The sequence below is a fragment of the Thunnus maccoyii genome, chromosome 2 (genome assembly GCF_910596095.1).
Source record: "Thunnus maccoyii chromosome 2, fThuMac1.1, whole genome shotgun sequence".
NCBI lineage: Eukaryota > Metazoa > Chordata > Actinopteri > Scombriformes > Scombridae > Thunnus > Thunnus maccoyii.
This window is the reverse complement of record NC_056534.1, coordinates 30,394,334-30,495,313: the sequence shown is the minus strand read 5'-3', so window position 1 is coordinate 30,495,313 and position 100,980 is coordinate 30,394,334. Positions and strand designations below refer to the sequence as shown.

The window sequence follows — 100,980 nt, the reverse complement described above, 5'->3', positions numbered from 1 at the left end:
TGGAAAGGAGAGAGGCCGGTGGCAGAGCAGATGAGGGAGTTGTGGGCATATAGATGGCGGTGACACCCAGGAGACTGCAGAACTCTCTCCAAAAAACGGAGGCAAATTGAGGCCCACGGTCCGACACCACATCGACAGGGAGGCCATGAAGATGGAATATGTGGAGCAGGACCAACTGAGCAGTTCTCTTGGCTGAAGGGAGCTTGGGCAGAGGCATGAAGTGGGCCATTTTACTGAAGCGGTCCACAATGGTCAGGATGACAGTATAGCCTTCAGAAGAGGGAAGGCCTGTCACAAAGTCCATGGACTTTGATATTTGATTGGTCTTTCAGTTACCATAAGACCTGGAGGAGAAACAGCTGGTTGGGCTCTGTCCAAAGTTAAAAAAAATGTGTCTATGAATCTGAATAATTAATATGTCATATTGTTTAAATTGGACATAAACATAAATATAAAAGAGACAGTTTGCGCGAAGAACTTTGTGCTACATCCCAAGCTCCAGTGTTATAGCCAGAGAGGCTGCACATCCACTCACTGTTCAAAAAATAACCCCAAAACCTAACTCTGTACATTTGCTCAGATTAAAAAAAAACAATGAGATATATTGTGTTAATTACTGAGCTTTAGAGGTGCTGGCAGGCACATTTTTGAATGAGAGCCAGGATAGAGACAATTCTCTGCTCTGCTGAACGATATTTGAATAATATAACAATGATATATTTTTCATTTTTTTCTTCTCATTCATTTTATTATTCAATTCACATGAATAATTATGTGCAACTGTGAAGCATCTCAAGATCTCAAATATGCCCTAACAATATCTAGTTACCTACAGTAGGGGGAAACGTGGGACTGTTCATTGTTTCACTGTGGGACTCTCTGAATGCGTGTAAGTCCCTCGTTCTGGCATGAACCAGGAGGACTTTGTGAACAGCAGTCACTTTTCCCTGCCTCATCATTTTTGTCCTCTTTTCAGGAAAAAATATTATCTGTTGCCTCAGTACCAACCCTGGTACCTTTAACATGAACATAATTAGTGTCTGGTGCAGACTTGATGATACTTATTTTTTGTTGAATTTATCAGTTTATGATAATATCAGTGATAAGCAGCAACTGTTAACATATCCATGACAATATTTGGGATTGGAGAGACGTTGTGAGAAACATATGAGATGTTTTAGTGCTGGCTTCTCCACCCATCTCTCTATTGCTGTATATTACAGTGAGGTTCCCATTGATTTCATGTGTTGTCAGAAAATCAAACACAGAAGACAAATGTGTCTTACACACAGATAGATGTGTTATATTTTACAGGTTGTCTCTGTAGGTGTCAGTGGGAGAGGAGGAGGTGTGTCATTGATTTTGCTTTAAAAACATCCAACAGGTTTCTCCACCTGTCTGCAGTGATGCTCATTGTCTTTTCTCTGAGTTGGAGGCCTTTTACAGTTGAGTTTAATCTAGTTCAACACTGGCCTCTGCTGGCAGGAAGGGCACACGACTGTCTGCATGTTGGACAAAATATTACACTTTTTGAGCTAATGTTCCTTTTTCACAGTGCACATTGTGACTCATTATAGTAGGAAAAACACAGATGTTATTAATAACATTAACGATGGCTCTGTTCTATCAATTAAGTCATGACAGTGTGACAGTGAACCAACATGCACAAAACCAGGACCCTGAAACTGAGCCAGCTAAATGGAATTCAGCCATCATTAATTGTATTATTTACACCACATCATTTTACTTTTACTGTTATTGTGTTTGCTCTGTGGTTGGTTGTGTGAGTTTATTGTCAGTGTAGGTGCTGTTGTCCAGCACCTCACATCTATCTCTTTGTTCTTTGCTTGTTGTGTGTCTGGCTTTGGATAAGAGAGACTACAAAACAAGATGTCTTCAGTAATTGAAAGCAAGAGAGACCCTTAAACAGAACACAAAGAGAACTGAGGAGCAGGCGAAGCTGCAGAATAGATGAGGAGGTTTTTCTGTAGCAGCTGTTTCAACCCCCTGATGCTCCTGCTGGAGGAGGAGGGGCAGCTGAGCTGTGATGGGAAAGAGGAGAGGTCAACGTCAAGCTCATGTAGACGGTGAGGTCCATCAGATCAGGAACAGCTGTAATGTAGTTTCAAGGAGTGAAAAAGGCAGTGAAGGAGTATTGGAGCCCAGCATCAGAAAATAAAATGAGTGGAAATCCTCTTTGAACGAAAACATTTGATTGCTACAGATGCACCATCAAGATGAAAAAAAACTCATCTTAGAGCTCTACAGAAGAACCAGAGATAATCCTCAGTCACGTTCAGCATGGACCAGAGAAAAAAGAGATATCAGAGACTGTTGAAGATGGACAGACACATCTGCTGCTGGCTGACTGGCGACCTGTCAACAGGTACTGACAAGTTAGAGAGAAGAGTTTACAGGGAAGGAGCAGAGTGTGATGCTTAGATGTTTAAGATAGTTTCTTTGTGGTTCATTTCAATGAATACAAGAAAGTTATCAACCAAATCTGCGCAGTGTAGCATGATAAGATATTGTTTATTTGACCAATACGATGCCAGTATGATAAAAGAGTGAAAACTTTGTGTGTCTGAGTATGTATGAGTGTCTATGATGAAATCTAATGTATAACGTGTGATATTTAGTGGTTGAAGGTTACAGGTTTAAATAATCTCTTAGATGAATACTTTAGTGTGAAAGTGTTTGAGACTCCTCATGTGTTGCTGTGGAATATTATTGTTTATTTAGGTATCACCTACATGCAGGTGTATGTTTGCTGAATTGACTGAGTGATGTGTTGTTTGTTGCTGGTTGTGTTTTGGACGTGCAGACAAAGAAAGGCGGCTGGTTGTAGCAGAGAATCCTGAATGTTTCTCTAAAAGGTCAAGTGACAAAGTTGTGTTGTGGTTTCTGTAAAGGCCAGCCGACCGTGATGGTGGGTGTCTGTTCTCTTTATTGTTACACAAAGAGTCGACTACTGTGTGTGTGTGTGAATCTTTCTCAACTCTGCTGTCGTTGTCACTATCAGCCTAAATTCACATCTTAAAGGAATAGTTTGTTATTTTGTGGAGTGCTTATTTGCTTTCTTGCCAAGAGTTAGATAAGGTCAATGTCACTCTCATGTCTGTATGGTATATATGTGGCAACAGCCAGGAGACAGTTAGCTTAGCTTAGCATTGCATAAAGACTGGGAACAGGTAGCCTGACTCTGTCCAAAGGTAACAAATTCTGCCTCCCAGCACCTCTGAAGCTCACTTATTAACACCTGTTCAATCCATACGCAACCTGAAGTGTAAAAACAACAAATTGAGCTTTTACAGGAATTTATGTGCTGGACTAGTCTGGCAAACACATGATATTGTATATATATGATTTTTACACCATAAAGTTACCTGTTAACTGTGTTAACTCATTCAAAGAAAAACAAATATAATGTTTTAAGACTTTTTATAATGTTATATATAAAATTAATCACATAAAAGTCCTATGTTGCAGAAATTTAATTCATAATCATATTTTTAAAATGCTGATTTTCAAAAAATCATCTCTTTTTAAATGAAGTCTAACTGATATGGTTAATAGAAAATCACTCAGCATTTTCACCTCATTTAGATTAGAGGAGGTCGTTCAAAAAGAATCCAGTATTTTGAGGAGGAAGCACTCATGTTGATGAGTTTAAATAATTAAATTTACCATCAATCAAAGCTAAATTTATTTATCAGTAGCCAAGTCTGTCCTGTTAAAGACATCTTATGGGACCTATTGGTTAAACATTATCCTTTTCATATATATCTGAAACCAAAAATCTTGAAACTTGAATAATTTTGGACATTTAAGTCACACTCTCTGATCTCTGCATCTCTGAGCTTCAGTCATGTGTGATTTCACTCAGACCTCACATGCTGTATGTTCTCCAAACAGCTCTGATCTGATGGTTCACTGGTTCAAAACCAGGTCAGCAAACTCATTTTCTCGCACTAAGTTACACGGACAAGTGATTCAAAGTATTTGAGTGTAGTTTGGCTCTAGTTTTTACATGGTGTCCACTATGTAGGCCACTCTATCTGCGTCTAATCTGTGCTGTGATTGGTTGTTTCCAGGTAATCCACCATCCAAACCCAATAAAAAGACCATTAAGCAGTGGTTCCTCAAACTGCTGCCCTGCTGTTGCTCTGGCTCCAACCCTTTAATTAATCAAAGCAAGTGTCATGATGCACTCTCCTCCATCACTCAGATTTCACTTAATATGAATTTATAATAACTGCATGATAATAAAACACAGATCCTGTTAAACTCCACTTTATTTACTCCACTTTCTGCTTTTCCTCTCAGCACAGTGTTTCATGTACACTGTCGTATCTCAAGTAGTCACTATTTGGTTTCTCTCCCCACATGCAGCAAGTGAGGTTGATGAGGGTGAACACTCAACAGTGCGTTACAGACCGGAGGGGCTCGACCGTCTCGTGGAACAAACCAACTTCAGCAAGAAAGAGCTGCAGATCCTCTACCGGGGATTCAAAAATGTCAGTGAATGTTTGATTCTTGTACTCTTGAATAACCGTGAACAGTATAATTGTACAGAGTTTGACCACCATAGATCTGTGTGTATGGATTTATTTTATCATATGAGAATGCATGTGTGTGTGAGCATATGTGTGTATGTTTGTGTGATTTTTGACATGATAATCTTTGATTTCCACAGGAGTGCCCCACTGGTGGTGTGAATTAGGAGACTTTTAAAGGCATCTACTCCCAGTTCTTCCCTCAGGGAGGTCAGTCAGACTCTTTCTTTTCATCCTGTGTTTTCATGTCTTTTCTTATCAGTAGTTATACACAAATGAGTTAACTGGATCGTTAGTGTGGTGATCACACATTTACATTGAGATATTTGCATGATCCCTTTATTTTCTTTTTATTCCAGATTCAAATATGTACGCACATTTCCTGTTTGAAGCCTTAGACAGGTACAACAATGGAGTGGTCAGCTTTGAGGTAAGACACACATCCTTTCACTCTCCTCTGACCCCATGGTCATGGTTTTCCATAATTAGGTGACTAGATGATACTAATGAGAAGAGCAGGCTTCAATCAGCCTAAAACATATCAGATTCTAGTATATTGGGCTGGTTTGGTACAGTGAATCAAAAAGAAGATCTACAAATTTAGAGAATGAATATGGAAACGTCAACAACCCAAAATGAGAGAAACATAAGGTCTTTAATTTCAATTCATTTGAATACCAAAGAAAAATCCAGCAGAACCAGAGTGAAGGTGCAGTAAAAAAAAGAAGAGCTTAAGAAAATGATGAAGATGCTGTGAACAGAGTTTAAGCTATTAGAGAATAAAAATGTTGATGGTGCAAAGAAAGAGCTGCAGGAAAAACTATTTGATGAAGGAAAACGAGGAGCTGGAAAGAGATTTCTGCAGGGCAGAGAAAAACACAAGAGCTAAAGTCAGTGAGAAAAATATCTGAGCAGCTTGAAATACAAGACTTTGGCAAGAACATCAATGACACAAAGACATCATCTTTAAGTACGACACAAACACTGAACTAATGAAAAGACAGAAAGGAGAGACTGACTCCAAAGAGATAAAAGAAACAACAACGCAAGTCAGTAGTTGGCTCCTTCCCTCACAGCATAGCTGCATATTTTAGCAGAGTAAACACTCACCTCCAAAAACGTAATAAGGAACAGAGCAGAATGAGGAGAGTTATAGGTTTATCTAGCATGAAATGAGGTGTAATATATAATAAAAACTAAAAATGCCACAGGCTTTTGTTTTCTGTGGTTTAGTGTGAACATCTTCCAGCTGCTTCACAGACAGACTAAATTAAAATGTGAACTTGACTGCATCACATCTATGGGATGTACAGTATGAGCCAGTAATATTCTCTCAGAAATACAATTTTCATGAAAGTTAAATGACCTGTTCCGCCTAACACTGGCATGAAGCCTTTGGTCTGTGTATAGAGGCTGTCAAACCACAAACCACTCGAAACCCCAAACTACTGCTTGGAGAAGAATTTGAACAGATAAAATGCAGATTTTTTTCTAAAGGTAAATCTAAGGAAAAATATTGCATAGATACTATCACACATCATTAAGACTTTACAAAATGAAACTGATGAATGATAAATTATGCTGGATGGTAACAGATGAACATGATGAACAGTATGTCCTCATTAAGGGAAACATCTCAAACACCAAACATATCAAAATGCAGTTTTGATTTTTAACTCAATAAACACAGACAACATAATACGTTTAATATATCCTTTATTTTTATTAAAACAAAATTTCAGTAAAAACTCTTATTAAGTAGAAAGACAAATTTCCCTGTCAGTAGTTTGCTCCAGCTGTAAGGCTGCCCCCTAATATATGACCTCAACAAGTATTAGATGCTGAACTGAACTGTAAATCTGCTTTTTACCCACATTATTGTAAATGATTACAGACACATACAAGCTCTTCTTTCAGTTTATAATCCAAAATCTTTGTTAATATTCTGTTAATGCCAAATATGTGAGCAGTTCCCATTAAATAACTTATAAAAGATGAGAAACAATTGAAAACAAAAGAAAAACAAACGACGATCTTGATCACGTACACTCCAAATGATCCACAAGTCAGCTGATTAATTAAGAAGGGGGGGCAGCCCTACACCGCTCTCTCACAAGTCTGTCAAAGACCTCCTCGTTTGTTCGCTCCAAATGAATTAGTCACAAGAAAAGCGGGCCTGTGTTAACTAACTCTTGACTGACTCTCGGGTCACAGCGGGAGAAAGTTGACGGTATATATAGTGTCAAAACTACAGCAAAGACAGCAGTGTCTGTTACAAAGGCGTTAAGAAAGAAACAGCGGTGAGCAGTGCACCGTGCACGTTGAGCCACCTCTGGCAGTGTTTTCAACTATTACTCTCCTTTTTTTTCTTTTTTTTTTTAAAAAACAAAAAGGAAGCTACATGATCATCATCACAAAATAAAATCTCTTTGGCATAGATTACCCACCCAAAAGCATAAACACACACACACACACACACACACACACACATACATACTCACATGCGCACACACACTCTTAGAAGATTCTTCAACGAGAACCTACGAGCATCGTCACTGTCAAACTTATAATCAGCAAATTTATGCTATAGAACAAAGATGAGCCCTGTTAAGATTATGAGTCCTGTACTCGGTGATAATTGCATATATTACAACAGGCTGAGAGCAGATGGAATAATCTCTACTGACGACTATATTCTCTTCTTCTTTGTCCCATTACATCCCATTCCAGCTCCCCTGCCTCCTTTTTCCACTACTCTCTCTCTCCTGGGTCTGTAAGAAGAGGAAAAAAAGACATGATGAGGAAAAAAAAAAATCCACAGAACCTTCACAAAAATTTCACAACATTTCTGCAGCATTGCCAACTTTCAATCTGCCTCTCAAGCACAGGTTTTTCTCACACTGGTTATTTAAAAGTTATTATCTTGTAGAAAAGAATCAACAAACTTTAAAGGCCCTGAAAAACAATTTTCTCAACCAGCTTCTTGCTGTGAGCTATGGCTTCCAACATTTTCTGCTAATTTCTTATTTATCTCACTGTTAAAAATAACAAGAAAGACAATAGGTACTTATAATATTATAGAAACATATTTGCTTTTCATTTTTATCTGTAAGTTTAAAAAAAAAAATCTATATTATATTGTTTAATATATTATCGGTATTGTGTACTTCTGTAACTGACCTGCTATGTACACTTACTTTTTGAATAAAGTTTTGTGTTAAAAAAAAAAAAATCAACATTTGGATCAAAATGTGATGACAGTTATGTGGTTATGTAGTTTCTTATTTAGTCATGAATAGTTAGCGTTACAATTAGCAGAAGACTGAAAAAACAAGTTTTCAGGAGCTTTAAAGGATAACCAACATATCCTTATCAGTTGAGGTAACCTTTGCATGTACTGACCTTTAATAATGCTCGGTGTACGGTGCTCTGTCATAGGCCATGCTGGCTGCGTATTCATCATGCATAATATTTCCTTCCATGCCGTCTATATCAGCTGGATATCCTCCGTAGCCTTGGAAACCAGCATCCAGCTCTGCAAGACAACATTTGTTTTTTTCCAATTAGAAGGAATCATTCAACATTTTCCACATTTTCTGAACAGTTAAGTAACTCTGTGATTATAGAGAAAGGAGAAGCTGATCCTTTTCTCCTTAAGCCTGTTTCACAGTAAATTACTGGGATGACCTTTCAGGCACTGCTAATGATTTTCACTATTCACACAAGCAGCTACATTCAGGAACATTTCTGTCTTGCACCTTTTCACACATGCCATGGCAACGCCGGAATAGATAGGGCAAGGGACAGTCCAGCAGTTGGTGGCATGCAACACTTGTATGTATGCCAATCGCCATAAAACTCAACAGAAGAAGAAGATGGGGCAAGGCCGGATGTACGTGTACGTGGCGGAAGATGTCCAAGTATATCAAGCCGCAGCTGCAGCACGAACACAGTATCTTCACGACAGCTGGATATACTTGAAGGCAACCGTAAACAAGTCACAGAATCAAATACATTCATCAAAGGGGTCTTGTGATTGGTTTGCCTGTTCCACTTGAAAATGTCTCTTGTCAGATGGACGTACCCCTTTACGTGCTTGTCCCTGCAACGTTATTGCTTTCATTCACAAAACAGTTGTACCGGCATTTTCCCTGAAATGTTACGAGGTCTTGAGGTGGGAAATGGGCAGTACAAATCTCCCTGAATATCAGTCCCTGCTCCTATTGACACATGACCCCATGCAGAAAATGTTCCTGAACATTTCGGGGATAGACTGCATGTGTGAAAGGGGCTTTAGAGTCTCTCTACTCTGAGTAGAAGACAAATACCAAGGCCATAAAAGGAGAAAAGTCAAAAGAAGGAAAAGATTAAGAGAAAGATGCACACAGGAAACTCCAGGAAAGAAAATTATGAAGAGAGAACCTGAACTCTTATTAGGCATAGTGAAAGAGTGATGCACAAAGAAAAATTAAAGCATAAAACATCAAGAAAAGGCAAAGACTGAAGTGAATGAGACAAGAGTCATGCTCTGAATTTAAGTATTCCATTATATCCATTTGGATCATACTGGTACAAGAGGACAGATATGATGCAGAACAGAAGACATGCAACTGAAAATAACTAGGTTGCAGGAAAAACCAACAACAACCAAAAAAACAGAAGTTTGTGACTGATTTGAAGGAGACATGAGATACAAAAAAATCAAGGTAGGAAGACCTGAGCCACTTGATAAGTCAGCTGGTTAGTAAGTACCCATGTAGTCTTTTTACTAGAAAAGCTAATTCTTTTTGCTACCAAATGGGGAGACAACCTGCTAGCAGATTACAGCACATTAATGCTGTGGTTTGCTCCCTGTGGTGGCCCAGTGCTGAGGAATGTGCTGCATGTGCACATTTCAGCCACAGTTACTCACCATCTGGATAGGGTCCATCCATGGGGACACTGTTGTGGGCCTGCAAAGAGGTCACAAGAGGCCAAAGGTCAAAATAAAGTCAGTACTTTAATATAGAAAGCTTGCTGATTTTCATTTAAGTTTCATGAATGATTTTATAATTAAAAAAAACTATTACTTAGAAACAAATTGCTTCACAGAATGTACTTTATCACTGCTATCAGCATGATCTAAGAATGCTGAGATGAGTTTGATGTAAACCCGGAGAGTTGAAGGTAATACAGAAATGTTTAAAAATCTACTTTAAATGTTCAGTTGTCTTGTCCTGGCAGCGGAGGGCGCCAGACACTCACCATCTCCCAGGCAGCGGGGTCGTGTTTGAACAGAGAGTGTGTGAGCTCCACAGAAACTCGCTTCTTGTAGTCTGAGTTCTTATCCTCCGAGATGCGGAAGAGCACAGCTGCGGCGTAAGTAGCTGAGAAAGAAATAAAGGACACATTCAGCGATGTACAGAAATCTCCACACCCTTTATTAACAATGTGTTATAGTGTAGGTGTACTGACAGAGGGACAGATCAAATCCTGCAGGAACAGTTTTGTGTTTTAAAGATAACAAAATGAGGAAAAAAATAATGATAGTACTACATGCAACATATAAATGTAATATACTTTCACATAGGTAAGCCTTATGATTTAAGCAGGGACTAGTAAAATTAGGTAAAAACTACTCTTAAAATAATGCGGTGAGGAAAAATAACCACCATCTTTCAATTCTTATACAAACATATTGGCTGTAGTTAAGTAATATGTAGAATGATTGTATTATATTCTTCAAATGTGGGCTGCAATGTCATCGTGAAATGTAGTGCCGTGAAAGTACACAGTCTTAGAAAATGGACGTACTCGTGTACCTGGAAGCAACATTCACAGTAAGTACATGACTTGAGTAAATTGACTTTAATGCTTTCCACCTATGACTAAATGCTACATTAAGGTAATTGCAGTGCATTATCTCAGTGTCATACCTATGCCCTCGTTGTTGGAGTGCAGCAGCTCCATCAGTGGAGCCGACGCTCCCTCGCTGTCAATCATCTCAGCTGACGGTTTGTCCAGAGCCAGCTCACATAGCACACCCGCCGCCACACGCTTCACGTTGTCCACTGGTGAGTAGAGAAGCTGGGGAAGGAAAGGAGGTAAAATAAGTAAAAAACAAAGAAACAAACAAAAGAAAGTTAATAATTCAGACAAGTGACTGTGAGAGCTTCGGTCTGCTACCTGAACAAATAGAGGAATAGTCTGCAGGTTGGCGATCTCTGCTCTGTTGACGGGATCTCTGGCCAGGATGTGCAGAGCTCCTGTGCAGCCCTCCACAATCTCCTCCATCCTCACTCCATCCTGAGAACAAAGATCAAATAAATAAATGTGAATCAAGGATACAGAAAAAACTCACGACCACTAATTTCCAAACCCCCTTTAAAACAGACACACACAGTTAATCTGTCAACATCAAGAACCGTGAAACAAGTCTGTCATGTACCTGGTATGTCTGCTGGGCGGATGAGCCATGTTTCTGGGCGTCCTGGTGGGCTTTGAGCAGCAGGTTGACCAGGCGGGGGATCGCTCCTGCATCCCTCAGAGGGGCCTGGTTCTCGGGGCACAGGGCCAGGTTACGGATCAGGCCAACCACAGCCTTCAGAAGGGAAAAAATGGCAAAGACACAGTCATGATACTGTTCACAGTTATTGTTCAGCAAGTAACACAAGACGGTAAAACAACTTCAAGCTTCTGTCTCCATTACACTTTGTTGTGTCTTAAAATATGGATCTGTTATTTTTTTGCCTCTTTAAAAAGGAAGCTCTTGTGAAACATAATGTTCATGCTGTCATGTGCATTTCATGCTCTTTCGGGCTGAATGAGATACTGGCCTTCTGCCGGATCTGCCATCCCCTCTGTCCATCTGTCCAGTCCTCCCTATCCCCCCCCCCATATTTCTCTTTGGATCAACCTTTTACTTCTGTTTCCCAACCGCACCTGCTCTCAGTCACATTTAGCTTTCTGCCTTGAGTCCTTTCCACCACCACCACTCTTAAACAATCATCTCAGCAAGAGCACACTTATTTCCCCCAACCTAGACAATGCTTTTATCTTTCCCTGCCCTCCCTCTCTCTACCTTAATGACGGGCCAGTAGTAGGGCTGGTTGAGCAGCTTGACGATGGCGGGGATGCCGTAGTGCCTCCTCACAGCATTCTGTGCCAACTCAGCCTGCTGGTGGCGAGAAGTCAGGTGGCGCAGAGCGCAAACGGCTGGCTCGGTCACATCCTCTTTCTCACCGGCACGCAATATGGCGTGGATCAGTGCCTCAACGCCGTTGCTCTGGGTGACCAGAGTTTTATTGTGGGCATTGTTGCATGTGAGGTTAGACAGGATCCCAGTGGCGCAGGTGAGCATGTTAAGGTCATCTGAACTAAGCAGGCCCACCAACACCTGCAGCAGGCTGTCCATGCCCTCCTGGAAACAGAAGAGAGATTTCAGAGAGTTTTTTTATGTGTTGAATTATAGGAAATAAAAAAATTTTCAACAAAGGGTAGAGGGAAAAAACATGAAGTGAATATAAATGTGCAAACAGACCTGCTTAGTGGCAGCATCAGACAGGTTCCTGAGTGTCCACAGACAGTTCTGCATCAGACGTTGACTGGAGCCTGTGAGGTGTTTACCCAGAGCCTGCATCCCACCTGAAGAGAACAGAGAAGTTAAATCACTCAGCTCTAAGCAACATCTCATAAAATGTGCTGTCATGTAGCACTGCGGTTGACGAGATGCCATTAGCCTTGGCTCAGGTAACAAATAGCTGGCACACCTGTATGACTAGGTTGTACACACAGGTGTGTGCTCACACAAAAAAAAGACATCTATTACATACCAGCCTCTACAATGGCGGGTTTGTTGCTGGGGCATACAGAGAGGACTTTGAGCACACGGCTTGTGGTCCACAGCAGTTTCTCATAGCTGTAGTTTCTCATGATGTGAACGAGACCCTCAGGACCCCCGTTGGCAAGAATGATGAGCTGTAAAATAGAGGAACAGTGTGAGTATGTGTCTATGTGTCGGTACAAGAAGTGAAAACACAACTTTGATTTTTTAAACAATCAGGATCTTTTTGTGAAGAAGCCCTTAGTGAAACAAAGCCATGACATGAGTAACACCACTTAATCCTCACTTATTTTACTACTCAACAAAAAACCGCACCCAAACCTTCACTATGACAGCACCTGAGTAACTCTGTTCACATGCCACACCCAAAACAACACATGCACATACAAGCACGACAACGTGAATAGTCTCAAGTTACAATACTTGGCTGCAATGAAGTGTATCAGCCATTGTATGACTGTGCACTGGCACAAAACCTTCAGTAACTGACAATTAAACACACACACACACCTTGCTCTCCTGATTGCCATAGGACAGAAGCTGCAGACAGTCTGTGGTGATGGCCAGGAACTTGGGGTTGCTCTTCTTCAGCAGGGGGACCATCCTCTGCAGGCCGTCAGCGAGACGAACAGCCATCTTAGCTCCCTCCTGGTGCAGCAGCAGGTTGTGGAGCGTGGTGATGGCGTAGAAGAGCACAGACTCCATAGGAGAGCTGAGGGAGATAAACAGGAGGGTTAAGTGTTTATCAAAAAATAATGGCATGTCCAGTTGTCGTAAGTTTCTATCTTGGGATATGCTCATTGAGTATATTTTGAATGATATTAGATGAATAAACCATGAAACAGCAAAATGTGGTTGGAAGTTTCCTTTCATAACTATACTGTAACCCAGAGTGAAGGTTTCAAGTTTGCACCGGTAGTTGTGCACATTTCTCCAACATATATCAACAACTAGGATGAAACTGTGACAAGTGAAAGAAGTTGGACAAGCTTCATCACTCAATGATTTCTCTTTCTCTTTGTCCAGCAGTACCTGAGCATGCGGACCAGAGCGGGAATGCCTCCAGACTTGAAGATGGAGAGCAAGCCCTCTCTCTGGTGGGACAGGTTGTGGAGGATGCTGGCTGTGGCTCTTGCTGTCTCCATGTCGCTTGTGTTCTGCATGGCTCGCACCACCGCGGCCACCATCTGAGGGGACTGCATCAGTGCATGGCGAGATGCCTCCTTACGTGTAAGCTGGTTGACAATCTGCGCTGCCTTGCTGACCACCACCTGATGAGAGATGAAGATGGAAAAGAACTGTTAATTTTTACTGGCAGATATGAATTAAATTGACTCCGTAACGTTGGTACTTTTATTATAAAAGGGTGAAATACGTGTACTGTAGGGCTTTTTAATTTTAAAATAATGTCTTGATTATCACTTTTTTCCATTTCAAGGTGACAGCTTCAAATGACCTTCAAATTTATGTGACCAACCATTAAAAACCCAAAATACTGAAGTTGGAATGATGTAAAACTGTTAAAAGTAGAAAATTTGAGAAGCTGGATCCAGACAGCTTGATGAAAGACATCTGGATCCAGCTGGATAAAAATTGTTGTTGATTAAAGAAATAGCTTGACGTTTTTGGAAATCCGCTTATTCGCTTCCTTGCCAACATTTAGATGAGAAGATTGATACCACCCTTGAGTCTCGTTGTCACTGTGAAGTTCCTGGCCAAGAAACAGTCCGGCACATCACAGTAGCAAACGAGATAAAGTGTGTTAATTTGTCAGTTTTAAAGGAGCTAGTAGGAGGATTTTGTTACTTTTGGACAGAGACAGGCTAGCTAGGCTAGGTGAGTCGTTTACCCCTGTTTCTTGTATTTATGCTAAGCTAAGCTAAGCTAAGCTAAGCAGCTGCTGGCTGCCTTCATATTTATCCTACAGACATGAGAATGGATTTGATCTTCTCATCTAACTCTTATAAGAAGGTGAATAAGTGTAGCTGTTTCAGTACAATACTCATGTATACAAACTGTACAGGACTTCATGAATAGAGGACACTGTGAGTTAATCTATTTTTATGATGATATCAAGTTTGCTGTTCATTATAAAGTGCAACAGAACTAAATTTACTTCAACAGAATTATCTCTTAAAACCCTTATTGGTGCATCCAGCTGAGGCAAATTTTACAAAAATACTGTGCTAATTTCAGATTCTGTATACGGGCATGACTCTGCATTCATCACCTGATCTTCATCGTTGAGCAGTTTGGTGAGCTCGGGCACGGCACGTGCGGCCAGCTCAGCGTCGTCTTGGTAGTTGATCAGATGGATGATGGCTGTCTTGAGCATCTGGGAGGGCTCAGCCAGCCGCTGGACGTTGGTCATCTGGGACGGGTCTGTCTGAGTAGACAAGATGGTCGTGCCTTCCTCCAGCGTCTCTGGGAACATCGCAGCCCGCACCCGCTGGGCTCTGGTCATGGTGTACTGAGAATCCAAGTCTATCGAGAAGTGAGATGATGATGATGTTAAGACAGGCCACGTGCCATTAAAGCAAAGACTATGATATGCATATTGACTGCTTTGACCCTAGCTTGTCGTCTTACCAGGCTCTTCACTTGTGACAGTGGTGGTCATGGTGTACTGCTTGGAGGTGGTGTACTCGCCGTCGTCATCTCTGACTGTGGTGGCTCCAGACTGGATGCCTGAGTCTACACTATACATCGTCTGCTGCCACTCTGCCACCTTCACCATGCCACTGTCAAGCTCACCCACTGCCGAGCACAAAGAGAGGAAGAGTGGGATGTCAGAAGTGTTGGACACAAGTCTTTTATTAACAGGTTTAATAGGCAAGGAGTGAGGGTTTTGAGTATAATTATACCTTATTATTTTTCATTCAAATACCCCTTTTTTCTCCCCAGTGGATGCATCTTTTACTGCTAAGTTTCATAAAGGAACTCTTTCACAGGAGTAACCTTTAGTTATCAGCTGTATAAAGGAAGTGACCTCAACATAAATACATGAGAACAATAGTTGGAAGTAGGAAAGGTCATGATCAAAATGTTCAACAGTCACCATTAAAGTAGTGTAGGATGAGAAGATTTACAAAAGTCAACATGAAAATGCACAAGCTATATCAAAAATGAACATAAATTCACATTACTCTGTTTTTTGTGATATAATGAATCTATGTGGATTAAGTCTGCAGAAACGAAAGAAGGGGAAAAAAATGAAAGTAAAATACATAAAAAGAGCTGAATTGTGTATCACTTACTTTGCATTGCCATCCTTGCCTCCCGTTATCAAAACAACGATGGAGCAGACCTTAAAACACAAGCAAAAAAGTCCAAGTCAGAATTTTCATTTCTTTTTGCTACAAATGATGATAATGCACTTCACCACACAGCTGCATCTTTTCATGAATTAGTAAAGATTCCAGCAAGATCTCCGCTCTCTTACACAAGATTGTCATTCAGTTTTTATGTGACAGCTCACAAGATGACACCCCGCCCCTCCCTTTCCCACCCGGCTGTTCACCCTGACCTGAAAATGACAACACAGAGCAGCAGCAGCAGCTCATGGGGGAGCAGGGCGAAGTGGGCGGAGAGACAGCTGTAAGTGAGGAATGCTAGCTAGCCTGAGTGACCTTTCACCCCAGGCCTCCACCCATATAGCCGTGTGAGCAACCTACTGCTGACGCATGGCGATCAGGAACCTGCTCGTCAGGTTTTGAGTCCAGTGTGCTCCAAGTGAGTGAGTGTGTGTGTGTGTGTGTACAGACGGTGAGCAAACTCCTTGTCACAGACAAGCCTCCACCTCTAAATTCCTGCAACTTTACTTTAGTTATTGTTTGTCTTATTTAAAATACTACGACATACTGTTTTTAACATTTACTTGCTTTCAGGGCCTCATTCATACACTTTTCCAGTAATCCAACATCCCAAGCCATCTTTTTACAATGTGTAGTTCTTTTTTTTTTTTTTTTTTTTTTTTTTAAACACGATCCAGGTTGCATAACTGACAAGCAACTTGTTGGTGCAAGTTTTCTCCAGATTTCCTTTCTTTATGAATCATCTTGTTTTCCTAATGAAATCATTCTTGCTGCATTTACTCAGGTATTCAGTCCTCACAAAGACATCTTACTGCATCTGTTACTTCACCATTAAATGTTTATACTTCTGTGTGAAAAAAAAAACAGTTGGAAATGTGAATCCCAGACTTTACATTAAGCAGAAGCATAGTTACTTCACTATAGGCCAAATATTAAATCTAATTTGTACAAAATGTTTCTGTCTGTAACAAAATTTGATGTTGCAATCTCTCTCAGGTTCACTTACTTACACAAGATCCCTCTTTTATTGAAATTGAATCCTTTAAATAAAGACCAAACATAAAAAAAATTGATTATCCTTAGATAACCTCTCGCTGTTTGAACTTGAATGTTTTCTGTCTCCACATATTTGCAGCCTGAATACCATCCACCACAGAAATCCTCTTCATCACAGAAAAATCTGCATTTATAATAGCTGTCTGTAACTGCATGTGACATATAACCGATAGTACAATGCATCCACTGTGCTGGTTAGTGTTTTCAGATGTTTGACTGTTACTGACAGGATTCTTTGCTGAGCACATTGCTGCAGTACATTGTGCTTTTTGTGTGTGTGTGCGTGTGTGTATGTGTAAATGTAAGTGTGCGTGTGCTGATTTCTGCAGGCACTGCAGATGTACTGGAGGTACCAGGGGGGGCTCTACACATGGCAAGGTCAACAAACAAAGGCTTCAACAGACAGAAAAAAAGATACATATTTCCCTCCTTGAAACCTCTCTCCTTTTTTGTAACAGCTAGCTTACAATGTGATTCCACGTAATAAGCAACTATGCTTATCTCCATCTTTACTACTAATAAAATAATTCAGGGTATCACACTGCTGTCTTAGCACAAAATGGGCTATAAAACACTTAAATTACCACCTTCACCTCTGCTTGTATTAAACTTCTTGAAACGTCAGTAATCAAAATCGATCAATGGGTTTGGAGGAAAGGACTTTGTACAAAGATGAGCTGCTTGGTCTCTCTGCCTGGCACTGTGGATGTTCATGATGTATTAATTAAAGCACCACTCCATCTCTTTGCCCCGTGGCTTTGCATACGGATGTTTCAGTCCCCTTAACTGGCCAAGGCCATTTTTCTCCCCCAGGCATCATACCGAAACTGACAATAGTGTGCACATACCAGAATACTGCATGTTCCTCATTAGTCTCTCCTCAGTTTTCTCTCACTTTGACGGACAAAGCGACTCCCCACATAGGTTTTTTCTGGGCCTGCATGCGTTATTTACTGTTGATATGCGTGCATTCAAAATAGGTTCACCTGAACCTAATGTTCTTGAAAGGTCCCAACATGTCCGTGTATCTCACTCTCACCTTCACAGGGAGTAGTGAGTTTCAAGCTGTTGTCAGTCTGGCATGGGATCCTGCAGGGCCAGGCCCCAGAGGACTGTTTGTACTTGCAGCTACATGCTACTTTACTGATAATGCCCTGACTCATCAGGGCATGGACAGAAACTATGCTTACAATCACTGTGTATTCCTACCTTTCTTACTTACAAAGGCGTGGCCGCTGTTTAATGCAAGTATGAATGCTTGTCCATCATGATGGTAAGCAACTACCGCTATCTATCCATTGATCAGTTTGGAAAGCGGAATAAACTGACAGAAATCAGACTGTCAGCTTTAAGTTTTTTGTCCACAAAAACATTTTTTTCTGAAGGCAAACATATAATTGATATAAAATAGAAACCCATATGACTTTTTTTGGGGCAGATCTACATCATGTACTGCATGTCCACAGTGACAGAACTTTCCTGTTCTCTGTAAATCAGGGACAGTGTTTGTGTAGTCTTTGTTTTCCTGGGCGAGGCAGCGGGTTCAGCCAACTGTTGCAATGCTGCGACACGCCCTGCATATCACCTAGGTAACCGAAACTCCACTCAGGCACTGTACTGTGGGGGTTTTATCTGCTGACCCATCTGATGTCTGAAGCAAGGCTTGCTTGTTTACTGATAAGTTTTGTTCTCTCTTGGGTTTCCTCATAATTTCTTCTTTTTTTTCCCTCTACCATGATTCTCATGACTAGTTCAAGCAAAGAAAAGCTAAGAAAATCATTATGTAGCAAAAGTAAAAGCTAAATCCGAGCGAAAATGTTTGTTTAGCTTATCATACCAATAGTAAAATGTGGATATTTACTCATATAATGTGTCATAACTGAATAGCTAGACTTATCAGTTGTTCCCTCCCCCATTCAGCGATGACGAAAAGCCATTGGTTGTGTTCTGTACTTCTAACTGGACTTTGCTCCCTTCCAGTTAATGAGTGATGCATCCTTTCACTCTCACTGTACCTTGCTCCTTACTCATTCTCATCACCACCATCCAGTCACACAAACACGCAGTAACATGGAAGCCACACTTTTTACTCAGGAAAACACGCAGCTCACACCTATCCCTTCCCACTATCTTGTTAGGCAACAGCTGTAAAAGATGGCTTAAGGGGCTTCTTCTTCTGTCTTTAAAAAAAAAAAAAAAACACCCCTGCACAGTAAAACCAGGAATGCGTATAAGTGAAAGCTGCCAGTGAACGAGTTGCAGCAGAAAAGCACAGATGATACTGTTCAGCATCCATGCTGAAGCGCTGGTGTGACATTCCACACTCACATAGTATATTCAATCTGTCCTGTGTCTAAGCATAAATCTTGTTCACAACGGTGCACATTTTTTTTTCACACTTCTAAAAAACTCAACTCTTCTCGACTTATCTCACTGATTCACTCAGAGGATATGGCTACTGTAACAATGGATGAGTAACTCTCTTCTCGATCATGAGATCAGATTCACCATTAACCCCCCCTACAGGCATGTCGGACAGGGAGTGTCTCCCCAGCAGTGACAGGCTCTCAACAAGGGTGTGGCTGCAGTGTGGGTGTATAAGTTAAACGGGTGAGGCTGATTACACCTAATGGCTAGAGGGGATAAACTGTAGACCCAACATTTTAATTCTTCACAGGAAATCCTCCTAATAATCAGGGGTTTTCCTGGCCCTAAATTAGGTGGAAGTGGTACCTCATAGTTTTAAAAACCGTTTGTGTGTGTGTGCATGTCTTCTTCTGGCCCAGTTGTTGTAGTCCTAAACCAATTGTTTAGGCTGTGTACACAGTATAAATGTCTGTATGTATGTATGTGTGTGTATATAAGAAAAATATCTTCGAACACTGATAGTTGGTCATTGATACCTATGTTTGTCAATTTCTCTCTGCCTAAACATTTCAAGGAGCACAATTTCAATTAGGCTACATAACCTCCAAGTGATGTAGCTACCACTACTGCTGCATTTAGGCTTAATGAACTCCACAATCAAACTTTTGAATGAAACAGCAAATAGGGGTGATGGTGAATTTGAAACTATCACCAAAAGATGTTCAGCTAATTTGAAAAGATAATGCCAATGTAGGCCTTGCCCTTGAAAGTATAAAAGCCTAACCATAGCCAAAACAACATCTGTTGGGTCTGGGGGTAATACAGCTGTTGTTCTCACTATGACATTACATTAAATGGTATGATGAATAACATAAGACAGATGTGGCTGAATATGAACATGGCTGCTGGAACAGTGAAAGGGTGAACCAGTTACAACCCTCTTTACACAGGCCTACTTCTGTTTTTCCCCCTTAAAATCTACATAGAATAACTTATAGACTACACGGTGAAAGGATAATTCCAAGAGCATTTCTAAACAGTTCAATGTGATTTTCCCTTGTGTAGCGCCATGGAATCATAATCATTTATGATTAGAACATCTGTTTAGTCAATCACATTTCTATAAAACCATGGAGTGCTATAACTCGTTTTATTCAGAAGAAGGAGGACTTTCCAGTCAATTTAATCTTACGAGTAAGCAGAAATATCTGAAAGCATGACAGCTGAAACTTAAAAAAAAATACCTGCATTTTGCTGAATAGGGAAGCTTCACAAAGTTCACGTCGTGCTTCTATGAATGTGCATGTATGTGTTAATGTAAGCTGTTGGACTTTGTTGTTTTTATTTTTTGTGGTCTTGTCCCGTTATTAGAAACCTTACAATATTTATCCTCATTGTCTTTGTACATAACAAAATTCAGTGCCTCCCCTCTTAAAAATGAAGACATTTTAAGACATCTTTGTACACTGAATTACAAAAAGTTATATTTTAAGACCTTAAGGATCCGTGGGGACCCTGATTTTTGACGGAGGCAGCTGAGAGTTGGCCACCTTGAAATTCTCTATGCAGGAAAAACCCTGACAATGATTAATAAGTTGTACAGCTACAAACTGAGTATAGTTATGAACAAACAATCCAGCAGGACTGATTTTGACTTTGCTGGCCTAAGCTCTGCTTTCTGTCACAGCAGGAATGAATCAGGTCAGGGAAGAGGCCCAGGGGGTTGGAAATGAACTCTGGTCATATTCCAGAGTGGCTCCTAACATGTTTGCAGTGATTTGTTATTTACTCTCATGCCTGTTTGGCAGGCACGGGTGTAAATAACATGTCACCAGGCCTTTGCTGTCTGCTCTGCTAGGCTTTTACAGGCCTGCTTGAGAAGATTAGGCTTTTCAAGTTTAAAGGAATAGTTTACCTTGTACTGTAAATATGTAGCTGGAGCCAGCAGTTAGCTAGCCTAGCTTAGCACAAAGACTGGAAACAAGAGGAAACAGCTAGCCTGCTGTGTGTTTGAAGACAAAATCTGCCTACCAGCACCTCTAAAGCCCACTAATTAACACATATCTCGTTTGTTTAATCCATTCAAATAACGTTAGTGTTAAGATGACATACTCCCCCCTAAAACTACAACCAGTTATTTTCACACAAAGCAAAGCTAAGCTAACATCTCCTGGCTGTACCTTTATATTCATCCTATAGACATGAAAATTGTATTAATCTTCTTATCTAACTCTTGGCAAGAGAGAAAGTAATTACTCCACACAATGTCATGCTATTCCTTTAACTGACTTAAACACACACACATACACACACATAGCAAGAATTTATCATTTGTTTATAATAAACTGCACATTCCCATGATCATGGGAACATTACAGCTTTATAGAAACTTGACCTCATCTGGCGGTCTGTGATTTCTAACAGGCTTGCTAATGTCGTGTTTAGGCTGACATGCAAATAAAGCAGATTATGTTACCACACATCTGTAAAGCTTCCTGCACCATCTGCACCGAAACAGATCAACTATTTGACATATAGGCCGGCTTCACACACACACAAACACACAAACACACACACGTTTGCACAGCTATCCTTGTTAGGATAATTTTGTACAGCCTAACCCTAACCATAACCAATTCATACATTACCCCTAACCTTAAATAGGACCTCAGAAATGACGTTTTGCCGCATTAGGACCAGGCTTTGGTCCCCATGAGAACTACTGATCCCAATAAGGTCAGTGTTTATATCAGCAACAGTCCCAATGAGGATTAAAAAAACGAGCACACACACAGACACAAGTCACATACATGCAGCAGACACTCCTCTTACTATAAACTGCTTCCCAGATGACTTTAACACAACACCCTGCTCTCATACAGTCCAATCCTCCTGACACAGTAAATGGCCAGTGCAGCCAGCTGAGCCCCCAGAGCAAACAGGCTGCACTTAACATTGTCCTCCCTGCATCCTTTCTCCACAGAGTCAGGGTTCATCTGTCCCAATGGGATACAGCTTAACACCCTTCCCACCCCCTAACCTTTCAGGTCCCAAAACCACATGTCCCTTATTCCCTGCTCATCCAACAACGGCTGTTATGGCACTGTAATGGAGGCAGCGGGGGCTAACTGTTCTTATAAATCAATATGGCAGGATGTGAAGTGGTGCACAGCTAATGGATTTATTGTGGTGGGTGACAGGAAGTGGTGGTCAACATTATCTGATTCACCAACACTGCTGGGCCGTCTGGTCAGAGAGGGGAAGTTTATAAGAAGAAGCTGTACTTTCACAACTCTTCCTACACACAGTACTGTAGACGCAAAAAACTATGGTGACAAACTACTCTAGCATCAATCATGTCATGGCCTGACTTCAAGAAGAGCACAGCTTGTCGTCCACATTTTGTAAAAGCGCTCACTCTTTGAGAGAGAGCATTTATCAATTGACTGTAACAAGCAGTTGATAAAATCCAGACCATAGCAACGTCGCCATGCCAAGAGCCAACAGAAGAACAAACAATGAGATACTGCTGGTGTGCACTTGTGCAACACACAAACTGAATTTGTTTAAATGTGGCAGATACAGCACAGCATGCTCCCCTTCCTTGACTCATCTGGAAACATGCCCGACAACACAGTCAACCACAGTCAGCATGGCAATGAATAAAATAAGCAGCAGAATGGATAATGGCCCTAGATCTGTCAGTTAATTCACTGCTGCTCCTTTAATGAGTTGAATTAGGCCAATGGATGCAGTGTGGTGGCTGTAAACTGGTATGTAGTTGTTTACTCCCTGTGGGATCTCACTGTGAATCAAAGGAAATGTGAGCTGTCTCGGAGGAGGTGCCTGAGCGCGGAGCAGGATCAGATTACATGAAGCTGATAAAGAAGGAGGGAATGAGTAAAAAAGGGATAAAGCCTGTGTGGCAATAAACCCTCATTTGTGAGGCCCGTACAGCAACAAAGTTCACAAGACGGTCCATCACATATCAGACATTGTGGGAGGGAACATGTATGTCCAAAGATTAACTTTCATATCAGGAAACAATGAATCACAAAGATGTGGAAATCAAATTACCACATTTTACAGTATTTTTCAAAATTAAGTCATTATTTGAACTTGTGATGCTCACTTTTGAGGTGAAGAAGGTGTTTTCGAAGCAATGATTTTGTGTTTAGACCTCCCTTCATGTTGTTTGGTTGATAGAAGGAAGGAAGAGGATGAACTAAGTCTCTGATACAGCACAGAGAGCTTCTGTGTTACTTTGTTTGGGGCAGAGAGGAAAAGAGTAGCAGCATTGTCCCATTGACTGCTGTCACAGTGAAAAGGAAACCGGGTCTCAAGTGTCCCCACTGGATGCAACCAAAAAGGCTCAAGCACATCAAGATGGCTCTGTGTGTTCATGGGCCAAGTTTGGTGGCCAGCACTGCATTCAAAGCCCTGTTTAAGGCCTGACAAGTAGTTTTAGCTTGAACTGCCGCTGCTACGCATCGGTGTGCGGCTGAGCGCTGAAGCAGTGTGACAGATGATTAATTTTTCAGGGAGATTAGAGGCACACAGGAGTGGGAGGAGGGTGCTTGGGAGAGCAGGGCAAAAGTCCTGAAGAATACAACGTTCCTCTGGAACAAGCTCAAGTTTGTTCTTCTCTATGCAAACCAAAACCAAAATAAAAGAAACAAGTGGCAGAAAAGTCAAATATTTGAAGATTGAAAGCTCACATTATTAAAAAAAAAATCAGCCTCTTATACTGACAAATGAACAGTCAGGTCATTTGCGTCATACACTGGTATTGTCAGACAAAAACCTGAGAACCAAAGAAGAATTGAAAAAGGAAGTGTGACTTTCAGCTTTAGTTGTTCAAAATACCCATGCATTTATCTACTGTTCTGTAAAGTATTCACAGAACCAATGGTTGCATAACTTTCTCAACCCATAAGAGAATTAAATCCTTCATAAGCAGTGAAACAACAAAAAAACTGACTTATCAGATTTTCACTCAACGGTGACGATATGCAAAATTAACTTCCATTTGAGATGTTGGTGCTCTTTATGTTGCATATCTAACAAGTCAAGTTTCCCTGGTGATTTTCTTTCCGTTTCAACCACACCCTTACTGTCCTCACTTTCCTCAATCTCTCATAGAAGTGTAATTAAGGGACGGGGGGGAGGAGGAGGAGGAGGAGGAGGAGGAAGAGAAAAAACAGACACCACAGGACTCATCAGAGTCACTATGCTGAGAAGCCAAATCATCCAACTGTGAAAACTTTGTCTTTTGAGTCAGTGCAGGAATCTAGTTCACTCCCTCCCTGCTTGGATTCACAGTCCGTAATGAAAAAATCATCAATGGTAATGTATTCATGATGAAAACAGTAGGATTCTGCTATTTCCAGCATGCTGTTAGACTGATGCGTGGGTGTTTTTGGACAGAGCTTTGATAGGAGTTGACTTGAAATGACCATCCTGGCAGACGTTAACAACAGCTTTAAAGTGTGAGTGGTGGGGAGAAAAACAGCCATTAGGCCTTTGACATTTTAAGTAAGGGACATTTTCTTGCCCCTGTTTGATCCAAGCAGGAGAACCGTTGAAAGTAAATAATTCATGTCAGCGACTGTCATGGGTAGGGTTCAGCTGGGCAATGCCAGCTTTACTTGCTCAGCATTATACCACTGTGAGCTCTGCTGGAAGCTTCTGATTTTTTTTTTTTTTTTTTTTTAGAGACAGCAGACATTTTTTGCGTGAATAAATGTTTTTAGACAATGCTGCCAATTATTTTATTACCCCAAATAAAGAGGCACTAAATTCTTTGGCTGGATTGAATTAACCTCTTCACTGGAAATCTGGTGTTTAGTTGCACCTGTCTGGTTTACTTTTATAGTTTAAAGCTGAAGTCATCCATTCTAAGTCACATGCGGATAACGACTTATTTCTGTGGTATTCTCTGGTTGTAAATAATTATGACGAATGGAGCACTTGGTGTCTGAGAAGCTGCAGGGTTGAATATCTCGAATCTGCTTTGGATCCACACAGGGTCTGAAATTTACACCCACCACGCGCCAAATGCGGGTAGATTTTCAGTTAACAAGTAAATCTCAGAAGGCTATCTGCCACACTGGCGGGTAAATGTTTGTACCAAAATAGTCATGTAATAAAATATCTGGCATGATGGCTCAGAGGAATTTACTCGTTTGTTCCCTATACAGTGTAGACATATGCACCAAACAGTGCCGTGAAACTGTAGGAATGCTCCTGGTTTTGCGGCACTGTTTACCGTATGAGACATCAGCTACTCAGCATCGCAGCTCTCCGCTAAACTGTCACTTTGCTAGCTACCGCTGATTAAATAGCTATTATGTGGCAACATTTACAAGAAGTAAGTATATGTGACACAAAGAGGCATTTTATTATTTTGGCCAGTAAAAAATATGCTTGGCCAGTGCATTTTTTCATCTACCAGTCCCCTTGGCAGGTGAGTCAAAAAGTTAATTTCAGACACCGGATCCACGACAATATTGTCTGATGAAGATTTTGATGCTGTCACACCACCTACTCTTTGACTTCAACCACAAAGACCCCTGTCGAGCCTGACCAGAAACTTTATCTCTCTGCGTTCCTTCTCCATGGGAACAGTAAAACACATAGACAGGGTGATATGCAAACACAGCGCAGGTCACACGACGTGTGCGCTGAGTGGCTGTAACTGAACCCCTGGAAAGTACTCAGTCAGGCACCACTGGACAGGGACAGAGGTGAAGCAAGACAGTGAATCCACAGAAAAAGAAATCCTTCCAAACGAAACAAAGAGGTTCGGATATATGCCATACAGTAATCCCCTTTGCAAAGTGTAGACCTATTTATAAACTGAAGGATCTCCTGGCCTCTTGCTCTGCTAATGTAGGACAGTATCAGGGAATTAAGCAGGAGGGGGGAGATTATCACCGTGCCACCACAGCTGTAGCTGCAAAATCTACAGTAAGTCACCTCCCCCCCCCCCCCCCCCCAACCGCCAACCCCCCCCCCCCCCCCCCCCCCCCCCCTGCTCCCGCCGTCCACCACCCTCTTCCCCGAGGGCAGACAGGAACAGCTTTCCAACCAGGGTGCTGTCTGTTGCTGCACTACTTGATGACACAGGCCTACGGCAAGCTCGGTGGAGGCCAAACTGGCAGAGAGTATTGGCACCCTGTCCTATTCAACCAGACACAAATTCAACAACCTCAGCTGGACGCATTGGTCTCGAAACCAGTTGGATGCCACAAACTTGTTTTGTGAAGGTTTAACTTGCAAATAATTCAGACAAGAGGACAATAGTGAATGCGATTCAGTGCTTAATGATCCAGGTAACGCACCACAAAAGAGGCTCAGTTTAGAAGAATGTCTGTTTAGCCTCTAATTCCAAGGCGACCCATGTCAAATTTGACTTTGACAGATATTAAAGTTGGCTGCGGAGGACACTGCAAATGACTTAATCGCATAAGATAAAGCGGATAAGATAAAAGTCATTTCAACTAGATGCTGATTTCAGTGGATTTACTCATGAAATCAAATGAAAGAAAATGTGTGCTCCTGCAGTCAGTCACTAAGCAGGATTGGAAAACTGCTGTCCTGTCAAGTCAGGAGCATCTGCAAACGTAATGACATCATGGAAGATTTGGCAACACCTGGAGACATGGGGAGTGGATGTGAGCTCTAACAACACCAACACATTTTAGGCATATGATTCATGACTTACGCTCATATATTACAGATGTGTGTGAACAAGACCTAACTCCTCCATGTGTATTAGCTCATTCTGTTATTTACTGTTGGTGTTGTTGCTGCTGTTGCTATTTAAATTTAGGCATGCCACTTTTAATTATTGGTCAATTGGTCAGAAAACTGTGAAAAATTCAGTTTCCTAGAGGCTGAGGTAACGTTTAAAAATTGTTTGTTTTGTTCAACCAACAGTCAAAAACCTAAGTATGGCATAGCGTTACAGAAAAAAAAACAGCAAATATTTACATTTCAAAAGGTCTGAACCACTTTTAATTAAAAAATGACGATTAATCAATCATCAAAATAGCGGAAGATTCATGTTTGTTTACTGAATAATCGATTAATTGATTCAGTTTATATTTATAAGTTAGCTGTAGCAATAAATGCTTTGTTATTGTCTTGTCAGCATCTTATGTGTCCATAAAATTACCTCATACTCTCACTTTATGACTGTAAACTCTTTTCTTTCTTTTTTAAAATAAAAATATTCCTTACATTCGTACATTTTTGTCAATAATCCATTTCTCTTCACCTGCCCCTCTCGCACGCGGACACACACCGTATGTGCACGCGCGCGCACACACACACTCGGGACACCACTAATGACATTGTGGGACACTATTGACAAGTGACGTCAAGTTGAATGATCGATACTTGGGCCAAACATCGTTATGATTCAGCAGAAAACAGCCAAAATATGAGTTTCATGTACGACAGCAAACTTTTGGTGGCTGGAGAGCTCGCGCTGCTTTAAACAGCAGGCAGCGGTGGCCAGTTTGTGGCATGCGGAAATGAATTCCCAATACGAGGCTGAATTTGAAACCAGGTAGAGCAAAAGATGAAAAATGTAACACAACATTACCCCACACAAACATACACGTTTATATAGAAAGAAGGATATAAACTACTGTGCGCGAGAAGAATGAAAAACAACACGTCACAGACAAAAGACGCAGCAGTTTGAAAACTGTCGGGGGAAAGTAAATGTGCCCTCAGTGAATCTTACCTGTCGAAACACACGGAAAAGCGTTTTAAGATTATTCCAGGACAATGTTGTTTTCTTCGGACGGGACACTTGTCTGTATTTCTCTCCTACTTCAATCCACTTTCTCTCTCTCCACCGCCGCCGCTGCTGCTGCTGCTGCTGGCCGACAGTCCTCTGAACAAAAATGAGTAAAAGAAGCGTCACCTCAGCCCAGACCCCGCCTGCTCACCCCGACCCCACCCTGCCACAGCTCCGCACACTCTCTGTTCACACTGGGAGAGGCGCTGGAGCGAACCAAACCGTAATCATTAAAAAATAAACAGCAAAATCCAAGTTTGATTCGTTAAATTCCCTTCAGCAAACATCGCTTGATTTAATGTTATAGCCTGTATTTTAAAGGGGTTATAACAGAAGTGTGAAGGACAATGCTAAACTAGGTTTATCTTGTGATATTGGGTGTGGAAATATATTTGTTCATTTAATAGCAGTCGTCACAAACATATCAAATTGTTTTATGCACCATGCAACAATTCATCTAGCTGCCACATTACAGTAAACTAGGCTACATAAATAAAAGAGATGCCCATAATATCAAGCTTGAACTACTTATGTATGTTAACATACAGCTATATTGTTTATACTTTTTAATTGTCATATCAGAATCATTTACACTGATTATTATACTGATAGATACCACTGCACATATATCAGACATATTTATTAGTATTTTTTATGTTTATTTATTGTATTCCTTATTTATTATTCCCATTTCTATTCCTTGACAAGCCTCTGCTGCCGTGAAACTGGAATTTCCCCACGAAGATAAATAAAGTATCTATCTATCTATCTATCTATCTATCTATCTATCTATCTATCTATCTATCTATCTATCTATCTATCTATCTATCTATCTAACTAACTATCTATGTCACTCTGTTACCACAATCTAGTTCAACAACATGAGAGCAAAGTACAGCTCACTACGGACATTTGACAAACACTGACAACAAAATGTAGACCTTTAGGAACATTACAGTATATTAAAGTGTAGTGTGTTATAATAACTTTTGAGTACTTTAACTATAGCTATGGATATTACGTTAACGCTCGTGTTTTCATTCGTTTTGTTTCTCGTTTTCAAAAAGACTGCAGTGACGCTGACAACCATTTCATGCACCTGTAGGTATGACGAGCGACCACACCTTGATCACAGCACGAAACCAGACGAACAGAGTGAGTCACTGCAGACGGGAACTGATAGAGTGTCAGAGGGACTAATCACTCAGCGATACAGATATAATGTATCGTTTTGTCTGTTTGTGTCACGAGTTTATCATGTTTATTTTTTATGACGACTGATTTCTATGGAGCATTAAGTCGGTGTCGGTGGGAAGGAAGGGAGGAAGTGAGGAGAGAGAGAGCAAGAGGGAGACATTTTTAGAGATATAGATCTGTGTTGCATGTTTCTACCTAGTTATTATGAGGCATGATTCACAGCTTCTTCTGTGGAACTTGATTGTGAAAGCAGAAAAACCACAGATACATAAGTGAGATTGTTAAAGTGAAATTTAAAATGCTGTTTTTGTTACACAACAGTCCAAAACCGGTTTACAAATACAGAAGACGTATAAAAAATATTAGCATTTGAGATGCTGGAATCCAATAAATTGATTATCAGAATTGTTGCTAATTCATTTTCTGTTAAACAATTTATGGATTAATCAACAAATGGTTTCAGCTCTATAACTTCATTGCAACTGCCTTTGTTAGAGTTATAAAGCATTTTGTGAAAACACACCACTGGTCACTTCCTCTACCATCTGGGCAGGTATTTACAATCAACAACACTGTGATAAAATCGGTGCTCCTCCCTGCACAGAAAAGGGAAAAACAAAAATTTCATAACATCAGAGTCATTAAAAAATATTACTCATTTTAGACATGTCAAAAGAAAAAAAGAAATGAATAAATCTATCCCCTCTTTAGAGACTACCAGTGATGTCTGAAGCGGCAACAATGTGTGCATGGAAACTGGTCTGGCTGCTTGTGTGAAACACTCAGGCTGGATGACAGCCTCAGATAGGTCAAGCTATATACTATGTCCTGCCTCGGGGTAAATTGTCATGGCTCTCTCCTTTGTGGCCATTGTGACAGTCATCATCTGTGCCTCCTAGACTAAAAGAGACAGGGACGGAGGGGGACAAGGCATGCTGGTTATATAGGCCATTATATTTGTCAGAGTGAGTGTCCGGACTGACAACCCTCTTTTTAAAAATAGCTTCGGGCCCGATTGACACTCTTGGGTTTTCATGTGTTGCTTGAGGGGCTTGGTGTTCATGAGACTATTCATTGAAAGGGACAGTGCCATCATATCCTGGATATGCTTGTGTACATGGTCAACTTTTTACTGTCAAAACTGCTATTTCGTCTTGTATTTTTCCCACGTCTTTGACTTGTTTGGGCTTTCTCAGATATCCCTGGATAGTGGACACAGGGGCTGTAGTGACATGAATGGTGCCATTGTTTTGAACACACAGCAGCCTCTTTATTTTGATTATTAGCCAGGAATTAAAAGAGTGGGATTCATGTGGGGCCACGGTTCATGCTGTCAAAGCCACCTGTCTTTTGGGTTTCAGTGCTGATACTCACCTTGTGCTGGTGTGGACTTGTTAATGTCCATGTAACAGTCTCCTTTTTTTTTTTTTTTAAAAAAAGGAAGATGTAAGTTACACACTGCCTGTGATACAAAGTTATTTTTATGCTTTCTCACTCTTTATCTGTCTGCAACATATCACTTCAAGATACAGTCACAAAAGACAGACACATTTCCAAAGATGCTTTCTGGATATCCTGTAGGCAGGGGTCAAAAAGATGGTGTCTGGCTGACTTGGCTCCAGTCTTGCCCTGCAACCTCCCAACAAACAGACCATGAATCTCACAGCCGAACCTGTCTTTCATTTCAAGGGCAGGACACGCCGATATGATGTCCCTGCTTTACAATACTGGCCTGTTTTGCTCTCTCTCTCTCTCTCTCTCTCTCCAGCCCTCTGCCTTCGCAACCCGCAGGAAATGGCCCCATTGTCCTTGGGAGAGGAAGTGGCCTGCAGCAGACCACTAGCTCACTGGATCTATGGAGACTGTGGTAAATTATTAATCATCACTTACACATGGAAGACACGTGAGTGCTGCAGTGCTGGCTGACCACTGTGGAGTATTTTGGAACAATGGACAGTAGGCCCGCAGCTGACCAGGAGATAATTTGAATGCAAAAACAGTGGCTGTGGTGTTTACTGGAGGTGTGGAAAAAATCATAAAGCAAGAACAAAAAGCCTTGTTTTTAATGATTCAGTTTGAGAGTCTCTGGATTTTCCAAATCTACAGAGCTCAAGAGTTCACTTTGGAAACAACAGCTAACAAAACAGTCTCTAGTCAAGGTTCACTTACTGGCTTTGTCTGGAGCTTTTGACCATATCTCACAAGTGTAGATGTTCAAACATTACATTATTTTGAGCACTGTTAGGTTGAGCTTGACACAGTTCATTCTTGACTTTGGAAACCGCAGACAAAACTCACTCTCGACTCAAGGTCCACTTATTATCACTTGTTCTGGAGCTTTCAACCAGAGCAAGCAACATTGTTTAGTTAACAATCAAAAAACATTTAATCCAGTCGTATATACTCATCACTTATCACTCCATAAAATAAATCTGACACCTTGATTGTAAATGATTAAATTAGTTTTATTTCACATTAAGAAAAGTTAAAACATAATAAAGCAGGGAACCTTTGGACCAAATGATCATGATGAGTGGAATCTTTCCGTTCTTTCAGACTTTTGCCACTAGAGGTAGACAGAGACTTAGTCAGTTTACACTCAGCAAGACCTGAGGCATCTGTTATGGTCAGATCAGATGTGTGTGTGTGTGTAAGTTTGAGGGTGCACAGTATGTCTGTGAACATTCTCAGGCGGGTTTGGTGGTTGGCTCTTGAAGTTAAAATAGCTCAGCATTTGCTCCACTCACATGTGGGCGTCCTTACCAGTTTGAGAAGATCCAGATAAAGTAAAGGAGAGGCAGCTGAAAATAACATCTACTACAAATGTCAATGGCACACATAACAATCAGACAGATGTACAGCTCGTAAAGGTCACTGTTGCTAATGGAAAGGGATCTGATTGAGATATGTGTGTAAATCATTTAAACTTTTAAGGTATATGACATGTATTGTACAGGATAGCTAATATTTGCTCATTTATTTGCAATGCAGCCCTCCTACATTTTCTCATAGTCTTTTATATTTCTCCAGCATTTTGCGCTGTGGGTTTGTCATCTGTCACTCACTCAAATTGATTATGTCAGACAGGGGAACCAAAAATATCCACAGAGTATGATTTCTCTGGCTTAAAATACTTTTCATGTGATCAGTTGCTACTACTACGCCTGGCTCAGTTTGCACATACGTCTCATATATGCGTATTTCTTACAGTAGAATGACATGTAGGACGAAGTACAGAGTTGGGGTACCCCTGCAGGTGTGACTGGAAACTTGACTACTACAGCCAATATGTTCATGTGGATTTCTAAGTCAATTTTCCATTAATAACAACAAAAAATCATCCTAAATAATAATAATAATAATAATAATAATAATAATAATAATAAAGATGAATCATAATCAGAAATGGTTTGCTTTTTACAAACTCTACAGGTTTGTGATGGGGGGGGAAAAAAAGCACTTCCTTAACAAACTACATGTCCCATGATGCCTCTCTCTCTCAAGATGACCAAATGGAACACGGAGCGGACCAGCCGTTGTGACAGCTGAGCTACAAACTTACTGTGGGAAACTTCAGCGCCGACCACGACCTTGAACAGACTCAAATGACATAAACATGTAAGTGTAATCTCTTCACCTTTTCTTTACTTCTTACTGACATTTCACAGACTGTTCTACTAACTCTACACTTGGCGCATCACCGTTTGTTTCCCAAACTATCTAAACTAATAGTGAGGGGAAATTTCCGTAACGCTGCAGGGTGGGATCCCTCCGTGGGTGGAAGTGTTGTTGATAACACGGTTCATATTGTCTTGTTTTTTGTCAACATCCTCTGAACTCTGTTGAGTAACATTTGATTAAAGTTAATATGCTCTTCACTGACATTTAGGTCAGACTTAATAAAGCTGTTTAAAAATGAGCTGTTGATATGTGGAGCTAGCTAAGTTAACGTTAACCTAACGTTATATCTATTGGCTTGACATAGCTAATCTTGTTTTGCTAATCATGTCATGAATCATAATGATAGCTAATCTCTTACAGTCAAGGTGAAGATCAATATTCCACTATCAAGCCTTGGCAATATAAGTTTTAATAATAGTGTGTGTTACTTTACAGCAGGTACCTGAAACACAGTCCTTTGGAACCATTAGTTTATAAATATATCGCCTTTCTTCTTTAACCACTTCTCTGTTAAAACACTTGTGACTCTTGTACTGCAGGTTAGAAAAAGTCATCCCCTTCTTGTTAATCCCACAGGTGACGACCTTGAAGTAACAATAGCTTCTGTATGCTGTAGTTTTGCAGAGGAATCAGACAGCAGAGACTTACAGGAGGTGCACCCTCTGTGCACACAGACAGTGGTGGGGAATGAATGCCACCTTTGTGTGTAAACCACATTATTCACCGTGTGTGCAACACAGTGATTGAGATTTAAAGTAGGGAAATGACTTCACAGAGGCAGAGTGGAAAACACTGCAAACTAAAATTAAGTCCAGGTATGGTATTATAAGAAGTAAGGAGCACATGATCACCTTTAAAAACTTTTTTGAAACGCACTAAAATATATGTATTTGTTATTAATAGAACTAGGTATTGAACAGTGTACTGTGTCTGTAGCGCAGTTTTGAATACCGTCCTGTAATGTAAGCTGGCATCAGATGTTTGCTCAGATCCACTGTTTTTTAAATTTTTTTTACTTATTCTGATTAAACAGTTGCTGATTTGAAATGTTCGTTTTGCCATTTGTAGACTATATTTTGTTTAAGGAAACTTACTATTTGTCTGCTTGTGCTTAGCCTGCATTTATTATTTGAGAAGTTTGGCAAGTATCATTTTGGTACTGCCACAGAAATGCAGATGTCAAAATCAACACCACTGACACCCAGCTCTAGTTATTAACGAATAACACTGACATTTCATCGACACCGTAAGTTATTAGAGGACGCAGAGAGTGTCTTCAGTTGGGAAAAAAGTTGAAAACACAATTTCTCTCCCACTCTTCCTCTCCCTCCCTGTGATTTCCTTTTTTAAAGGTTTTTTTCCCCCTCTTGATCGCCAAAAAACAAGAAAAGGATGGTATGATCTTTATTAGATACAAAGAGTTTAAGACCCTGTAATACTGCTTGAACACAAACAATTCAGTGCAGAGTTGAAATTTCATTTTAGTTTTTTAGTCCACATTTACTGTTCAGGATTGTAATCTGCCTGTGAGTCCTTGCAGCCATTGGAGCAAAGCCCAGAGTCTTCTGGTCATATAACTGGGTTTATTAGATCTTTTATTATTTTGAGAAATATTGTTCCGATTAGCAGTAGCCTCTGGCAGCAATGCCTTTTTACCCGCATATTATTCTTCAGTTTGTATTTGTTCATAATTTTAACTATTTGCTCTCGTTGCCGCTCATGTGGATGTTAGAGTTCAACCACAGTCAACTGCTGGTTTTTACAGACTTGATAGCTGAGTCCTTCGAAGGCTGCCAGATTTTACACTATGAAACGGTTTTGTGTTATTTCCAATCAGCAAAGTGTTTGTAGAGTGTAGAAGTGGCTCCGTAAAGAAGTGATTCAGCTCAGAGAGTTGGAGAATTTATGCCTCTTGCTTTTTGGACAACATCTTGTGTGATGTAATTGAGTGTTTTAAGTATTTCCTATGATATCATGGCTATATCAGGTTACATGTTAGATAATAAGAGGAGGTGGCTGCTATTTTAGAACATGGGGAAATTCTTAAGAAACTACAATTACCTTTTTTGGTAAACATAGAATACCAATATCACACTAGACCTTTAAATAAGAAATTCACATAGTATAAATAGTATTGATCTTTGTTTCGTGATGGTATGTTGTCAGTATTCTTTTTCTTGTTTTGTCTGAACTAGTAAACTTTGTCCCCAGTATTAAGTTAAGCCAGATTTAACAAACAGTGGTGGCCTCTGTGGGCTGCGTGTTCAACTGTACACACCACTGATGTTGTCTGTAAGTAAACGTCTGTGTTGTGATCACTCCCCCGGGATACGGTCCAAACTGGCCATCTAGACGGATACTGTAAATCCCTTCCAAGTGTAAACATGCATGATACATTCAGGTCTGAATGACGTCAAGGGAGACACAACACTATAAGTCATTTTAATGTTACAGTGGAACAAAAGAAACATTCATAAATACATGAAGAGAATGAGACATTAAAAGAATGATTTGTCAAATGTGGAAAGGCCTTTGTAACAAAACAGTGTAAGTTCGCACAGCTTGAGACAGTGTGTAATTAATAACTGATTGCTGTCTGTAAATCAGTGACCAGTGTTGCTGAGAAACAGACTTGGTATTGTTGCTGTGATAAAGTCAGTCTGATCTATGGACATAAATCTAATTTGACTAATACAGTAGAGACCAAAGCCTGGAGCTTTGCATCTTGTGACTGATGCAAATGACTGTGTTCATAAGGAAGAGGAAAATCCTGACCTGCCACTGTTTTTTTACAATATTCTGGACAAGTGCTGACTCACAGACTTGTTCTTTTATGTTCTGTCTGCCTGTCCATTAAGTCTCTATGATAAACCAGCACGCCTTTGCTCTGTATGTCCCTCCTCCTCTCTCTCATTCCCCCCCCCTTTCAGCCCCACCTCCACCCCTCCTCACTGTTGCTTTCTTTCTCCTCTGACAGGACACACTCTGTACAGGACAGAAGCCGGCCGGTAAAGCAGCACTAGCAGCTAGAGAGCATTTAATTCGATGGACACACATTAAAGAAGAGAGAAAGAGTGCCCTACCTGCACAGGACATCCTATGCTAAGCTAACTGCTGCAGCAGCAGAGTAAGTCCATTTCACACAGTGTGTGTGTTTTTTTTTTTAAATACTATAGCTGGTGGGTTTGATCAGTGTTATTAGCATTTTAGCATGCTGTTTCTCTCCTGTGCTGCTGTACTCAGTCTGTGTTGATTAAAACAGGAGCTTTTACCTGTTTGTCTTCCTCCTCACCTCTTATTTGTCAGGTCAACATGATAAAAACAAATAAAAGGATGTTTTGTTTCCTAACTGTTCCGCTGTTTGTTTTATGAGCAACTATTTAAATCTGCTTATCATTTTATTTAAATTGAGTTAATGTGATTGTTAAAATTGACTCAAGGCTTGTTTCTATGTACTGTTGAACAAACCCTGCTGATTGAATCCCAAAGGCAATTTCATTTTGTGTTTCGATGAAGTGTTATATTTATCTCTGAACTGTCAGATGTCACAATTCAAGGAACACTTCCCTTTTTATTTTCTGTGTGTTGCTGTTGTGGGTTCAGTCGTTTCTGAACAAAACAAATTGCCTTGAAAGCAATTTAAGTGATAAAGTGATCATCTGGCGTTCATGCTAGAACATGCTGACCTCATGTTGTAAATATTAACAGAGTGAGTTTATACCTTTTTTAAAATAGTGTTTTACCTCTTCTGCTTGTTTCATTTGATCATTTATCAGAGACACACTGTTGACAGAAACATATGTGGTATGAAATGCTTTTTTCCCCCCAATATTTAATAACAAAGCATCCCATGTCTCCTCAGAAATGATTTGTCAGGTTGAGAGTGGCAAAAATTCAAATCTCAAAGACACTTGGCGTTGTACAGTAACCTGTAATACAGCTTAGCAACAGTTTAACTTTAGACATCGTAGTTAATGTTATGTGCGGTTTGGCATCCATAATTTTTTCCAGATGTCAGTTACACATTCAGAGGTCGGTCAGAAACTATTGGTTTTTAGCTTCGGTAATGCAGGTGTTCAAGCTGAGGGAACTTTTTAGGGAAGGATAGATAAAAGGTTTTGTTAAACATACCTGATTTTTCTAAGTTTGCTAACTTAGTGTCTGCTAAATGAAAATGTAAAATGTAAGTTTAAAACAACAGTTAGTATTTTAAGATATAAAAAAATGACTGAGCTAGATTCAAAAAGTGCTGTGACCCCCTCTTACATAATCAGTTCTGCTGTTTTAGCAACATAATGGCACTCTTTAAAGTCTGCTTGACGTCTGATCTTTTGATAGTACCGCTGGAAGTTTGCATCCTGTGTTAATTATTTCAATCTTACCTCTTGGTCTGTCAGTAGCTTTTCTGTTTTAAAGTTTGTAGCAGTCAGTAACTCAGCAGGCTTACTCTCTGTTGTACACCAGCCTAATCTTCAACTCTGAGTCACACAAGTTGTTATTTCTGCCCAAATCTCAAAGACCTACAAGCTGATTAAGTTGGAATATGGGTCAGATGTTTTAAACCAAAGTTTTGCGTGTCCCTTACAGCTCCTGGAGCAGATTCAAGGCATCGCTTATTGAGTGAACAGAGCAGGTTGGCCTTTAGAGAATGAGAGATTTCTATTTGGGTTTTTTGTGACCACTTTCTTTTCACGTGGAGCTGCTGTCCGGATATAGCTCTCCCAGTTGTCAGGGTTGCATTCTTGCTCACGTTGCCTGTTGTTTCCCAGCCTCTTCCCTTCCTATGTCTTCTGTTTTATCTCTGTGAGAAATAAATGAGCTTTCTAGCTGTCTCTCTCCTTTGCTTTTCTCATCTGAACACTGCACTCTTTCCTAGTGATGAAACAATTACAGTTTTGATAATTGATTGACTGTCAACTATCAAACAAAAATACCAAATGTTGCTGCTACCAGCTTCTCAAATGTAAAGCTTTGCTGATTTTCTTACAAATTCTTTCAATATAAATGGAATAATTTGAATCGATGAACCTAAAAAAGATGATGGACAGATTAACCAATGAGAATAATCGTTGGTTAACTTACAGTCATACTCTATTGCCTCTTGTTTTTCCATATCTTCATCTAAGCCACCACATCTTTATCAATCCTTTTCTCCAGCCTTCCCGGCTCTCTTCAATGTATCAAACCTCAATATTTGTTCTGTTATCTGGCATTATATCCTGCTTTTTTGTTATGATGCAGGCTTTGTGTTTGCACTGTGCTGACCTGTGCCTGATATATCAAAATGAGATGTTATCAGTAGTATAACAGATATCAGTAAAGATGTCATTTTAAAGCTTATCTGTGTTGTATTAAAGCAACCATGGCAATGTGGAGACGACACAAAGCTGTACTGACGTCTCTGAGTTCCTTGTTTATGTTTGAAACCGCCAGTTCTTTGCTGTTAATTCAGTCTCCTTTTTATGATGTCACGACACCACTAATGCACTTGTCCTTTTATGGAAACTTGGCAAAGTATAAGTATAGGTAGCAAATGGTTAACCAAACAGTTCACATAATTGAACTCTATGAGGGAGTCTTGTGCTTCAGAACAACTGGCATTCGCAGTAACGAGTATGTGATGTCATTTAGTATATTTAGGATTACAGCTGTTCATCTGACACCACTGGGATGTTTTTCGTGGCTTTGTGGAGCAGGGTATGATAACATGGAAAATGAATTTGTGGTTTTAGCTAAATCTGTCTAGACTAAATGATAGAAAGCTGTATTGATTCAGAGTTGTCTCTTGGTGGTTATGGGATCATATCCTCACTTCAGTTCGCTGCTTTGATACTCTAATGTGTGTGTGTGTGTGTAATGATGAGTGCTGTGTTTCACTTCTAACATTTGCTGCCAAGTATATTGTCAGTTTAATAAAACAGTGTGTCACCATGAATTCAGTATTTTTAGCCTTTTAACCCCACTAATAATCTGTTCTTACATTTCTCCTGCCTTGTGTGGATTAAAATCAGTGTGGTTGTTACAGGAATTGTTACATGAGCTGCAGAATATTGCATTGGTTAGCAGCATGGATATATATATACATTACTTGTTAAACATCCAATTGCAGTTTTATTGATCTATTTGTCCTCTGATTCAAAGGGTGTGCATGTGGTTGTGTTAGCTCTGAGGTGCAGAGGCTGTCACAGGTTATTGTGGATTTAATGGTATTCTCAAATGATGAACTGATGCAGCTCATCTCTGGACATACTGTAGACTCACTGTTGGCTCATCTCATCCTTTTAGCTGATTAGGTTCAAATATTTAGTCCACCCTGATGATTGGATCTTGGCATTTTCCACTAATAAGGCAGATGATGTTGATCAATTTAAAGGAAGAGTTTGAGCTTTTAGAGAACTTTGTAATATTGCTTTACATTATCGTGTTGTTAGGCGGTTACCAACATTATCATGACATGAGATATTTCTCAAAAGTAGTTTATGCTGAACAGTACAACAGACTATTTTAAAGCTTTTCTGTAATGCAGAGCCTCTTAGCCCAGCCTGGAAAACTCTTTAATGACATTTAATCATTAAAAAGCTGCTATCATCCAGACCCTGCATGCATTATTCTCTAGTGTCCTGAAGGCCAATGTGTAGCACATGACAGAGTTAAGTTAATTTGTTTGAGCTCCAAGGAACTTAAAGCAAAACCCTCGTTACAGGTATTGTACATCCATTTGATATTCTTGAAGAAATAAACAGAGTTCACCCCATTTTCTGTTCAGTATTGTTGACTTTCCTGTTGTATTTACGACCCTGGAGAACGGATGCACACCTCCCTGTAAGCTTTGAAAGAAGCTTTTACTGCCTGCTCTTGTACTTTGAGTTGAAACCAAAACAAGCGTGTTTTTACTCTACTTCCCTGTAACCTACATACATTACTTGTATTTGCAACTTAATAATAATAATGTATGGACACTGCCCAGTCTACCTTGATGGTGCAGTCTTGAAGAGGATACACATGATGTTGAATGGAGTTTAAAAATGAAATGTGAGTCAAAACATTAGGAAAAAGAGAAACAGTAAAAAGACTAACAGTAACTTTAATATTTTCTCATTAGACATAAATTTGGTTACGTGATCTAAGAAATTATTTTGCTTTGTATGTTTGAAACTGCTGAGTTTTCTTGTAGGGGCACATTTTCAAGGTTGAATAAATAGTTAACATGTTTGTACAGGAAACATTAAACAGTGTGACGCATTATGTCAGTAATGTATTGGCTTATTGTGATTCCCAGGTCATCATTGAAAATACTTGGGGAGGGAATGGTTGATTTTCATTAGAATTGGTTTCAGCTTTTTGGATCAAAGCGAAGTACTTCTGGGAAAAAAAGTACTTCACCTTGTCACCTTTCAATTTCATACCAAGTTATAAAGAGTGCCAAATCACATGGTTGTCTGTTCCGGCACATTTCATTTTAATCCTCAAGATACACTGCTGTTGTAGTTCATAGTTTTCTGATTTCTATATATTTAAATTGACAAACACTGCTACAGTGTCTCTGTTACACTGGATTATTTGGGCTTTGCTGCATGAACAAGCTACTGACAGTTTTTTTTATTGTTTACTGGGAAGTTCAGAGTTGTAGTTTTGTAACTTGACCAGTCACAAAAGAGATCAACAAACCCTCCCCTGCATTTTTGGCTTGTTTTCAGAATGTGAATTATTCAATCTCCTGCTGACAGGGCAAATAGAAAGTGTTAACAATTAGTCTTTTTCTTCCCTTCTCTCCTAAGCACCCGTGTCTCTCTAATGCACCCTCTAGTGCAGGCGTCCCCTCTCTCCCTCCCCCTCCTTCCTTCATCTCTCTTTCACTCCTGTGTGCCTCTACTCACGTACTCACCCTCTTGGAAGAGCTTTGTTTGCACAGAGTACCAACGTAGAGCTTTTCAAATACCCTTTACCTCTTCTGAGTTCAGCTCAGGTCCGGTCCAAGCTCCAAGGTTAAAAGCAGGACGTTCTGCTTGTGTTACACAGTTTCAGCACAGACATGACTTTAAGCCAGTCGTATGAGGCACAAGCATTTTTTAGTTCATGTGATTCATTTTATCAGATTAACGTCTAATTGATTCTAGTTATCCCTGATAGCATTTTAAGTCTGTGTTGGCCAGTTTTTCTATTAGCGGTTCTGAGCACAGAAGTTGGTGCGTTAATCTTCTCTGCAGCTCCATTATGTTCAGTCCGAATGATGGCCCAGCTGATTTCTCTGGCACCCTGTCTAGCACAGTAAAAAGACTCAAACACAAAGGAGGGGGGAGATGGCTAATAACCATGTCCTTAGTGTCACCCCTAAGTGGCTGACAGGGTCTCGCTTGGCTGCACGGTTAACAAACCAACAGTGTGCCTCACTAGCTGCTAAATTGAAACTGACAGACTGTTAACGTGAAAAGCCTGGACATGCCTCTTATTTATTTTCTCTCTCAATGAGTGCGTTGCTTTTGTTTTGTGTGTATGCAATATCAAAATATTTTTATATCCACAGCGTCTATGTTTAATTAGTATTATTGAGTTGCGGGTACGTGTGAGTGGGAACGTCTCCTCGCACCACACATAGATTTAGAAAAAGGACGGTATAATGGGGTGACTATAAAAGCTCAAGTGTATGCATGTGCTGACATCTCTTAGAGAGAGAGAGGATTGATGGGAGAGGGTTGGCCACAAACTAGCACACTCAGCTGATTGGATGGTCTGTGCAAAGGAGACCAACAAGGATAAAGGGGAATAAAGGGCTTCTGGTTGTGCTGGTGATAGTGATACTGGTGCTTGGGGGGCGGGCGGGGTTATTTCATGTATAAGGTGGGTGTGTTATGATGTGTACACAGCTGTGTGTGTCATGTCCGTCCGTGCCCGTGCCTGTGCTGTCGTTACACCACCAGTCTAGTAGCTATTGCTTTAATTGAACCTAAACCTTTGCCCTCTGGCCTGCATGTTTTATTGACTGCAATAACTGGTCGGAGGTATCAAGTGTCCTTTTTGTTAACAGCCTGAGTGAAGCGTCTTCAGTCTGTGAGAAAAACATTATTCTAACAATAACACACAACTGTTTGCACTGTATGAGAATATTTTATTATCAGCACGTTCTAAAACGTGATTTGAAATCTTTGTTATGAAGATAGCTTTGTGTATTTTCTCACCCATATACAACATTATATGTATTTGGATGCTTGTAGTGTATGGTTATATTTTGCTAAATTGCCTTTATAGTATAAAATAAGTTTCTAAACCAGCAGATGGTACATAAACTTGAATGAAATCTCTATGAAATAGCCCATCATTATCTTTTTAAGACAAACCACACACATACTGTTTGTTCAACCGCAAATAATTGAATATCTTACAACATATGATTCTCTTTTGTCCATTTGTGTAAATTCGTATCGGGCAGTATATAAAATAAATGGCATCAATAACACAGTTTGGGATAAGACACACTGTTGTTGGCTGAAGCTATTGGCGTTAATGGTTCTGCATGTAATTCATATAGCATGTAGCACCTCTTACGGCAGGGTGTTTATAGTAGTGTTAGAGTCACGCTGAGGAACCTGATCCGTGTGTAGCTTCAGGCTGTGGTAACTTCATCTTTGTGACCCCAAAACACAGACAAGAGGCCGGGCTCTGCTTTGTTTATAGTGAAAGGCTCTTTGATCAAACAAAAGATTTGATGTCGGGAGAGCTCACCTCTGTTGAAAAATTAATGAATCTCAACCTGTTGAGTGAACTGTTGCCTAGGTAACAAGTTCAGTGCTGTTCAGTACCTTTTAATTATACTATATTGTTTTTTAAGTGTACCTCAGCTTGTTAATTGTGAGATACTGTAGTTTTTTGCAAAATATATAAACTGTATGCAATGTATGATACAGAATGTGATTAGGTTATTGTGTTGCGTAATAATTATATGACAGAGATACATTATTTTGGAACAGGACTGCACAAATAATTAACCCATTAATTCCCAAATCAGATGCAGTTACTAGTACGAGAGTTGTGATATTCTTTGTTTCTCATTGTGTCTATTAAAATGCCCATGGTAAAACAAAAATTCATTATATTTCTAAAGCTGAGAAAATCTGAGAGATTGAAAACAAAGTCTAGTCTAAGCATACAGTACTGTATCTGACAAAATTGCAACATTCAGAAACTAATAACTCATCTAATGTCTCTTCTCTCTTTCCTTTCCTTTCTTCCTTTGTTCTTTTCTCTTTATAGTCTCTACCTTCTCAGCCAATCACAGCCTGATGCCCTAGGAGCCTCTGTTCTCTCCCTGAGCCACCAGGGGGCCTCAGTCCCACATCGGGACACCCAACACCGAGTTTGTCTTCATCCTGAACCCTCCGGCCCCAGTCAAGCTGTCCCACCCTGCTTCCCCTCCTTCCTCTTCTTCTCCTCCTGCTCCTCTTTCTCCTCCCTCCTGGCCCACACAGGCCCACCTGGACTCCCAGTCAGCCTTCTCCCTCCATGAGGGGCGGGGGGAGGCGCCGGGGGCCCTGGATGTGGACCCCCAGCCTCTTCAGCTTGCTTCAGCTGGGAACCTCAGGGACCCTGTACAACCACCCTGCCACGATGTGTCTACTCTAACAGGTACATCACAAATGATACACGGAATCATCTTTTTTATGACGATATGGTATATTAGGTTTATTTAAAAACTTCACTTACTCATCAATCTACAAATTACTTATATGTTGACAGGTCTAAGCACCAAAGCTTAATTCAGTTATATTTTGGATAGAGGTGCAGGTTTGTAAATTTGTCAGCAGAGGGCAATGTGTTATTAAAGTGCTTCCTGTTTTCTCTTGCTTTGTTTTTCTTCACTCATACATAAACTCATACACATATATATCTTAATACACACACACACACACATACACATAAACATTGCCCTTTCTCAGACCTCTGTTCAGATCTGCCAGAGTTGGAGATAGTGAGCCTCCTGTCAGAGGGTCAGCCCAACTACACTCTTCGAGCAGACTCTGTGTTTGGGTACGACAATGACGACTGGCTGCACACCCCTCTGCTGCCACCGGAAGTCGTTCTGGGACTCACACACGAGCAGATTGAGGAGACGTTCAAGTACTTCTGTGAGTTGTGTTATTTTCAACGTACAGCATAGTGTGTACTGATGAATTAGCCAATATCAAGGCATTTTTGGTTTTAGTAGAAGAAACCCTCACTCTGTTTTCTTTTCGACCTTTAACATGAAATGTTTATGGAATGGCTGACTACTCGGCTTTCCTGGGAGGACCAATAAGAGGTTAGACCTCATGTTAGAGCAAGTATACAGACATTTGCTCGCAGCCCTTTTTTATGCCTCTGTGTCGGCGACAGGGGGGTGGATCCATCCGACCATCTTTCCATCCCATTCTTGTGAACATGATATCTAAGGAATCCCTAGAGGGAATTTCTTGATATCTAGCACAAACATCCACTCGGAGTCAAAGATGAACTGATTAGATTAGAGTTCAAGCTCACTGTGACCTCACGTCCATCTCATTCTTGTGAACGCAATATCTCAGGAACACCTGGAGGGAATTTCATTACATCTGGCACAAACGTCCACTTGGACTCAAGGATGAACTGATCAGAATTTGGTAGTCAAAGGTCAATGGTCTCTGTGACCTCTGTGGTGATTGTAAAGATCTTCTGTGCTTCAATCTTGGGTTGAAGATGTGTGAAGCATCCACCTTTTGGCTGCAACTTTGACTTCTATCAGAATCAGTTTTATTGGCCAAACATGTGAACACATACAAGGAAAATACACTTAATACCTTTTATTAAATTTCCTCAAAGTCTTCACTACAAATATTATATGAGTCTGGACAGACATGGATGTAAACTGCAACTTGACTGGTTGGAGGAGGTATACAAACATGAGGCGGTATTTCTAGTTTGATACCTGCATAGATACATTGATTTAATTTTGCTGTATTGCTGCTTTCTTATTGGGCTCCGTGTTCCAAGATGTTTCGCTGCTAAGCAGAGCAAAATCATACTTTGTGTGACAATGTAACAACAACAGTGGGACAGGAAAGTAAAAATGAGAATGTCAGGGCTATCTCAGCTGTTCTTTGTTGTCTTTATTTGTTTTGTAAGGTTTGTTGAAAGCTAATAAAGTCTCCTTTGATGGTTGAGCAAGAAATTGGCCACAGCAGCTTTGTAATGAAATCCTTGAACAAACAAACTAAAAGATTAATATAAATGAGATGAATGAGAGGGCGTGCCTATTGTGACAGAGCATCAAAACAGTGTAAAGCAACGAACCCTGAATTTATCATCACAGAACTATGTGAAGCTTAGAACAAACTACCATGTTGTTTTTTTTCCCAGTTTCACCAGAGGCCTCACTGAGATGTTTTTCCCCTCTGGAGAGTGAATTATGACACAACCTTATTAAACTTACCAACCCTCTAAAGCTGAGTTGATAGTTCTAGCTGTAATTTCCCAAAATGTTGAACCACCATGGTTGCATCTGAAAGTGCAGGTTGAGTCAGTAGAAAAAAAAGGTTTGAAATGTTTTTTAGGGTTTGCCACATTACATCAAATAAGTGTTTTAGGACTCTTGTGGGAGGGCATTTGAGCATACTGACCTTGAGAGGCCGTTACTGCATTTTTTTTATTTTGCAAGATACATGATGAACAACAAAAACAAAAAAAAACCCCACATGACTTGGGACAGTGCAAACAGGAGAAGCAACAGAACTAGAGCCGTCACTGCATTTTTTAAAAAGGCTTCATCAGAACTGCTCATTTGGAGCTTCAGAAACCACCTCCCCTCACACCTTTCCAATGTCCGAGTTGTGGGGGAGGGGGAAGCTGCATCCAGCAACTTCTGTAACTTTCCCAAACTGACAATCCGACATTCTCACCCACTTCACTGACTTGATCGTCCAGGTGTGCGAATGTGAGAAAGTAAGCAGGGTTTGAGCTTCAAGCTCACTTTTTCATCTGTTATTAAGAATATACCCTTTTTTTTGTGTGTGTGTGTGTGTGGAATAACTTTGTTTCTTGTGTGTTTGTAATGACCCAAATGTGTGGAGACTAATCTCTCCTCTCCTTTCTTCCACACTCTCTGCCACATTTGTGAGTCACAGATGTCAAATGTCACCAAGCCGATTAACCTGCCGTCACTTGGCTTCCTAAGCAGTTTCCGCTGGAGCTCTGCAGACGATATATCCCAGCAGCCGCTCTGACATCACTATGACATTGTTAGCATGTCAGTTGCCGCAGCAACCCACAGAGGGCTTATAGTTAGATGCATACGTACGTCTAGACTTGTGAGGTGACGGGAGGCTGTGTGCATTCACACCTTAGATGGCCCTTGTACTGTATCAGCATGCATGAGTGATACTTTCTCCCCTACTACCCTAAAACGCTGTTGTCTGCTCTGAGATTTAAAATGGAGGGTTGATCAGTGAGTCTTAAGGGAGCAGTTTGACATCCATGATGCAAAGACAGAAAATCAGTGCATCAATCAGTAACATTATGCCATGTGTATCTGCCATATTTACTTTGCAGTGATCTGAAAAGGTAAGGGACACTTTAAAACAGGTAGTATAGTGTAATAGTGGTATAGTGTTCAACACTGAGACAGAAGTCAATAATAAGGGCCACTGTTCGAATGCATCATATATCAAATGAACCTTCTTCTAACAGTTTCTCAGGAAAGATCTGCCAATCCGAATTTTATTCCAAGATATCCTTTACTCCTTATGACCTTGCTTTATAGGATTTGATTTCATGAGATCGTTTGGCTGTGTCCTTATAATGCTAGATAGGCTGTACTCAGCTGATGCCAAGCCGCATGTTCCTATCAGGAGCAGGACAGACTAACCTGGTCTGTGCAGATTGTGCCAGGCTGTGTCTGGCTGCAGTGTTTGACTCTTTGGCAGGTGACATACAGTATGGTGTTGTTTGCTTTTAGAGTTCTTTACTCAGGCTCACTGCTTCCTTCTCTTTTCCATCTGTTAGTGTTTCCATTTAAGTCTTGAGATGTATAGAGTGTAGAGTTTTTCCCTGAGTCCTTTGTCTTCCAGGGTGTGATTGAGGTTTCTGCTGGTCCTACATATTCAAAAGTATTTTATTACTATCTCTAAATATATCAGTATCAAGCAAAATTGTGAAGTGGCACACCAAACAATTGACTGTTAAAGCTGCCATATTCAATGTTTTTTATATTAACAGTAGATCATATGACTATGTAATGTGAACAGTGGTGCTCATAGTGACAAACCCAGCCGACTCTGCATTCCCTCTCAGTTCTACGGAGTGTTTTAATGTGTTTCAGCTTATTGTTAGAGTTTGCAGCCTGTACCTTTTTAAAGTGACAGTATACTCCATCAGAAGTGCTTATTTGATAGTTGAACAGCTTTCACCTCGCCTTTGAGTTTGGCTGTTTGAAACAGCAATAGCACGTCATAGGAACCAGTTCTCTTCTAGCATAACCTGACCCTTACTTGCTGTTTTAAGCTCTAATAAAATTGAGTCTACCTGTCGGCAGACACACAACGTCAGTGACTCACTGGTGAACATAGTGGAGCATTTAGAGAGATTTTTCTCAATAGTGGATGGAGACCAAAAGCAGCAGAAAGGACACACACACAAAACTCTAAATGAATACTGATGTTGCTTTGTGTAAATAGGCAACACTTTCCTAAAATTATGTTGTTGTTTTTTTTTATAAATAATTGATAAAAAGCAGAAAGATATAGTCTCAGCATGTGAAACATAGTTTAAAAACCTAATATGATTGGGGTTATGAAGCGAAGAAGCCACATATCTCATTTCACTGACTAGTACAACCAGTATTTCTAGGACGCTTTTGAGCAAAATTTTAAGTCACACGTAACATAACATTGATGACATGCATAACCACTGATCCACAACTCATTGTACACACCTACAATATCACCTACAATACGAAACAGCTCAGACACGCAGTGCAGGGAGGGATCTTGCTTCTCTCGTTAAATTATAAACATGTCAAATCTTTAATAAATAAAAATTGTTTATATATATATGAGATCATGAACACGAGCAGTACGTGATATCTCTGACATTGTGGGTCAAAACAAGGTGGCAAATGACCTTTATAGGTTTTCCCTCTGTAAACTGATAGCTGGCATCACTGGTCAATGTTTGACAGAGACATGTGACACGTGATATGGTGCTTAGTAACTTAGTGAGTTAATTTTATCATGCCTTTACTCAAACGGTACTTAACTGCTTGTGTTTTTGTAACAAACTGCCCTTACTGAATATATATGACATGTTGATGAAGAAAACTCTTTGTTTGTTGTCTTTGTTTGTTATTGTGGACACAGTACTTGAAACATTACTTCCTTATAACCTCTTTCCCTTGCTGCATTTTTAGTCACGCTGTTGTACTACTGACCTTTTAACTTCTAGTGGTTGAACATTTCTCTAGAGGGTGATGTAGTTTCCTCTTAATCCATAAAAGTTTTAATTGCTACTTTAAAACAATTTATTCTGTAAGGACCAACTAATGTTTTCAGAGACGAAGGGCAGGAGGAAATGGGATAGCACGGATGGTGAAAGTTGTGTCTACACCGTCTCTTGCGTGCAGCATTTGACCTGGAACAGTTCGTTTGTGGGTGAAAAATTCATGAGTAGTTTTAATATTTCATTTTAAGAAACTGCTGCGTCTGCGTAGCATCTGCAAGAGCATGGGACGGCCAGAGACAAGACAGTGAGTGTGATTACAGGCGTAGAATGACTTAAGATATGACAGCACGATAGAGTTGGCTGGAAAATTCATTGGACACTTTTATCTTGATTCAACCTTGATTGAAATGAAAACAAACACTAATAAAAATCTCAGTGTTTTCCCTCATAATGTAGCAAAAAAGAATATTCTCCTAGTGTCTGTTGAAAAAGCTGTTTTTTGCAGCAATTTCTTTGATTTTGAAGAATTTTGATTACTTATTCATATAAATATCTTGCGTATTACATAAAAGGAATTGTTGTTTATATGTAGGGAGAAATATGTTTGAATGGAAGGGGAAATGGGGAAACCCTCTCAAGGCAAATAAACAAAAGATAAGTATTTTTTTCTGGTGGTTTCCTCCAAACAACCCAGACTGTGTTCACTCTGTTTCTTCCATCAGACCCCTGTGAAGTAGGAGTGGCTCTTTCTGCACCAGTATTACGCAGAGCCCTCTCTCCATCACTCTGGTATTACGTATGTGTGGAGAATAAAAGCAGCCCTTGGCATGGGCGGACCCTACCATCTCCCTCATTTCACAGGGGTGAATAGGCTTAATTCAGCATCACTTTAAACTGCATCAGCTTCCGATCCTTAATAGTTTTTCAATTAAAGCCATATAATACTTATGTTTTTATGCTTGGACAAGGTCAATGCGATTATTATCAGCTTTTATGGTTAATAATTTAGCATTTGCTTCCTCCTTCACCCCTCCTCCTCTTTCCCCCCTCTTCTCTTACCCGGTAGTCCAACGTGGCCAGGTGAACGGAGGCAGGCATGACGACAGATGGCCCTTACAGCCTGAGGGATTATATATTAACACCAAGCAGCTCAGATTCTCTTGAACACACAAACACAGGTGTATACGCCCACTCACGTAGGATAGTGGACACTGTTTTTCCTCTACACACAAGCCAGCAGGATGATGCTAGAGGCACTACTGGTGTGTCACAGCAAAACGAACAAGCAGTAGAATCAGAAGAAGAAGGGATTTAACCGATGGACAGAGACACGGAGGGTAGTTTTTCACCGGTCACCATGGAGGTGTGGAGCTCCTCTGCATCTGAGGAGGAGGAAGAAGAGAGGAGCACTTCCAGTCTTGTGGATGAAGTAGTGGAGGAGGAGAAGAAATGCCTCAACAGCAATAACAATAATAATAATAACAACAGTGATGGCATTTGCAGGGAGGTGACACAAGGTGAGATAAGTGTACGTGATGAAGTAGAGGATAAGAAAAGGAAGGTGACATGCACAAGGGAATGATCAGCGATCTGCAGAGTGCGTGCTTAGAGGAGAGAGTAAGAAGACGTGTAGAGAAAAATTAAATATAATGGAAGGAGTTCAAAGTGTCATTTAATTTTGCTGGCTGGTCTACTTGGTTGTACATTGGATTGTCAAAGTCTCTGTTATCTAAGTGCTTTAATACTTAATAGTGCACAGCGTGTACCGCAGAGCGCAGGGTGCAGTGATGTCATAGGTACATCACGCAGATAACAATTCAGGCCATTCAGAAAAATGCTTGTTTTTGTGGTTGTCGTTATAAGACTGCTGGAGTTCATCATGAAGGTGCCTGAAGACTTGTGCAGTTTTGTAAATATATATTCAGCTTGAATGTTTCCACTTAGTGCGGTGAAGGTCACTGAGCCTGTGTGTGTGTATGTGTGTATATGTGTGTGTGTGTGTTTGTATGTCCGTCTACACACGCTGCAGGAGCACAATCAAGCGGTGTGTTTATATAAGCAGTTGTCATTGGCAGCATTGTGATCATAGGTTTTCTTTTGTATCGCTTTTTCATGACTGTTTTCATATGGAGATCAATGCAATAGAATTTCTGAATAGTATCTTAATGCAAGCTTTAGTCATAAGTGAAAAGCTCTTTGTTAATAGTATTTAACAGAATTAAAATGTTCAAATAAGAATGAAGGACTTAACTAAATGCTTTTCTAAAAATGACTGGTTGAATGTTCTCAAACATTTGGAGGTTTGTGGTTCAGTGGAACAAAACCTGCAGGTACATTAACTGTACTCTAGTTTCTACTGCTACTCTAGTTTCTGTCCAGTATTGTTAGTTGTTTTTGATTGTACTGTAATGTTTTGCAGTGACAGTATTGGTACATTTCAATGAATACTTGACAATCTAATCTAGTTACAGTGCTCTAACTGATCAGTGTGATTATAATGAAGGACATGATTGCACATCTAAGATTATAAAGGTCCTTGCACTGATCTCCTGATTTAACAGAGCAGGTAATATGAGCGAGGAGTCTCCTGTATTCCTCCTCTGTGTGGGTCATTCGTTGTCTAAATGGGTATGTGGCTGGTACTTGCACCAAAACTGCGACATGGGCGCCCCTCCAGAAAGACGGGACGTTCTGAACAAATTTCTGGTCTTTCTGTTACACAAGAGGATAAATACACCGGATAAAATTTTCAGCGCACATGTACTTAAGCTGTTTCTGTTGGATTCATTGTCGCTCTGTATTGTGTATAATATGTTAACCTATTAGTGATGGATCTGGTACTGATATTGTTATTAAAATTAATGTTATTAAAATTCCTTTCTAATTCTTTAGAGTGGAATTAATGTTACTTTAATGTTAACCGCTCTAAGAATATCCCAGCAGATTTAAAAAGCTTTATGAGACAATTCAATTCAAACTTTATTTCGGACTCACAAGAGGGTCCATAGAGACAATTTTAGCTTGAGTCAATCTTGTGAAGTCTGCACCTTTACAACAACAGAGATAAACAGGGGATCAAAGTGAATCTTGTTCTCGGAGCTCATCCATGCCTGTCTGACCCCCCCCCCCCCCCCACACACACACACACACACACACCGTGACAGACGTCATAAGCATACCTATGTCTGCAAGGTAAATCCATAGGCTAGTATTAGGCTAACAGTTTATGGTAGCTGCCTGGATTTAGCTCTAACCAAACCCTAACACCTCTAGCTGGCATAGCCGCATCTCTTACCTTGATCTGTGGCAGTCAGGTCAAGAGGAAATAGATCAGGTATTTTGGCAGATGTACAGTTTAGATGCATGCTGAAAGAAGCATTCATTGAGCAACAATCAAAAATACTTGAGGAACTGAACATGATGCCTTATTCACTAAGAGTTACAAGAGCTTGCTTGTTGTAAATGATACGCAGCAGTGGAAAATGAACACACAGTTGATACAGGCTAATGAAGTGAATTTTTACTTGCTGCACTGATTGAATGAAGATTGATTTGGCTTTTTATTACAGTTGAGTTACTTGTGTGTGTGTGTGTGTGTGTGTGTGTGTGTGTGTGTGTGTGTGTGTGTGTGTGTGTGTGTGTGTGTGTGTGTGTGAATATAGATCTGTAGGTCAATGCTTGGGAACAGGACAGTATCTACTGCTGACTTTGCTTTTAGCTTTTTGGCTGCAATCCACTTAAAGCACAATAGGATTTGAGAGAGTTTGAATTATTATGTGATTAACCTTTTGTTCATTTTTAAAATGTATTTTTACAATAACACAATAAGCCTTTAAGTGCTTAAGAACTGAAGATGTAGGTTGTCCCTAATGATTTAAAGTCATGTAGCGATTGTAAAGAATCAGAGAGCGAGATCTTGTTATCAGAAAGTGAAATGTCGACACTCTTTTTGATCAGGCTGAATAAAGAGTACATCTATTATAACCATATATAGGTTTTAAGCAGAGTAATGAACAAAATGAATCCATGTGATTATCACATTTGGCTGTAATGAAGTCAGGAATTTGCAAAAAAGAAATAAAAATCTATTTAAGGAGAGTGTATTTGTGCAGTCATCAGAATGAATGAGATCCACTGTATGTGTGACCTATATTTGGGAGACAGAGTTGGCCAGATTCATCCATCTATCAAATTCATTTGCCCTGCTGCCTTGCTGCAATGTCCTTGAGAGAAACCTGCCAGCGGACCTGTTATGTAGCCAACTGTGAGCTCTAAAATTAAATTTCCCAGCAGAGTTTAATAATGACCAACATCATTTTTCTGTTTTGCTTTCTTGAACTCAAACTGTTCCTACTTTATTTTCTGTAATCCATTTCTGCATTTATTGTGCAGTATATCTGCCTACTTCGCTAAGTGAAGATGAAACATGACCTCTACTGTAAATCACCTCAGTGTGGTATATGCCTTATTTATGTTATATAATTCATGGGCAGCTATACTTTACAGTACAGGAGTTCACCCCCCAGTTAGCTTCTTTCCATTAGGCTGATTAGATACTGATACAGCTACCCAATCACTGCGTTTCCAAGCCAAATTCAAGGATCTCAATCTAATTACTTTGCTGTATGGCAACTATCCATCTCTTTAGTCCAGCTAAGCTTTCTATCCAAGTAAGATTACTCAACAGATTTTAGTCTAGAGGTATGCAGTGTCATTCAGACTTGCGCTAGTCCAGGCAAATTCTGTACAGCCTTAAATGGAGATGAATCAGATGTTCATAGATGGTATCCATCTTAAGTCAACAGGTTGTGTTCCAAAAGCATGAACCTACAATTTGATGCAGTGTTGCAAGAAAGAATACAAAATTAAAACACAATGTTATACTTAATGGTTATTGTTTATAAGTTATTGGTTGATTTATGATGAAATTCAGATAATTAACAAATAACAAATGATCATTACTTTTCCATTTCCGTTTGGCTCATTCGCAGTACATTAATGGTTTTAATTAAGTTCCTGTCCACGTCAGTAACAGATCGATCCAAACTGAGGACATGACTAATCTTTCACACATCATCACCCTTATTGACTTTGAAGTGGACATAAACAAGCCATCCTACAGGGTGTAAACAGAGTTTCAGGTCAATAGTCAGTCACTGTTATCCCCTCCATGCTGTACGTGTCCTGCTGTTGTGAACACTCCTTCAGTTTAATCCTAGCAGTCTCTCCCATTGAGCTATATTGGTATCCAGGAGAACGAGGTCTTTATTGGTGTCTTATCTGGGCTAAAAAGGATCAAGCTAAGAGGATCAATACGTGGCTGACCACATGGAGATGTTGTGGTCTGTGGCTCTGGAAACTTAAAGGAGAAACAAGCTCCATTCAAGACATTGATGATTCTTATAAAGAACAATGTTGTCAGTGTAAGAGTCTAGTTTTTTTGTTGGTACAGGCTCTTATTAAATGATAAAAAGTTCTCGGACGCAGCCTTTCTTACTTTCATTTTTTAACATGATTATGTAATTAATAAATAGTAATCCAGTTTGGATACTCATTACAGATAATCCATTTTCAACAGATAAGTACATCCAGAAATGCAACAATATCTCTAGAGACGTTTAACAGAAAATCTAAAGATAAAGACATTATAGTACTGGACAAGTGATTTGATTTCCAAGTGAGTTTTGGAAAGTGCAGTTTAAGAAATTATAGCACTGATTGCTCAAGAACAGCGATGTAACCAAACTTTATTTAAGATGATATGAAGGAAAACCCTATTTTATCAGTATAAAATGAACTCTTCTAATCATTTTCTGTAGTAGTGATGCTGGTTGGAACAAGAATAGACGGAGGGATCGGTCCAAATCAAAAAAATCTTCCCCATTTACTTGTCATTGTTGTTCACCACTCATCATAGAAATACTGCAAGGCTGTGTACAATATTCTTACTGTACCATCTAAAGCCCCGTCTCTTCCTCCATTCATGAAATCCCTCTCTCCCTCCTCCCTCAGTGCTGTGCTCAGACAGAGTGGGCCAGGTCACCAAGACGTATCATGACATAAAGGCAGTCACCCACCTGCTGGAGGAGGTAAGAGAGAGACACACAGCAGATGAACAGGATTAAAGAGGATTAAACTCATCCGCCTCACTGACCATCACTGTTTGTCACCATTTTTAGCTCTGTTGTTTTTATCAGAAAATACAATTAAAACGTCTCTGCAATTGTGAGTTCATCGCTAAAACTTTGATTGTGTATCCTCTAATTTTTGAAATAGAAATGTAAATATTCTTTATCCATACAGGTTGTATAAATTTGGTATTATTTTGTGTTACTTTGCAGAAAGAGCGGGATCTTGAGTTAGCAGCGCGGATCGGTCAATCTCTCCTGAAGCAAAACCAAGAACTAACAGCGCGGAATGAAATGCTGGATGAACAGCTTGAAATTGCAAAGGAGGAGGTATAAACAAACCCCATAATGCACTCTGATGAAAACAAATATGAAATATATCATCTGTTTGTGCTACAGTATCAATATCGGAGCTTTAACTGTCTGCTGAGCTCAAGTGATTGTGGCTTATTTTCCAGATTGCTCAACTTCGTCACGAGCTCACTATGAGAGACGACCTCCTCCAGTTTTATGCAAGCACTGAGGAGATAGAGAACGCAGAGTCACACTCACCGTGAGTACAACACACAAACATATATACATATACGTAGAGGTTGAAGAATTACACAATTGGAATTATTATTGGAGACAGTAGATTTCTGATTTTGGTCCACATGGACATCCTTTAAAATAATGCTACTTCCTGCTTGTTGCTTCTTACTAGTTGATGTAAACAGAAAATACTTCTCCTTTGAAAACACCTCTTACCTCATAATAAAAAGTACAATACTTTTTGATATGTACACAGTTCAACTTGGATATTTCACAAAAAAAAGTTTAAATATTTGCTCAATAAAACCTTTGAAAGCAACAGCCTAGAGTTGCAAGATCTACTTTTGTCATTTTTACTGCAATGAAACACAGAATGCTATCACAAAATAATTAAAAGACAGCCTTTCTTTAAGACACAATGCTTTAGATATTCAGCGATATAATGGAGATCCTGTAAATGCGTAGTATTGACAACAGCTTAGTTTATTTTAGTTAGTTAGTTTATTCGCTAAAGAGTATTTGTATTTTTAGTAAACACTAGAGTTGATTCATGATTACATACAGTATATTTTAAGCTTGTGCATATTTCCCTAAAAATATTTTTTCCGATAGTGAAAAAAGAGAGTTATCTAATGCTGACACATTTTCTTTTCTTGTCGTAGAATAAAAAGGAATGAATCATGCAGTTCTCTCAGCAACTTTGTCCACTACGACTTCCTGCAGCAGAAACTAAAAGGTTTAGAGGAGGAGAACCGCAAACTGCGATCAGAGGTACACAGTTCTCACACTGAGTGAAAGAAAAGGAAGGCTGCTCATAGTCTTGTGTACATTAAGACAAAATAAGACAATTGAAAAATGTTGTTTTCATTGTTAATGGTTACATCTGTGCCTTCATTTGATTTGTGCAATACAGTGTCTTTAACATATAGTAGAAAAATGTGATCCATCTCAATTCTTAACCTACTCTCGCATGAAATTTTGAGATTTGAGTTGTGACATTAAAGTTATTTCTGCAGGCCAACGATCTCACAACAGAGACGACGAACTACGAAGAGCAAGAACAGGAGCTGATGATGGTGTGTGTGGAAGAGCTCTGTAAGTGTTCCAGTCTCGTTTCAATACATAAGAACACTGTAATGCGTAGACTAGACACTCAGTTACAAATGTATTAATGGAACTTGTGTGTTTCAGCATCTGTCAATAAACAGGTAGTCGACCTGTCAGAGGAGCTGGCGCGGAAGGTAGAGGACTCTGTCCGACAGCAGGAGGAGATCAGCTCGCTGCTCGCTCAGATTGTTGACCTGCAGGCCCGCTGCAAAGGGGTGAGACACACACACACAAATTCAAGAGTCAAGATGCTCTTAAGAAGCGTACATAAAACAGTTGCTATGTCATAGATCACAGTAAATACATACCTTTGCTTTCAGATGCTTCCATTTGATCTACAAACGTCAAATCACAGTAACACTATCTTAACTTCCTCCTCTCTGTCCCTCCAGCTCACCCATGAGAATGAGGAGCTGAACCAACACCTGAGTGCCTCCCGTGAGAGCCAGATTAAACTGAAATCCGAGGCAAGACTTTTTCACTTACTTTGGCAAAACATGCTCGTCCTTTCGCATTCTTTCTCGGGCTCAGTTTTGTTTTGTCTTATTGAACAGCTTCAATAAAAACACGTTTCTGTGTCAAGTCTGAAACATGCAAGTAAATGTTTACAAAGTCAGCCGACCTGTTTTCATGGAATGTTATTGCGGGCAATTACCAAACCACAATGTTGAGGAAGCAAATAAAAAACAAGACACATAATCCTTTTTTCAGTTTGAAAAAAAAAATGTAATAAATGAATTCACAACAAAACAGAAGTGGTTATTTAACTCCTACATTGTGATTGGTACAATGTATTCTTCATGTACTACAGTTTGACAGATTTGTCTCCCCCTATCTGCAGCTCAAGGACCTGCAGGACAAGTACTCGGAGTGTGAGGACATGCTGCACGAGGCCCGAGAGGACATTAAAAACCTGCGAAATAAGAGCCTGCCTAACAGCACAGTGCAGCGGTACACTGCACTGGCCTCTGTCCTTCCCATGGACTGTCTGGCAGCAGAGATAGAAGGCACCTTCCGCAAAGGCCTGGACACACCGGCTCCCTCAGAGTATAAGTGAGTAAATATGACCATTTTATAACTGTACTTGTTCACAGGCAGCTCTCAAAGTGTTGTTTGATCCCCTTTTCTGTTTATAGGTTCGTCTGTTCACACTGTAAATGTAATGGGAGTGGATTTGATTATGTGTGCCTTCTCATGCGTAGAACAATTCCTATAATTAGATAAAGTTCAGGACTCATGTGACTGGAGAGCCATAAATTCAGCACCGGGAAATTTACTTTACGTGAGTCATTAAGGCTAATTTGATGCTTAAATCCCCCTCACTGTGAAAAATTGTCACGGCTGGAATGTATTGTAATTGCTGTAAATTCAAGCTGACTGCAGCTGCTCTTCTGCAAAGGAGCAATCAAGAAACTTTTTACAGCCTTTTGAGGCCTACAGGGGATGAGTGTTTGACTTCACTGGAGGTGAAATATCACTTTAATCCAAACCAATTTACTTTGGTTCATTCAAGCCATCACGCAGGGGCCGTCTGGAACGTATTACTGCCTTACAGTGAATTATGAAATTTACAGACGGTATAACTGATTATTTAAAGGAAATAAATCTGAAAAATCACATTGGGTTTGGTTGACGTGTGGTAAAATATTGCGCCCCTGAAGTCAGTAAAATAAAATGAGTAACACAACATTTTTTTTGACATGAAACAAAAAATAAAAATAAATAAGAATAAGAATAAAATCTTCTTAAGTGATCTTAAGAGAAGGTGTGAGAGAAGCGAGAGAACCAGAAGGAGGTCAAAGCTTCAAAAACACTGAAAAACAGTCATTCATTATAGCCAAGTATAATTTTAATATTTTTGTCAGGCTACAGACTGAGTCACTGTGAAGGAAAGAAGAGGGAGAGGAAGGAGTGTAGCATGTGTGAATGATGCTCTATTGCTGCCTGGCTGGAGCCAGTCAAGCATCATCATCGCTGTCTTCGCTGTCCTCGCTGTCGCTATCAGCTGCCTTCTTCTTTCTTTGGAAACTGAATAGCCTTTTCATCTTTTTTGAGACTGGCTCCTAGAAAAAAAGACAAGACATATCAGAGTGTATTTCAATCAGGCTATCAGAGGATAATTCTCAACAAGTTGTCTTTTCTGCAGAGCAAAGTGATCAGCATGAATGAAAGTGAAAGGGTCTACCTTCTCGCTCTCCTCTCTCTTAGCGTGCTCCTTCCTGAGCACCAACTCCAGGGCCTCACATTTTATCTTCCACTGTCTCTCACTCTGCTCATGCGCGTCGTCCTTCTCGTGCATTTGGATCGCAGTCTGCAACATTTCGTTCATGAGATCCAGCCTTTCCCTCAGGAGCCCGGTGATCATCTTTTCCTTTATCATTATCTCCTCTCGCTGCATCCGGCACTTCTCATGGATTTCTTTAAGTTCAGTGGTTATTTGTATCTCTTTAAGGCTCCACTGGTTGTCCAACTCTGCCTTGACTACATTCACGATGTTCTCAAAGTCAGTTTGGAGCTGTTTGTAGTCTTTCTCCCAGAAAGATTGGACTATATTGATAATCTCCCTTTGGTGATGGAGTCTCTCTTGAAGAGCTTCTATTTCCTTTTGGCTCTCTCTGATCTTCTCGTTCTTCCTGTTAATCTGCTCTTTGTCGGCCTCAGCGGCATCCAAAGCCTCCTCCAACCTGTTGATCTCATTTCTAGCTTTGTTGTATTTTGTCTCAAATATCTTATGTATGCAACTGTTATCATGCATTAGTTTCCCCTTTTGCTTTACCCAACTGATCTCCATGCGCTTGAATTCCTCAACCTGTTTCCCCAGATTAAAATTTATGGAGGACAGCTTCTGGTTGGTTTTCTTAGCTGACTGTAGGGCTCGTCGAAGCGCAGACACTTCACTGTCTGAATCACGCGCCCTGCGTTGTCTGGTAGCTTGTCTGCGCTGCTCTCTCTTATATGCCTAAAAGACACAAGTAACCATGTAGCGTTTAGCTAAAAACACAATCACACAGGCGTATACATATTTAAAATTCAGTATGTTGTCAAAGAAAACTGTAACAGCTACTTCCATTAAAGATTAATCAATCAATTATTGGGCAATATTTTTTTTCATACAGAAATTGAAGGAAAAGTCCATCCAAGCAGGAGTTGCAATACTAAATTGTTCTGTACTTTAAGTGACTGAGATGCTGCCCAGTTTTAAATTTCTTCACTGAGCTTATTTTTTTTAGTTTAAATGAATGAAAAACATTTATTTCATGCAAACAAATATAAATTGCAGTGGGAAGTGCAATGATTTGAACTAAGATAAATCTGGTCTTTCCCACAGGATCGGTTGTTTACTTTATGTTACAATGTAAAATTCCACTTTTAGTCATTGTGTCAGCGACAGCAACAGGAAAAGAGTAATCGCCTCTCTCATGTGTCAGTCTGACAAACCCTACTCCATCAATGAAATCAATCCTCTATTTATTGTATGTTCCATCAAAACATATCAAGGTTAGGCTTTCGTTTTGTTTTTGTAGTTTTCCTAAAAGTTTATCTTGGTGAAATAAAATCTTACCATGTTTCTTTTCTTGGATCTGCCCTCCATGTGGACTGGTCACAGATGTGGTAATGGTAGCGTAGAGTATGAGGAAGTGACTCCACTGTAGCATAAAGTGTATTTTAAATGAAAACAAATGTTTGTCAGATCAGGCTGTGAGTCTGTTTGTTTATGTTTGTAATTTAATGCCGAGGAACAGTTCATTCTAGAGTTGATCTTCAAGGTTCATTCTTGACTTGTGAAACAAAGTTTTTGAACAAATAATCTCACCACAAGGTCCATTTAGTAACTCTTACAGGGGCTTTCAATCATATTACATGATCCTCATCTGCAGGTGAAGTTTGCTTTGATGATTGTTTCACATTAGAGATTTCTTTATTTGTGTTTTTGTCTTTGCTCTTTTCACTTATTTAAAGTTATGGGGCTCAACAGGAAGAAAATGTGATGTCACAAACTTCAGTGCACCAATCAAAATTTAGCTACATTTGAATCAAGATTTGATGAGTTACTGGGAAGGTTGTCTATGTTGCCAGGCGACTGTCAATCAAATTTAATATGAGCACACTCACACAATCCTGATGAAGCAGAATACTTCAGCTTTTTAGCTTTTGAGTGTTAAATAATATTTTTTTGATTATAATAATAAATGAATAATAATTACTGATGTTGTTTTTCAACAGACAAACTGTACACTGTACCAATAAACAAATACAGTTTTCAAAGGCTTTAAAGTGCTACAAAGTTACAGATTTTCTTCTTCTGCACTGTTGGATAAACATGCCTGCAAGAAACAATAAATCAAAAACATAAACTCATTTCTTAAATTGTCTTATTCAAAATCACACAAGGAGGTGGATGTGAATTTAATCTGATGGACTCAATCTACTTAGAACCATTATGTCCATTCAGTTTGAGGGAGCAGCATTAGGGATTATATGGTGAATAAATCATTTTCCAGAAGTGTCACACTCATGGTCTATGGCTAAGAGATGAGAGCCTTATATTGTGTGAGTTAATGTTCTCTGATAGCCACTCATACCCTCTTTCTCCCGACAGGAACCACCCGTGGCGTGTGTTTGAAACCGTGAAGGTAGTCAACAAGGTCGGGAGGCTGCGGTCTCGGTGCCACTCCCCGGGGCTTCCAGGCTCCAGCCCGGGGTCCATCCGCTCCAGTTGTACCAGCACCCCTCGAACCAGCTACTATGGCTCCGATAATCTCAGCCTTACTCTGGAGGACAAGCCCAGCTCCAACCATCCTCAGAAAGAAGACAACAGGTGTGTTGGAGTATACGCGCACACTGTGTTTATGATGAACAGGATATTTGCACTGCATGTGTATTTCTGTTTGGACGTAGATATTTCTCAGAAACGTTAAATGCAGTAATCTCTTTTTATTGTGATTTATAATTTTTAACATTATTTGGCCATGTGAACCGTGTTGTTCCTAGTGCCTAAATTACATTAGTCCAGCCTGATAACATGACATATACTGTGTATTATATGTTGTTTCTGTATTGCATGTATGAGTGAAATTATTCCTTTCCAAAATGTCAATTTTGCAGCTCTACAATTATTGAATATCAAATTAAAAAATCCTGGTCTATGTGGGATCATAACACATGTCGTCACAGTAATAACACCTATGAGTGGATCCTCCTCAAAACAAGTTGCTTTCTGAGGGTTGTTCACATTATCAATACTTATTTTACCCAGACCACTGTATTCAAAAGTGTGTACATCACTCGCACCCCTGTGAGTGAATAATATGTGTCTTTAGAATGTATCACACTCAAGTCTTGTACAACAAACCTTTTAAGTTGCTCTCAATTTCAAAAAACGCTGAATCCCAGAAAGATGGGTTTCTTCTGTCCCAGTCCTGAAACAATCCACTGCAACAGGAATTCAGACAGACTGTCTGGGAGCCTGTAGTGTTTGTTGTCTCTGCTACAAAACACCAAAGTGTTTGTTTCACTCTTCGAGGTCAGAGGCTCCACAGCTTCTGCTGCCACTTTACCTCTCTTAGGGAGCATTATTATGTCTTCTTGTCAATACGATCATGTACTGCTGGTGGAAAGTCGTCAATCGGTTCCGGAATCTGATTTCACCTGTGTGTGGATTGAACTAAGAGCATTGACAAGATAAGTTTACACAATATCTCAACATTTCATCAGTACATTCCTCTGTGACAGGGATCTGTCTTTTAGCTGCTCCAACACCTGTGTTCATTGGTCTGCCAAATAGGATTTCAAAAGGACTGAGATTATGTGTGCGTGCTCTCATCTGTGTTAACACCAGGGGGAGAGCCTTCGTCCAGCTCAGTCCTGTATCAGCACATTTGGTCAGTCAGTCTTTCAGAGTGTCATCTTCTCTCTCTGCTGCCCCTCCACCATTATCTTTTTCACTGGAAATATTCACTGGAGATGTGTCACATGGTACAATTATTCCTGCTTTCAGGAGAGGGTCAAACACTGGTGTCATACCTTCTGTTGCCTCTGGCTTTAGTGGATATTGATCTTTACATGGTCTGGATTCTGATTTAGGTATAATTTCAATTGGTTGCACTTGTTTAATTAGACCAACATCATATTTACTTTCAGCTCAGAGAGTTGTAGGAATATCTATCAGCTCTTGGGAGTCAGCTGTTAGCTGAACCATTGTCTTTGCTGTTTTCTTGTACATGCCTTCATACTTCATATTGTGTAAACTTGTCTGCAGTCACAAGCAAAATATCCAATCTTTCCACAGATGAAACATTCTCTGCCAGTTTTGTCTTTTCCTCCGCGTGTGCCCCATCTCACCCATAGCCTCGTCCCCTGCCATGGCCATGGGTGTGACTTTGTGCTTGGTATATTGTCATCACCCCTCGTGACTGGCCTTGGAACATGTCCAGCTGCGCCATCTGGAGCTTTGCTGCTGTGTCTTCACTCTGCTTGATCTTTTTCTTTTTATTCTCTCCGTATCTTAAGTCAGCATGTGCAGCGTATCTTTCAACAGCTGCCAATCTTCCCGTGTCACAATCAATACAATATCTCTTTACTTCAGACTGTATCTCTAGAAGAAGTCCTTGGACCGCTCGCTGTTTACATCATAAACTTTGGCCAGACACACCAGACAATCTGCTACTGTTTCATTCGGTTCTTGTTTGCAGGCTGTGATTTTCTTTACGTCTGTTTGTGGAGTGAACCTAGCCTCTACTTGTCTGAGCAGTGCATCGATATGGCCCTGGTAATTTGCGTGGTCGGGTCTCAGGTCAGCTGGTGGCTGATCTCCCTGCACAGCACCCCATTTGAGTTTCAGTTGCCACTACGATAAGTGCTGGACTTCTCCAGTAGTGGGACAATGTTGTTCGATAATTTGGCAGAGAACCTGTGTATATGCAGCTCCTCCAGCTTCTATTGTTCTTCACCCTCTCGTAGCATGTCTCTGTGCGTCTGTGGTCTGCTGGCCCGTCTGTGCGTCTGTGAGAAGGAGGGAAAAAAACTGCTGCTGCAGCTCCTCTGAGTCTGAGTCTGCTATGAGCACTGTCTTTGATTTTTTTTAAAAAAAGGGGGTGCTGGTGTGGTGTTACATTACATGTTTTTTTATTGAATTGCTGAAATTTTATTCATCCACCACAATTAGACACTCTGACAATGTAGTTAAATCATAAAACACAAAAATCAGTGTAAAAAAAGACTTTCCCAGTGACCATGGGATGGGGAACAATTAAACAACGGACTGATGAAACAGTGCCACTGATTAATAACTATTTCTAATTATATTTGAATGTCCTTTTGTAATGTGTTTCTTTGCCACTTTGTCTTAATGCCTTTTAATGTTTTATCTAAAGCACTTTGAATTGCCTTGTTGTTGAAATGTGTTCATACAAATAGACTTGCCCAACCAGACTGTGTTGCCCGCTATCTAGTTAGTTTTCACAGGGCTCTAGACACACTATATTATTATGGTCCGCTGTCACCGACAACAGCCACGATAATTTCACTGAATGTGAAAAAAGCAATAACATTTTTGAATGGTGCCTTTTGAATAAGTATGGATTGAATTTAACCCAGAACACAGTATTCAGGGTGTCTTACTGCTCTCAAATGTAAAAATGGGTCAGATTTGACTCTGAACAGTATGTAAGAGCTAAACAGCATCACAATTATTAAAACATTGTCACGTCTTCTCTCTGCAGTGTCAGCGGGCCAAAGCGTCTGGGCCAGCCAGGGACACCAGGAGGCCAGGACCTCGAAGCCGCCTTGCGCAACCTATCAGCCCGCCAGCAGAACCACTCCTCTGAGCGGCCTTTTTTTGACGTGGAGCGTGAGCGTAAACTCCGTGCCTTGGCAGCAAACTGTGAGGAGGGTGAGGGCTCCAGTGGCTTCCTGACACCGAATGACAGCCTGGTCTCCAGCCCGGCAGCATCAACAGGCACCAACTACTCCAACGGCAGCTCACGGCACTCCTGTGGCTCCTCGGGAGGATCCAGGTCCTACCTGCCAGACCGCCTGCAGATCGTCAAACCTCTGGAAGGTAGAATTTTTAATTATTTGTGTTATTTCTAACAGTATAAATACAATTAAGCTGCATTGTTCTACAACATTCTTAAACCTCATTTCCCTCTGACTCTCTCTCCATCAGGCTCGGTGACTCTGCACCAGTGGCAGCAGCTGGCTAAACCAAACCTGGGAGGAATCCTGCATCCACGTCCTGGTGTCCTAACTAAAGACTTTAGGGAGCTGGAGGTGGACATACAGCATGTCTACAGCCTCAACGACCTGGAGGAGGATGAACCTGACCTGTCGCTGCTCTCTGGAGCACATGGCATGGGTAGGACACATGTTGCCTCCTCTACCTCTGTCAATCTTATTAACTTCATTAAATACCTTCTAAAATCCTCTTTAAATACCTCCTCAACTGTAGTTTCCAGCTTCATTGGCTCCTTATAGTGTCTCATTTGATGCGAGTATTTTCCCTCATGCGTAGTTTAACGTGACTTTCTCCCTCCATGACCTCACAGTCTCTTCATCCGGTCCCAACCTCCCTCAGACCTCTCCCACACATACCATTACCACCAGCCAAGTCCTCCAACCCTCCCTTCTCATCCCCCCCTTCTCCGCTAGGTAAGAATACACATACTGTAAACATGCAATCTTAACAATGTCAGTGTATTTCTGAGCGTGTTCTGTTTTCTTGGTGTATTTTTCACAGCCCTGACCAAGTGAGTTCACTTGTAAGAAGTTAAATTTGGCATGAATTTGATTTTGTATTGTTTTTTGTTTTTTTTTAGTTGCAGTAAACTCTGACCAACTATTCAGTGTTCATTAACCAGCAACTTTTTTTGCAGCGTCACATCATTCAACAAGTGTTGAGAGTTTGGATTTCCGCTCTTCCTTCCTGCTGCTTTCTTCTCTCTTTACAAATCTCTGCTCTTTACCTCCACAGTGGCAAAAAACGTCTGTCCAGGCTCTTTCACCAACTCTAGAAGATCTCGGGGCAAAGTAAGAGTCAGGGGTTGCGGATAAACTGCTAACGCTCGATTGATCTCTTCTCAAATATTAACGACAGGGGCACAGTACCAAGTTTGTTTAACTAAAAAAAACATCAACTGAAGAAGCAATGTTACAAATTAGCTATGACCTAATCGGAGTTCGTTAGAGCTACTTAATTGGCAAATCATGTACTGTGATTCTGTTAAATGTACATCCTTCACCACCTACTAATGCTTTACTGAATGCTGTTGGGCTGTTACGTTCTCTCTAACTTTTATGCTCCTCCTCATATTCTTGTCTTGTTGCACTTCATATTTCAGTGTCTTTTGCCCTTTCTAGGTTTTTCATCACAGCAAACCACCAGATCCTGTTTCATCAGCGCCGCCACTCTAACATCATGTTTATCCATCTTACAGCAATGATAGAAAGAAACTAACAATGAATGAACTGAAACTGCTCACACCGTCTTGTGTTTTTTAGTTGTGAATGAACTTATGCATGTTTGTTCAACAAGCTCAGTTTTACTCACCAGTTGTGTATAATTTTTAATTTTTAATATTGATTTTTCCTTTCTGTTGGCAGCCTTCACTCTTTCGGCGTGCCATCTTGTCGGAACTGTGAGCACGTGAGCGCTTCGCCCCCATCCCACCAGCAGCACTTTGGCCTTGGAGGCTGGACCCCCATCACCGCAACCACCGACACCATAAACGTAGCCACTTCATCACTGGGACTCCTGCAGCTGCTGCAAGAGCACGGCATCTCAGCCTCCACTCATCCTCACCACAACCTGCACCGAACCCACAGTACGAAACCTTCACGCTCCGCAGCAAACGAGAGCAGCGGAGGCTCACGGAAGGACAAAGAGGGCAGAAGGAACATTTTCAGCTTGAACTTGGTGGGGAAGCTTCAGAGTCTCGGGCTGTACAGAGTGGCAGCCTGGGGGATGAGGGGTCGTGACGGCACAGTCAGACATCCTCCGAAGGTTTGACGCAGGCTGATCCACCTCGTACTCCCCTCTCATTCACCGTAGTGACTTTTGCATCAAGCCATGTGATTCCCACTGTGCAGTTCAGGGCCCCGAGCACTGGTGTCTTGAAAACAAAAGCCACAGAATGTGCTAGAGCCATACTTTGAGTTGTAGTTTATTGTACAGTACTATTCTCTTCTGTTGTCGTGTGCGTGAGTGTGCGTGTGTGTGTGTGTGTGTGTGTGTGTGTGTGTGTGTGTGTGTGTGTGTGTGAGTGAGAGAGAGAGAGACATCTTCATCTCAGGAGAATCACCTGATCACCTGTTTGTTTAATAGCAACGTGCAGAAACTGCTTCCTTTTACACAAAAAAAGAAAGATTATGAAGGAAAAAAAAAAACCTTTTTATACTGTGTTTTGTGGATTGTCATTTTACATGTTTTTCCCTGCCTCTGGTTTTAAAAAACCTCATCTCTTGTCATTTTTTAGTTGAACATCAGTGGAACATCACTTATGTACAGTATGTAAAACAAGTTGTCATTTGAGGAAAGTTAAAAGAAGAGTACATGCATTAAATTATTGTTAGTTGAAACTTCAAACCAAACCAATGTTGTCACACTGAAGAACATTCAAATGCACTAAAATACACTCTGGTCTTCCTGCTTATTAGCTGCTATATTGAAAAAAAGCATGTTATATATAAGATTGTCAAATATAATGAATTCAAACTTGAGGAATAACTAGATTAAGAAGCACTGCGATGACATCGGCCCCAAATTGGGACAGATGATACACTGAACTTAATAATGTCGACATTCTTTAGCTGCCTGCCTGCCCTACATCACCTGCTTTCACATTAACAAATGTTAAAATCTCTGACTTTGTGGACTTTATCCTAAACAAAACCTCACAAAGAAACAATTCAGGTGCGCTGCATCAAAGACAGCGAATGAGATTTTTAGAAGCAATATGTGTATTTTACACGTTGACTGGAAATCTTGTACAAATCTGCTGTATTTCACATCATCAGGAATTTTGAAAACTGCTGGGATGTAAACGAAATCGCGTTGGGCATTGAAAAGCTGAAGGCAGTGTTTATTTAAAGTAGAGTGGACATAATTATTTAAACAGCATGTTTCTGTGAAAATCTTTCTGAACAATCAGATGTAGCAAAAAGGCATAGGATACTGTGGAATAAAAAGGGAAGAAATCATAAACACAGGTTATGATAATCAACCAAACCACTGTTTCTCTGCACTACTGTTTGCTCTGTTCTGTGTTAGCATCACAGCTGTATATATATATATATATATATATATGTCAGTCTGTGTATAAATTGTACCACCTGTGAATAAAACTTTGCATTTCCATCCAGTACAGTTTTGTATGTTTGTAAGAATGCAGCAATGAAACCAACAGATATGATTATTCTGCTAAGTTGTTTATTTATAAAGTTGCAGGGGATTTAAAACATTGACTGTACATAAAATCTGAACAAAAAGCAGTAAGTGTGAGCTCTCCGGCTGTTGCGGCAACTGTTGTGTATCATTCTGCATCCCGGCGTCCGAAGTCCACCCAGCCCTGGTAATCCCGATCTGACATGCACCCAGAGTTCATCATCTCTGTGAACAAACCATTCCTACATGAACCACACACAAGCATTCAGTAAACAGACCTGAGAATCTCTTGGACCTCAGCCCGTTTTTTTTATCTAAATGACTCGAGCAAAACAAAACGCATCAATCAGTCATGATGGTTCACACCCAAAACCCACATCATACCTGAAATTGCTTGCATTATTTGTTTCGTCATGATCTCTCGTTCGTCCCCAGACAGGTGTGCCCGTCTCTCCATCGGTGCAGAGCGAGTCTGAGGCACCTGTCTGCTAGCCGAGTCTCTCGCTTTCTCCCCCCTGGCTAGAAGTTCCTGTAATACTTTACTCTCTTTAGCCTCTCCAGCTGCACTAGATAGAAGCAGCGCAGCCACCAGTGCAAACACCACAATCCTGTTCCCTGGCATGTCTGTACAGAAGAAGAACAAAAGGTTTATATTCGCTGAATGTGACAAAACAATTCTGCTCAAAACTCCTAAAAGAACTTACTGTAGGTGTGAAGACAGGTGCACAGCAAAATCCAAGCAGTGTGATGCTCCTGGTGCCACATCCACCCTTTTTTATACCACAAGTTGTGTGTGCAAGCGATTCGGCCTAAAATCAGACCGATAACAGTGAGCTTTGGATTGATTGGGAAACAGATGCATTGGGAGGATGTGCGTCAAGGAAATGATGGACCACTACATCCACAAACCCATTATTATGCTTCTCACTTACCTGGAAAGGCCCTTTTTTGCACTGCAATAACAGTAAAACAAGTCAATGTATTTACATTAGAAATCCAATACTCCTTAAGAGCCTTCTTTAAACCAATACAGGGGATGTGATGTAACTGTAACTGGAAACTTGGTCTTGAAAGGCAGAAAAAAAGGTGTTTTCAGGTTTTCAGCTGGCTTCCTCACACCAGAAATCTAAGCTATGAGTGACAGTTATTAACAACCTATTAGTTATTAACACATTTCCTTGTAGTGTTGTATCCACTTCCCTTCATTTCAATACTATGTGGGATATTAGACAACACATTTGTTTTACTCCTATGTTAAGAAAGTAGTGCTTGATGGTGATAAATTACAATTTAATGATTGAGTGGAGGTGATGTGCCAGATGACGTCCATGCTACCCTTTCAGTAACAGCATGGTTGACATTAGGACTGTTTACATACTGTATAGATTTTCTACAACACCATGTGGCCCAGTTATTGTGTGTCCAGTGTCCTCTGACAGCCTGCGCAGGCTTCTAGTAGAGCAAAACACCTGATCATGACCTGAGTGAGCGATACAATTTGATTTATACAGTAATTAAACATGACAGCAAACACAATGGAAAGCAGAGAACACACGTTGTGTTCTGCAAACAAAGATGTTCTGATTGATGATCAAGACTATACAGAAAACCAACAACTTAATGGAATGTTATTTGCACGACTTCAGACATTATTTCTTTTAATCCTGCAGTGAGACGATAGTCACACCTCTAAAAGCTGACTGCACGCACCTATCAGTGAAATCTGATCGTCTCAGGTAGCACACACTGTGGAAAGCTTGTTCCTTCAACCCGACCTGTTGCCCGGGTCAGATTTACACACGCACCCTCTTTACCAGGGATGGTGCAGCAGACGCCCATCGCTCCTATTCTAATTTTATTCCCACTTGCATTGTGTTTTCACAGACGTGTTCTCTCAGCTATGTGTCAACTTTAGAGAACATTCTACTCTTAAACTGCAGGACTTGTAACGCAGGTTACGAGTGAAGTCTTTACTTACAGAATGAATAAACTCATGCAGGCTTTGATATTTAACATATAGTAATGGTGTCAGTAAATCCACTGAAATGTTGAACTGTATGTTATTTTCACACACAACAAACCCTTCTAATCATCAGTGCTGCTGTAGCTGTTTATCTGACATCTTTTAGGTGCTTATTGTGTCCCAAGAGCAAAATGTTTTGACTGATTTTATTAATCTCAGCTCAGAAAATGCACAAAATACCACTTTTACATCTTGTCCTATTGGGGGGAAAAAGCGTTCAAACCAGAAGGACAGAAAAAAATGTAATAAAAGCCACTTATTGACACTCATTGATGTAAACAAACGAACTAATATTAAATCAAAATATTGATAACAACAATATACAACACACTGCTAGATTCTATCTTCACCTTTACACAAAAACGAACAGATACAATAATGAATATTTCTATTTTGAAGCATCCTAGGGATTATAATACTGAATTCAATTTTGTAATTCACAGCAAGTGTGTCCATTGGAGAACTTAGTAAAGTGAATGAAAGCCACCTCCATAAAGTTGTGGCATTCAAAGTGTTATCTGTCACTTTCCCCTGATGGGTGTTTTCCACAGAAGGCTGGTCAGATGCGGGTGAGATGGTTTTAAGAATGTTTGTGCGTGTGCGTGTGCATGTGTGCGTGTGCGTGTGTGTGTTGGGGTGGGGTGGGGTGGGGTACTGCTGAGTTCACTAATGTTTAACTAGACATACTTCTTAAATGATCTATTATGAAAATATGATTAAGGCTTTTGTGTGCTCCCTTTAGTCGTTAAAAAAAACACAGAAGGCGATTAGAGGAACCAGTTTGCAATACTTCAAATAACATCTTTGTTGCTTTGTTGACATTCGCTTCAGATGTCATTTGTCATTTATGTGTCATGCAAGTTAAAGTTTGCATTGCACACTTTCTAGCAGACACACTATTTTATCCCTGAGTAGATGTGTGAGGCAGATTTGTTGCAGTTTGAGCTGCAGAGAGAGTTAAGAACTTATAGTAACAGAGAAGATATGATGATGAAGATGATGATGGGACAGGTGCTGGCTGCAGAGAGAGTGTGGGCCGGTGCAGAGCTTTGAAAAAGTGTTTATAAAATGCTTGCCTAGCTGTTATGCAACAGTGCATTGACATTACAGTAGGAAACCACCAGATAATTGAGCTCTGCTGTGCTCTGGATGAATCTCATTCGTACCTGAGGACAGAAAAGCCTTTAGTATAGTTGAAAACCAGTATGCAAATGGGAGAAAAACATACATTAATGCCGGTATAACTGCTGTTAGACTTGCTTACTTAAAGATCCCATTCACACATGTATTAAGACATTCAAAAATACTCTGCTTAAAAAAGTATAATTACCACTTTAAAATCCTTAAAATTACACCTTCTCCGTCTCCATCATTAAAAAAATCCAGAATCTATAAATATGCAAATATTGTTCATTGTTTAACAGCTGGACACAAGATGTCTTCTCCTTCACTATAAAATTCATTCTCAGTGTTTGTGCACTGGAGGCTTCAAGTTTCTACATCACACATGTGTAAGTTGAATAACGGATCAGGATTGGTTCCGAACTATTTCCTGTTTGTAGGCCTTATAAACTCAGATTTTCAGTGAGCACAGAGAAACTTTCCTCTTTCAGCAGATGAATGTGAAAACAGCTTCTAGCGTCAAACTCTGCACAAACATCATTCTACAATGTGAAGCTCGAACATCCAACTGTAGCAACAAGAAGAAAAACACATTTTTGAGTGGAGGCGGACTTTAAGGTACATGGTAGATTAACACAAAGACAGGATGCTGTGATGCACCTGTTGACTTCCATTTAAGAGCTCCAAAAAAGTTACAATAAGTTTCCACAATATGCAATTTGTCAAAATATTGCTAAATTACTTTAAAGCTGGTCTATGTAGGGTAACTAACAACATCCACAAGTTACATAATAACAAAACTTAAAGTAACAGTACAGTACAAGAAAAGAAGAGTGGTAAAGTCAGACTCATAGTAAAGTCAGTTACACATAAATGTCCTGCTAACATTAGCCACCATATAAACTGCTGCTAATACCAGACAGCAGCAAAATACATGTGTATTGAATTGAGTAAGGTTTGTTTTATTTATTTATGAATCCAACTTGTGTACGAGGAAGATCAGAATCATCTTCACTAGCCAAGTACGTTTATTCATTGAAACCTTGTACACTCTAAGTAGAACTGACACTGAAGAAAAAAACAAAACAAAACACTTGGCTGGATGCCAGGTTATCACAGCAGCCATCAAGCAGCCCAACAAGATATTCAGCTTGTCTTCCACCGCAAATGTTAGTGTACACACCTATAAGGTTTTTTAAAAAAACCATTATCCGCATACCACACGCTGTTGTGGTATCCGACCTGGCGCTGTCTCCTTCCCTCAGACTCCTATAAAATGCCAGTTGTCTCAGGCAGAGGCACTCCTCGTACAGACTCTGTCTCAGACTCTCCAGCTCTGCGCATCACCTCCAGGTCAACCTCCACCTCCACCTGTCGCCATGTCTGTCTCTGTGGAACGGCAAACCAGCTACAGCAACCGCAGCATCTCCAGCTCCAGCAGCGTCAGCCAGAGCGGAGGGATGCAGCTCGTCGGAGGCGGACAGAGCCGCATCTCCACCGCGATTTACAAGGGGCGCGCGCCCAGCGTGTACGGGGGCGCGGGAGGTTATGGGACCCGCATCTCCCAGTCCACCTCAGTCTTCTCCTCCGGGTCCGGGTCCGGGTACGGCTCCGACTTTGCAGTGGTCACCAACGAGAAGGTGACCATGCAGAACCTCAACGACCGCCTGGCCTCCTACCTTGAGAAGGTAAGCCATGATGATGATGATGATGATGATGATGATGATGATGATACACACTGAGCTGCAGCAATCCCACTTTCATGTACTTTCTTTGAAGCCTAGAAAGCACTAAGAAAGCACATAGTACAATAATAATAATAATTAAAAAAATGTTTTAATCTACATCCAGAACTGCATCAGAATCAGTGAAGTGCAAAGATATATTCATGGGATATATTCTCTTTTTTTTTCCAAGGGAAGTTCCCCATCTCCTTGCATGCACAATGCATCTGTTCTAACACATACACATAATCACACCTTATATGCATGTAGGACGCACACCTACCCACAAATTGTCAACTTGAATTCTGTACCCGCATGAAAAAATGATCAGAGGATGCAATACATGCTGGAGATAAGACTTGGCTGTCAACAGTACCATGTGATAGAAGCAGCAGCATTGTCTCTTATTACTGCCGAACCAGTCCCTGATGTTTTTGTTTTGACAGCTTATTTTTTGATCTTATGAAAAATGATAATAAAGATTACAGGCCTCTGGAAATTTGGGTTGGAAGATACATTATATCTATATGAAGCTGGATGGAGAACAGTGGTGGAAAATACCTTAATGCATATAAAGTACTGACTGCTTAATTACAGTACTGAGGTGTTTGAGTGTTTCACATTTACGTCATTTTATTCATGCATTACCTAACAATGTATAACATACCTGTACTAAAACAGAGCTCCACCATGACCAATTGCAACATTAAGATACTAATATATTAATGCATCAGTGATATTAATGCAATATTCCTTATATTATATATATAAAAACACCAATGACAGGGAGACTTCAAGTACGTAACTTTTGATACTTTAAATGCATCAGGATTTTTTAGGATTGTTAAAATATCCTTTTTTGGATTAGAAAAATTCCTTTAACCGAGTAAACAATCACCCAGGAGGAGGAACTAAAGTGCTTTATATCTGTTGTTGCGTAATGTGACCCTCTACTTGTGTATGCAGGTGCGTTCCCTGGAAAGTGCCAACAAGAACCTGGAGCTGCAGATCAGACAGTTCTATGAGAAGAGATGTGTTATTACCCATGACTTCAAAGGCTTTTTTGCCACCATCAGTGATCTCCGAGCTCAGGTACTGCTCATATTTAACACATCACGACACATTAGAATGATGAGAAAACTAAGAAAACTATTTTACAGTACAATTAACTAGAAACAGAGAAAGAATATAGTGTTCAATTTTTCATTCCCCCCCCCCCCCCCCCCCCCCCCCCCATTTAGATTGCAAGGAGATATTCAGAGAATCAAAGTGTCATCCTGCAGATTGACAATGCTCGACTGGCAATGGAAGACTTTAAAATGAAGTAGGTTTACATTTTTCTGTCACTTCATGGTAAAATCCAGATATACTCTCCAATAATCTCATTAAAGTATAAAGAAAGAAGAGGAAAAGAAACTTTTGTAATTGCTGTAAAATAATGGTTAATTGTTTATGTTTTGAATAAGATTTACATTAACGGAAAGGGTACAAAAAGACAGATTTTTGCATTTATTGTTAAATATAATGTGATTTTATTGAAACTTTAACAGTCTATAATGATGATGTACAGTAGAAAACAAATACATCTTCAAACAGCTTCTGTAACTCCCCCTGACCTCCTTCTGTAGGTATGAGGTGGAGTTAAACCTGCGTATGTCAGTGGAGGCTGATGTGACTCGTCTCCGAGGGGTCCGGGACGCCCTGACTCTTTCCATCAGTGACCTGGAGATGCAGATTGAAAGTCTGAAAGGGGAGCTGGCGTATATCAAGAATAGCCATGAGGAGGTCAGAACCATTCAGCTCCGGTGAAATGTCTCCTCTGTCCTGTTTGAAACAGAATTTGAAACAAAAATGGTTGGAGGATACTGAAAGATTTGAAAGCAGGGCGGTCCATTGCTTTGGTCTGTTTCTAGTACAATGGCACCATCTGTTGGTTGTGGCAGCCACGACGCTCACACCTGTAGAAGAGATAAAAGTTTTCTCCTTTTCATGTTGCAGGAGATGAAGCACGTAAGGGTCCAGCAGAGTGGCGCTGTGGAGGTCAAGGTGGACAGTGCAGACTCTGTGGAGCTACCAACAGTCCTGGAGGAAATGAGGAAACAGTATGAAGAGCTGGTGATCAAGAACAAGCAGGACGCTGAGAAATGGTTTCAAAATAAGGTGAGATGGGAGAGTAACATGCACAAAATGACAAAGAACAAAAATTAGGATAAGAAGATTCATAGATGGAAAATTCATGATATTTATTGTATATATTTATGTGTGTGTGTGTAAAGATGGACGCTCTCCAGACACAAATCGTCACTTGCACAACAGAGGTGAAGACATTTTCTTCGCAGCTCTCAGAGCTGAAGAGAACCTACCAGGGTTTGGAGATTAATTGCCAAAGCTCCCACTCACAGGTAGGTAAAAGACAAAAAGACAGAGTACATTTTACACTTTGTCTGTGTAGGGATCATATTTGTTTTGTGCATCATGAAGCTGTAACTTTATGATTTCTCGTCAGGCAGACAGGGCAGTTTTTCCTCTCTTGCAGCTTCTCTTACATCATTCCCGTTTGTCCTGCAGATTCAGTGCCTGCAACAGAATCTAGCAGACACAAATAGTCGATACAGTGTTCAGCTCAGCCAGCTGCAGCAGACCATCAACACGCTGGAGGTGGAGCTGCAGCAGATGAGAGACTCCCTCGAGCATCAGAGAAGCGAATACAACATGCTGCTGGACATCAAGATGCGCCTGGAAATGGAGATCGCTGAGTACAGGAGACTGCTGGATGGACATTCTGAACAAAAGTGAGAGATTAAGCATTCTTTAATTTTTTATTTGTCGGCCAACAGCTTAAGCAGAACATTATGTTTTAAAACGTGTCCACTCTCTCCACAGGGCGGTGGTCATCAGCAAGGTGGTGGAACGAGTGGAAGGTAAGAAACTGTCCACTGAACTGACTTTACTTTCCTGTAAACGTTTGCTGTCATTAGGCTGCAGCAACCGTCGCTGATGCATTATGTTTCTTCTCTACCACTGCAGAGCGTAAACCCCACGTCGAGAGGCGAGTGAAGACCATCGTGGAGGAAATCATTGATGGAAAGGTGGTGTCTTCCGTTGTTGACACTCAAGTGGAGGACCTTCAGTAACAACTCTGCTGATGCTACGCTTTTATGATGATTTGGCCACTAATTAGTTAATAATTGATTCCCTTAATACCTGCTTAATGAATTATTTACTACAGTCATCTGTTATGTTCAGCTTTTCTGTCTACAGGTTATATTATAATATCCAAAATCCAAACTATATTAAAAAAGCACATTTGCTTATTAAGGGGGAGGGGAGGTTGCCTTTGCATATTCTCTCTTTCCTTTTTTATTGCATTTTTATAGCGAGGTGGGAGTAAGTAATGAGATTTTTGTGGTGAATGCTCAATATGGGGTCAAATTATGATCAAAATCCAGGAAATAAAGATGAAAATGTGTGTTTAATCACAAATCAAAAAGGGTTTTGTGCTTTTCAAATAGCATAATTTAACCACAGATGGTATAACTTACTGTTTAAAACAAAATCATGTTTTGGACACACAAATAACAATCGTAAAAGTGTTGAGACATTTGTTCTTACACCAATATCAGATACTGTTAAAAAAAAACACATTGCTATGTAGAGAAACCTACATGAACAATGCAACTTCTCAATCTTTTAGATTGGCTCCCTGCTACAGTATCAAGCCAGTTTTAGGTCTCGGAAAGAAAATGATAGAAGTTCAATAATATTTTGCTGCAAGAGCTTAAGGTTGGGTGTCTTCTGTATTTTTCCTGTGTGGATACTCTGGTGACAATCACAACAATATACAATAAAACCTAATTAAATGTTAATTCTTAAGCACCATGTAGTATTTAGAATGCAATTCTACTCAAGACCACTAGGTGTCACCTTTGTCTTTCCATCCAGAGGTGCAGTCTTGACATAACTATGGTGGATCTCATGACCTTATTTTTTACCAAAGTAGAAACAAATTGTTGCTGCACAAAAGATATTTTAAGACATGATTAACTGAACTTACTTGCAGAACAATAAACAATGTTCTAGAAATAGCACAATAGCTTCTCCAGAGAGGATACATGTCCTGAATGTTACACAGTAACAATATTTCCAAGGTGAAGAATTGGTCCAGTGAGATTTACAGGTTATGCTTCAGTCTTCATTTGGGTGGAGTTGAATCAAGTGGAGACTTGAGATTTCCAAACATCAAAACATCAATGACTCACCTTCCTGATGAATTACCCTGTTGGTCAAAATGACTCAACATGTAATACCTTTGTTCCTTTCACTGCTTTTCTGCTCCCCTCTGTTAGCACGTCGTTGCAGGGTTATTAAACTAAATTAATGATCCTGAGATGTGATTCATGCTGTTTCAGCAGCTTTGAGCAGCATAGAACTATCAAGTTTAGGCAAAGAGGACCATATTCATTTGCTTCACTGTCTAACCATTGCAATTTGAACCGTTCTGCATGACTAGACAAGACAAAAACCACCATCATTGGTGGACCTGCGAAACTCACACCTAACTCACTTTACAGGCAGACTCAAAAGAGTGTTTGTCACTTTCATGATTAAAACAGAGAAAGTAAATCTGTTGATTTGCAGATGCACACTTTAAAGTCCTGTTTTAAAATGAATTCCTAACATCAAATTCAACTTAATGCCTTGCAAAGTAAAAAGTGGTCACACACGGACATGTTCCTTCATGCTTGTGTGTATCACATAAGAAAATCTAAGTTTTCTTTCAGCTGGCTGCATTAATCTCTGTTATCAACAAAACACACACAATTAAGGCCATTCATTGTGTGAATGCGGGCTCTTCATTCAATCCAGTTAAGCACTGTAATGATTTCCAAATGGACTGAAGAGACAGTGAAGCTCTCACATGAATATATAAGTTACTTTTATATATTATTAAGGACAAAAAGTGAATCTAGCTCTCCTTGGTTTTATTTCATTCTCTGTTGTAAATTGCCAGACCTCCCAGTGCATCTGAGCATCGGAGTGTTGCATGAATCATCCCTGGTAGTAAAGGGTGTTGTCAGTATCTGCAGGCTGTGAGCAAGATACAACAGAGATCTGTCTTGGCCTGAAATTAGTCTCTAAGTATCACAAAGGCAGAGGAGCATTGTTAAAAAAAAAAATAAAAACAACCTTCAGTGAGTCACTGCAGCCCTCATTCATTCTCCTACAAGAGATAAAAAGTGAGATATTGTTTAACGTTGGTCTTCTCTCCTTTATGAGACGAACACACCCAGGTAAAAGCACTCCGGGCTATTTCTCATGTAACAACAGTAACCGCATTTTGAACATACTGATCCTGTTTTCACCACCAGCCGCGGTTATACAAGGAACTTCGTACCCAGACTTCAATGGGCTTTTTGCATTCTGAGAACTCATTCCCATTCAGATGAAAAGTGGATGGCATCTATGACACAGTAAAAGTGTCATAAAGAGTTATTGATATGGTTCTTGACAAAAGACCTGCAAGTTGAATTGCGAGTACAACTCATGTCTAGATGAGTTTCTAGCAGATAATCATCCGCTACACATACAGCACATACATCTATTAAAGTCTGCAGTGAAGTTTCAATGTAAATTCTCTGAAAAGCTTTAAAAAAAAAAATCTTTCTTAGTGAATGGAGCATCTGGTTTGCAGGAGTGTCTCAATTAAAACTTTACATACCTCATTCATTCTTACTTCACACACAGAAACCACAGTCACACCTTGCCCTACCGCCACACATACCATCACCATTAATCATTCACATAAAATCCAACTCTGTCCTCTGTTTGCCAAAGCAGAAGAGTGCACACAGTGTCTGTTGGTTGCAAAATATTGTTTTACTCTTTAACTAAATTTAAATTCAAATGAATTAAACGTACATATAAAGTGTATGTATTGACAAAGAGATACAACCTGGGAAGAAACGTATAAAGTCTCTTAACACTTCTGTGTTTTAAATCAAAAAATCCTAAAACAAGAACATCTGAATATGAATGCAGAGCCAGTGAATGAAACTATTTGCTATATGATTATTTTTTATCTATCTGCAGGTGTGAAAATGCTCTTTTTCAGCAACAACGCTGTACTTGCTTCACAGTGAGGCAGCCAGTCTCATCTGTTGGCTTCTGCAGCTCCTTAGAGCAGCAGGGATTTAAGTGCCCTGCTCAGTATGTAGCCTTCCAGTCACAAGCATTCTTCTGCAGCTCCCGACTACTGCTGCCTCAAAAGGACTTTTATGTGATTTTTGTGGGTTTTGTGGCTTGTGAGTTTTTTCAAAAGAATTAACTGTCGTTTAATTGCAGAAGGAGATAAAGTGCCTGTATTTTTTTCCTAAGTGATGCAACAATAATTAATTAATTAGGTAAAGTACAAACCCTCTTAAAATTCACAAAAGTGAAATTTACATTTTTTTACAACTGCTAACCTGTATTACTCAATACTGAGTTCACTTTTTCCAAACTCTTCACAGTCAGCACCACAGAAGTCAATGTGGACTAAACTGTGGATCATTTTTCATTTTTGTCTTGACACAAAATGCTACAGTGACCACACCTTTCAAAATCACAAACGACTCTCTCACTCAAACTCAACCACCCAAAAAAACTCTGTGTATTTCCATTTTGCACATATTTACATACTATTGTCAAAACTGTTCAATTTGCATTCAAAGACCTAACATAATGCAAAATTACTGTAAATGGGCTGCAATTTGATACATTCTGCTACATCTAAAAAGAGAAAAATAAAAATACACTAAACTCCTAATTGGGTCATACAACACTGAGGACCTCAATCCAAGACAGGGTTGACTAGCACTGTTGTCCTTCTATATCTGTAGCTCTCCTATACATGTATGTATAGTAGTATATAGTGAATATGCATGGGTGAAAACTGCATTACTGGTAATACTTTAGTTTCATTTTGTGCAGAAATGTGTGTTAGCAATTGTAAAAAAATATAAAGTAAAAAGCTAGAGACATGTAAACCCACTAAAGCATGAAGTTAAGATTCTGCTGATTGAGTACTACAGTACACAGCACACTACTACAGAATCTGGCCTGCCAACAACTCACTTGTGTAACAATTCAGTTAAAGCTGCAATGCTATGCTTATGTGTCGACATTAGTGCACATGCTAACATTATAAATGTCACATGCTGAACCTAGCATGTTATCATACCAATGTTAGCGTGTTAGAATGCCAACAAGCTACCATGCTAAATGTTACCCACTAAACGATTACATAGCCTATGACGATTTTTATGTAGTTTTACTGTGATACACAGTTTTGATGTGATTACTGGACCTGTAAAAATAAAATATAAACCAGGTTTAGTTAATGAACTTTCTTAGAAAGAATAAATTAACCCTATCATAATAATGTTGATCCTATTATCTATCCTGATAATCTAACTCTAACCATGTCAAACTGTTTCCAAAGTCAAAAATGAGCCCTCATGCTCAACCTGGTGAAAGGGAATTTTAAACTGTATGAATTTAATTTCAGAAAAGGAAGTCAAGTAAGCAAATGTTTTACTGTAAAAAAACGTAACTTTATCTACGTCACATTCTCCAACTTTAATCCTGTTTGACTTGCAGAGCACAGTGAGAACTCTGCCACTCTGTTGCTGTGTGCTACTGTATTTGGGCAGATGCAATCGTTGCCTAGTGCCTGAGGACAAATGTCTGTCATGCTTTACATAATCTTTGATTACCACCAATTACTATTAAAATGTCTTCTCTTTATGGATGTGATAAATGTTCTTTATATTTTCATAGTGTCTATTTTATTTTTATTAACAAAGTGAAGTGGTAATTTGCCAGTTGTGCAATGTGTCAATATGTTTAGTATTTCATTTAAATGAAATGTAAGAAAGTTTCACAACAACACCAACATCCTGTAAACTTTATATAAACTAACTAAACCAGAATGTACCGTAATAATATGCTCTATTTAAACCTTTTCACCAGTGCCACACCCACCAGATAACAATGTGCACAGACTGTTGTGTTGCACTGTATTATATGCACACACATTCTGTATACAGCAACACTTGGTAGTGCAAAGCATACAATACATATTTAGAAATGAAGTGAAACTGCAAGCTAAATGTTTGAAATTGTACAAAAGATACTTTTCCAGTCAGGCAACACTTGTGAACCAATCTAAAAAGAAAGAGTGGGCATCTCTAAATGGAGCAGTAATACTCTTGATGAAGTGCAACTCAGCTGTACGGAGCTACACATTACAGTATGTGCACACTAGAGTTTGGTGTGTTGGTGTGAAAATGCTGTCTCCAGAGGGACAAAAATGTCTGACATAATTTATAGGCTTTTAGCACGCGCATGGGATGAGTTGTAACCTCAAAATGAAAAACGGGATTGAAAAAAAGAAACATCTGGCTTGTATTACCCCAAGCTGTGTGTGTGGACAGTTTGCAACAGTCATCTGGTAGTTAGAGATAAAACAACTCTTTGTTAGCTTTAACCCCAAGCTAAATGCCCCAAAATATAAATGCATTATTGTTGCATCCATGAACCCAGAACTGCAAAGAAAAGTTTAAATGCCTACGTTTTTAAATTAAATCAACCTTTCCACATGCTTGATGTGAGACTTGTTGTTCAAAATCCTCTGGGGCTTTGTATAAGACTAAAAAGAAATACTGTGGTGAAATGGAAAGAAGCAAACAAGCAGGCGCTTGTTCTTGTTTGGGCATGATACACATGCCAATGCACAATGCCAAGAAAAATAAAGAACAAGCAGACTCATCATGGGGAGATTTCCAGCAGTGCTGTGCCCAGTCTTGAAAAAGCCAGTTCTCAGCTAATGTCATAAAAGTCTATAAAAAAATGGATTTGAACTGGCAACCCTGCGGGCTATTGTTGAGCAAAAAACAGAAGACAAAGTATCAGAACTCATTTAGCAAAGTTTAAGATGTTAAAAATAAAACGAAACTTTGAAACACAAAAGAACCAGCACTTGGAAGTTGATTTTACTGCAAGATAACATCAACGGCAAAAAAAAAAAATAAGGCAGAGAGGTGTGTGGGAAGAAGTGCGCTGGCTGAGAGTCAATTGAAAGACTCATCATCCATTTTACTGTGTTTACAGTACTCGTTTCCTTGGTTACATAACAGGTTTGTTATGGCGCAAATTCAATAAAGACAGATTACCTGTCAGAACACTGACAAAGACTTAAACCTGAAGGATTTACCTGAATAACTAACCTAAGGCTAACAGTGACAGGTGTGGCTGTTTTACTATTCATATTCATAGTTACTGTAGAAATAAAAGATAAAAGTTCGGATGGATGCCCTGCTTTGATGCACATCAATATAGAGCATGGATATGAATAATGAATAATGAAGCATATGTGTATATATATATATGTATATGCATAAGCAAATGAGGTTTGAAGCTAGTTTTAACGTTTGAATGATGTCATTAAATTTCCTCACAAAGTAGGATTAAGCGTAACTTCACTTTCTCCCTGTAATCATTGCACAAAATGAACCTGAAGGGCAGTGTGTGATGGGTGGGGCAGAGCACCCATTTTAGGACATGCTCCTCCCTTCCGTTCTGCACGTCTCCACTCACAGCAGAGGCAGCAGCCCTGTGCAGGATATAAAGGGTGAGGGAGGCAACGCTGTACATCTCAGTCCATCATCTCCTCTCCGAGACAGGCAGACTCCCTGAGCAACCATCACAACAGCAACCATGTCGATGAGAAGCGGCACCATAAAAAGCTCTTTTTCTGGGCGCTCCTATGCAAGTGGAGGACTGGGTGGAGGCGGTTCAGTGCGTAGGGGATATGCTTCAAGTGTGTATGGTGGTGCAGGGGGCTCTGGAGCAAGAATCTCTTCCTCCAGCCTTTTCAGCTCAGGAGGTGGTGCAGGTGGTTATGGTTTTGGCATGGGAGGGGGAGGGAGCTCAGGCTTTGGGGTAGGTGATGGCGTTGACATCCATGTGGGGGCCAACGAGAAGGCCACCATGCAGAACCTGAACGACCGTCTGGCCACCTACCTGGATAAGGTGCGCAACCTTGAGAAGGCCAATGCCGAGCTGGAACTCAAGATCCGCCAGTTCTTGGAGAGTAAGACCTCCCCCGGTGCCCGTGACTACTCAGCTTTTGAGGCCACCATTGCTGACCTGCAGGGAAAGGTATGTCATGAGAAGCTGAGGCATTTCACACTGTAGTTTATCATGCAATGCAAAGTGATCCTCTGGAAATTTACAGTTAATCCAAGTGGCAATGCAAAATTTTGTTGATAGTGATCGTGGGCTTTACTGTCCTTGTGTTACATGTAATGCTTTATGAAGTGTTGCTGACAGCATAGTTAATGTCTACAGAGTCTATTTGCAGTTGGAGACAGTTTTATGAAAGAATTCAATTCATTATGTAACATGAAACATTTCTTCATCACCCAGATCCAGGATGCCACCCGTATCAATGGAGGAATCTATCTGGCAATTGACAATGCAAAACTGGCAGCAGACGACTTCAGAACCAAGTAAGAATCATGATGACTGAAAGTGTCTTGGTGAAATGTAAAAAAATTGAGAATTGACTCTAAAGCAACAAGAGATGCATATTTTGAAGATGCAAACATTGATGTTTGATCTCTTGCTGTGTGACAGGTATGAGAATGAGCTAGCTATGCGTCAGTCAGTTGAGGCAGATATCGCTGGTCTAAAGAAACTGTTGGATGAGCTGACACTGTCCAGATCAGACCTGGAGATGCAGATAGAAGGCCTCAGGGAGGAGCTGATCTTCCTCAGAAAGAACCATGAGGAGGTGGGTAAAGCAAAACTCTGAACATTTGCATTGTGATTAATTTGCTACTGTAAAGTAAAATCTGTCAGGAGTTGATATTTTCTTAAACTTGTCACTCAAACTGACCAAACCTCTTACCAACCTGTTTATTCAACAGGAAATTGCAGCCATGAGGTCACAGATGACCGGACAGATTAACGTGGAGGTGGATGCAAAACCACAGGTAGACCTGAGCGTCATCATGGCTGAGATCCGTGAGCAGTATGAGAATGTGGCTGCCAAGAACCAGAAAGAGCTGGAAAGCTGGTTCCAGACAAAGGTAAGATTCAACCCTTACCCTAGTATTTATTTAGTGACACAGCCAACACTGTATATTTCTTTCACTTGTAATTTTCATTGTCTGCTTAGACTCTTGTTCAAAGGCGTGTGGTTAAACATGAAACTGACATTCTCCTATGTCTACTGCAGACAGAGGCGCTGAACAAGGAGGTGGCTGTGAGCACAGAAACTCTGCAGACCTCCAAATCCCAGATCTCAGAGATCCGTCGCACACTGCAGGGTCTGGAGATCGAGCTACAGTCCCAGCTTAGCATGGTAAACCCTTATGTTCTTATTCATCACTTTTGCATTCTGTACACTCTTTACTTATTCCTCCCTCTGCAAAATTACATACAAAGTTTGATACACCTACAGTATTTTTCAGTGTATTCATTGTTTCTCTCCTCACCATCCCTCTTTGCTTTTCCTCCCTCCTGCAGAAAGCAGCCCTGGAAGGCACTTTAGCTGACACAGAGGCACGATACTCCATGCAGCTCCAAAGCCTCCAGATGCAGGTGACGAGCATGGAAGAACAATTGATGCAGTTGCGTGCTGACATGGAAAACCAGAGCCAAGAGTACAGAATGCTGCTCGACATCAAAGCTCGTCTGGAGATGGAAATTGCAGAATACAGGAGGCTGCTGGACGGAGAGGGCAGGTAAGAGAAGAGAGAAGGATAGCGCTTTGGAAGAGAAATGCATGATGTGATCGCATGTGAATGTATGGTCTTTAAAAATAAAACTATACTGTATGTGTGCAAGTAATAGAACATTTGTATCCCTTCATCATAAACTAATAACTATTCTGTAAATTGAAACATTATAACAATGATTCTCTTACTCTCAACAGCATTGCCAGCTCAATGACCATCGGCGGAAAGTCCAGCACCAAGGTGATAGTGGTCACAGAGGAACTGAAGGACGGCAAGGTGGTGTCCTCCACCACCACAACCTCATAATCTGTCTCACACAGCAAACACAACACAAGGGAGCAACACCTGATGGCCAAAGCACAACATTTGAATCCAGTACTTCCATCACACATGTGAATGCAATAAAAGGCTCTCTGTTTGCTGACTACTATTTTGTGCTATATGTTTGACTTATTTGTGTCTGCATCATTCCAAATAATGTCATGATAATTACAGTTGCAATGTCTGAAATTGAACATTTCATCCTCCTGATGAGAGTCAATTTAGGTGTTTGGTAGTTCTGAAATTCATTATTTTGAAACATATGTGTATAAAACCTGCACACAATCAAATCATAATAGCTTGAGGCTGCAGTACTTCAGCAGCGTTAGCCACATTATGTCCTGATAAATGAAGGACAGAGAAAGTAATGCATCCTGAGGCTAGTTGGAAGTTCTAGGAAAAGAGTTAAAATGCTCTCCCCTCTCCTCAGCAATTTCTCTGAGATACCAGTGAGATCAGAAGTTAAACCCCAGAGACGACCCAGTGTTCAGTAATACGACACTACAGTTGTACAGCTCCCAGGTCTGAACTATAAGACTGAAGCTGAGTGTGTGTTAAAAACAGCACGGATGATCACCAGGACCTTTGTCCCCAAATGAATTAAGATTTTCTGTTTCAAATTTAATTCTTATTTAGACAACAATGTGCTTATGAATTTGACTATTTGATGGGCAACTTATCAAGGGAGTTTGCTTTACTTTCACCTAATGCATGCTGAGATAGGTCCCAGTCTCTCTTTACACTGAATAAAGCAGCATTAAATGATGTTTGGCTACTAGGGGGCAAAGCATAGATATATTATAAGAAAGTCATACCAGATGGCACCCATTCATTCCAGTGAGTGACAGCTGGCTACCCAGAGCATACTTCCTGATTTGCTTGCATCATGCACAGCCCACTACACATGTGCATTCATTTTATTCTTCCATGAGCCCACCTGTCCGTCCCATAGTCTTTATATAACTTTTCCAAGCTTTGACAAAGATTTACAATATTAAACTTCATGGTTTAAAATTTATATTGCAAAAAGTAATAATGGACCTTGTTTGCAATTTGAGGTATCCTGTCAAAGGTTTTTCTTTTTAAAAATGATGGTCTATAGGGATTTTTGTTGTTGTTGTTGCAGCATCATAGACACAAACAAAGCAACATATCCCATTGGAGTCATATTTCCAGCCACTTGATGAATGTTAGTTTCATATATTTTAATATTCATTGGCTTTAGCTGAGGTTTGGTCTCTAAGAACTGTGCTAGGCTTACAGTCCGTTTATCAGAGGTTGTTTGATAAAAACAGCTGCCTGCTGATGCTGGAAACAACATTGTTGAGAGCAGTGAGACTCAACTGTATAATAAATTTGTCATAAAACCAAAACAATGAGTTAAAAAAGACTAAAAAGCTAAAAAAAAAAAAAAAAAAAAAGAAGTGCAGAGTTTGGAGATAATTCTCTGTGAGTTTGTCACAACAATTGACCCCTTTTTCATTATATGTACAGTACTCGATCCATTATTGGTATAAAAACACTGATCAATGCAACTTTTAAGAATACATGGGCACATAAAATGATTGGGTGGTTACGTTCAAGCCATCAGCAGCCATATCTGCTCTGATATTTGTTCTTTACAAAAAGATTCATTATTCATCAGTGAGGGAAAACAATGATGAAAATGTAGGGAAAGCAATGAAGTTCTCACACATAAAACTCTGATTCAACTGCATGATCTTTATTGATTTTTGATAATGCTTCCAACGCATCACTCAACCTGATCCACATCCACATCAACAGTCTTGCTACTTTCGACCACCCTTCCATCCACAACTGTCTCCACCACTGTGATGACCTTGGTGACCACTGAAGAAAAAGAAAAGAAACAACAATCAGGAGCAAATCTCATCACATTTCTTAAACCTTGTTAAAACTTCAGCAGCACTTCAAAAAAAATTAAAGAATGCTTACCTTGTTTTGAACTGGTGATGGAGAAGAGAAGAAGAAGAAGAAAACATTAGAATATATCCAGATTGTGATTAAATGTTTTAAACTTGAGTGGGTATTTCTTTTCTATAACATCTGATCCCTCCCTTATCTCTCTCACCTGTCATCCTCCCCATCCAACAACCGTCTGTACTCTGCGATCTCCAGCTCCAGGCGGGTCTTGAGGTCCAGCAGCATGTCGTACTCTTGCTTGTTGCTGGCGATGTTGGCGTGGAGCTGGGACAGCTGGGCCTCCAGGCTTGTGACCATGTTTTGAAGGCTTGCCAGCTGTGCAGCGTAGCGGGCCTGAGTCTCTGCCAGGGTGCCCTCCAGAGATGCTTTCTGGTGGTGTCAGAGGGTGAAGTTATCATGTGAGTGGGCATTCAGTGATTAAGATTCTTTATGCATTGACTGCAAGGCCTGTTGGTCTGAGTGTGTAACTGGCATTATGTGTCAATATATGTTGACATACCATGCTCAGATGGGACTGCAGTTCAATCTCAAGCCTCTGGAGGGTGCTCTTCAGGTCTTTAATCTCTGTGCGGGTTGTCACCAGAGTCTCTGTGTTTGTGATCACGTCCTGCTCCACCGCTGCGATCTAGACAAATCAGAGACACAATGTCACATGTTTTACTCAAGAATTACAGCAGATGACTGACATACTCTCAAGATAAGAAAGCTCCACTTAGCTCTTTAAAATTCATCAGTTCAACAGTTATATTTTCCAGTGGTGGAAAAAGTACTCAGATCCATTACTTTACCAATACAGCAATGTCGAAACAAGTAAAATTACAAGTACATTACAGGTTATTAAAGTAAAAGTCCAGCATTATTACATATGACATCATTAGATTATTAATACTGAAGCATGAATGTTAGAGCAGCATGTTACTGTTGTAGCTGCTGGAGGTGGAGCTAGTTTCAACTACTTTATATACAGTTAGCTAGTTTAGTCCAGTGGTGCCCAAGCTAGGGGTCAGGCCCCAAAGGGTCACCAGATAAATCTGAGGGTTCATGAGATGAGTAATGGGAGAGAAAAGAATAAAACAAGAAAAGTTCTGATACACAAATCTGTTTTCAGTTTTTGGACTTTTTATCAATCTTTGATTTTTGGTGAAATATTGGATCATTTGAACATTTATTGAAATTAGTAAGAAGTTTAGAGGGAAAAATCATTATTTGGTGGAGCTGTTAACAACTCATAGACATCTGACATGTTAAATCTTCATCTGAAAAGTAACTAAAGCTGTCAAATAAATGTAGTGGAGTAGAAATTACAATATTTCCCTTTGAAATGTAGAGGAGTGTAATATGAAGTAGCATAAAATAGAAATACTCAAGTAAAGTACAAGTACCTCAAAATTGTACCTAAGTACAGTACTTGAATAAATGTACTTAGTTACTTGCTACCACTGGTACTTTCTCACCTTGTTCTGGTACCACAACTCGAGATCTTTGCGGTTCTTGGCGATGGCACCCTCGTAGTGTTCCCTGATGTCTGTCATAGTCTTGTTCAGATCCATAGAGGGAGAAGCGTCCACAGCCACGTTGACCTGGCCGCCCATCTGACTCCTCAGCAGAGCCATCTCCTGTGGGGGTCAAAGGGAAACATCTCAATCAGCCAGTGCAATTACTCTAAGTAATCTCTTATTTTTTGTTAATTATAACAAGATTATCTTGCTATATTGTATGCATGCATGCTTTTGGTTGTTTGATCTGTGCTATGAACTGTGTGTGTGCATGCAGTACATCTAAGATAAACAGTGACAATGAGCTAATGGAGGCAGAGAATAATACAAGGAAGTGTGCTGAGGAGAAGGGGGCAGCGTTGGGAAAAAGGAAAAGGCGACAGAGCTGTTTATAAAAACATTAACCTAACATGCCATTTCCTCAGTGCTATCAGAGGTGAGGCAGAGGTCATGTGTGCACATATCGAAGGGCTTAGACCACCACAATAGACCATGACAAATGGTGACAACTTTTTCATGCAGTGAATAGCTGCTGTGTTAAGCTCCCTGCTGGTGAAAAGATGGATGATGTTGAACAATGTTTCATTAATCACTGGTGTAGTAACATTTACTTTCAGACACTGTGAATACACAGTGTGGGTGTTGGCCTGTGTGTAGAAATGTATTGCATGTTGACAGATGCAAGCTCAGTTTTTGCTGTCAACCAGCCTTGAACTGGTTAAATTTTGTGCTCCACCACTCTCTACACCCTCACCTCTTCGTGGTTCCTCTTGAGCACGATGAGCTCGTCCTTCAGGTTCTCATACTGACTCTCCAGATCCATCCTGGCCAGATTCATCTCATCCAGCACCCTCTTCAGTCCTGCAATGTCTGCCTCCACAGCCATCCTCATGGCCAGCTCGTTCTCATACCTGAGAGGGGGGACACAGGAGGCCGGCCAGACAGGTCAGACAGGTTTAAGTGGATCGTTAAGATTAGAAGTCATGTCAACTAACTAATGTCAGTTAGACATGAGTTCACATATATATCGCATATATTAGGTTTCACTTATGTGGCAGGGTGGAGAGGGCACACTCACTTCATTTTGAAGTCATCGGCAGCCAGTTTTGCATTGTCGATGTCCAGGACTGTCTTGGCATTGAGTCTAGAGGCAATACGAATCTGAGAGGGAAAAAAACACAGGGAAACAAGTCAAAAAAGAGACAGTGGATCTCATGTTTCAGACAGTTTACCGGACACAACAGCACTACCGGTATGGGATGTTTGAGGCCAATATTGGTATTTGGGGTTTAAAAAGTCTCTAATACACTGATATACCATTTGATACTTTTTACACTTTTCCAGAAAGGGTTCCTTAAAATGTGGTTATTAAAGTGGTTATTAACTTATAAAGAGATACACTGATACCAATGATACTTAATATCAACTTGCTGATATATCGGTCAGACTGTGGCTTCTGTAATTATCACTGTGACATTGAACGCTGTCGGCAAGATGTGATGCACAGTAGGAATGACAGTAACAAATATTGCTACCTTATTGCTTTCCATTTGTGTCATGTGCTTCTTGATGAGATGGCATACCTCCAAACTATGGCAATGATGGATTTACTGGCTGTCTAAATCAAATATCAGCTGTCATACCCTAACCCCCAAATCACACTGTCAGCCACATGCCATACATACCAACAAACACCTGCCCCACCCCCTCCCTCCTACACAAACACAAGGTATGATAACAACAGGAAGATGAGAATAGGAAGATAACAGAAAATACTGAAACACACCCATATCTCCCTGTTTCCTCTTACCTTGTCCTTCAGGTCATCGATGATGGCGAAGTAGCTGGTGTAGTCGTGGCAGATGACAGTTTTGCTCTGGTACCAATCTCTGATCTGCTTATCCAGGCGGTCGTTCTCCTTCTCCAGGGTGCGGACCTTCTCCAGGTAGGAGGCCAGACGGTCGTTCAGGTTCTGCATGGTGGCCTTCTCGTTGGCCCCGACATGGAGGTCCAGGCCGTCAGAAAGGTTGAAGCCTCCGGAGGGTGGTGCATAGCTCATCTGGGAAGAGGAGATGCGGGTCCCACGACCACCTGCTCCACCGTAGACACTCATGGTCTTCTGGCCATAGGATCTAGTGCTGAACGACATGTTGAAGGGTCTGGATCTGGACCAGGTAGGAATACTGGAGTTGATCTGCAGTTGTAAGCATCACTTTGGTCTCCTTGGTTATATAGCAGCGGCAAAGTGGGAAGGGCTGGGAGGGGGTTGAAAGTGAAGAATGCAGCTGACAGGCTACCCCCCTACTCCTCTATACAATCTCTCCATCAACATGGGTGTGGTAGCTGGTGGGTCGGGGTTCATCTGCCTTCTTTACAGGACAAACTCGTGATTCCACATTTTAACGCTTCTTAATGACGGAGCATTCCTTGAACACATTTTTCTGTTATCCTCAACCTGTAGCAGTAATCACAGCCTTGCTTGTTTAGTTGCTTGAGCAGGTTTAGAGGCACAAAAACAACAATTTGAGCACCTATAGTATAGAAGAAAAAGCTATGTAAGCTATATAATATTCACTCAGCATGATTGCTCACAGCAGTGACAGAAATGGCACGTACAAGCGACAATTTCACCTCAGTGAAACTTGGGGCCAAAGGTAGAGGGCAAGGCATTTCTGAGATAGCTGAGGAAATTTTTGTCACAAAGGCTTGGAGCCTAGGTGTTCATTATTGTGTGTACTAATCTTATACAATATACTCTAATGAACAAATAAATACTTTTATTTAAGCATCACAAACCCAAAGGTGACCAGCCCACAGAGGCCTACAAGACTCTGCTTGCATCACATACAATACAGAGGTAATAGAAAACAAGAAGGAACAAGTAAAACTCATAACACTGTATGTGTCACAACATAACAGGTATAACCTTAAGTTAAACATACCATCCTTTCATACTGTGATGATAAGCCTTTGACAAAAACTGAGCTTTGTCAAATGCCTGGTATGTAAACATGTACATTCATCCATTGTGTCAAACAGTCTGGCAGACATTTTCTGGAAAAGCTTAATTCAAACATCATGATACAATTGACTGTCAAATATTTCATCCAAATCACACAGGTGACACTTTCTGTCCTCCTCTGGGACTCTTTACTGCGCTCAAACAGACCTGTGTGCTCTGCAGGTTAGGGGTCACATATTGCTCTGGATCGGAAATGTGCTATGTAAAAATATGCTCTCACTTTAGGTTTCCTTAATATTTCTTTGGATCATTTTTTTCTTTATGAGTCTTAAATAACTAACGCTACAAAGGAACTTAAATCTAATTATGTAGTGTAAACCAAACAGTGAAAAGAACTCTATGAGTTAATTAACCTGTTCACAGTCACAACATGTCCCCCTGTTGCCTGACTTCATATTGCTCCCACTCCCCTAACCCTAACCTTAACCTTAACCCGAATGCTAACTGGACCATTGTGCAGCAGAAAAGGGTAGAAAAACTGTGGATGACAAAATTAGGTACGTTTGCCTCCACAGGTCTAAATGAACTATAATGATCCACTGTACACCTAACCATATGTCTTTAATGTCTGAACATGTCATAATTGCTAAAAATTTGTACATCGTAGGAGTATCCAGGCATCATGTCATCATGTGCATGAGTGAAAAAATGAGTGAATAACCCCTCCCACTTGTACTCACCTGTGACTTCAATTAAAATTCCACCTGAATTGTTTATTAATATCTTTTTAAACTAAAAGTAAATATATGGTCAGCTTGCCTTCAGCAGGTAGTCTTCAATGGGGCCAATTTCCTCTCAGAAACTTAAATAAATAGAAAAATCAAAAGAATGTCAGATATCATTGTTGTCACTACCAATGCTAATAAATAAAACAATAAAACAATACAAACCAATGTGTACCTGTGACTGATGATTTTTTACATATTCTCTGTATAGCACATGCGTGGATCTGAGTGGTTCTTCTTCTTCTGAGTACTCCTGCAACTTTGTATGTGATGATGTTACCAATGTGTACATATGTGATTACAGCTTTACTGTGTGTCTGTATTTATATATATATATATATATATATATATATATATATATATATATATATATATATATATATATGTATATATCCCAAAACAAGCAGAGTACAGATGCCTTCAGATGTATATGGTATGTGACAGTGACATGTTAATCTCAGTGGGAGAAAAGGATCATGATTTTGCATCATCTTAATTTCAAGGTGGAGTAGCCATCGGGATCCTATCAGCCTCCTGAGCCTGTGCAACAAAGCCTCATGCGGAATAATTCACCCTTAGTCTCTCCTCCACCTGACCTTAACCCTAACCCTGATTTCCCTTCTGAACCACGTAGGATTCCCTCTAAAAACAACCATGATACATTACTAAAAAATCCACTCCTAAAACGACATCACTGTTGTAACAGGATTAAATTAAATCAGTTGTAACATTGGGAAATGTGAAACAGTCTATGATACTCACTACCAACTTCTAAAAGTCTGGCGTTAACTCACTAAACATAAAGCAGTTGGTTTTATTGGTTTATGATAATCACTTCTGTCTCCTCCACACATGCACATCCGCATGTTAGTAGAACCTGATCACCTAAATGTTTTCGTTCACAGTTATGTCTCCCCCACCTTCTTCTGTCATCATTTCACAACTTCTTCAGTCAACACTCAATCTGATAAGCAGGGTGAGGCTTGAGACAGAGATGACTGATGGTTTGATTACAACTGAAGAATGCTTCACTTATTTTTTTTATAGTACAATGTGCAAAATAATATTAGAGGTACAGGACCCACATTCTACTCCAGTGACAGATATCGTTCAGTGAAATGATTTGAGGGCTGATGCCTGTTTAAAGTCCAAAAGAACATAGAAACCAGTGTTTTATCTTGGATTTCTCAAATTGTAGACTGTGTTGTAGCTTTTTTTTATATTGCCTTGTGTTGCTTTTATATTCTGTCTTGATGCTTATTATGCTCTATGTAAAGCACTTTGAATTGCCTTGTTGTTGAAATGTGTTACACAAATAAACTTGCCTTGCCTTTAAATTAAGGATAAAAAAAACTTGTTGTGGGGCTGTGATGACAGTTTGTCAGTTATCAGTATATGTGCCAAATGTTGGGTGGAAGCCCAGTATTCATATTAAATTATGTTTTTCTATTATTGGCTCCTGCAGTGGGTATCGGGGGGATCATAAATCTACTGATCTCTTTGACAGGTGACACCGTTCTCTCATCCGGACCTAACACACATTTAAACTGCCTTTGAATCCTACTCTCACCCAGGCAAAGAGCAGATACTCTGTGTCTTGACCCAATCTTATATCTAAATTGTATCTGCTCAGGCTAAACTGCATTTGCTGGCTCCACTGGCTAAGCAGTTTCATCTAAATGGCATAGCCCGCCCAGGAGTCCAGCTGTCGTGCTTGTCTAGCAAAACAAAAAAGGTAATTCAGGTAGCAAAGACAAATCAATTAATATCATTGTTGTTTATAGGATTAAAATCAGCTATTTTGGTATATTTTTGGCTAATGAATACATTTGAAAATCTAAACCTTCTTTCCTCCAAACATTTGCAGGCCTAATAGCCCTGCAGTAATTTAAAAACCTGGTAGGCATGACTGGCTTGTAAAACAACTTTCTCAGTTTTACTTGAACCCTCTAAACATTTTCCTCAGGTCATTGAAGAATAGATCTTTTGTTTGGTCAAACACTTAAGACAAAAATGTTGCTCTGCCTGCCTTCTTTATGTTACACCGACACCCTTTGGTTACAAATTCTTTCTTTCTGATAAGCCAGGTTGATGGTATGTTTGCATGTGGCAGGAGAGATTGCAGGTGTAGTAACACACCTTTATGTGCACATGCTTGGACAGTGAAAGTTTTTATGTGCCAACATTTTTATTTGATTGTTCATAACAGTGGCTGTTTGGTGCATTGTATTACACACACAACTGCACTGACCTTGTGTATTATATTGAGTACATAGTGAATTTGAAAAGCATTTGCTGTATGATTGCAGCTGTACAAGGTGGTTAAACAAGTGTCCACTACATTGAGCCAGTGCAGAATTACTTTTTAATATACTGAAAAAAACTGACTACATAAAATGAATACTGAATGTCAGTCTTATTTATAATGTGATCAGTTCTGATTTAAAATAAACACATAATGGGAATGGAGATTCCAGCAGATCACTATAAAAGCAGTCCAAGGAAAAAGGACACCCTTAAAAATTTTCGTGTGCTGCTGGAGCCTCATATTAGCTTCAGATAAGCTTAGGACTGTGGATTTTGTCCCTCATCTCTTCCAGTAGAAGTATGTTAAAGAGGGAACAGGAAACAGGAAAAGATGATTACAGCAAGCAAACATTATTTCAATGTACACATGTGAAGCTATCCTTTAACAACCCTGATACTGACACTGTTTTTAGCTATGCTAGCCGTATCAGTGCACCACTTTGGTCGTAGATGAATTGATATCAATTATTTTATGGACATCCAAGGTCCCCAGAGGATGAATCCTACTGACTTTGATGAACTCATGACTTCCCCTTTTCCTATGAGGTCGACATTTGTGGTTGAGAGTGAAATATCTAAAACAACTATGAAATGGATTGCTGTGAAATGTACAAGACAGAGGATACATTCTGATGACATTGATGGTCCCACAGTTCTCATTTATGCTGTAATATGGCGCAATGTCGACAAAATTTGATACAGACATTCGTTGTCTCCAGACGATGCATTCTAACAACTTTAGAGATTCTCTGACTTTTACTGTAGCGTCACCATGAGGTCGACTTTTTAGATCTTTCTCAATTACTGTTGGACGGGTTGATGTGAAAGTGGGTAAACACATTTATGGTCCCCAGAAGATGAATTGTAATAACTTTGATCTCCTGACTTTTCAGTTAGCAACATCATCAGGTAAAATTAATTTTCAGGGTTCTGAGGGGGGGCATACTATCTGTTGCAGGACTCCTTGTTCTTCTGATCACTGAAGATAGTTCTTTAGACTCCGGCTGTATGTTTGGGGTCGTTGTCATGCTGCAGAATAAGTTTGGGACTGATCAGACAGATCCCTGATGGTGTTGAATGATGTATACAAATCTAAACATCTTAAGTGCCTAAACTTTTGCACAGTACTATATATTATATTATGAAATAAAACAGTGCAGGATATGTTGTCATTGAGTTGTCATAAGTGTGCTGGTGCCACATTAATTACAAATTCGGTTATATTTATCCGTCAGTGGTTAAAATTACCATCCAGAGGTTGTAGGTGTAGGCGAGCTCAAAGAATGATGTCACAAGACATGAAATAAAAAAAGTTTCAGCACTTTGACCAATCCTGACTGAGCACAAACTCACCACCTCCCAACAGCTGTCGACGCCCACTTTATTTCACAGCTCAAAACTGAACAAGAAGCAGAGAGCTCAAAGTGGACACCAAATTATTGTTCTCAAGAAAGAGAACAATAACAAGTACCAGTACAAGATCAAGTACAAGTACAAGAGTTGCATTGTGTCTCCTTCTTCCCTGCTCACTCCATTAAGTCCAGATCCCTTCACTTATTCACAGACACATTCTCTGCAGCTGCTTGCTGTCATTAGATGGAGGCCAGAGTGCGCATACATGTGCAGTTGTGTGTATTGTATAACCACATACTTGTACTACATTGCACTCATTTTTTAAGTATTCATTAGACAGATATCGGCATAGTTTAAATATCATACATTTCATTACCTCTGACCTCCTTACATGTACGAAAATACACTGACAGACTGATAAAATACATGGGGAGATCGACATCAGATTCACCTTCAGGAGGAGGAAATTTTTTAACTTTCACAATTCCTTCAGGTGTGGCATGGTGATTCACCTGTGACTCACTGCACAAAAATGCTGCATACTTGATTTCCACGGTCAGCAGTTTTTGCAGTAATTATCGCTAGAGGGTGCTCTTCGGCTGTGAATCTCACCTCCACAGCTCAGAAATCTTTTTCACAGGAAGGGTGTGGCTGTGTGATGATCTGTTGCATTTGTCAAGTGCCAGATGTGTCAGCCCCAGAAGACCTTAACCCATTATCTATTTCGCAAGTATCACTTACAGTAAGAACTCTGGGAGTTCCTTTAAACATTTCATCGAAGCCTGAGTCGATTTAAAATGAGAAGGTTTGCTGATGAGTCTTAAAGATTAAATAATGCCAGTTTTCTCTCCTTGTCTGTGCCATGATATGAGAGGTTTCTTTATGAACAACATCAGGTATAATAATTCAGTTACAAAAGAGGAAAGTAAGTATTCTTAAGTGAATGTAATCCTGTAGCTGATTCATAGGAAGTTCAACAGTCAAATTAAACAAAACAACTTTATTTCAATTTATACTTAAAGTGTTTACTTCAGGGATTTTTAAATGTGGTATTAATTCATGTTATGTGAAACCCCATTAATGACATCATTCTATATCACCATTCTTTAGCGCACACACCCTTTATCAGTCCACATCGGCCTTTGATTTATCTTTTCAATTTCTGGCTAAAGCAGCAATTTGTGTTTGGTTGTGTATTAAGTAGTTGCCTAAAGGTGTTTTCACTTTTAGACAGACCAAGCCTTCTGCTAATTTATCATTATTAATGGTAGTAAAGGAATGAGCCAAGGTCTATCTTGACACAACAACTCTTTGGTTTACTTGAGATATAGTGGATGAATGGCTGTAAGCAAGTCTAGCTGATAAGTCAAGGTGCTGGTGAATGTTTTCTTTGTCTCTAGAAACTGGCCCCACATAGCCTACAAACACAGGTGCAATCCCAGCTCTCAGCATTTTATTGTGGATGTTCACTCAATGATTCAGTCCAGGAACTTTGTCGAAAGTGTTGCATGCTGGGATGTTATTGCACAGTTCAGGCTGAATAGTTAAGCAGAGTGTGATAATGCCTGCTGTGGAGGGGTGTGGTACATCGGGGGGAGGCTCCAAGGACCGTGTTGCTTCATACAGGCCTGCAGCTGTGATTCATAGTTACTGTAACTGCACAGAGCTGCTCTCTGAAGACTGTCAGAGAAGACTTTATTGAATGGCTGCCTTTATGCTAGAAGTAACTAATTAACTTTTAAGGCTTTGTAGACATGGATTTTCACTATAAGTCATATAACTTTGCAACTAATTCACAGACCACTATCTAAGTTTTGTTCCTCTCAGCACACACATGTAGAGTCAAACCTTGCTGTTGTCAAACAACATGAGAGAGCTGCAGAAATCCGTCCTGGTTCTGATTTAACTGCTGTATAAATATTTCCAGAATGTGGTGCCTTGGGCTGCACAGTAATTGCTGCTCAAATTCAGTGCTGTGTATCATTTGTTTCCCCAAAACAGATGGAAGAAAAAAGAAAGATACTCCAGTAGCAATAATAAAAAATAATCTTTATATTTATTCATTTACTTTTATTCTATTTCATTAATTTTTTATGTATTATTAAATCATCCTCGTCTTACTTGTAATTGTATTGTTTTTATTTCATTTCATTGTTTTGTATTTTTATATATTTTAATTTATTTATTTAATTATTTTTTTTCATTGAATTTTTTTTCTAATGGATCTTCATGGAGTTTTACAGGTGCAATTGTTTCAATCACTTTTTGTATTGCCACTGAACTGAAGTTCTTTTTCTTGAGGCAGAGCAACAAACTGAAATTCAGTGCAGAAGAAGCTCTTACGAACATTGCTGTGCTGTGCAGGAATATCTCATATCATATTTCCGTATCTTCAAGAAAAACAAGTTGCTAATAAAGCTGAAGACTAACCTGTTACCTTCAGGTGACCTGTTGAACTGATTGCTGTGTATTATTGATAGGTGACTCTACATCTACTACAGCTGCAGTGACAAACCTTGAAGTGTTAGAACAATGAACAAAGATTTACTGATGTGCCACCTTGACATGACAAGACAGGATATATGTATGTGCCAACTTATTACGCAGGAAGTGATCAGTTTGTGAAAGACATGAGAACATCAGCCAGCTGTTATTCCCACTGTGCTACGAAACTGATGGCAAGTTACGCTCAGGTGCAGGAATCCAGACCATCCAGAACACAAGACAATAGACAATATTCAAGCATGAGTACACAGTGACACACACTCTCCGTGTGGTTGCTATGCTACAAACAAACCAAATAGTGGATGATTGTGATACTGTTTTGAGTGTATTGTGGCTTCAAGGTGACATGCTCAAGTGAAAAAACAGAACAGTGGACTTCCCTTCACGTCTCGTCCGATTCCCTCTCTTCCGTTAGTCTTGACTTTCTTTGTTTGGCATTGAATAGAAACCGTCCTTCCATTATTTACAGCCGAAAGGAGACTCATAACAGAACATTATGGATGAAATATTAAACTGTTATTGCCATTACATTTCATTGTGAGACCCCTACTACCAAGAGTCACTGACCATTAATCATTGGAGGTTTGAAACAGTTTCAGGACCTGAACAATATTTAATCAGAGTTTCTCAAAATTACTTGTGGAGCTTTAATTTAACTGTAAATAACAGTATGGAGAAGCAATGCACATTTCATAAGCTGCACTACAAAAGAAAAAAAATCAATGCAAAAAGGTGTTGAGCACTTCCTGTGTAATCGGCACAGACTGCTCACTCTCCTGAAGAGAAAAACACCCCTCCTTTGCCAAAGTTTGAAGTCTGTTTATCGATCTTATCTTCACCTCTTTCTCCAAGCAGTGGGATTTGAAGAGGGGAGTGGGTGGAGTAGTATTTCTCCTAAGTACCACAGTTTATTACTCATAATGCATGAAAAAACTCCCAAAAAGGACAAGTGACAACAGGTTAAGATTTAGATAAAGTTAAAAGAAAAGCCTTTAAAGATTTATGGGATTTATAGGAGATTTAGTGATTTAGCCTTAGCTATTAGGTAATGCCTGTTTATATAAAGGTTTGAAGTTTTGCAAGCCCTGATGTTTGTTCTGAGTGAATGCTCAGTATCATATAGACTCTGTTCTCATACATGTTTAGATAGTTACCAAAAAGTAGTTTAATCTGGGTCTGAAGCTCTCATGAGAAACTGTAAACATGCATTATAACTTCACTGCACCCTTTATGTCTCACCCATTCACCACAGTGATTACAATATTATTAAAGAAGTGTGGATCGACACAAAATATGAAAGGGATGAAAATACAAAAATGTATTTCCCTGTAACATTGGAAATGAGGTTTTTGAGTTTTTCAGTCAACCATAGAGACATGAGTCATGTTTTAGTGGAAACACCCATCTATGGTCTCATCCACTTTGCCTGACACACTTTGCTAATGTGAAGCAGTCCTTTGTCACCGTTTCAGCAGATAACCTAACCGGCACATCCCTGTCTGTGTCACAGCACCTGTGCCAATGCAGATAGTCTCAGAAAAAGTTTTTTTTTGTCACTGTGCTGAATCCATTTATATTGTAGGCAGTAGATGCAGGATCAGGGAGCATCTTTTGTTGTGGACCACAAACTGTCACCTTATCTGGAAGTCGTTCTCTGCACCCACAGGATACCTAGCAGCACCTCCCTGGGTTTTGTGTATTTTTCCCCTCTGAGCTCTTAGTAGGGAGTTTTTTTTCTAGTTTCACTGAAGGTCTTAGTCTGGAGGAGTTTGTTATCCACTGTTTTCATAATGTGGGTGCTGACAGGCCTTCTGAGACTACAATGGTGATTAGGGGTCACACAAATAAACTTGTCGTGACTTGTTTTGAACTCCTATCAAGGCAAAAGCAACTTGGGACTCACATATTGAACATTTGGACATTTTTAGACTGTTTCAACTCCCCAAACAAACAAAAAAAGCTTCTATAATTGTAACATTATTTTCCTTTAAAGATAACATTTGGTTAAACTATCTTGGCATCTTTGGGCAAACTATCTTGAGAAGCCTAAAAGAATCTACAAGAATACAAAAAGATTGAGTCTGGCAATATCTGCTGCAGTGCACTCATACTTTTTTGCAGGTGAGTCATTTTAAAAATGCAAATGCGGGACTATGTAACTTTTGAAAGAGGAAATAACACAATCCTCCTCCTATAAGCAATAAAACACACTTTTACTCAATTCAGTACACTCAGAGATTTGCTGCTACAGCCTTATATGGCATGACCAGTGGCCTTATGATGGTTAATGTTAACGTCACTAAATCAGTTTGTTGACTTCATAACTCTTGTCTCCTGGTGCTACCGTTACACTATGTTTTAACATGTTACAGATACACATTTCAATGGTTTTATCATAAAAATACAACAAGCAACTGACTCAAGAGACTCTTGGAAAATGAAGGGAGATTTGATGCGTCATTACCCCGTAATTGCCACTTGTGGCTACTGTGGCTGCCTTTCGGCAAAAGTTACATAGTCTCAGTTTAAAGATACTTGCTGCCTAAAAAACTGCAGTACAGTCATCTGAGTGATTCACTGAATTCTGACATGTATTCTGGAAGTTATTTGATTATTATGCCATAATTAAAGGTACAGTAAAGCTAAAATGAAGGCTGTAAAAATGTGTTTCTGGTTTGCGTACAAACAAGTTAAGATTTAAAGGGGTTATAATCCTTTGATTTGCTCACAAGAATCTGTAATTAATATTCACAAATGTTTAGGTAGATTATGTAGCTTAATGCAGTGAAGTATAGAGTGACCAAGCCCTGTTCACACACAGTACATAATAAGTATGATTCACTTCTCCCTCTGACTGAGAGGTGACCCCCATGTGCCTCCCCCACCTCCCAACCCAGCTGACACCAGATGTTACGGTATGAGATCACAGACATTGGCCAGAGTCCAACGCTGAGATAAGGAGGACACACAAACACAGAAAACTTGGACACACATATACGTGCACATCCAACTACACACACATTAGTACACATACACGAAATTTAAAACTACACACAATCCCTTGAGGCACTCTGCCTCAACCCTCACACAGCCTGCGACACCAGCCAAAACCAACAAAATGAACAGCACACGCACACACACACACACACACACACACACACACACACATACACACACACACGCACACACACACACACACACACACACACACATACACACACACACACACACACACACACACACACACACACACACACACATAC

The 100,980-nt window shown here is 40.1% G+C and overlaps 8 protein-coding genes and 1 long non-coding RNA gene across 11 annotated transcripts; 5 read left to right on the top strand and 4 right to left on the bottom strand.

Moving 5' to 3' along the window:
- The first annotated feature begins 2,000 nt into the window (after positions 1-2,000).
- Positions 2,001-4,986, top strand: LOC121908348 (Kv channel-interacting protein 2-like). 2 transcript variants are annotated; one of them, XM_042428279.1, is made up of 5 exons: positions 2,001-2,386; positions 4,095-4,193; positions 4,393-4,517; positions 4,697-4,766; positions 4,916-4,986. In XM_042428279.1, the coding sequence occupies exons 1-4, from the start codon at positions 2,302-2,304 to the stop codon at positions 4,721-4,723; spliced, it is 336 nt and encodes a 111-aa protein (XP_042284213.1). In that variant the 5' UTR covers positions 2,001-2,301; the 3' UTR covers positions 4,724-4,766; positions 4,916-4,986. The 2 variants fall into 2 exon arrangements, 1 of the variants encoding a protein (XP_042284213.1); XR_006099215.1 differs by lacking the exon at positions 4,095-4,193.
- Positions 4,987-6,255: 1,269 nt separating this feature from the next.
- On the bottom strand, positions 6,256-28,041 carry jupa (junction plakoglobin a). Its single transcript, XM_042428213.1, has 16 exons — positions 27,871-28,041; positions 15,636-15,685; positions 14,968-15,135; positions 14,609-14,862; positions 13,411-13,649; positions 12,889-13,090; positions 12,368-12,512; positions 12,076-12,179; positions 11,617-11,955; positions 10,984-11,136; positions 10,722-10,841; positions 10,472-10,622; positions 9,801-9,922; positions 9,469-9,508; positions 7,959-8,091; positions 6,256-7,327 (listed from the first exon to the last, which is right to left on the bottom strand). The coding sequence occupies exons 2-15, from the start codon at positions 15,646-15,648 to the stop codon at positions 7,961-7,963; spliced, it is 2,181 nt and encodes a 726-aa protein (XP_042284147.1). The 5' UTR covers positions 15,649-15,685; positions 27,871-28,041; the 3' UTR covers positions 6,256-7,327; positions 7,959-7,960.
- A 2,846-nt stretch (positions 28,042-30,887) lies between these two features.
- Positions 30,888-43,204, top strand: LOC121886136. The gene is made up of 4 exons (XR_006092677.1): positions 30,888-30,991; positions 32,629-32,742; positions 35,783-35,932; positions 43,054-43,204. It is a non-coding gene; the product is annotated as an uncharacterized LOC121886136 (long non-coding RNA).
- Positions 43,205-43,864: 660 nt separating this feature from the next.
- hap1 (huntingtin associated protein 1) lies at positions 43,865-67,372 on the top strand. 2 transcript variants are annotated; one of them, XM_042395819.1, is made up of 16 exons: positions 43,865-43,925; positions 49,313-49,763; positions 54,259-54,335; positions 54,588-54,704; positions 54,833-54,927; positions 55,568-55,676; positions 55,922-56,000; positions 56,097-56,227; positions 56,405-56,479; positions 56,854-57,065; positions 60,613-60,831; positions 63,734-64,071; positions 64,180-64,368; positions 64,559-64,661; positions 64,984-65,039; positions 65,613-65,701. In XM_042395819.1, exons 2-15 carry the CDS (start codon positions 49,565-49,567, stop codon positions 65,021-65,023), a joined length of 1,983 nt encoding a protein of 660 aa, XP_042251753.1. In that variant the 5' UTR covers positions 43,865-43,925; positions 49,313-49,564; the 3' UTR covers positions 65,024-65,039; positions 65,613-65,701. The 2 variants fall into 2 exon arrangements, with proteins under 2 accessions (XP_042251753.1, XP_042251744.1); XM_042395810.1 differs by lacking the exon at positions 64,984-65,039 and having other exon boundaries at positions 43,867-43,925; positions 65,613-67,372.
- Positions 57,846-59,700, bottom strand: LOC121886081. Its single transcript, XM_042396000.1, has 3 exons — positions 59,575-59,700; positions 58,198-58,971; positions 57,846-58,075 (listed from the first exon to the last, which is right to left on the bottom strand). The coding sequence occupies exons 1-3, from the start codon at positions 59,602-59,604 to the stop codon at positions 57,971-57,973; spliced, it is 909 nt and encodes a 302-aa protein (XP_042251934.1). The 5' UTR covers positions 59,605-59,700; the 3' UTR covers positions 57,846-57,970.
- Positions 67,373-67,501: 129 nt separating the features above from the next.
- LOC121886125 (gastrin/cholecystokinin-like peptide) lies at positions 67,502-71,814 on the bottom strand. Its single transcript, XM_042396052.1, has 4 exons — positions 71,757-71,814; positions 68,097-68,201; positions 67,777-68,016; positions 67,502-67,617 (listed from the first exon to the last, which is right to left on the bottom strand). The coding sequence occupies exons 2-4, from the start codon at positions 68,155-68,157 to the stop codon at positions 67,541-67,543; spliced, it is 378 nt and encodes a 125-aa protein (XP_042251986.1). The 5' UTR covers positions 68,158-68,201; positions 71,757-71,814; the 3' UTR covers positions 67,502-67,540.
- On the top strand, positions 70,882-76,134 carry LOC121886030 (keratin, type I cytoskeletal 19-like). Its single transcript, XM_042395921.1, has 9 exons — positions 70,882-72,225; positions 73,228-73,353; positions 73,503-73,585; positions 73,890-74,046; positions 74,260-74,421; positions 74,538-74,663; positions 74,830-75,053; positions 75,145-75,182; positions 75,289-76,134. The coding sequence occupies exons 1-9, from the start codon at positions 71,917-71,919 to the stop codon at positions 75,393-75,395; spliced, it is 1,332 nt and encodes a 443-aa protein (XP_042251855.1). The 5' UTR covers positions 70,882-71,916; the 3' UTR covers positions 75,396-76,134.
- Positions 76,135-81,936: 5,802 nt separating this feature from the next.
- krt15 (keratin 15) lies at positions 81,937-84,474 on the top strand. Its single transcript, XM_042395933.1, has 7 exons — positions 81,937-82,461; positions 82,729-82,811; positions 82,939-83,095; positions 83,232-83,393; positions 83,543-83,668; positions 83,833-84,050; positions 84,242-84,474. The coding sequence occupies exons 1-7, from the start codon at positions 82,018-82,020 to the stop codon at positions 84,348-84,350; spliced, it is 1,299 nt and encodes a 432-aa protein (XP_042251867.1). The 5' UTR covers positions 81,937-82,017; the 3' UTR covers positions 84,351-84,474.
- A 1,486-nt stretch (positions 84,475-85,960) lies between these two features.
- krt98 (keratin 98) lies at positions 85,961-91,880 on the bottom strand. The gene is made up of 8 exons (XM_042395959.1): positions 89,616-91,880; positions 88,884-88,966; positions 88,560-88,716; positions 87,764-87,925; positions 86,809-86,934; positions 86,458-86,678; positions 86,322-86,332; positions 85,961-86,216 (listed from the first exon to the last, which is right to left on the bottom strand). The coding sequence occupies exons 1-8, from the start codon at positions 89,952-89,954 to the stop codon at positions 86,119-86,121; spliced, it is 1,197 nt and encodes a 398-aa protein (XP_042251893.1). The 5' UTR covers positions 89,955-91,880; the 3' UTR covers positions 85,961-86,118.
- Between the last annotated feature and the right edge of the window lie 9,100 nt (positions 91,881-100,980).

Bases quoted from the DNA above. Each gene is read 5' to 3' on its own strand.
- LOC121908348 (XM_042428279.1), top strand. From the start codon at position 2,302: ATGGACCAGAGAAAAAAGAGATATCAGAGACTGTTGAAGATGGACAGA. The intron at 2,387-4,094 runs GTACTGACAAGT...GGTTGTTTCCAG, and splicing joins GACTGGCGACCTGTCAACAG to GTAATCCACCATCCAAACCC. The intron at 4,194-4,392 runs GCAAGTGTCATG...CCCCACATGCAG, and splicing joins CAACCCTTTAATTAATCAAA to CAAGTGAGGTTGATGAGGGT.
- jupa (XM_042428213.1), bottom strand. The intron at 12,180-12,367 runs GTATGTAATAGA...TGTTCTCTTCAG, and splicing joins ACCCGCCATTGTAGAGGCTG to GTGGGATGCAGGCTCTGGGT. The intron at 11,137-11,616 runs GTAGAGAGAGGG...TCCCTTCTGAAG, and splicing joins ACTACTGGCCCGTCATTAAG to GCTGTGGTTGGCCTGATCCG.
- LOC121886030 (XM_042395921.1), top strand. From the start codon at position 71,917: ATGTCTGTCTCTGTGGAACGGCAAACCAGCTACAGCAACCGCAGCATC. The intron at 72,226-73,227 runs GTAAGCCATGAT...TTGTGTATGCAG, and splicing joins TGGCCTCCTACCTTGAGAAG to GTGCGTTCCCTGGAAAGTGC. The intron at 75,054-75,144 runs GTGAGAGATTAA...CTCTCTCCACAG, and splicing joins GATGGACATTCTGAACAAAA to GGCGGTGGTCATCAGCAAGG.
- LOC121886125 (XM_042396052.1), bottom strand. From the start codon at position 68,157: ATGTGGCACCAGGAGCATCACACTGCTTGGATTTTGCTGTGCACCTGT. The intron at 68,017-68,096 runs GTAAGTTCTTTT...TCTTCTGTACAG, and splicing joins CACCTGTCTTCACACCTACA to ACATGCCAGGGAACAGGATT. The intron at 67,618-67,776 runs GTATGATGTGGG...GTTTGTTCACAG, and splicing joins AATAATGCAAGCAATTTCAG to AGATGATGAACTCTGGGTGC.
- hap1 (XM_042395810.1), top strand. From the start codon at position 49,565: ATGGACAGAGACACGGAGGGTAGTTTTTCACCGGTCACCATGGAGGTG. The intron at 56,001-56,096 runs GTAAGTGTTCCA...TGTGTGTTTCAG, and splicing joins GGTGTGTGTGGAAGAGCTCT to CATCTGTCAATAAACAGGTA. The intron at 57,066-60,612 runs GTGAGTAAATAT...TTCTCCCGACAG, and splicing joins CCGGCTCCCTCAGAGTATAA to GAACCACCCGTGGCGTGTGT.
- krt15 (XM_042395933.1), top strand. From the start codon at position 82,018: ATGTCGATGAGAAGCGGCACCATAAAAAGCTCTTTTTCTGGGCGCTCC. The intron at 82,812-82,938 runs GTAAGAATCATG...GCTGTGTGACAG, and splicing joins GCAGACGACTTCAGAACCAA to GTATGAGAATGAGCTAGCTA. The intron at 83,669-83,832 runs GTAAACCCTTAT...TCCCTCCTGCAG, and splicing joins TACAGTCCCAGCTTAGCATG to AAAGCAGCCCTGGAAGGCAC.
- LOC121886081 (XM_042396000.1), bottom strand. From the start codon at position 59,604: ATGGAGGGCAGATCCAAGAAAAGAAACATG. The intron at 58,972-59,574 runs GTAAGATTTTAT...TGTGTCTTTTAG, and splicing joins GATCCAAGAAAAGAAACATG to GCATATAAGAGAGAGCAGCG. The intron at 58,076-58,197 runs GTAGACCCTTTC...CTTTTTTTCTAG, and splicing joins AGAGAGAGGAGAGCGAGAAG to GAGCCAGTCTCAAAAAAGAT.
- krt98 (XM_042395959.1), bottom strand. From the start codon at position 89,954: ATGTCGTTCAGCACTAGATCCTATGGCCAGAAGACCATGAGTGTCTAC. The intron at 86,935-87,763 runs GTGAGAAAGTAC...TGATTTGTCTAG, and splicing joins AGTTGTGGTACCAGAACAAG to ATCGCAGCGGTGGAGCAGGA. The intron at 86,679-86,808 runs GTATGTCAACAT...TGACACCACCAG, and splicing joins TGCAGTCCCATCTGAGCATG to AAAGCATCTCTGGAGGGCAC.